At 39.4% G+C, this 111189-nt stretch overlaps 1 protein-coding gene and 1 long non-coding RNA gene across 2 annotated transcripts; one reads left to right on the forward strand and one right to left on the reverse strand.

Annotated features, from left to right (window-relative positions):
* The first annotated feature begins 3108 nt into the window (after positions 1-3108).
* Positions 3109-9398, forward strand: LOC141389877 (uncharacterized). The gene is made up of 5 exons (XR_012409202.1): positions 3109-3500; positions 3657-4188; positions 7661-8105; positions 8166-8739; positions 8805-9398. It is a non-coding gene; the product is annotated as an uncharacterized lncRNA (long non-coding RNA).
* A 20261-nt stretch (positions 9399-29659) lies between these two features.
* LOC141389878 (uncharacterized) lies at positions 29660-102582 on the reverse strand. The gene is made up of 7 exons (XM_073962068.1): positions 102199-102582; positions 63575-63842; positions 41599-42665; positions 36385-36613; positions 36106-36309; positions 34571-36031; positions 29660-31367 (listed from the first exon to the last, which is right to left on the reverse strand). The coding sequence occupies exons 2-7, from the start codon at positions 63669-63671 to the stop codon at positions 29791-29793; spliced, it is 4635 nt and encodes a 1544-aa protein (XP_073818169.1). The 5' UTR covers positions 63672-63842; positions 102199-102582; the 3' UTR covers positions 29660-29790.
* Positions 102583-111189: the final 8607 nt, after the last annotated feature.

Below are 111189 nucleotides of genomic sequence, written 5' to 3' on the forward strand. Positions count from 1 at the left end.
AAAAGGGTATATACACTTTGATACGGCCAAAAAAAAAATATGCATCATCGAAATAACGGTTTTAGACCCCAAGTATGTTTGGACGAAATTAGTTTCAGACAATTTGGAGACGATTTAACCATGTCCGTCCGTCTGGCTGGTGCGCACGAAATTTTGGGTATCATAATCAGGGCAATTATGAATATTTTCCGCACGGAAAATAATTTTAAAAAGTGAAATTCTTTTAAAATCAATATTTTATAACATTGAAAACTACTGAAGTCACTTAATTAGGCAATATTCTTACTGAATCGACAAAAAATATTCTCCTGTTAGACATAAATATGGAAATTAAAATGCTGAAATTGGGGAAAGGGAAAAATTCCTCATGGAATTTTTATTCATGATTGCCCTGAATATTTTGTCCAAACTTAGTTTAAGTTCAAATATGGGCATTATCGGTCCACTCCTTCGGGTACCTCCCCCACAAAAGTTCAAAATTTTTTCTGTTAAGTGGTGTGAACGATAACTCTCGAAGGGAGCAATTGAATTAGTTCAAACTTTGCATATAATATTATTCCTTCCAGATATAGATCGGGATGAAATATGGACTACATGGGTCCACTCCTTCGGGTATCTCCCACACAAAATTCGGATAAAGTGAATTTTATGAGCTCCTCTCGGAGCGTTTTGATTTTTGTTTTAGTAACTTGTATTCACTGCCCTTCAAACGACGCTACAAGTTTTATCAGGGGCAAGTCCATACTTCCTGAGAAAATAGCCTGAAAGTTGCAAAAAAAAAAAACCCTATGACACCGTGTGAGGTGGTTGGAGCGCAAGATAACTCTCGAAAGGATCTGCCGATTCGGTTCAAAATTTGGGATTAGTAATATTTTGTCCAAATATAGTTTATGTTTTAAGATAAGCCATATCGGTCTACTCCTTCAGGTACCTCCCCCACGAAAGTTCAAAAATGTTCGGAAAAATTGTTCGTACGGTAACACTTGAAGGGAGTGGCCGAATTGGTCTATACTTTACACATCCTAATATATCTACCACATATAGATCAGGTTCAAATATGGATTATATTTCTCCACTCCATCCGGTACCTCCCACACAAAATTTCGGATAAGTTCACTTTAAGACCTGATATCGAATCACTTTGATTTTTGTTGAAGCAACTTGCATTCGCTGCCTCAATTACGATGGTAAAAGTTTTTTTTAGGGGCAAGTCCATACTTCTTGAGCAAACAGCCCGAAGAGTGTAAAAACCCGCTATGGCACCATATGTTGTGGCTGTGTTATGACCCCATACGGGTGCTAATTTGGATCTTCCGGTAGCTCCTCGGTAACCTCTCAGGGCGATTCTTAACCCATCCAACTAAAACCCAGGGCCTAACATCATTTTATGATACATTTCAACAAGGACAAACACATAACATAATACACCAAACACTTACGGGGAACACTTTTGGAGAATTGGATCGATTGATGGCTCCGATCCACACTCGACCCACCCATCCGTGGTCCATATAGATTCTGGCCTCACTTTGTTATGGACCCCACATGTTCCCTCTATACAGACACCTCCCTCATGCAGCCCCTTCCCCCCTTAAATAACAATACTATTCCATATTCATTTTCTTTTCAGAATTCAAGAATCAAACATTTTTATTATATAAGTATAAGTCAATAATTAATAGATTATTCTTAATCCTAACAGTCAATAAAACATGATAACGACTTGTCGTGAAACAAAAAAAATTAATATCAAAAATCTTTACTTTCTTTACTCGAAATTTGGAACCTACAATCGTACGGAATTGGGGTGGTTTCGGGAAATTTCCCTAATATTTCTTGTAATCTTACTGTCCCTACCTAATCGAGCTCAATTAAGTGGTGATCGTAATATCTGAGACATTCAAAGTCTCTAAACAATTATAGAAAAACCCCTATCTATTACGCTTGTAACGTCCCTCACAATATTTTCAAGAACCAAAAAAGAAATAGATATAACAAAATTAAATACTAATAAAAAAAAATTAAATTAAATAATTGGTCAAAATTTAAGAGAAACAAATAAACATAAAAATAAACTACATATACTAATAATAATACATATACTTAACTAAAAGATATGAATTTAAAGTTTTCTGGGCGAATTCCGCAAATTTGAGCCTAAAAGTCTGCTTCACATGCAGCGCTCGCACTGATTATATCAGTTTTATTTCTCGTATTCCACTTTGAGTGGCCAACTGACATACGACTATATGATGTGCAGACTATTATTGCAATTACTGCAGTTTTATTCAAACAGCTGATAGCTGGTCAAAACTGGGTTCGGGACACTGCTACAATACTTAAGCAGCTGTCTTTTAGCACTCAGCACGCAGAGATGTATGTAACAGGGTGTTACGTAATTTGTATCGCCCCAGACTGCCAGCGTATGGAGTTGCGGAGCGTAAATTGTCGCATGAAATTTAAATTCTTTGATTTTGCAACTTTTGTTGATAATTTCAGGGGAAACAATACGTTTTCCTACCTTGATGTTAGTAGTATTATAAACGGCAATGCTTGATAAATCACTTGAGATCTGATTATGCGTATGACACAGGCACACACTGTGATTCATGGACTACCTATGAACAAAATAAAATTTCCTTAAGCTTTTTGCTCTTTAATTTGTCTTCTTTTTTAAAAAACATGACACTCACTTTCTTGATTGTAGTCTACGGCATGAATTTTGGTTGTCACAAGTGTTAAACCTTCAAAGTCTTTTTATTATTCACTCAAGTTTTTATTTTCTACCGTTTTATAGCCAACAATAGCACAACATTTACGTCCGCACTCAGAAAATTCCACTTTAAATATGGATGATTACTCTTCATTTTTACCTTTTATAGGTGCATTTTCCCAAACAGACATTCTTCCAATAAATTATCAGTTTCAACCGTTTTTCTCTTTCTTTCAAACGTATGAATTCAAAATCCCCCATTTTCTAAACATACGCCAAACGCCATGACACCAACCGTTTGCATTCAGCGCTGGCAGTTATAATTATTTGGGCTACCCTGTACTGTTTAGTACGGTTGAATTTGACAGCTGGTCTGCAAACTCAAGTTGACAGCTGACATCAAAACATTTGTGCAGCCAACCACCACATACATTTATTGAAATTTTCGTCTCCCTACATAACAAAACAAATTTCGATCAACAAACGGAAAGAAACCCAACTAAAAATTGTCCACATCCTCATCAAACCAACAACTGGAGATTTTCATGGTGTATTAGGCTTTCGTCATAATTCCATCTCTACGTTTTTCAACATTATTTTATCGGTTGGAATATGTGTGTGTGTGTATTTTTGTGCGGCCACCATATTGTCGTCACAAAAATAAACAAACTACAAGAAAATTTTATTTATTTTTTCCCGTACAAACATAAGCTGGAAAAGATGCATTTTTTTATAATTATGCCCATCCCGACATGAGCTGATTGCTGCTAGGCCATCCATCCTTAAGGTTTGTCCCCATTGGTTTTAACCAAGCATTTGTATGTGTGTTTGCATACAACCAGCTTGATCATTCACAATAGTGCTGTTTTTGTGAAGAAAACCAAAACAAACATATTCTGACCAGAATTAATTTAGTTCATCTGTGTTTTTTGGTGGATTTTAGATGCATTGGTCTGTGTTTGTCTTCTGTGCCGCCTTCCTGGACTGATGCAGCGAAGGGTCGCTCCTGAAACACGCTTCCGCCTCAATGCCAAGAAAGCTAATCCATTTCCCACACAGTGTAACCACTTTAGGGTGATGGATTTTTTTAATAATTGAATTGTCTCGGTCTAATACCCGTCCCGCAACAAAACTCCGGCTATTACGAGCCTGCGCAGGAAGAACCGGTGTGCGGAGGGTTTGTTCGTCTCTGATAGGGATTGGTAATCGCCTCAAAAAGGCAGAACTATGAACAAATCGTGATTCTAATTATGCATGCGTCCCAACGTGGGGAACTCCCACACCCTGAGGTCTCATTGGCCGGGCATAAAAACATATTTTAGGGAAGTATAGTGTAATTTTGACAAATTATGTGATCATTTACTTTGGGTATATGTTATTTTCCAGACCCCCTAGTGGATTCAACCTTGTGATTTGACGGCCCGAGTTTTATTGCTTCGACTGCTTTGGGTTCGTATTGTTCCCAGGATCTGCTGGTAAGTTCCTTTGCTTATTTTCTTAGAACTATGACATATAGGACATGCACCAAAAATAATTACTTGTATAATTAAATCAAATAATTAAATAATTACCTATCCTATATTGCACATAGTTACTAATACTAATATCACAGTCGTTTTCGTTTGCCATAAAACAGCCTATCACAGTTGGTTATCACCTCTTGAGGTCCTTGGCATGAGCTATACCTAACGGCCGACCTTGAAGGTCCTCAAGCTCATACATGTTATTGCCAATCGTTTTCGATATTCTACATTTCGTGAATTTTCGCGCAAATTTCGCGTTAATGTTCTTTTGGAAGTCGCTTAATACATAGTTTCGGCGAAAAACTTCTTGCCCAGGCATGAACCTCGTTACCTTGACCCTCTGGTTATACCTTTTCGCACTTGCTTCATATGCATTATGCATATTTTGTTTAATTTTTTCCCGAATTAACTGCAAACGATCGCTTTTATCTATATTAAGGATCTCGTGGTCAGTTAAAGATTTTAATTTCTTGGCCAAATCATAATCAGTTCCTTTCAGGAACATGTGATAGCCGAATAAGGCAAAAAAGGGTGTTACACCGGTGGCCGAATGTACTGCCGTTCGCAGCGCACATTCGATCTCCGTTAAATAGAGATCCCAATCCCTATGATCTTTCTCCATATATGCACGAATCGCCGCCAGAACGGATTGATTAACCCGTTCTGAGGCGTTCGATTGGGGTGAGTATGGGGCCGTTTGTAAATGTTTTATTTGGTATGCCGTTATCAGATCTTTAAATTGTTTGGAGACAAATTGTGCCCCATTATCACTATGGATAGTTTCTGGGACACCGAACTTCCTAAATACCTCTTCCACCAAAAACTTGACTACATTATTTGCAGTCGCTTCTTTCATGGATTTCAAGAACACGAACTTCGAAAAGTGGTCTACTACTATGAAAATATAAGCATTGCCACTCTTCGAACGTGGGTATTTCCCCAAAAAATCAATATAAAGCTTTTGGAAAGGTCGTTCGGTTTTAACTTCGTTTCCGATGGTGGTTTGGGTATTATAGTTTGCGTTTTTAGTCTCTTTGCACGTCGTGCATTTGCCTACATATTGACGCACTTGTGACGTCATATTGGGCCAATAATATTTTTCTCTTAGGCGACCAAGTGTTTTTGCAATACCACAGTGGGCTGAAGTGGGCAAATCATGTGCCTTTTGTATCAGATCGTGAGTTAAAGATTCTGGAACCCACAATCTCCATTCATATTCCCCAAACTCATCTTCATTATTCGGTCTCATTCTCTTGTATACTAGCCCTCCTTGAACCTTAAGATCCGGTAGCCTCTCCTTATTGTCTAGTATTGTTTTCTTCAATTCTTCATAACAGTCTTTTTGAAACTCATTCATGTCAAAGTCGAGGATTTTGTCCATTTCAAGCTCCTCAATCGTTGGAAGCCTCGACAAGGTGTCTGCCACTACATTGTCTTTCCCCTTTCTGTGTTCTATCTCGAAGCGGTAATGCTGTAACTGGAGTGACCAACGGGCGAGACGACCGCTCAAGTCTTTCAAGTTCATTAACCATTGGAGGCTAGCATGGTCTGTTATGACAGTAAAGTCCATTAATTCGACATAAGGTCGGAACTTCTTCACTGCCATAACAGCCGCTAGACACTCCTTTTCGGTTACACTGTAATTTTTTTGACTTGAGTTTAACTTCTGGGAGTAAAAAGCGATCGGGTGCTCGTCTCCGTGGTCACTCAGCTGGAACAGTACGGCCCCGATACCGTATTCCGAGGCATCACACTGAATGTAGAACCTCTTCTTAAAATCTGCATGTCTAAGCACAGGGGCACTTATTAATGCTCTTTTCAAATTGTCAAAGGCTGTAATGGCTTCTTTGCTCATAGTGAATTTTTTGTTCTTCTTTAACATGTCCGTCAGTGGGGCAGAGATGGTCGCAAAATCTCGGATGAACCGACGGTACCATCCTGCCGTTCCCAAGAAACTGCGAACTTCTCTAGGATTTCTGGGTACCGCTATCTTCTTTATGGCTTCCACCTTTTCGGGGTCTGTCTTCAACATTCCTCCCCCTATGATAAAACCTAGGTACTTAAGCTCTTGGAAGCAGAATTGTGACTTTTTAAGTCCAATGGTTAAATTTGCATTTTTGAGGCATTGTGCAACTTCCTTTAAAAGTTCTAAATGCTGCTCAAAGTCGCTTGAAATGACCAAGAGGTCATCGAGATAGACGAAGACGTTTTCCTTCAATCTGCTGGGGACGACCTTGTCCATTAGCCGGCACAATCTTTGCGCAGCATTGCATAAGCCAAAGGGCATTACGCGAAACTGGTACAAAGGTCGTCCCGGTACAGTAAAGGCCGTGTACTTCTTGCTGTCTTCGTCTAACTCGATTTGCCAGAAGGCAAATTTCAAGTCGACACTACTGATAAACACCGTTTCATCAATCCTACTGAGGATTCCGTCGATGTTCTGGAGAGGATAAGCATCCTTCTCCGTCAATCGATTCAACTTCCTAGCATCGAGGCAGAAACGATTCTTCCCGGGCTTCCTCACCACGGTGGTTCGGTTGCTCCAGGGACTCTCACTTTCCTCTATAACCTTAAGTTGGAGCATCTTATCAACCTCTTCGTACGTAATTGCTTGGACAGCAGGTGACATAGGATAATGTCTATCCTTCACCGGCTCTGAACCCTCTATCAACTTAATGGTATGTTTTTCGAGTTTGGTTCTTCCTAGACCTTTCTCTTCAAACGTATCGAATTCCTTTATGACGTCATTAAGTTTTGCTTTTTGGTCTTCTGTGAGGTTATGTGGTTTAAGCCGATGTTCAGTGCTAGAAGTTGTGAATTCTTCAGTCACTTTTTCTATGTCCAATTCGCTAATTTGTAATACCTCTGGGACTAGGTCAAACTCTTGCCAAAAATCTATTCCTAGATACAACATTTGCTCAAGATCTGGACATAAATAGATGGTCATATATCGTCGTTTTTGATTGAATTCTACCTCACATTCTATCTTTCCCAAAACTCTAAAACTACGACCACTTGCTGTCGTCACGTTATGGAAAACAGGTATAATATCCATACCCAAATCGTCTACCAATTCTCGACAATCTTTTCCCAATAAGCTGACCGAAGCCCCACTGTCCAGTAACCCTTTTAAAATTCTTCCATTTATATCGACTTCTACATACATTCTGGGATCATTTTTATTTGACTCAGCTCGAGTAATTGATTCTACCATTAATCGTTTCATCTTCCGTTTTTCCGTAGTCTTGTGTCGAATTTTTAATATTCGTTTCGGGACATGGGGTTCAGTTGACGATTCCCCAAAAATTCTGGCCCTTGTTTCTTCGTAGTTCTTTTGCCGATCTTCTATTGATAAATAATGTCTCTGACCTGGATATGTTGCTGTGTCCTTATTTAATATATCTTTTTCTTTTATTTCTTCCAGGATTTGTCGTGGCTTTATTTTTACTGGGCTCCATTCTCGGGGTCCTCTCTCGGACGTGTCTCCCCCGTCGTCTCCACGCCCCTCTTGGAGTTTCCCGACTGACAATTTGGGCAATGAGGAGTTGTGGTCCTCGGCCTACCGCACCTATAACAAAAAAGTTTCCGTTCTGTGGATGGGCATTCTACAAACATATGTCCTGTCATTCGGCAATTCCAACACACAATTACTCGATTCTGCTGCTGGTTTAGACGCACTGCTGAAACTTTTTCCACACTGTCTCTGGGGAATTTGGCTCTTCGTAGTCATACTCATCAAAAGCTACCTCGTTTACCTGCCTTCCCATGCGTTGCTGAGGCTGAATTGGCCTGGAATCGCGTTTAGGGAAGTTCTTTTCGGCTCCCTTACATTCCTCCCTTAACCTTTCAACAGTGGCTATCTGCATGGGGTAAACAATCATCTTAATATTTTCTTTGACATTAACTTTTATCATATTTACCATATCTAGGTCTGTTATAGGATGAACTAAACGCGATCTTAACTGACCCATGACATGAAAATATGCATCGATGGTTTCGTTTGGCAGCTGTTTGCGCTCTACCAAATCGCGCATAGCTTCGAATGACGATTTGGTATTCCGATATTGGACCAATAATGCGTCTTTTAATTGTATCCACGAAGTGAATGTGCGCATCTTTTGCGTCTGCCAGAACCACTCTAGCACGGGCCCCGATATTAAAATCCGGAAATCCCTCAGAATTTCGTCCCAGGGGATCCCATACTGAGCTTGCAGACTTTCCAACCTAAATATGAATTCTTCAACAGTGAGCTTCTGCGAATTCCCGTCAAAGTTAATGCCAAATTTGTCCACCCTAATCCTGATCATGTCGTTATGGAACAATGGTGGATAGCAATTTCCATTGGAAGAAGATGTTCCCGATGGTGGAACACTAGAATGAGAGGCCCCATTCGACACCTCTGGCAACTGCGGTGGAGGGATGTTTTCATTAGCCCGTGAAGTACTGGGCATGGAAGCTGTTTCCTTATTATTCATACTCATACTTTGAACGGTTTTAACTAAGGTATCTAATGTCCTTTTCATGTCGCTTATCTCATTGCTAATGATCTTTTTCATCTTTGTTTCTAGGTATTTGTCAGTTGGTTGTCGTGATTGGTCTGGAGTTGAGAACCTCTCAGCCCCATTATCCGCTCCCAATATGCGCTTGTGGTGGAGGTTGCGTATTCATATTTTCCTGTCCTGACCGCTGAATAATCGTAGCAGATAAGTCCCTAATTGTTCCATCTAAGTTTGCAGTATTAATTTGGTTTTCGGCCATTTTTTTCTTTTTAGGTGCAAGGTTATGATGTTCGCTATTTGTACCGAAAGCTGGTGGCAAATTTCTTTTGGTGGCCGAACGCGTTAGCATGCCCCTTTTTACCGTCCCAAATTATACTTTCCTAGCAGTTATATAACTATGATTGGAAGAAGGTTCTGTCTGTGAGAATTTATTTTCACTTATAGGCAACTTAAAAAGTGTTTACTGTAAATACTAGTGCTAAAATCGCTATTTTAAAAACTTGATTAAAAACCTTTAAAATTATTATATTCTGTCAATCTTGTGATATAGACTATTTCTGTGAATGTCATGTATATAGACACACTTAAGGTCCTGTTTATAACCGTATTCACTGTTTCCTATTCTTTAGCTATCTAAATATAATATTTTCAAATTTAATGTAACTAATTTTTTCATTTAATAAGGAGGTATAGGCTGCTTTTTTTTCAGAGGGGGTCGTATGTTAGGAGTTATTGATCGTGTTGCAATACCAACAATCATTATTCACTTTACCAAAAATCATCATTAGCTTGTTGTATTAAAACTCACAAACATTTGGCTCTGTGATGAATTTTTGAATTGGCATTTGCAACACCGATTTTTATTGTACACACTTTTTTCAATGAGTGTAAATTATTCTCCAAAAATGCCCTAGTCAACATATACATATACTAAACGAAATACCCCTTTTTACATAGTAATCCCATGGCAATATTTTCCTATACTTAAAAAAAACAAGCTTTCATGAGTTTCTGGTAAATGACACTCTGTCTTACGGTCATAGTGGTTCCCGCAACGGCTATCACTTTTTCCATACAACTATCCTATATCAGGGTACCCTACAAGACAACACAAAATTTACTCTTAACAAAGCACAGGTCGATACAAACATTCTTAGTTACAAAAAAGACAACTAGAGATTGCACATGACCCTTAAAGGAAGTCTATCCTAAAACTAATATACCTATATCTAATATTGCACATTTATACAGAGCCTATATCGATAGACCTGGCTGCAATATAGACTAGACAAGATTAGCTTTGGACTAGATCTTTTGGTCTATTTATTCTATTTTGGGCTATTTCTAAGTGCCTCGCTTTTCTGCACTTACGCTTTCTCTTACTCCTATTACAATCTACTTAGACCTAGGAGGTACGTTTGATTTGGGCGCCATTTCTGTTATGACCCCATACGGGTGCTAATTTGGATCTTCCGGTAGCTCCTCGGTAACCTCTCAGGGCGATTCTTAACCCATCCAACTAAAACCCAGGGCCTAACATCATTTTATGATACATTTCAACAAGGACAAACACATAACATAATACACCAAACACTTACGGGGAACACTTTTGGAGAATTGGATCGATTGATGGCTCCGATCCACACTCGACCCACCCATCCGTGGTCCATATAGATTCTGGCCTCACTTTGTTATGGACCCCACATGTTCCCTCTATACAGACACCTCCCTCATGCAGCCCCTTCCCCCCTTAAATAACAATACTATTCCATATTCATTTTCTTTTCAGAATTCAAGAATCAAACATTTTTATTATATAAGTATAAGTCAATAATTAATAGATTATTCTTAATCCTAACAGTCAATAAAACATGATAACGACTTGTCGTGAAACAAAAAAAATTAATATCAAAAATCTTTACTTTCTTTACTCGAAATTTGGAACCTACAATCGTACGGAATTGGGGTGGTTTCGGGAAATTTCCCTAATATTTCTTGTAATCTTACTGTCCCTACCTAATCGAGCTCAATTAAGTGGTGATCGTAATATCTGAGACATTCAAAGTCTCTAAACAATTATAGAAAAACCCCTATCTATTACGCTTGTAACGTCCCTCACAATATTTTCAAGAACCAAAAAAGAAATAGATATAACAAAATTAAATACTAATAAAAAAAAATTAAATTAAATAATTGGTCAAAATTTAAGAGAAACAAATAAACATAAAAATAAACTACATATACTAATAATAATACATATACTTAACTAAAAGATATGAATTTAAAGTTTTCTGGGCGAATTCCGCAAATTTGAGCCTAAAAGTCTGCTTCACATGCAGCGCTCGCACTGATTATATCAGTTTTATTTCTCGTATTCCACTTTGAGTGGCCAACTGACATACGACTATATGATGTGCAGACTATTATTGCAATTACTGCAGTTTTATTCAAACAGCTGATAGCTGGTCAAAACTGGGTTCGGGACACTGCTACAATACTTAAGCAGCTGTCTTTTAGCACTCAGCACGCAGAGATGTATGTAACAGGGTGTTACGTAATTTGTATCGCCCCAGACTGCCAGCGTATGGAGTTGCGGAGCGTAAATTGTCGCATGAAATTTAAATTCTTTGATTTTGCAACTTTTGTTGATAATTTCAGGGGAAACAATACGTTTTCCTACCTTGATGTTAGTAGTATTATAAACGGCAATGCTTGATAAATCACTTGAGATCTGATTATGCGTATGACACAGGCACACACTGTGATTCATGGACTACCTATGAACAAAATAAAATTTCCTTAAGCTTTTTGCTCTTTAATTTGTCTTCTTTTTTAAAAAACATGACACTCACTTTCTTGATTGTAGTCTACGGCATGAATTTTGGTTGTCACAAGTGTTAAACCTTCAAAGTCTTTTTATTATTCACTCAAGTTTTTATTTTCTACCGTTTTATAGCCAACAATAGCACAACATTTACGTCCGCACTCAGAAAATTCCACTTTAAATATGGATGATTACTCTTCATTTTTACCTTTTATAGGTGCATTTTCCCAAACAGACATTCTTCCAATAAATTATCAGTTTCAACCGTTTTTCTCTTTCTTTCAAACGTATGAATTCAAAATCCCCCATTTTCTAAACATACGCCAAACGCCATGACACCAACCGTTTGCATTCAGCGCTGGCAGTTATAATTATTTGGGCTACCCTGTACTGTTTAGTACGGTTGAATTTGACAGCTGGTCTGCAAACTCAAGTTGACAGCTGACATCAAAACATTTGTGCAGCCAACCACCACATACATTTATTGAAATTTTCGTCTCCCTACATAACAAAACAAATTTCGATCAACAAACGGAAAGAAACCCAACTAAAAATTGTCCACATCCTCATCAAACCAACAACTGGAGATTTTCATGGTGTATTAGGCTTTCGTCATAATTCCATCTCTACGTTTTTCAACATTATTTTATCGGTTGGAATATGTGTGTGTGTGTATTTTTGTGCGGCCACCATATTGTCGTCACAAAAATAAACAAACTACAAGAAAATTTTATTTATTTTTTCCCGTACAAACATAAGCTGGAAAAGATGCATTTTTTTATAATTATGCCCATCCCGACATGAGCTGATTGCTGCTAGGCCATCCATCCTTAAGGTTTGTCCCCATTGGTTTTAACCAAGCATTTGTATGTGTGTTTGCATACAACCAGCTTGATCATTCACAATAGTGCTGTTTTTGTGAAGAAAACCAAAACAAACATATTCTGACCAGAATTAATTTAGTTCATCTGTGTTTTTTGGTGGATTTTAGATGCATTGGTCTGTGTTTGTCTTCTGTGCCGCCTTCCTGGACTGATGCAGCGAAGGGTCGCTCCTGAAACACGCTTCCGCCTCAATGCCAAGAAAGCTAATCCATTTCCCACACAGTGTAACCACTTTAGGGTGATGGATTTTTTTAATAATTGAATTGTCTCGGTCTAATACCCGTCCCGCAACAGCTGGAGATCCACTTCCATAACGGTCAATGTCGATTCATTCCTTTTAGTATCTCCTCCGCAAAACTTTTGATATTTAATCCTAATCAACATTTTTGTCGGTTCAAACGCCCAAAATTTTTAAACCCCCCTAAATACATACGTTTTTTGGGAAAAAAATTGTTTCCATATACACAGGCTGAGGGTATATCTCTGTCGGCAAAGCCGACTGATACTTTTTTACTTGTTTATATCTTATTTTTAACTTTTTAGTAACTACATTTTTTAACACTGAGAACAAAATTATAGTCAATTAGGCCGAAAATTTAGATAAAAACTTTAAATGCCTGAAATCGTGTAGTACCGTTATATAAAGGCTATACCAAAATCTAGACTTATGTCAACAATTTTTGGTGGATAAGTTTCTGTATCATTGGGGACTCCAAATGCCAAGTTGCAGCCAATTCGGCCTAAAAATGAAGATAAAATCCTTAAAACACTTGAAATCGGGCCGAACCACTATATGGGGGCTATACCAAAACCTGGACCTATGTTCACAATTCTTGGTGGGGAAATGTCTGTATCTTTGGAAATGCCAAATGACAGCTAATTCGGGCAAAAATGGAGATAAAATCCTCAAAATACCTGAAATTGGGTGGTTCCGTTATATGGGGGGCTGTAGGAAAAATTGGGCCCATATGCATGTATTGTCATCCAAATCTGAAAAGTGTGCAAAGTTTCAGTTCGATTGGTCAACTGCAACTATGTGGAAAATGAGTTACCAGAGTTGAAATGCAAGTTAAATAAAACACCGTTAAACCACTGTAAAATGGACCAATCTTTGTTTTAATTTCATATTCATGTATTGTCATCTAAATCTGAAAAGTGTGCAAAGTTTCAGTTCGATTGGTCAACCGCAGCTGTGTTAAAAATGAGTTACCAGATTTGAACTAAACGGACCAAAGCAAGTTAAATAAAACACTGTAAAAATGGGTTAGAGAATCGCACTATGGGTCTCTTTTATACATATTTTTAATTCCACAAAATGAAACAAGTTTCCAAACACAAAATATATTTCTCTTTTTGTTTTATAACAATTTAATTAGTATTTTTAATTAAAATATGTACATTTTGCCGCTACCCGCTTGGGCGATGGGCTAGTTCGGCACCGGAAACTCGTCGATTCTCAGCGTTACAGTAACTAGTTCCACTTCTGACCCCTCACAGTTCAATCAACTGTAAACTTTAACATGGGGATGTCATAGGAGGTAACCAATTGACACTCTATGCATTACCTGTAGGTGGTATTGTACTAGTTCCAGGTTTACAGTCATATACCAGTTGATTTATAAAAAAAGTGGTGGGAAATAGTCACAACTGACGCTTCGTCGTTTACTTGGGGATATATAGGTGTCAATTGGTTCCCTTCGCATTACTTATGGGTCAATTGTGAACTAGTACCACTTACCTCTAGTTTAGGATTATTTAAATTGCTACAAGTGGAATTGCTAGCGGGTAGGGAGAAGCAGAGGGCGATTTCCATATTTCCTTCGTATTCCTTTTTTATACCAGAACAATATGAATAATATGTACGAAGATATTCATTCCATCAACACTAGCTTCTGTTATTGGATGCTTCATTTATATTAAAGTTATGAAGAAAATGTAAATGTGAATTATTTATACAACTCGTCGTTTAAGTTAAATTAATTAAGTCGCAACTGACGCCTCCTCGTTTACTTGGGGATAAAAAGGTGGCAATTGGTTCCCTTCGCATTACTTAGGGGCCAATATTTGTACTAGTACTGATTAGAACTAGTTCTGGACTACTTAAATTGCGACAATTGGAATTTTCGTCCCCACAGGGTATCGATCGATCACTTTCTTCTGACTTTTATTTTCATTCTAACAATTACTTTTGCAAGTAAACAATTATTCGGCTACATGCTTATTTGATCATTTATTGTACGGTTACTTATCAATTTATTTAAACTCATGACAATATTATGACAAAGATCGAACCTTTCACGACTTCAATTGCATTAATGAGAATTCAATCAAAAGGATCTTTCACGACTCCAATCGAACTCATGATAATTCGATGAAAAAGGTCGGATTTTTCACGACTCCCTTTGAACTCATGATAATTCGATGTAAAAGATCGGATCTTTCACGACTCCATTCGAACTCATGCACAAGAACCAGTGAAATCATGATTTCACATGGAACCACTCCCATTTAATTTTGCTAGGAACTAACAGAGGAGCATCGACCACGAGTTTGTGGTCGGGACAATAGAATCAAGCTTAAAAGAATGTATTAAAAGAATCAGTAGGAATTACCATTGAATGTATTAAGCTTAAAAACAGAGAAAAAGAGCAAATCGGAAACGCCCTAATGGAATGTGTACCGCCAGGTAGAGTTGGGCAATCTCGTTCAATTGAACGATCCGGCTCACTGTCCTCGTTCAAAGACGAATGAGTAACATCATAAAAACCAACGTGTGAAATTGAGTATACGCAGTTTTGTCAAAGAAATTACCGGTGTCCATTGAACTAGATAGTGATCCGGATCGTTTAATTGAACGAGATTGCCCAACTCTACCGCCAGGGTATCGTGGGAAGAGACATGTGAATTTTAAACATATGAAAAGATAAAGTCTTAACAATCGTAAAACGCTAACTACATGAAGGAACTGGGCCAAATTATAGGTCGAATAACAAATCAAATTAGTAGTAACGGTTCTAACAAATACTGAGGAAGAAACTCGTTGGTGAGATGCATTTACCAAAACGCCGACGACATAGAAGGAAATGCAACTGTGGGTGAAGATGGGATAGTAGACCAGAGAATAACTAAAGAACAAAACTAAAGAGAAATAAAGCTCCAGGAGAATATGGTATGCAACCAGAACTTCTCCAAGCAAACCCATTAATATCAGCCAAGGTAATATACCCGTTCATATATGAAGATTGGTCCAACGAGACAAATGGGACAATAATAAAACAGCACAAGAAAAATTGCCGGGTCGACTACAATAAGCGGAGGCGCATCACTCTCCTAAATGCACAAGCCGGATTTAGTGTACACCATATCTGCTTACACCAAAAAATACCCTTCGCACTATTATAGAGCTATATTTAGTATTTGTGGACGTTTAAAAAGGCCATTGGCTCCTCTGGCCTGGATGACCAAAAAATACCTGGAGAAGAACTGTTTTAAAAGAAGTACAAAATAAAACATTAAACCACTTCATTAGGCATGAGCAGCGTAGGTCTCTTATTGAGCGGTACCAAACCACGTCTGGAGCGGCTGAATACGGAGACGGAAAATTCTAAACGCTTTAGAAGGCAACAAGAAACCATTGAAGTAATAACCCATGAAAATCATACAATGAAAATTTAAATAAAAATTACAACCGGCCCTCAGCCTCCGGCAAAACGAGAGTGCTTAGGATCTCCGAATCTAAAACGAAACTTTACATCGGAACATGGAATGTTCGCACTCTGTATGAGCTTTAAAAACTTTAAAAGACTATTAGTGAAATAAAACGGCCACAAATAGATGTATTGGGTATAAACTCATAGACTTCTCTCATAATACAACCCGGAATTGTTGATGGAATCCACAGGAAGTTTGTCCTAGTTAAAATACATGATATTTCCTAATTTCGGATAGAATCTTGACGAATAAATTATTCACAAAACCGATTAACAAATTTATGCATCAACACGCGATGGCAGCAGTGATGAAATAAAACAATTTTATAATGATGTGGAATTGTTTTCCCGACAAAAATATATCCTCAGCCTGTGACAATCCCAGTATGATTGTTTCTTCAAAACCTTACTGTTATAATGAGTAATGCGAGAACTATCCTAAATAATGTTACAAATTATACGCAAACAGGTCTCAATCTGTTCTTAAGCCTAAATGTTTGAACTTTTGTAGGGGAGGTACCGGAAGGAGTCCGTCTTCTAGTTTGATGTAAGTTTAGAACAACGAGTACAATGTACAATGATTGGACCAAATCAAAGACTGCTTTTAAGAGCCATAGTTAGTGGTCGTAGGGTTTTTACAGCTTCAAAAGTTGGACCAATGTCAATTACTCCTATCGTGCCCATCTGACTAGTTGGTCACAGCGGATTTTTTAGAGCTTTTGGGACATTATGTCAGGAAGGATGAACATGCCCGCGAAAACATTACATTATCTCTGCCGTTTCAACTTAACGGAGAGAGTGAGAAAACTCATGGCGAGTTTTCATTCAGAATAACTATATCGCAGCAAACAAGAAGTACATACTTTCGGTTAAAATTTACAAACGACTCTCGAACAGCCATTAAACTGCACTTAATCAAAAATCTTACATTTTTGTGAGAGAGGTACTTGAAGATGTGTTCCAATATAGACCTTCTTGGAACTTGATGTTTATTGGGAAGACATTTTACAATGTGCGAAGTTTCTGTCAATTCGGATACTCATTTTTTTGAGTTTTTGGGAAATTATCTCAAGAAGTATCGTCGTGAAAGGTGCCGCAAGCACAGCATGTTTCAAAAAATGTCATGCCGATCCGACAAGAGTTCCTAAACTTCACTTGTGCCAATAATTTTAAAAATTTGTGTGGGAGGAACTCCTGTGTGTGGACCAATATAGTCCATATTAAAAATTGATCTATGTATGTCTGGAGGAAATATTATGATGTGGAAAATATTGACCCAATCGGTTCCTCACTTTAAGAGTTATCGTGCGCTCCATTTTAGTGAACAAATTTGAACTTTTGTGTGAGAGGTACTCTAAAGAGTGGCCCGATATGGCCCATCTTAGAATGTAATCTAAATCTGGATAAAATGTTACGAGAACCAAATTTTCGACCGAATCGGTTGATCCTTTCGTGAGTTATCGTGCGCTGCAAACACAATCGGACGAACATCGGTAAATCGACACCAAATTTTCTGAAACAGATTTGATTCAAACAAATTGGGGTCTAAAATAATTATTAATTATATTGATCCAATTATTCAATTGATCTAACCGATTAAACGTCAAACAGAAAAAGATCGTTGAAGATAACAGCGGAAATCTATCGGATAATATAAAAGAATTATAGGAACCACGACGTCTAGTAGAGAGAAATCATGGCTAACAGATGAAGTACAAGAATACAAACCTAAAAAAAACAAGTAAGAACAGACTATAGTCGGACGGGGCCGACCATGTGATACCCTATACCACTATCCCTGTGCACTAGCTTTCCGGGCTAGCTGTTATAAGATGTGCATTAGAAATTTTACCAATTTTCACACAAAAGTTTTGATCAATTTAACCCGCTAAATATTATCCGATCATACCGTTGACTTGCACGCTACTTCTTCATCTCAAACCAAAACTACGTTTAAAATTTCGCGCCGATCGGACTATTATTGCGACCTACAGAGCGGCTACAAAATCGAGCAAAAATTTTGTTTTTGGTCCATTTCATCCCTTTAACATTTCACGATCATCGCCAAAAACTAATCAGTTCTATTCTGGTCCAAACCCGACCTCCATACTAAATTTCGTGACTATCGGTCCATAATTGCGGCCTCTAGCTTGATTACAATTTTTAATGGACGGACAGACGGACGGACGGACGGACACACATCGCTAAATCGCTTTATCTCGTCGAGATATGAAGTTTGGTATACCACATGAGGGGTCTACGACGAATATTTCGCGGCGTTACATGAATTTTTGGGAAAACAAACTTATTATACCCTTTTCCACATTGTGGTATAGGGTATAAATACTGGGAAATTAATCAGAAAATTAACATCGCCAAGCGGGCTCAAATAAATGGTCTGTTCCTTTACTTTTGAAAATTGTAAAACCGGCAAAAGTAGTAAAAGTTGTAAACTGCTCCGATATGAATTGTATGGTCTCAGAAGTAAAGGAACGCTTTTCGAGTAAAAAGTGGTAAATCTTGAAGATTCTTGCACGTAAAGGAACAGAGCTAAATAAACAATGCCAGGAAATTGAAAGATTATAAATTCTCAACGACGAGGAATTATCGTCCATGTGAGTGATTACGACAGGGACTACGTTGCTGCTTGCAGCGTGAATAGGGCCCTCAGTGAGTCACATATGAGACTCCTCCGCAGTCGTTGGAATTCCAATCATTTTAGCAATTTAATTGCAACCCATGGTTTCGACGGCGCAGGAAACCAATCTCAACAATAACTTCAAATATAGAGCATACTGAGGAAGGATCCCACCAGAAGTGGAGGTGGAGGACCAGCTTTGCTATTGCAGCAGTCTGTTTAATACAAACCTATCTCTTGAGCCTGGTTCTAATGACCCGAACATGGAATATATGGGGGTAGCAATCAGTTGTGGAACTGCCGAGGTAGAGTTGCTGAGCGTATACATTCCGCCGATAAATAGCTGTAGGTCCAACTAATTTTCGGTTCTCGGCAATGACCGGAGGGGTATAACGCTGGCTGAGCGGATTTATAGCCCTACGTTTTACATGGGCTTCGTTTCCGTACTTTTTGATAGTAAAACACGTAAAAGAGAGAACTGTAAAAAATTGTTCTCACACAAATGTTTTTTGAAATAGTTCGGGAACGGAAAAATGGAAAATACGTCAAAAAACTGGAACAAATGTCAAAGGCGGCGTACCAGCCAATCAGACGCCGGCAACCACGTTACTATTTTTTACACGCTCATATTTGTCGAGTAAAAAGTTTTTAAAGAGAGCGTAATTCAGCGCCACTTTTGTTTAAAGAGAAGTGAACATTTTACAACTTTTTTGTGTACGGGAACGGGTTTTCGGGTAAAATGTGTAAAAGTCGTAAAAATTGTAAAAACTTTTTACTTCTGGAACAAAGCTATGGTCATATGGACCGGTTCGCCAGATATATGTAATCATCGTGCCATCTAGTATAACAAATGACGTCACCTGGCGACCAGTTGTTTCTTTTGGATCAAACCATCTCCCCATAATTGTCTCCATCAGCAGACCGTCCGATTTCATAACCACTGAACGCCGCACTTTCGTTAATCATGGGAAAGCTAATTGGCCGAGTTTCAGAGAGTTCACTAATCACCGCTTCAGAGATCTGATGTTCGGGTAGCAAATTTCCCAGCAGAGGAACTAGCAAATGAGAGTGATGAGCTACGTCGTGCCAACACCAGTGACCGTAGTGTTAGGGATCAGGCCAGGAAGGTAATAGGTTAGTCGGTGAGCACAAGCGGAATAAGTGGCAAGATCATCCGAAGAGTTGCAACATTAGACAGGGAACAAATTTCCTTTACCGGCAGTTCGATTTTTTTTTTAAATCTTGAGTTTATCTTAATAGGCTGCCTTCGGCCGGGATTTTAAGACTTTCTCCTATGGACAGGTGCAAATCTTGTGTTCCCAAAATTAACAAGGAAATTTTCGGAACTTCAGAGGCCCATATCTCGGGAAGTATACATTTCCCCAGAAAGTGTTATACGTCGTTGGAATCAGGACGAAAAGAACTATCTGTGGTAAATTATTCATAATTTTATGCATACTGTCGGTAAAGGAAAGATATGCTTTAGACAGGACTGTTTGATTTTGGGGCAACGCTTAAGTCACTCTCGAACCCTGGGAATGAGGAATATAGGACCTTAGACAAGTTTGGCACGTTACATTGACTGATCCGAATAGGTGCGCAAGTTGTTATAGAACATTTGTCGAGCATTTGCCCTTCCTGCCGAGGAAGAACTACCAAAATTTAGGAATGCCATTAGGATCAATCATCAAAAACCTTAGGTCTGGATGAGCCGGGGATTGAACATCTCACCAAAAGTCTCAACCTGTCGCTAGCAACCAACATCATTCCCGAAGTCTGAAAAATGGTGAGGGTGGTGCCGCTACTGAACCAGGCAAGGATGAATCGTATAGACCGATTTCGTCTTTATCGCCCGTAGCAAAGACTCTGGAGGTGTTACTCCTCCTCAGCGTCAAAAATAGCTATTCAGTTGCCGATCGTAAGCATGGGCTCCGTAAGCAGCACAGCACGACAATAACGCTGCCCGCCATCTCTTCACATATTAGTCGAGGACTTAACCAGAACAAGCGGCACCCGACTTATCAAAATCCTTTGATACTGTCAACCGCTCATCGCTGTTTGAAGACATGGATCAGACTGATTGAAATGTTGTATAACCAATATGTGTGGACGTCAGTCGTACGTGGAATTCAGAAACAAGAAGTCAAAGCTCCGTATAGTGAAACAGTGAGTTCCCCTAGGTGGGGTGATATCTTCGGAACCGTTGAACCTCTACCTTTCCTGTATTCCACCCCCTCCAGACGTCATTGAGATCGTTACGTTTGCGGATGATTGTATGATATTGGCGTAAGAAAACTTTCCTTAATGCCAATTTTGAAAGGCTGCACTCCTATTTGATCTGGAAAAGAATATGAAAATATCATCCTCTAAGTCTACGGCCGCCAATTGAGCACAGAGTTGAATGTCATGGTCAATGGTAAAATGAAGCCGACCAATTGGACTACGGAGTTGAGCACAGAGTTGAACGTCATTGTCGGTGGTAAAATGAAGCCGACCACTAACTGCCCCAAGATTTTAGGGGTCACATTCGACAGTACGTTTATGTCGTGATTCGATAGAATGTTCAGGTCATATGCCACCAGTTTAGATGTAGGAACAAGGTCCTCAAGTCCCTAGCTGGAAGCATTTGGGGTACAAATAACGCTATAGGTCGGTTGACACAGTATTAAAACCAGTCCGAACGCCAGCTCCGAGAACTGCAACATGGTGCCTCCTCATGTAATCAGTGCAAAATCTTCATGAGGATACAAAGATTCTTCCAGCACAGCAACACAATGTCCTGCTCACGTTTTAGTACTTGCTCGGGTGGACTCCCCCCTCCAGATAGGTCTGGATGGATCTATCGAGAGAGAGAGAGGTCCTACGTTATAAGAGAGAACCTCCACATCAGCAAGTCTATCAAGTAGGTTGCATATCATTAACACAGATGCGGACGCAGATGCCATAAACAACTATCATGTGAATGTGGTCTTTAGAGTTGCCACGACAAACCAAATGGATGGTATAGGCGTCTATCTTTCGAAGGGTGATCTGAAATCAGGAACAGGGTAAATGTTTAATTCACTAACATGGTCTCCGAAAAGCCTGGCTGAATAGTGGGTTTCCATAGGGAGAACTATATTCAGCTTGGCTGAAAAGGGGTTTCCATACGGGTGGCTGACTGTTTCATAACTGTAAACTATAAGAAGTCGCAACATCAAACTCATGCAATTCTTACTACAAAAAAAACTTCATACTACAGCACAGAAAACATTCGTTTTCCTTCCTTTAAACCAAAAAGAAATAGAAACAATATCCATCCATCCACTTTTGGGATTTATTTCGTACAAATTTATTTATTTCAAAAGAAAATATACACAAAAACTTACATATGTAACTAAATACAAATAAAATTAAATAATAAAATTAAAAAATACACAAACATATTACAAAGAGAAGAAGCACAGATGTATTTTTATTGGTCGGTTTGTTTGTTTGTTGGTGAATGATGCAAAAATTTAATGAGCGTGGTCATGAACAGAAAAAAAGCGGAGGCGGAAATGTTTAAACAACAAAAGTGGAAAAACGGGAAAATAATATTAGTTAGTCATTTAGCAGCACATCAAAATGTATATTATCTCTATAGACTAAAACGGAGAACGAGAGATATATAGAAATTTGAAATTTGTTTAGAAATAGAATTTCAGAAACAATACAATTTTAGAAATTTGCAAAAAATTACAAAAAAATACAGTAATGAAAGAAGTAGTATAGTAAATACATACATATGTACATATGGGGTCAAAATAATAAAAATTTTGAAACGATTTCAATACGATAACAAAATAAGTATAAATTCTACCACGAGCACTGCTATTATTTTGACCTCAAGTATACACACAGATGGGTATAGATAACGCCAGTACATGATGATGGAGGCTATAAAGAATCTATTCGTGAAACCAAACTTTTGATTGTTATATCTTAGAATCGATAGTACGTTATAGCCCCCTTCGCATGCAATTACTTACATAACACACACACAAAATATGCTGAATATAATTTAGAAAAACAAAAAATTACACAAAAAGAATAACAAAGATATTAGAAATTTATATATTATACATACAAAAATATATATATAGAAAAGAGAGTATAAAATCTACATACATATTACATATTTAAATAAAATCTTAAAAAAATAATGAAAATAAAAAAATACATAAAAAATATTTTTAAATAATTAACAATTTTTTATTTATTTTATATTTCGTATGGTGAGAATAGTTTTGGATATCACAACGGGAAATTGGAACACAAAAATACCACGAAGACACGCATAATTGAGGACCAAAGAGAGTTGAGTTTTCCTAAAGAAAACTCTATTTAGCCAGGCTGAATAGAAGTTTTCCTAAAGAAAACCCATTTTTCCTATGGAAAACATTATTCAGCCAGGCTGAATAACATTTTTCCTATGGAAAACATTATTTAGCCAGGCTGAATAAAATTTTTTCATAGGAAAATTGGTATTCAGCCTGGCTGAAAAAAGTTTTCATAGGAAAATTGCTATTGGTATTAAGATTTTCCATAGGAAAATTGCTGCTATTCAGCCTGGCTGAATAAGATTTTCCATAGGAAAATTGCAGCTATTCAGCCTGGCTGAATAAGATTTTCCATAGGAAAATTGCTGCTATTCAGCCTGGCTGAATAAGATTTTCCATAGGAAAATTGCTGCTATTCAGCCTGGCTGAATAAGATTTTCCATAGGAAAATTGCTGCTATTCAGCCTGGCTGAATAAGATTTTCCATAGGAAAATTGCTGCTATTCAGCCTGGCTGAATAAGATTTTCCATAGGAAAATTGCTGCTATTCAGCCTGGCTGAATAAGATTTTCCATAGGAAAATTGCTGCTATTCAGCCTGGCTGAATAAGATTTTCCATAGGAAAATTGCTGCTATTCAGCCTGGCTGAATAAGATTTTCCATAGGAAAATTGCTGCTATTCAGCCTGGCTGAATAAGATTTTCCATAGGAAAATTGCTGCTATTCAGCCTGGCTGAATAAGATTTTCCATAGGAAAATTGCTGCTATTCAGCCTGGCTGAATAAGATTTTCCATAGGAAAATTGCTGCTATTCAGCCTGGCTGAATAAAATTTTCCATAGGAAAATTGCTGCTATTCAGCCTGGCTGAATAAGATTTTCCATAGGAATATTGCTGCTATTCAGCCTGGCTGAATAAGATTTTCCATAGGAAAATTGCTGCTATTCAGCCTGGCTGAATAAGATTTTCCATAGGAAAATTGCTGCTATTCAGCCTGGCTGAATAAGATTTTCCATAGGAAAATTGCTGCTATTCAGCCTGGCTGAATAAGATTTTCCATAGGAAAATTGCTGCTATTCAGCCTGGCTGAATAAGATTTTCCATAGGAAAATTGCTGCTATTCAGCCTGGCTGAATAAGATTTTCCATAGGAAAATTGCTGCTATTCAGCCTGGCTGAATAAGATTTTCCATAGGAAAATTGCTGCTATTCAGCCTGGCTGAATAAGATTTTCCATAGGAAAATTGCTGCTATTCAGCCTGGCTGAATAAGATTTTCCATAGGAAAATTGCTGCTATTCAGCCTGGCTGAATAAGATTTTCCATAGGAAAATTGCTGCTATTCAGCCTGGCTGAATAAGATTTTCCATAGGAAAATTGCTGCTATTCAGCCTGGCTGAATAAGATTTTCCATAGGAAAATTGCTGCAATTCAGCCTGGCTGAATAAGATTTTCCATAGGAAAATTGCTGCAATTCAGCCTGGCTGAATAAGATTTTCCATAGGAAAATTGCTGCAATTCAGCCTGGCTGAATAAGATTTTCCATAGGAAAATTGCTGCAATTCAGCCTGGCTGAATAAGATTTTCCATAGGAAAATTGCTGCAATTCAGCCTGGCTGAATAAGATTTTCCATAGGAAAATTGCTGCAATTCAGCCTGGCTGAATAAGATTTTCCATAGGAAAATTGCTGCAATTCAGCCTGGCTGAATAAGATTTTCCATAGGAAAATTGCTGCAATTCAGCCTGGCTGAATAAGATTTTCCATAGGAAAATTGCTGCAATTCAGCCTGGCTGAATAAGATTTTCCATAGGAAAATTGCTGCAATTCAGCCTGGCTGAATAAGATTTTCCATAGGAAAATTGCTGCAATTCAGCCTGGCTGAATAAGATTTTCCATAGGAAAATTGCTGCAATTCAGCCTGGCTGAATAAGATTTTCCATAGGAAAATTGCTGCAATTCAGCCTGGCTGAATAAGATTTTCCATAGGAAAATTGCTGCAATTCAGCCTGGCTGAATAAGATTTTCCATAGGAAAATTGCTGCAATTCAGCCTGGCTGAATAAGATTTTCCATAGGAAAATTGCTGCAATTCAGCCTGGCTGAATAAGATTTTCCATAGGAAAATTGCTGCAATTCAGCCTGGCTGAATAAGATTTTCCATAGGAAAATTGCTGCAATTCAGCCTGGCTGAATAAGATTTTCCATAGGAAAATTGCTGCAATTCAGCCTGGCTGAATAAGATTTTCCATAGGAAAATTGCTGCTATTCAGCCTGGCTGAATAAGATACACATAGGAAAATTACTATTCAGCCTGGCTGAATAAGATTTTCCATAGGAAAATTGCTATTCAGCCTGGCTGAATAACATTTTCCATAGGAAAATTGCTATTCAGCCTGGCTGAATACGATTTTCCATAGGAAAATTACTATTCAGCCTGGCTGAATAAGATTTTCCATAGGAAAATTGCTGCTATTCAGCCTGGCTGAATAAGATACACATAGGAAAATTACTATTCAGCCTGGCTGAATAAGATTTTCCATAGGAAAATTGCTATTCAGCCTGGCTGAATAAGATTTTCCATAGGAAAATTGCTATTCAGCCTGGCTGAATAAGATTTTCCATAGGAAAATTGCTATTCAGCCTGGCTGAATAAGATTTTCCTTTGGAAAATTAGGCGTGGTGAACTTCGTCGTGCTAACCCGATATCACTGGGGTTAGTACGATAAAGTTCAGTCAGGTCAGTCAGGTAGTTGACAATGAAAATGAGCAGTTTGGTCGGTGAATTGGCGGTAACGGTTAAGTCACTATCGCATCTGGGAAGATGATATATGTATAGGACCTCAGTCACATGGGCCGACATTATGCTGACTGAGCCGATGTCGAAAGGAATTAGATCTCTGCAATTAGGAACGCTAAGTCATTCAAACATTGGGCCCTAATCCCGATGGTTCTCAATTTGTCGCCAGTCACCAGGTAAGTCAAGGATGCCAGCAAATATGAATCGTACAGACCGCTTTGGTTTTTGTTGTCGGAAATGGCTATTTTATTTCCGCTGCAGCGCTGCACGCCACCTCCTCATATGTCAGCCGAAGATTCCACCAAAAACAGTCATGTCATAGGACAGTGTTTCTCGATGGAGCTCGATTTGTCAAAAGCCTTTGATACTGTCAAGCACTCCACGCTGTTTGAGGAGATTGAGAAGACTATACATATGTTTGGGCGCCAGTTACACATGGAATTCAGAAACAAGAAGTCGAAGCCTCTCCAGACATTATTGAGATCGTCATGTATGCGAACGATTTTGTAGTCAGGTACCTTCCCTAATGTCATTTATGAAAGGCTGGACTCATATTTGACTGATCTTACCACCTTACCAAATTAGCAATAGGGATTCTATAGAAGGGTAAAGGAAAACTATATTCAGACTGGCTGAAAAGTTGGCCGAATTTTCCATATCTGTAAACATTAAGATATCGCAACAACAAACTCATACAATTCCTACAACAACCAGCTTCGTACTACAGCACAGAAAACATTCGTTCCCTTTAAACCAAAAAGAAATAGAAACAATATCCATCCATCCACTTTTGGGATTTTTTTCGTACAAATTTATTTATTTCAAAAGAAAATATACACAAATACTTACATAACTAAATAAAATAAAATTAAATAAAATAATAAAATTAAAAAATACACAAACATATTACAAAGAGAAGAAGCACAGATGTATTTTTATTGGTCTGTTTGTTTGTTAATCAATGATGAAAAAATTAATGAGCTTGGTGATGAACAGAAAGGAAACTGAGATGGAAACGTTTAAACAAAAAAATGAAAATGGGGAAACAAGATTAGTTAGTCATTTAGCAGCACATACAAATGTATATTATCTCCCTTTATAGAAAAAAAAGAGAGATTGAGAAGTATTAAATTTGTTTAGAAATAGAAATCCAGAAACAATAAAATTTTAAAAATTGCGACAAATTAATTACAACAAATACAGTCATGAATAAAGTAGTATGGTAAATACATACAGACGTAGAGATGTGGTCAAAATAATAACAGTTTTGAAAGAATTTCAAAACTAGTTTATCACAAGCACTGCTATTATTTTGACCACAACTGTTCATACAGACGAGTAGATAATGCAAGTACATGGTGATGGTGGTAGTTGTAATGAATTCATTCCAAACTTTTGATTGTTATATCCTGGAATCGATAGTTCATTATAGCCCTTGCCGTCTGCACATACTTACATAAGACATACACAAAATATGCTGAATATAATTTAGAAGAAGAAAAATACACAACAAGAATGACAAAGATAATAGAAATTTATATATTATCATACATACAAATTTATATAGAAAATAGAGTATAAAATCTACATACGTACATATTACATATTTAAATAAAATCTTAAAAAATAATGAAAAATAAAAAATACATAAAAAATATTTTTAAATAATTAACAATTTTTTTATTTATTTTATATTTCGTAAGTTGAGAATAGTTTTGAATGTCACAACGGGAAAATAGAACACACAAGTACTACGAAGACACTCAGAATTAAGAAACAAAGAGAGGAAAAAACTGAAAAGAAAAATTCTGCCAGGCTGAATTGAAGTTTTCTTAAAGAAAACCCTATTCAGCCAGGCTGAATAGAAGTTTTCCTAAAGAAAACCCTATTCAGCCAGGCTGAATAGAAGTTTTCCTAAAGAAAACCCTATTCAGCCAGGCTGAATAGAAGTTTTCCTAAAGAAAACCCTATTCAGCCAGGCTGAATAGAAGTTTTCCTAAAGAAAACCCTATTCAGCCAGGCTGAATAGAAGTTTTCCTAAAGAAAACCCTATTCAGCCAGGCTGAATAGAAGTTTTCCTAAAGAAAACCCTATTCAGCCAGGCTGAATAGAAGTTTTCCTAAAGAAAACCCTATTCAGCCAGGCTGAATAGAAGTTTTCCTAAAGAAAACCCTATTCAGCCAGGCTGAATAGAAGTTTTCCTAAAGAAAACTCTATTCAGTCAGGCTGAATAGAAGTTTTCCTAAAGAAAACCCTATTCAGCCAGGCTGAATAGAAGTTTTCCTAAAGAAAACCCTATTCAGCCAGGCTGAATAGAAGTTGTCCTAAAGAAACCCCTATTCAGCCAGGCTGAATAGAAGTTTTCCTAAAGAAACCCCTATTCAGCCAGGCTGAATAGAAGTTTTCCTAAAGAAAACCCTATTCAGCCAGGCTGAATAGAAGTTTTCCTAAAGAAAACCCTATTCAGCCAGGCTGAATAGAAGTTTTCCTAAAGAAAACCCTATTCAGCCAGGCTGAATAGAAGTTTTCCTAAAGAAAACCCTATTCAGCCAGGCTGAATAGAAGTTTTCCTAAAGAAAACCCTATTCAGCCAGGCTGAATAGAAGTTTTCCTAAAGAAAACCCTATTCAGCCAGGCTGAATAGAAGTTTTCCTAAAGAAAACCCTATTCAGCCAGGCTGAATAGAAGTTTTCCTAAAGAAAACCCTATTCAGCCAGGCTGAATAGAAGTTTTCCTAAAGAAAACCCTATTCAGCCAGGCTGAATAGAAGTTTTCCTAAAGAAAACCCTATTCAGCCAGGCTGAATAGAAGTTTTCCTAAAGAAAACCCTATTCAGCCAGGCTGAATAGAAGTTTTCCTAAAGAAAACTCTATTCAGTCAGGCTGAATAGAAGTTTTCCTAAAGAAAACCCTATTCAGCCAGGCTGAATAGAAGTTTTCCTAAAGAAAACCCTATTCAGCCAGGCTGAATAGAAGTTGTCCTAAAGAAACCCCTATTCAGCCAGGCTGAATAGAAGTTTTCCTAAAGAAACCCCTATTCAGCCAGGCTGAATAGAAGTTTTCCTAAAGAAAACCCTATTCAGCCAGGCTGAATAGAAGTTTTCCTAAAGAAAACCCTATTCAGCCAGGCTGAATAGAAGTTTTCCTAAAGAAAACCCTATTCAGCCAGGCTGAATAGAAGTTTTCCTAAAGAAAACCCTATTCAGCCAGGCTGAATAGAAGTTTTCCTAAAGAAAACCCTATTCAGCCAGGCTGAATAGAAGTTTTCCTAAAGAAAACCCTATTCAGCCAGGCTGAATAGAAGTTTTCCTAAAGAAAACCCTATTCAGCCAGGCTGAATAGAAGTTTTCCTAAAGAAAACCCTATTCAGCCAGGCTGAATAAAAGTTTTCCTAAAGAAAACCCTATTTAGCCAGGCTGAATAGAAGTTTTCCTAAAGAAAACCCTATTCAGCCAGGCTAAATAGAAGTTTTCCTAAAGAATAGCTGAATAGAAATTTTCCTAAGGAAAATTGCAATTCAGCCTGGCTGAATAGCAATTTTCTTTAGGAAAATCTTATTCAGCCAGGCTGAATAGATGTTTTCTTGTAGGAAACCTTATTTAGCCAGGCTGAATCGAAATTTTCCTATGGAAAAACTTATTTACCAGGTCTGAATTGTATCCGTATTATGGAATCTAGTTCAACCAGGAAAATGAAATAAGTTTTTAGGATATGTCTCTCCTCTGTAGATTCTCTTCGCTTCCACTTTCCCGCCATAATTCAAAACCAATCTCTCATTTTCTCTGTTTTTGTATCTAAAAAATAACTATTTACAATATCGGAATAATAAAAACAATAAACCTGCTGCTCATCACATCTCCGATGATGTGACGCATTCTCTCCACACATTTGGAGAATGGAAGCTTTAATACTTTGCCGGTTTATTCTCCATTGGAGGTCGAATACTTTCCAAATCATGTTCGGGACTTAAAACAAAAATGGGTGAAGCAAAATCCGAATCATTTGTCAGACTCGATTTCCGCGACTGATAGGGTGGTGGCGGAGCAACAACATTTTGGTCATAATAGGCCGACTTCTCCTTGCCTCTCTTGAGCATAAAATAGACCACAAAAGCACATATCAGGAGGGTTGTACAACTGGCTGTGATGAAGAGAACCAATTGAATGGTGCCCTCATGAGATGTTACCACCTTGGCATAGGTTGGTAACTCTTCACGGCGATGAATGAATTGGGTGCGGGTAATGTCAGTGGTGTAGTGGCCAGCTGCCAATTTGAAATCGCCACTTGTTATTGTCGTTTCGATGGCAAAGGCCAAATCAACTTTATCCTCACTGTGCAGTTCGAAGTGTATCGCAGCTGTGCCATCGGAGTACTCTTGGACTCGCAGATTTTCCACGGGACGTCCCAGCAATTGAACTAGTTCGCTGCGTATGATGTCATAGACATTGTGCACCGCAGTTCCGGTGTTGTTTTGCATGTGCATTTCAATGATGACCGCCGAAATGGGTGTGGGCGAGCAATTGTGTTCTCCTTTCTCGAACATGGGTGACGAATCCAGCTGATTGCCGGCGGCATCTACACACCAACAGTATTTCTTGTTACACTGAATGGGACTGAAGGTACCATTCTCATCACATGACACAGGGAAGGGAGCACTTTGGGCCAGAGCCCGACAGCGTGTGGTCTTAACATGCAACGGCTTCACAGAATCCACCACAAGTTGGGAGTCCAGCAAGGAATTGGCCAATTCCAAAACACGTTCTGTCACACTTTGTTGCGTGTTCCCAGCTGAGGTTGTTGGCACTTTGGTGGTTGTAGTGGAACTGCTAGTGGTAATTTCAAAATCTAATGCAATTCCCTCCATCCGGTGCTGCCTACCCTCCATCCCGTCCAAGAACTCATCTTCATCTGTTTCAGATTCCAAAAAGTTATCAAAATCTGTCAAAACTGTCATTTGGCGGATAAGTTCCTCCATGACATTGAGTTCATCGCTTTCCTGAGCTCTGAATTTCCTACCCTGGCGGCTGTTGCATATCGGTTCCACATCTCGTGTCAAAGAACCCTTAAGAGGAGCGCCCTTTTTATCGGCACACCAACAAACACCATATGGAGATGCAGGTTGATCCAGCGGGACACTTAATCCATTTAGATCCGGCTGTTTTCCCAAACATTGCACGGGGCTCCAGTGCCCAGTAATGGGATCACATCTGGGTTTAAACCACACCGAAGAGTGGCCAGTTCTTTGGGCAGCCAAGGTATTTTTCAATTTCAGCCTCTCACATTGGGTTAAGGCGGGGCACACAGAGTTACAGGACAACTCATTGTGGAAGAGATTTTTGGTTTGACAGCTGTTTCCCTGCACATCAATGGTCACGGGTACACAGCGATTTGCCTTGGGATTAAAGCGGTAACGGGTGGCATTTTGCTGGGAATAGTCCTTAGCCAAGCATGATTGGTCCATGGATTCAAAACAGACATCTCCTAAAAAGCAAACAATTCGAAATATTAGAATATAACCGGATTAAAAACAAAAATGTCTTTGAGGAACATATTCAGCCAGGCTGAATAGCAATTTTCCTACAAAAAATCATCTTCAGCCAGGCTGAATAGCAATTTTCCTACAAAAAATCATCTTCAGCCAGGCTGAATAGCAATTTTCCTATAAAAAATCATATTCAGCCAGGCTGAATAGCAATTTTCCTATAGAAAATCATATTCAGCCAGGCTGAATAGCAATTTTCCCATAGAAAATCACATAGGAAATCATATTCAGCCAGGCTGAATAACAATTTTCCTATAGAAAATCATATTCAGCCAGGCTGAATGGCAATTTTCCTATAGAAAATTAAATTCAGCCTGGCTGAATAGGAATTTTCCTATAGAAAATCGTATTTAGCCAGGCTGAATAGCAATTTTTCTACAGAAAATCATATTCAGCCAGGCTGAATACGAATTTTCCTATAGAAAATCGTATTTAGCCAGGCTGAATAGCAATTTTTCTACAGAAAATCATATTCAGCCAGGCTGAATAGCAATTTTCCTATAGAAAATCATATTCAGCCAGGCTGAATAGCAATTTTCCTATAGAAAATTATATTCAGCCAGGCTGAATAGCAATTTTCCTATAGAAAATCATATTCAGCCAGGCTGAATACGAATTTTCCTATAGAAAATCATATTCAGCCAGGCTGAATACGAATTTTCCTATAGAAAATCATATTCAGCCAGGCTGAATACGAATTTTCCTATAGAAAATCATATTCAGCCAGGCTGAATACGAATTTTCCTATAGAAAATCATATTCAGCCAGGTTGAATACGAATTTTCCTATAGAAAATCATATTCAGCCAGGCTGAATACGAATTTTCCTATAGAAAATCATATTCAGCCAGGCTGAATACGAATTTTCCTATAGAAAATCATATTCAGCCAGGCTGAATACGAATTTTCCTATAGAAAATCATATTCAGCCAGGCTGAATACGAATTTTCCTATAGAAAATCATATTCAGCCAGGCTGAATACGAATTTTCCTATAGAAAATCATATTCAGCCAGGCTGAATACGAATTTTCCTATAGAAAATCATATTCAGCCAGGCTGAATACGAATTTTCCTATAGAAAATCATATTCAGCCAGGCTGAATACGAATTTTCCTATAGAAAATCATATTCAGCCAGGCTGAATACGAATTTTCCTATAGAAAATCATATTCAGCCAGGCTGAATACGAATTTTCCTATAGAAAATCATATTCAGCCAGGCTGAATACGAATTTTCCTATAGAAAATCATATTCAGCCAGGCTGAATACGAATTTTCCTATAGAAAATCATATTCAGCCAGGCTGAATACGAATTTTCCTATAGAAAATCATATTCAGCCAGGCTGAATACGAATTTTCCTATAGAAAATCATATTCAGCCAGGCTGAATAGCAATTTTCCTATAGAAAATCATATTCAGCCAGGCTGAATAGCAATTTTCCTATAGAAAATCATATTCAGCCAGGCTGAATAGAAATTTTCCTATAGAAAATCATATTCAGCCAGGCTGAATAGCAATCTTCCTATAGAAAATCATATTCAGCCAGGCTGAATAGGAATTTTCCTATAGAAAATCATATTCAGCCAGGCTGAATAGGAATTTTCCTATAGAAAATCATATTCAGCCAGGCTGAATAGGAATTTTCCTATAGAAAATCATATTCAGCCAGGCTGAATAGGAATTTTCCTATAGAAAATCATATTCAGCCAGGCTGAATAGGAATTTTCCTATAGAAAATCATATTCAGCCAGGCTGAATAGGAATTTTCCTATAGAAAATCATATTCAGCCAGGCTGAATAGGAATTTTCCTATAGAAAATCATATTCAGCCAGGCTGAATAGGAATTTTCCTATAGAAAATCATATTCAGCCAGGCTGAATAGGAATTTTCCTATAGAAAATCATATTCAGCCAGGCTGAATAGGAATTTTCCTATAGAAAATCATATTCAGCCAGGCTGAATAGGAATTTTCCTATAGAAAATCATATTCAGCCAGGCTGAATAGGAATTTTCCTATAGAAAATCATATTCAGCCAGGCTGAATAGGAATTTTCCTATAGAAAATCATATTCAGCCAGGCTGAATAGGAATTTTCCTATAGAAAATCATATTCAGCCAGGCTGAATAGGAATTTTCCTATAGAAAATCATATTCAGCCAGGCTGAATAGGAATTTTCCTATAGAAAATCATATTCAGCCAGGCTGAATAGGAGATTTCCTATAGAAAATCATATTCAGCCAGGCTGAATAGGAGATTTCCTATAGAAAATCATATTCAGCCAGGCTGAATAGGAGATTTCCTATAGAAAATCATATTCAGCCAGGCTGAATAGGAGATTTCCTATAGAAAATCATATTCAGCCAGGCTGAATAGGAGATTTCCTATAGGAAATAATATTCAGCCAGGCTAAATATCAATTTTCCTATGGAAAATCATATTCAGCCGGACTGAATAGCAATTTTCCTATAGAAAATCATATTCAGCCAGGCTGAATAGGAATTTTCCTATAGAAAATCATATTCAGCCAGGCTGAATAGGAATTTTCCTATAGAAAATCATATTCAGCCAGGCTGAATAGGAATTTTCCTATAGAAAATCATATTCAGCCAGGCTGAATAGGAATTTTCCTATAGAAAATCATATTCAGCCAGGCTGAATAGGAATTTTCCTATAGAAAATCATATTCAGCCAGGCTGAATAGGAATTTTCCTATAGAAAATCATATTCAGCCAGGCTGAATAGGAATTTTCCTATAGAAAATCATATTCAGCCAGGCTGAATAGGAATTTTCCTATAGAAAATCATATTCAGCCAGGCTGAATAGGAATTTTCCTATAGAAAATCATATTCAGCCAGGCTGAATAGGAATTTTCCTATAGAAAATCATATTCAGCCAGGCTGAATAGGAATTTTCCTATAGAAAATCATATTCAGCCAGGCTGAATAGGAGATTTCCTATAGAAAATCATATTCAGCCAGGCTGAATAGGAGATTTCCTATAGAAAATCATATTCAGCCAGGCTAAATATCAATTTTCCTATGGAAAATCATATTCAGCCGGACTGAATAGCAATTTTCCTATAGAAAATCATATTCAGCCATGCTGAATATCAATTTACCAGTGGTGGCCTACACTTACTTGTCTTGGTGCAGCACACCCCACGATTGGTCACGGGATTCAATTGACACGTATGAGAACTGGGACAAGATTCATTTTCATTATGGGGACCACAGCTCACTTCCACCGAGCCCTGCTTCAAAGGACTGCCTTCGGGGCAAATGGATTCCCGTCTGGGTACACAAATTGGCATTTTGGGACAAGGAGAGTCAACACATTCCACACTGATTAGCTGACAATCCTCCCCAGCGGCACAATGGATTTCATCACAAAAATCGCGACATTCACATGTCTGGCAACCATTTTTATCCACCTTGTAGCCAGCTTCACACACCACTCCCGCATCACATGACAACTTTTGGCATTGGAAGGCTGAATTCTCTTTGCAAACAGGATTAGGACTTTTGACTCGGGTTCCACTCATCTCCTCACCACGTTCATTGACACACCAACAGTAGCCATCTGGGGAACATTGGACCTGTTTCCATTCTCCCGTCTCGGCATCACACAACGAGATGTTCATTTTCTTGACAGGAATTCCCAGTTCCGAGGATTGATGCATTTGTATGGCCTGTAAATGTTGGCAGGCTGTCTTCATTTGGGGCAGAACACATTGGGTGCCACAACCATTTGAGCAGCAACGTTTGGCTCCTTCACAGTGGGAATCGGTGCGGCATTCATAGGCGCAAGCATTGGTGTCTTGATTGTCAGGACCTGGTGGCACCAGGTAGGGACATTGGCCTGGTTTGCGTGCCAAACAGGCCGGTACAGGTGGACAATATTCCTCATCACAGGATACCTCAACAATGCGGCATTCTTCGTTTTCACCACAAATCACATCCTGACATGGATCTCGGCATTGACAGGCGGGGCAGCGGGTCTCAGGATCCAAAGTAAAGCCATACTCACAGCCCATGCGACAAGTCAAGTCCAGGCAATCGATTTCTTCGCGCATTTTGTTACACGACTCATCGGTGAGATTAAAGCCACGAGACCTGGGAATTTCCGTGCCAAAATTATCCACACACCAACATTCTTCCACATCCAATTCAATGATCTCCTCATCATTGATGGGTCTCTTGGGTGCGGGCACTACCTTCTTGAAATCGGTTTCAAACAGCTGGCCTAGATTTTGTTCTCGAGCCGCGCCCATTTCAATGACTTTGGCATTACGACCCATGACAGGTGCTGCAACTTGAACCTTGAGTAAGCTGTCATCGACTCGGTACAGTTTTAGACGTTCAGTGTTACGTTTGCTCCTCTTTGGAGCTGGACTGCTGGCCAACAGCATACGCATGCGCCTTATGGTATTCTCTTCTAAAATTTTGCGTTGTTCGGCCCGGGTAACCTTGATTTTGCGATACGAACATTGACGACTCTCATAGTTACCTTCGTCGGTGCAACGAGGTGTGGGCAGGGCTAATTTCATGCCTTCTTCGGTACCTTCCATGCGCTGGGAAAAGTCGCGAAGATATTCACACACTACAGGGAAGAGAAAGAGGGGAGAGAAGAGAGCAAATGAGAAGGCCAGTATTATCTAAATATCTGCAACTTACTTGTCTGTTGATGACTTTCTTTGGCAGGACCTTGACCTGTCACCTCACTCATAACGGGACAGCAAACACTTTCAGCTTCGCCGCGCAATTTGGTGCATTTGTAGTCACTGGGGCACATAATCCGATTCGACATAGAACGCGATGACTTGGGTTCTGGCTCCACATCAAAGAATGACTTAATTTCTCGTCCATATTCTTGGCGTTCTGAAATATCAAAAATAAACTCAGGTCAGAAGCAGAATTTACACATTCATCTCATACATTCCTCAAGTTACTTACCCTGGAAGCAATAGAGCAACTCACTGGTGGCATTATCGGTCAATGGTGTTCCCACTTCACAGGGATTGGAGTAGGCCAAGCTTGGTTTACACACTGGCCACGAGGCACAAAGAGAAGATCCCGATTTACACATGGGATCTGTGGCAACTTCACACTGCGAACCAAGGGGACATTGGAAACCATCACATGGTTCCGAACATTCGCAAGTCGGACAATTGTTGTGATCGTTCTAAAAGAAGAAAACAAAAAAATACTCAATGGAAGCCATAATCAGCAAGAATAGATGTTTTTCTATGGAAATCTCTATTCAGCCTATGGAAATCTTTATTCAGCCAGGCTGAATAGAAGTTTTCCTATGGAAATCTTTATTCAGCCAGGCTGAATAGAAGTTTTCCTATGGAAATCTTTATTCAGCCAGGCTGAATAGAAGTTTTCCTATAGAAATCTTTATTCAGCCAGGCTGAATAGAAATTTTCCTATAGAAATTTTTATTCAGCCAGGCTGAATAGAAGTTTTCCTATGGAAATCTTTATTCAGCCAAGCTGAATAGAAGTTTTCCTATGGAAATCTTTATTCAGCCAGGCTGAACAGAAGTTTTCCTATGGAAATCTTTATTCAGCCAGGCTGAATAGAGGTTTTCCTATGGAAATCTTTATTCAGCCAGGCTGAATAGAAGTTTTTCTATGGAAATCTTTATTCAGCCAGGCTGAATAGAAGTTTTCCTACGGAAATCTTTATTCAGCCAGGCTGAACAGAAGTTTTCCTATGGAAACCTTTATTCAGCCAGGCTGAACAGAAGTTTTCCTATGGAAACCTTTATTCAGCCAGGCTGAATAGAAGTTTTCCTATGGAAACCCTTATTCAGCCAGGCTGAATAGAAGTTTTACTATGGAAACCCTTATTCAGCCAGGCTGAATAGAAGTTTTCCTATGGAAACCCTTATTCAGCCAGGCTGAATAGAAGTTTTCCTATGGAAACCCTTATTCAGCCAGGCTGAATAGAAGTTTTCCTATGGAAACCCTTATTCAGCCAGGCTGAAGTTTTCCTATGGAAACCCTTATTCAGCCAGGCTGAAAAGAAGTTTTCCTATGGAAACCCTTATTCAGCCAGGTTGAATAGAAGTTTTCCTATGGAAACCCTTATTCAGCCAGGCTGAATAGAAGTTTTCCTGTGGAAACCCATATTCAGCCAGGCTGAATAGAAGTTTTCCTATGGAAACCCTTATTCAGCCAGGCTGAATAGAAGTTTTCCTATGGAAACCCTTATTCAGCCAGGCTGAATAGAAGTTTTCCTATGGAAACCCTTATTCAGCCAGGCTGAATAGAAGTTTTCCTATGGAAACCCTTATTCAGCCAGGCTGAATAGAAGTTTTCGTATGGAAACCCTTATTCAGCCAGGCTGAATAGAAGTTTTCGTATGGAAACCCTTATTCAGCCAGGCTGAATAGAAGTTTTCGTATGGAAACCCTTATTCAGCCAGGCTGAATAGAAGTTTTCGTATGGAAACCCTTATTCAGCCAGGCTGAATAGAAGTTTTCCTATGAAAACCCTTATTCAGCTAGGCTGAATAGAAGTTTTCCTATGGAAATCTTTATTCAGCCAGGCTGAATAGAAGTTTTCCTATGGAAATCTTTATTCAGCCAGGCTGAATAGAAGTTTTCCTATGGAAATCTTTATTCAGCCAGGCTGAATAGAAGTTTTCCTATGGAAATCTTTATTCAGCCAGGCTGAATAGAAGTTTTCCTATGGAAATCTTTATTCAGCCAGGCTGAATAGAAGTTTTCCTATGGAAATCTTTATTCAACCAGGCTGAATAGAAGTTTTCCTATGGAAATCTTTATTCAGCCAGGCTGAATAGAAGTTTTGCTATGGAAATCTTTATTCAGCCAGGCTGAATAGAAGTTTTCCTATGGAAACCCTTATTCAGCCAGGCTGAATAGAAGTTTTCCTATGGAAACCCTTATTCAGCCAGGCTGAATAGAAGTTTTCCTATGGAAACCCTTATTCAGCCAGGCTGAATAGAAGTTTTCCTATGGAAATCTTTATTCAGCCAGGCTGAATAGAAGTTTTCCTATGGAAATCTTTATTCAGCCAGGCTGAATAGAAGTTTTCCTATGGAAATCTTTATTCAGCCAGGCTGAATAGAAGTTTTCCTATGGAAATCTTTATTCAGCCAGGCTGAATAGAAGTTTTCCTATGGAAATCTTTATTCAGCCAGGCTGAATAGAAGTTTTCCTATGGAAATCTTTATTCAGCCAGGCTGAATAGAAGTTTTCCTATGGAAATCTTTATTCAGCCAGGCTGAATAGAAGTTTTCCTATGGAAATCTTTATTCAGCCAGGCTGAATAGAAGTTTTCCTATGGAAATCTTTATTCAGCCAGGCTGAATAGAAGTTTTCCTATGGAAATCTTTATTCAGCCAGGCTGAATAGAAGTTTTCCTATGGAAATCTTTATTCAGCCAGGCTGAATAGAAGTTTTCCTATGGAAATCTTTATTCAGCCAGGCTGAATAGAAGTTTTCCTATGGAAATCTTTATTCAGCCAGGCTGAATAGAAGTTTTCCTATGGAAATCTTTATTCAGCCAGGCTGAATAGAAGTTTTCCTATGGAAATCTTTATTCAGCCAGGCTGAATAGAAGTTTTCCTATGGAAATCTTTATTCAGCCAGGCTGAATAGAAGTTTTCCTATGGAAATCTTTATTCAGCCAGGCTGAATAGAAGTTTTCCTATGGAAATCTTTATTCAACCAGGCTGAATAGAAGTTTTCCTATGGAAATCTTTATTCAGCCAGGCTGAATAGAAGTTTTGCTATGGAAATCTTTATTCAGCCAGGCTGAATAGAAGTTTTCCTATGGAAACCCTTATTCAGCCAGGCTGAATAGAAGTTTTGCTATGGAAATCTTTATTCAGCCAGGCTGAATAGAAGTTTTCCTATGGAAACCCTTATTCAGCCAGGCTGAATAGAAGTTTTCCTATGGAAACCCTTATTCAGCCAGGCTGAATAGAAGTTTTCCTATGGAAACCCTTATTCAGCCAGGCTGAATAGAAGTTTTCCTATGGAAATCTTTATTCAGCCAGGCTGAATAGAAGTTTTCCTATGGAAATCTTTATTCAGCCAGGCTGAATAGAAGTTTTCCTATGGAAATCTTTATTCAGCCAGGCTGAATAGAAGTTTTCCTATGGAAATCTTTATTCAGCCAGGCTGAATAGAAGTTTTCCTATGGAAATCTTTATTCAGCCAGGCTGAATAGAAGTTTTCCTATGGAAATCTTTATTCAGCCAGGCTGAATAGAAGTTTTCCTATGGAAATCTTTATTCAGCCAGGCTGAATAGAAGTTTTCCTATGGAAATCTTTATTCAGCCAGGCTGAATAGAAGTTTTCCTATGGAAATCTTTATTCAGCCAGGCTGAATAGAAGTTTTCCTATGGAAATCTTTATTCAGCCAGGCTGAATAGAAGTTTTCCTATGGAAATCTTTATTCAGCCAGGCTGAATAGAAGTTTTCCTATGGAAATCTTTATTCAGCCAGGCTGAATAGAAGTTTTCCTATGGAAATCTTTATTCAGCCAGGCTGAATAGAAGTTTTCCTATGGAAATCTTTATTCAGCCAGGCTGAATAGAAGTTTTCCTATGGAAATCTTTATTCAGCCAGGCTGAATAGAAGTTTTCCTATGGAAATCTTTATTCAACCAGGCTGAATAGAAGTTTTCCTATGGAAATCTTTATTCAGCCAGGCTGAATAGAAGTTTTGCTATGGAAATCTTTATTCAGCCAGGCTGAATAGAAGTTTTCCTATGGAAACCCTTATTCAGCCAGGCTGAATAGAAGTTTTGCTATGGAAATCTTTATTCAGCCAGGCTGAATAGAAGTTTTCCTATGGAAACCCTTATTCAGCCAGGCTGAATAGAAGTTTTCCTATGGAAACCCTTATTCAGCCAGGCTGAATAGAAGTTTTCCTATGGAAACCCTTATTCAGCCAGGCTGAATAGAAGTTTTCCTATGGAAACCCTTATTCAGCCAGGCTGAATAGAAGTTTTCCTATGGAAACCCTTATTCAGCCAGGCTGAATAGAAGTTTTCCTATGGAAACCCTTATTCAGCCAGGCTGAATAGAAGTTTTCCTATGGAAACCCTTATTCAGCCAGGCTGAATAGAAGTTTTCCTATGGAAACCCTTATTCAGCCAGGCTGAATAGAAGTTTTCCTATGGAAACCCTTATTCAGCCAGGCTGAATAGAAGTTTTCCTATGGAAACCCTTATTCAGCCTGGCTGAATAGAAGTTTTCCTATGGAAACCCTTATTCAGCCTGGCTGAATAGAAGTTTTCCTATGGAAACCCTTATTGAGGTTTTCCTATAGAAAACCCTATTCAGCCAGGCTGAATTGAGGTTTTCCTATAGAAAACCCTATTCAGCCAGGCTGAATTGAGGTTTTCCTATAGAAAACCCTATTCAGCCAGGCTGAATTGAGGTTTTCCTATAGAAAACCCTATTCAGCCAGGCTGAATTGAGGTTTTCCTATAGAAAACCCTATTCAGCCAGGCTGAATTGAGGTTTTCCTATAGAAAACCCTATTCAGCCAGGCTGAATTGAGGTTTTCCTATAGAAAACCCTATTCAGCCAGGCTGAATTGAGGTTTTCCTATAGAAAACCCTATTCAGCCAGGCTGAATTGAGGTTTTCCTATAGAAAACCCTATTCAGCCAGGCTGAATTGAGGTTTTCCTATAGAAAACCCTATTCAGCCAGGCTGAATTGAGGTTTTCTTATAGAAAACCCTATTCAGCCAGGCTGAATTGAGGTTTTCCTATAGAAAACCCTATTCAGCCAGGCTGAATTGAGATTTTCCTATAGAAAACCCTATTCAGCCAGGCTGAATTGAGATTTTCCTATAGAAACCCCTATTCAGCCAGGCTGAATTGAGATTTTCCTATAGAAACCCCTATTCAGCCTGGCTGAATTGAGGTTTCCTATAGAAACCCCTATTCAGCCTGGCTGAATTGAGGTTTCCTATAGAAACCCCTATTCAGCCTGGCTGAATTGAGGTTTCCTATAGAAAACCCTATTCAGCCAGGCCGAATAAATGGTTTCATAACGAAACCCCATTCAGCCAGGGTGAATAGCGGGTTTCCTATGAAAAACCTTATGAATCTGATTTAGGCGAGCTTAGTAGAAGATTCCCCGTTCCATGGATATCCATGTTCACATTCCGTACTCACCTTAAATCCATATTCGCAAACAGCTGCACAAATATTCGTATCACATTTATTCTCATTAAAGCTGCGTCCCATATCCGAACGGCTAATCATATTCTCCCAACCATCACAGTTGACCATGTTGGCAGCACCCATGGTTCCGCTAATCTTATGTCCAGTGCGGGGATCCACACACCAACATACCAAACCGTTGCGGGAACATTGTCTGGGGGCAAACATACTATTGGGACCAGTACAATCGGGAACATAGCCACGTCCCTCTCGCTCACTAATACTTAGAATTTCGGACAAAGCTTTCACCTGCTGACAATTGGTGACATTGTGAGGCTGTTGACAGTTGTATTGACATCCCGCTGTGAAACAACATTTAGCCATGTGTGGACATTCCAAATCATGCGAACATGGTGTTCCGCACATATGACCCGTTTGGGGTGTATAGTTTTCGGTTTCTGGGGCGGGGCAAATACCTGGCTTGCTAAAGCGGAGAGCACTGGGACAGCAGACACCATAATCGTTGCCATTCTCAACCATACATTGATATAGCGGTGGACACTGTGGCTTGCCCTCTTCCAAGCCACAAAGGAAGGGCCGCATACTGTTGCTACCATCCTCAATTGCTAGGGGTAATCCGGCTGGGCAGAAGTTACTCAGGGAACGGGCTTTTTTACAGGTGGGTATTGGTGGACAGGGTTCGGTTTTACATTTAACCTCTACTAGTTGGCATGCTTGTCCATTGGGACAGTTGAGTTCCTCACACGGATCACGACAACGACATTGTGTACAGCCTGTTTTTGGGTCTCGAGCAAAACCGGCTGGACAAAACATTCTACACGCTGAGGCTGTACAATTGTCAGGTTCTCTACATTGTACATCCTTCTTGCTGGCCTGCCGAGTACCGGGAATTTCGATGCCATACTCATCGACACACCAGCAATCTTCACCACGCTTGGCGTTCACGCATTGAATGGGTTCAAATCGTCCCGATTTATCACATCTGGGAACGCGATTCTTTAAAGATTTTGTACGTCTACCCACCGAACGACGTAGGTGTTGACAAGCTGTCAAGTTGGCTAGAAAGAAAGAGAGAATGGAGAAGAAGAAAATAAGTATTCAGTAGTAAAATGTTTCCTAACAGAAGACTGCAGATTCTTTAAAAGATAATTGATAATATGATAATTAATAATAGGGTCCAGTAGGTATTTCTGCTATAGCTAAAATCTATATGTCCTGTCAAACTGCAAATGAATTTGTCAATAATCTTCGCAAAATAAATATACTGTGATATGAAAAATGAATCTTCTTTAGCTCGAAGAGAATTGATTCAACCTAGACCTAGGTGTACCCTTGTGACGGAGGCCCTAAATATTGGTACATTTCGTGGCCCATATCTCGGGAAGCATTGGACTCCCCTAGTGTTGTGGTCATGATCGCAAAGACTTCATCTCTATTAAAATTTCATCGCGGCCCGAGAAATGACTTTAAACAGGAGGAGATACCTGAAGCAATGGTCGGACATAGTCCATATTGGAACTAAATGCAAGTTTGAAGTTACTCCTTTAATTTTGTGGTGACCACAAGACATTTTAGTTGATCATCGTAAAATTTGTTCGAACTTTCGGGCCATTATGTAAGGATGACAGGACAGACATGCCGTAGAAAAGCATTACGTGCTTGTGAACAGTTCCACAAAGACTACTTTCGGCAAACACAAGGACTACCCTTGAGCAGCCTTTAAACTAAGGGACAATTTATAACTTTTTTTGGGGAATATACTCGAAGAAGTTATCCGATATTGTCAATCTTCGGACACAATTCAAGTTTGAGAGAAATATTAGAGGTCTCGGGCTGTTATGTCTGGAAGCATAGTGTTGCCCACTAACGAAAATGTATCGTAATAAGCAGAACCACAAAGACTGCCTTCTGCGGTAATTTGAAAGCAATCCTCTAACAGACCTTAAGCTTAGTTGACCTGACCGTCTTGAAAGACCTTCTTGGAACTTGGAAGATAGATTACGAATTGTAAATTGTCAGCTCCGCAATTCGTAAGTTATCGTGCTCATCAATTGTTGTTGTTGCAGCAATGCGATTTCCATAGGAAATCTTCTATTCAGCCTGGCTGAATATCGATTTCCATAGAAAATTTTCTATTCAGCCGGGCTGAATAACGATTTCTTTAGGAAATCTTCTATTCAGCCGGGCTGAATAACGATTTCTTTAGGAAATCTTCTATTCAGCCGGGCTGAATAACGATTTCTTTAGGAAATCTTCTATTCAGCCGGGCTGAATAACGATTTCTTTAGGAAATCTTCTATTCAGCCGGGCTGAATAACGATTTCTTTAGGAAATCTTCTATTCAGCCGGGCTGAATAACGATTTCTTTAGGAAATCTTCTATTCAGCCGGGCTGAATAACGATTTCTTTAGGAAATCTTCTATTCAGCCGGGCTGAATAACGATTTCTTTAGGAAATCTTCTATTCAGCCGGGCTGAATAACGATTTCTTTAGGAAATCTTCTATTCAGCCGGGCTGAATAACGATTTCTGTAGGAAATCTTCTATTCAGCCGGGCTGAATAACGATTTCTTTAGGAAATCTTCTATTCAGCACGGCTGGATAACGATTTCTTTAGGAAATCTTCTATTCAGCACGGCTGGATAACGATTTCTTTAGGAAATCTTCTATTCAGCCTACCTGATTAGCGATTTGCTTAGGAAATCTTCTATTCAGCCGGGCTCAATATCGATTTCCATAGAAAATCTTCTATTCAGCCTGGCTGAATAGCGGAAATCTTCTATTTAGAGTGGCTGTATAGCGATTCCCATAGGAAATCTTCTATTTCCACAGGAGATCTTGTATTGAGCGTGACTGAATAGCGATTTCCATTGAAAATCTTCTATTCGGTGTGGCTGAATAGCGATTTCCATTGGAAATCTTCTATTCAGTGTAGCTGAATAGCGATTTCAATAGAAAATCTTCTATTAAGCCAGGCCGAATAGCGATTTCCATAGGAAATCTTCTATTCAGCGTTGCTGAATATTGATTTTCATAGGAAATCTTATATTCAGCATGGCTGAATAGCGATTTTTATAGGAAATCTTCTATTTAGCGTTGCTGAATAGCGATTTCCTTAGGAAAATTTCTATTTCGCCTGGCTGAATAGCGATTGCCACAGGAATAGCGATTGCCACAGGAAATCTTCTATTCACCCTGGCTGAACAGCGATTTCCATTGGAAATCTTTTTTCAGCCTACCTGATTAGCGATTTGCTTAGGAAATCTTATATTCTACCCAGCTGAATAGCGATGTCCATAGGAAATCTTCTAATCAGGCCAGCTTAATAGCAATTTTTATAGGAAATCGCTGGCTGAATGGACTATGAACTATGTGACAGTAGATTTAGCGGTGGATATTTTCATACTTTGGTGCACTATTGCACGGGAGCTAATCAGGTAGGCTGAATAACGATATCTTTAGGAAATCTTCTATTCAGCCTACCTGATTAGCGATTTGCTTAGGAAATCTTCTATTCAGCCGGGCTCAATATCGATTTCCATAGAAAATCTTCTATTCAGCCTGGCTGAATAGCGGAAATCTTCTATTTAGAGTGGCTGTATAGCGATTCCCATAGGAAATCTTCTATTTCCACAGGAGATCTTCTATTGAGCATGACTGAATAGCAATTTCCATTGAAAATCTTCTATTCGGTGTGGCTGAATAGCGATTTCCATTGGAAATCTTCTATTCAGTGTAGCTGAATAGCGATTTCAATAGAAAATCTTCTATTAAGCCAGGCTGAATAGCGATTTCCATAGGAAATCTTCTATTCAGCGTTGCTGAATATTGATTTTCATAGGAAATCTTCTATTCAGCCTGGCTGAATAACGATTTCTGTAGGAAATCTTCTATTCAGCCGGGCTGAATAACGATTTCTTTAGGAAATCTTCTATTCAGCCGGGCTGAATAACGATTTTTATAGGAAATCTTCTATTCAGCCGGGCTGAATAATGATTTTTATAGGAAATCTTCTATTTAGCGTTGCTGAATAGCGATTGCCACAGGAATAGCGATTGCCACAGGAAATCTTCTATTCACCCTGGCTGAAAAAAGATTTCCAATGGAAATCGCTGATTAGCGATTTGCTTAGGAAATCTTATATTCTACCCAGCTGAATAGCGATGTCCATAGAAAATCTTCTATTCAGGCCAGCTTAATAGCAATTTTTATAGGAAATCGCTGGCTGAATGGACTATGAACTATGTGACAGTAGATTTAGCGGTGGATATTTTCATACTTTGGTGCACTATTGCACGGGAGCTAATCAGGTAGGCTGAATAACGATTTCTTTAGGAAATCTTCTATTCAGCCGGGCTGAATAACGATTTCTTTAGGAAATCTTCTATTCAGCCGGGCTGAATAACGATTTCTTTAGGAAATCTTCTATTCAGCCGGGCTGAATAACGATTTCTTTAGGAAATCTTCTATTCAGCCGGGCTGAATAACGATTTCTTTAGGAAATCTTCTATTCAGCCTACCTGATTAGCGATTTGCTTAGGAAATCTTCTATTCAGCCGGGCTCAATATCGATTTCCATAGAAAAATCTTCTATTCAGCCTGGCTGAATAGCGGAAATCTTCTATTTAGAGTGGCTGTATAGCGATTCCCATAGGAAATCTTCTATTTCCACAGGAGATCTTGTATTGAGCGTGACTGAATAGCGATTTCCATTGAAAATCTTCTATTCGGTGTGGCTGAATAGCGATTTCCATTGGAAATCTTCTATTCAGTGTAGCTGAATAGCGATTTCAATAGAAAATCTTCTATTAAGCCAGGCAGAACCACAAAGACTGCCTTCTGCGGTAATTTGAAAGCAATCCTCTAACAGACCTTAAGCTTAGTTGACCTGACCGTCTTGAAAGACCTTCTTGGAACTTGGAAGATAGATTACGAATTGCAAATTGTCAGCTCCGCAATTCGTAAGTTATCGTGCTCATCAATTGTTGTTGTTGCAGCAATGCAAATATGTTCGTTTATTTTTTTCCATAGCAAATCTTCTATAGCGATTTCCTTAGGAAATCTTCTATTCAGCTAGGCTGAATAGCGATTTCCATAGGAAATCTTCTATTCAGACTGGCTGAATAGCGATTTCCATAGGAAATCTTCTATTCAGACTGGCTGATTAGCAATTTCCATAGGAAATCTTCTATTCAGTTAGGCTATAGCGATTTCCATAGGAAATCTTCTATTCAGCTAGGCTGAATAGCGATTTCCATAGGAAATCTTATATTCAGCCTGGCTGAATATCGATTTCCACAGGAAATCTTCTATTCAGCCTGGCTGAATATCGATTTCCACAGGAAATCTTCTATTCAGCCTGGCTGAATAACGATTTCTGTAGGAAATCTTCTATTCAGCCGGGCTGAATAACGATTTCTTTAGGAAATCTTCTATTCAGCCGGGCTGAATAACGATTTTTATAGGAAATCTTCTATTTAGCGTTGCTGAATAGCGATTGCCACAGGAATAGCGATTGCCACAGGAAATCTTCTATTCACCCTGGCTGAATAGCGATTTCCATTGGAAATCTTTTTTCAGCCTACCTGATTAGCGATTTGCTTAGGAAATCTTATATTCTACCCAGCTGAATAGCGATGTCCATAGGAAATCTTCTATTCAGGCCAGCTTAATAGCAATTTTTATAGGAAATCGCTGGCTGAATGGACTATGAACTATGTGACAGTAGATTTAGCGGTGGATATTTTCATACTTTGGTGCACTATTGCACGGGAGCTAATCAGGTAGGCTGAATAACGATTTCTTTAGGAAATCTTCTATTCAGCCGGGCTGAATAACGATTTCTTTAGGAAATCTTCTATTCAGCCTACCTGATTAGCGATTTGCTTAGGAAATCTTCTATTCAGCCGGGCTCAATATCGATTTCCATAGAAAATCTTCTATTCAGCCTGGCTGAATAGCGGAAATCTTCTATTTAGAGTGGCTGTATAGCGATTCCCATAGGAAATCTTCTATTTCCACAGGAGATCTTCTATTGAGCGTGACTGAATAGCGATTTCCATTGAAAATCTTCTATTCGGTGTGGCTGAATAGCGATTTCCATTGGAAATCTTCTATTCAGTGTAGCTGAATAGCGATTTCAATAGAAAATCTTCTATTAAGCCAGGCTGAATAGCGATTTCCATAGGAAATCTTCTATTCAGCGTTGCTGAATATTGATTTTCATAGGAAATCTTATATTCAGCATGGCTGAATAGCGATTTTTATAGGAAATCTTCTATTTAGCGTTGCTGAATAGCGATTTCCTTAGGAAAATTTCTATTTCGCCTGGCTGAATAGCGATTGCCACAGGAAATCTTCTATTCACCCTGGCTGAATAGCGATTTCCATTGGAAATCTTTTTTCAGCCTACCTGATTAGCGATTTGCTTAGGAAATCTTATATTCTACCCAGCAGAATAGCGATGTCCATAGGAAATCTTCTATTCAGGCCAGCTTAATAGCAACTTTTATAGGAAATCGCTGGCTGAATGGACTATGAACTATGTGACAGTAGATTTAGCGGTGGGTATTTTCATACTTTGGTGCACTATTGCACGTGAGCGGCGATATCATGCTTAGGGTTTACGTCCCTTTGGGTTTACGTAGAGAGCTCCTAGAGAGTGGGTGCCTTCCACAGAGCTTACAGCTCTATCTTGGAGGCAACAATTTAAAGGTCAATCTTTCACCGAAAAATAAGTTTCCGTTCAGACTTCGTAGTTGGCACTACTATCAGCTTTAATTTCATTCAAGTGCCACATTCCAGGTTTATATGACAGGCGCCAATTTGAAGATACACTATATGGATTTCACTTCCCTCTTGGTAGGGGGATGATGTCTATCTGTCACCAGAAAAAGTCTCAGATCTTTTGTAGAATATCCCTCCGGAAAATAAAATTTTTACTATGCGAGCATTTGCGAAAGTAGACGGGACGTGTGGTCAAGAAGTTTTACATGTTTCTCGCCTTGACGGCCCAATTCATGGCGTACCTATGTACGGGAACTGCAATGTCATGTGTCGGCCTGCACCCCTTTAGGTATACCTAGAGTGTGGTTGCCCTCCATAGAGCTTCCAGGTCTCGCTGTCACCAATTTGAAGATTCACTGTATGGGTTTCACCAGAAAAGTCGCGGGTCAGACATCGTAGTTGACACTACTACCAGTTTTAATTCCATACAAATCGGTTGCCCAGTGCATGATATATTAGACACGATCAGTGACTAGGGAGAATGTAGCACAAGTGTTACAGTGACGGATCAGTCTAATCAGCTAAACCCCTGTTAGACTAGGGTCAGCTGGGTCTCAAAATGTGTCTTCTATACGTTCAATTGTTCCATTTTAATCGTGATTTCTTTATTCCTTTAATTTCGATTGGTGATGAAGTAGTGTCCAAAAGTATATAATTCATATAATTATGCTGAAAACTTCATTGAGTATTTTTATTATAACTGATTCTTATCACTACGTAAATAAAGTTTCTTCCATCCATACTGGTCTGAATATTGGCTACAAAAGTTTGCTGAATGTCTCTGGATAACATTTAAGTCGTTCTGTAGGGATATATCGGAACTGTTTCCACATTATATTGTTCCATTTTATGCGTGATTTGTTCATTCCTTTAATTTTCAATTTGTGCTGAAGTACTTTCCTGACCTTTGGTCATTAGCTAATTATTTTGAAAACTTGCTTCGTATCGTCGGTGTTTGCATCCAATTGAGCTGTACTGCTCATTTTGTTTAAATAATTCAGCTTATCTTGCTTCAAAATCAATAAAAATTGGATATAAAGAAGTATTAAATTCCGTGATTCTTCAATGACAATTCTTTCGGAGTTGAGAACCTGTTGCATGTCTAGATGATCGGTTATTCTGCTGAGAATTACCATCACTTTGCATTTGGCTTTTTGTTATACCCCTTACATTAACTAGTCACCTTTCTTCGATGTTCATCTATTCATTTTTAGGTTTTATCTTATAATTTAAAATATGAATAAAAGTAATGACAAAATTTATCGCTGCACCCATACCTTTAACAAATTTACATACGCAATAATTTACCGGTCAATTAATAAAGTTGTTTGTTTACATTTATTTTTGGTTTCGTTCCAAGAAAAAAAACATCCTAATTATAAATGCAAATGTCTCCCCTCTCCATATATAACAGAAATATGAGAAGTCAAATGAAAGCGAAAGTGAGAGTTTGTTACTAATTCACACACACTATTCAATCCAAAGATGGTGTAATAAGAAATTCCAATAAAACAAATCATGGCTGACGGTAGTAGTCGCTGTGCATTGCGGCGGCCTTTGGTTTTCAGTTTCTTTTGTTTGTAAATCTCAAATATAGCCGATGGACTGTCTGTCTCGCTGCCTAACTGTTTGCGTTGAAATCAAAATCCAGTTCTAGTCTGAACAACCATCACAACAACAGATTAAACTTGAAAATTATGATGTAATACTCGGCAGAGAATAAGAGCCGCCAGACAAATAACCGTTATTTTATGTAAGTCACAAGAGTAATTCTAGTTGAGCGTCTAAAAAGCTGTGACCTAAATGGATCGATGGCAGAATGAATGTATTGATGTGCTAACAAACAGATGCGTCAAGAATTGCAATCATTTATGGAAAGTTGTAGAGTTGCTTTAAAGCATCATCGGGATTGTGCAATTTTACGAGGCTAAAATGTTCGGTAAGTGAAACATAAAAAAATTTACATACTTTTGGATTAGATTTAGACACTGAAAAAAAGGAACAATTCCAAATTTTTTTTTTTAATTACAGTTCGATTCAATCGTGACCTCCCGCAATCAATGGTCTGCGTAAATGCAATAACATAACAGGGTCGCAGTGGTGGATGGATTGGAATACCGTCGTGAAATAAAATTGAGTCCGAAGTGGTATCCACCAATAATGGACAAACGCGGTACTGTGATGCTAGAACTGGAAAGACTGATGGCTCTCAAATTGTTTTTAACCGAATCGATCCGAATGAAATCGAATACTTGAGTGCCACCACTGAAATCCTGACTGGGTGTGAAAAAAGCACAAAACTTGGAAGCAATATAAAAGCAGCAAGAGGTCGCCCTTCACAAAGTCTTCGAAACAGCTGTCCTTAGTCGATATTTACATTAGGCAATTTTCCTTGCGGCAATTGTCAGTTTGTCGGTGAGAGAGGGTGTTGAGGGGCAAAGGGTTACTATATGCCTCACCCCTCTCTCCATCAAACTAACAATTGCCGCAATGAAAATTGCCTAATTGAAAATATGAACTTACTTCCAATTGTTCTCAACCGAGAACCGGCAAGTCAAAGCAAAATGGGAGGAGCATTAATTGACTACTTTGTGCAAACACCAGGAATTGTTCTTGATAACCTACGATTGTTAGAATGATATGGATATGAACATAGAAGAATTGAGATGTGTCTGCTTCCGATGGCTATATCCTCGTACTTCGAATTGTTCCAGTTGAGGACCGACAAGTCAAAGCATAATGGGAGGAGCATTTATTGACTACATCATGAGAACATCAGGAATTCTCCTTGACAACCTAGAATTTTTAGAATCTTATGAATGTGACCATCGAACAGTGGAGATGTGTTTGCATACGAGGAGATAGCTGCTCATATTTCGAATGGTTTTTAGACGATGACATGCAAGTCAAACCATAATGGGAGTATCATTCATTGACTACTTCATGTGAACACCAGGAATTGTTCTTGAAAACTTAGGATTCTTAGAATCTTATAAATACGATCATCAAACAGTTAAAATGTGTCTCCATCCGATGGCTATCTCCTCTCCTTTCTTAGAATTTTACTTAACCGAGGACCTGCAAGTCAAAGCATAATGGAAGAATTCTTCGTTGACTGCTTCATGCGAACACCAGGAATTGTTCTTGACAACCTAGGATTGTTAGAAACTTCTGAATACGACCATCGAATAATTGAGATGTATTTGCATCAGATTTCCATTTGTTCGATAGCTGTTCTTACTTCGAATTTTTTTCAACCGACAAGTCAAAGCGTAATGAAAGGATCATTCATTGACTACTTTATGCGAACACCAGGAGTTGTTTTTGACAACCTAGTGTCTAGCCTGTGTCGCCATTGCAATCACCGAACTTCTTCCGAATGGGGAATCTAGACTTCCCATATTTTCGACTGGTAGACCCGAGCATCTTCCCATTGGGGTTTCTTCAACTCCTATATTTGTTCTCTTGTTTTCTTCATTCATTTTTAGGTTTCGTAGCCCCGCAAAATGTGCAGTCATGTTAAGATCCCATGGGTCCCTATTTCTAGGTCCATGCGAGGGTTGACGGGAGACCCTTATGAGATCTCCCGTTCAGAGCCAGATCTGTGGTAATGGGGATTGTGCATCCCAACCTACACTGCCAACTTAATGGGATAAGTAATGAACGTGCTATGAGACTTGCCAGGTTTTAAAGGGCGGAGGCAGATGTGGCATTAGTGTGAAAGCCATTTCTGTAAGGTTCCACCCAGACATACTCAGCTTCCAGAATACCACAGCCGTCAGCCTAGTGTTCATCAATTTAAAATCGTAGTCCAGTAATGCCATCGCTTTTATTGCATATATGAGCGAAAAGTGTGTATTGCTGTCGCCCCTACTGGAGTCAGACGTAGACCATCAAGCCGCCCACTATTGGTCAGACGCGGCTGGATTTATTTTTAGAATAGCCTTCCGAAACGAAGATTTTTACTATGGCATGGGTATTTGCTAATGAAGACGGGACGTGTCGTCAAGAAGTTTACATGTTTTTTGCCCTAACGGCTCAAAACATGCTGCGATATTATGCGTCGGCGAGCGCCCCTTTGGGATTACCTAGTGAGCTCTTAGGCACCAATTTGAAGATAAACTGTATCATGCGTCGTATAGCGTCCTTTCGGGATTACCTAGAGAGAGGTCACCCTCCAAAGTGCTTCCAGGTCTATATCGCAGGCACCAATTTAAAGATCCATTGTATGGGTTTCACTTCTCACTTGGTAGGGGGATGAGGTCTATCTTTCACCGGTCAGACTTCGTAGTTGACACTACTTCCAGTTTTAATTCAATACAACTGGGGCTCAATTCTGTTTCTATGAAAATGTGAAATGAAAACTTTTATAAAGGAAAAAACTGTCAAATGAAAAGAATTATAAAGGAAATATTTTTCATTTCATATTTTCATAGAACAAGAATCCAGTCCCTGGTCGCCCAGTATGTGATAAGTTAGGCACGATCAGTGAAAAAGAAGAATGTGACACAAGTGTTACAATGATGGATCAGTCTAATCACTACAATTACATGATAGTAGCTTTCTCACTGCAGGGAGCGAGGACTCGTCCGCTCTGGATCTGACGAACGGCAATCTATTTTGTATGAATGTGTGTTAAAGATCTGGAACTCTGGATGGATCTCGTTACCTAGTTACTTCCAGTTTCTGTCCCATGTGACCGAGGAGCTGGTAACCCCCTGTAAGTCTGGGGTTCTCGGGGTCTTTAAGCCCGTTATTCGCTTTCAGAGAATACCTATTATGTTACGTGATATCCTTTTGGCACTAGGACGAGCTCTTCGGCTGCTTGGGATCTCTCAGAATGAGTCCCAACCTGCTGCATACTAGTTAGGGATAGGTAAGTCGACTTTCGATTAATCGACTTTTTGCAGTCAAAAGACTAAAAATCGTAGTCGACTTTTCTCTGGAGGGAAAATCGCATAATCGATTATCTTGTGATCGATTTTCGAGTTTGCCCATATATTGTTGACTTGGCAGTTTTACAGTTTTGTTGGTTTTACAGTTTCAAAGGAAAACTCGAAAATCGAGGAATAATCGATTTTCTGCGGTTATGAAAAAGTCGAAATTCGAGTGTTATGACATATGAAATAATCGCCAAACCGAAAAATCGAATTTTTATTTTTAGATCAAAATCGAAAAACCGATTATTGCTTTCCATTGCCTATCCATAATACCAGTCCAGATGCCTTTAATATGTAAGAAAAGCAACTTTGTAGGGTACACTATCTACTGATCATCGACTTCAAGAAAGCCTTCGACACCATCAGACGAACTGCCATATGGAAGGCATTGAACAAAAAGGGAGTTTCCCAGAAAATAATACGAATAAAAAGAGCAATGTACAAGGATGTAGAACTCTCAGTTTTTAGAACAGAAACATAAGCCAACCGTTTCTCACAAACGCGGGAGTAAAACAAGGATGGCCTCTGTCATCTCCACTATTCACAATTATTCTGGAAGAAATAATGAATGATGTCTGCTCTCAGGGAAGAGGCAGACAACTCGAAGACTTGATTATGCGGTTTGTTTTTTGATTGTCATCTCTCATGGTAGAACAAATACAAGGTAAAGTTAATACTACAACAAATACAACTCGAACAACAACCACAAAGGAATTTGTTTTTGTTTGTAACGTTACTGCCAGTTGTATTTGTAAACAAAACAAGGAAATGTCTATAAATTATTGGAATTTAAAAAACTAATAATTTTTCACATTTGGTTGAATATTTTGGAAAACATGAATGAAAATTCGTTACATTTTCAATTTTTATGGTTCCACATCATTCCACTAAATGCATAAATTCTCGTAGAAAGTAGAATTCTTGCAGAAAAGTTTGGGGTCGCTGGAAATTCATAGAAAAAGGAGAAGCTGTTTCAATGTTTTGTTTTAGAAATCAAAGAAGCACATGTTTATTGGGGCTTTATTTTTTTAAATTTTAACAAAATACCTCAGATTTTAACAAACGTTGTATCGCCTCTACAAGCGGTGATTTACTGCGCGGCTTATCGTTCGAACTTGGAGGAGGTTACATACCTATCATTAGGTGTGTACGATAACTTTCCCAGCAAAAATTACTCAGTCAATTCCAGCAACCTCTCTCTCAAGCAAGAAAAATTACAGAAAGTTATCGAACAACAATTTGTAAAAACTTGCAAGGAATCAACTGTTTTGAAAAAGAAGAAGAAAAGTTTTTGCATCAATTTGATGTTCTTGTTTTCCATGATTTTTTATATTTTTTAGCTTTTGATGTATAATTTTTTGATATTTCAATGTTTATTTTTGTTTTCGCCAAACAAGAATAAAAAATAAAACAAAACAAATGTTTTCAAATCAGCTGATCAGACTTGCAAATTTTTGCGGGACAAATTTTCCCAGCAAAAATTTGCAAGTTCTCAGTCACAAAACTCTCCAAAAATCTCTCCAAACTCGCTCTCTTTTGCTGGATAATTTTGTTATCGAACAGCATTCAGAAATAATTTGTACAAATTATTGGGTTATCGTACACACCTATTGATATGAAGAAGTCTTTCTGGGAAATGGTTTTTTCCGAATGATATATTTTTTTTCTCGAAAAATATATGTCCCTAATGTACATCGAAATAGAAATGAATGTATAAAATGTCATATGAAATTTGACACTAACACTACAACCCAGTTCAGTCAGCTGGGTATTGCTGCTACCTTTTCTTGTTCTACCATGGTCATCTCTCTTACAATATATTCAACATGCACTCAAAATTAAATATTGCTACTAAGGTATTTAAAGCTATTGACGTCACCATTTGCAGCCCCATTTAGGACTATTTCTCTGCGACCATTTTCATACAACCTGTCCAGTTTACGTGTAGGCCTTAGACCGAGTGTGACATTAAGCAGATGTCGCCTGCATTAAACTCGTCAAGTCTTTGGTTCCTAGTTTCTTTTAGGACTCCATCCAATACGATTAAAAAAGACGGGTGATGGGGTGCATCCCTGTCGGACGCCGGTGTTTATAGTGAATGGTTTGTCCTCTTGTCATTTGAAGCGGACCTGGCATGATGTACCACGATAAGGCTGTACCGGTTTCCTAAAGGTGTTTATGTGGTCAATATATGAACGTTTGGGTCCGAAGTTACTTTGTTCGTTGCGGAGAGATTCGAGACTCGATGGCTTGGCATATTCTGTCATTTTGTAACTTTGGCATAGCATGTTTTATTTCAGGGAGTGTAGGTGGTGATTTTCTTATTTCTCGCTCGAGGTTTCTTCTGATTGAAACCGGAAGCGGTGTATAACTCCGGCAGATATCGAGAAAGTCTCGAAGAACTCTTTCCATCTTTCCCGTTGTGCGTATATATTTATTATCAAATTACCATTGCTTTTTTTAATGTTTGGTTTAATTGTTAGCTTAGTACCATTCCGTTTTTTGATCACTACATATGTCTCACGTGTTTTGCCGGGAGCTGCTGAGTTCTCAGCCTGTTACGCGATGTCTTGTAGGTACACTCGCCGGTCAGAGCGAACCATTTATAATCTGTGTTTCGATATTGTTGTAGTTAATTTTTATTTCTCTGATTTCCTCGACATGCAAGAAGAAGATCTGGGGCTGGATTTTTGTTCTATGAAAATTTGAAATGAAAAATATTTCCTTTATAATTTTTTTTATTTGACAGTTTTCTCCTTTATAAAGGTTCTCATTTCACATTTTCATAGAAACAAAACTGAGCCCCTGCGTTGGATTTTTTCCGTTCATCGATTTTTAACCAAGTGCGGTCTCTGATTCGAGGTGATGTATAGCGTTTATTAACACCTTATGTCTCATGCGCCACTTTGATACATGCGTCTGTATTATTTCTCCAATGAAGTAATCTGCTTGATTCAGTTTTCAACGCCGCACTTAGTTCATTTGCAATTGTAGGATGGTATAGGCTATGTACATTGAACCGTTTCCTCGCACTAGATTGCTTATAATTCGCCATGGGACGAAACTATATGATAGCTTATTTATGAATACATCATTTTTTGTTTGTTTTTGAACGACCCTCCTTTAAATAATGAATGAATCAATTCCCCTCTGCCTAGACATCTCAATTAAAGTTGTTCTACAACATGTTTTGTTTTTCATTCTGAAACCCACCAGTTTGTTGTTATTGGCCGCTCCAATGGTAATTTCATCTTATCAATGAAAATGAAATTTTTCTCACAGACTGAGTCACATGAATCCAACAAAGCACACACACAACCTTTGTGTTATATGATCGCTCTCCCTGCAAGACTAGTTGGCTGGCGGCTAGATACAAAGCGCAAAAAAAACTAATTCTACTGACACACTTTTACTTCAGACCAACAGACATGTTCGAAGCGAGCATAACAAAGCTTCAAATGTAAGCAAACATGTGTGTCGCCTAAAAGATTTGTGATTTGTTTTTGCGATAGGTGAGGTGACTGGTTGGCAGCGTAATGTAAACATTTATGGCTTTGTTTGTATTTTTAACCCATGTCCATGAGCTATCGACCAGATTTGGAGACTTGGGGGCCTTCTTGTGTGTGAGTGGAAATTTCAAAATACCAAGGTATCTCCATAAGACCACATACCGACATGTTATGACAGTCTGCCGCCAAAGAGAGGGATAGACGTGCAAGGTAAGAAGGCTCCAAACTTTACAATTTTCAGGTAAGTTATGCTTTTGTGTATCTCCGTTGTTGTTTTACAATAACCACATATTGTTGTTTTACAATAACCACATAACCATGGTCTTCTTCTTTTTCACCGAAAAATTGCCCCAAATAATGCCAAAGAAAACAATAAAGAAAAAAAAAGATCGTTAGGTCGCTTAACCGTAGTCGCAGGTCTACCAACCATAGCTTATGGAAACAAAATTACAAAAATAACTTTATTTACGTAGCGAATCATTAACTTATTTGTTGTTTAGTTTGAGTAAACATAAATGGTTTTGTTTTTGGTGCTGTTGAACTGAAGTTTGTGTGTATCCGCATAGCGGTGGGGCTGACCACTTATTCAGTGGTCCACTCAACCACACTTAAATATACAAAATAAGAAGAGCAAAATACCGATTAAAGTTGTTTTGGCGAAATCGAAACGAAAATTTGCTTCACAATATATTCACACATACAAAAATAGGTACATATATATGAAGGCGTATTGTATGTGCAACACTGCACATTATTAAAAGTCATTGACATCTTATGTTGCAGCAGTTGTTATTGGCAGTTAGAGATGCCAATTTGGAAATAATTTGGTATTTCTGTAGAATAAATAATTGTCTTTCCGTAGATGGCCTTTTCCATATAACACCAGAAGGCCTTTATCCATAGAAGACAAAACCACAGCACAAACAAAATCCATGGCAACTTAAAAGCCAAACGGAAATGTAAAGACAACAGTATGCGATCTGGCAGCATGAATGTTTACGTAGTAACAGGGGTATTTTATAATAAAGATAATTAATGTCTTGGTGAGAATTGCGTGTGTAGATAAAAGAGTTAATTTAGTTAAACAGGGATATATATTTTTTTAAATACAGTCCACTTGAAAAATAGAAACATGTGGTACTCAGACCATCTTATCGTAGGAGGTCGTTAGAATGATATAAGATTAGTATTTCCATTGTCACATGTGGTATATCTGAGTTAGACTGCTGAATGTAATCTATGCTGCAGACTGATAACCATGTGTAGCGTGTTTGCTTGCCACATGTGAGATAACGAAGTATATGTAAATCTCTCTCCATAAGATTATTTGGCTGATGCGTTCGTACACATTTTGCTCACTCTCTCTCTCTCTTACGCACTAGTTTAAGTTAGGTTAAGTCAGATTGTAATATTTAGTTCTTAAGATTATTTTTTACTTTAATAAAACAGTGCACTACCAGTATTCAGCAAGGAAAGACGTGGGTTCTTTTCTAAACTAGATCCCGGTTTATCATTGGTCCTTCGAGCCGGATCAGTGGCCGAAACCAAAAAGCTGGAAGTTGACAATTTGCCTCAAAGTGAGGAAAATGGTTCAGCCAAATAAGAGTGGTGTAGTCTTAATATCCAAGTGTGGATATTGTCCTGAAGGGACATTCACCATGCTGCGTCAAATGGAGACGGCGGCAAAAGATGAAGTGGACAGACCTCTTTGTCTCATCAACTGGGCTATTGAAGAGGTTATTGAAACCCAGACTGAGGAGTACAATGATGCCATTTATATGTACGTGGATATGCAGCATCAAAACTGGCAGCAAAAAATGCAACGGTAAATGATAAAATGCTCCAATTGTTTATCAAGAAAGAGGAAGTGGCACCAGCAATACAAATGATTATGGACAAATGTATTATGCCCCAGTCATGGGAGAAAAAAAGAAATAGAACACCTGCGCGTGGATTGCCAAATATCGGAGGGCATAATGGCGAAATTGAGAGTCAGGAACAATATTCTTGAACATGACTTGAACAAAGCTGAAGAGACTAAGCAAGCCTTATGAGGTGATAAGGGACCTACACATTAGATATGAAGATGCCAAACGAATTCGACACCTGCAGAAAGAATTAGACACTGAACAAATGAAACGCCGCGCCGCGGTGGCGTCTATGAAGATTATGAGAGGGGGGATCTTGGCAATGGAAGTTGCTAAGACCTCATGCCAAACTGAGACGGATGATAAAGTCAAGTTTGCCAATACTTTACAGGAGCAAGTCAAGAATGCTCTGCGTGTGTCTAAGGAAATTACGGTAGCCAAGGAAGAATCCAGTGTTAAGAATAATTCAACCGAAGAGCCAGAGATTCAATACGTTTTTTCGGTGGAAGGAGAAGATGCGCAAGTCCATTGTGGTCAGAACATAAGAAAAAGGGACCGATATTTCGGTCAGCATCACAAGTAAGTGACTGAGCTGTCGTCCGTCTGAACATCATAAGAAGGTAATCGACATTCCGTTCATGACCCGTCGTTGGCCTAAACATCGCAAGTAAGTAGCGAATATTCCTTTCAAGAGCCGCCGTTTGTCAAGACATAAGAAAACTGCAACTGGTATATCGTTTAAGAGTTGTCGTTCACATAAACATTATAATAAATTGACCTATATTCCGTTCAAGAGCCGTGGTGGGCTTGAACATCATCAGAAGGTGGCAGATACTCCGTCAAGAGCTGTCGTGAGCCTGAACATTATAAGAAAGTCACTGATATTCCTTTTAAGAGCCGTTAAAGGTTGGAACATAATGAAATAGTGGCCGCTATTCCGTTCAAGAGCCGTTGAGGGCTAGAAACAAGTAGCCGATATTCCGTTCAAGAGTTGTCGTGGGCCTGATCATGATCGGAAAGTGACAAATTATCCATTCAAGAGCCGTCGTGAGCCTGAACATTATAAAAAAGTCACCCATATTCCTTGTAAGAGCCGTTAAACGTTAGAACGTAATACAAGAGAGGCCGGTATTCCGTTCAAGAGCCTATGATGGTTAGAATGTAAGAAACGAGCGAACGGCATTCCGTTCAAGAGCTGTCGTCTGCCTGAAAATTGTATGAAAGTGACTGATATCTCGTTGAACAGGCGTGGTAAGCCTGAGCGTGATCAGAAGTGTCAGATATTCTATTAAAGAGCCGTCGTGGGTCAGAATATAGGAAGAAAGATACAGATATTCCGCTTAAGATCCATTATGGACCAGAACATAAGAAGAAATTGATAGATATTTCGTTTAAAAGCCGTTGTGAGTCGATACATAAGAAAAAAGTGACTCATATTCTATTCAAGAACAGACAAAAAATGACTGATATTTGGTTCAAGAGACGTCGGGGGCCAGAACATAAGAAGATCGTTACCGACATTTAGTTCAAAAGTTGGTATTCCTTTCAAGAGCCGTGGTGGGCCTGAATATCATTGAAGATATTTCGTTTAAAAGTCGTTGTGGGCCAGAACATCATAAGAATATGACCGACAATCCACTTAAAAGCCGTTAGGGGCCATAACATCGTAAGAAAATGATTTGTATTCCGTAAAACATCCATCCAAGAAAGTGACCGATACTTCGTCCAAGATTCGTCATGGTCAGAACATAAGAAAAAGGTAACCGATATTTCATTCCGTTCAAGAACTGTGGTGGACCTGAGCATCATCAGAAAGTGACCGATTTTCCGTTCAAGAGCTGTCGCCTGCCTGAACATCATATGAACGTGACCGATATTTCATTCAAGAGCCGCCATGGGCCCGATATTTCCTTCATTTGCTGTCGTCCACCTGCACATTATAAGGAAGTTACCGAAGATGTTAAGGAAGTCAAGAGCCGTTTTTGACCAGAACATAATAAAAAGTGAGTGATACTCCGTTCAGAACATGTGAAGGAATTGACTGAACCGTCGTGGACTAGACTGTGAGAAACGAGGGACCGTTATTCCCTTGAGAAGTTGTTGTGGGCCAGAACATCATCAGAAAATAACTGATATTCTGTTCAAGGAGCGTCACCAGCTAGTGCCGAAGAAGCTAGCCAGCTAGTAAAGAAGAACCGTGACCGATATTCAGTTTAAGAGATGTCGTGGGCCAGATCATAAGAAAGCGACCTGTTCACGTAGCGTAGGTAGGTAGATTTTATAATAAAGATAATGAATGTCTTGTTGAGGGTTGCGTGTGTAGAGAAGAGATATATTTTAGGTAAGCAGGGATCTATTTTTACCACCTTCTCGTAGGAGGTCGATAGAATAAAATGAGATTAGAATTTCCATTGTCACATGTGTTATGTCGGAGATAGATTGCTTGATGTAATCTATGCTGCAGACTGGTAACCATGTGTAGCGTGTTTGCTTGACACATGTGAGATAACGAAGTGTGCTTATGACCTCTCCACAAGATTGTATGGCAGATGCGTTCGTACACATGTGTGCACTCTCCTTCTCTCTTTTACACACTAGTCTAAGTTAGCTTAAGACATATTTTATTTAAGATTTTAAGATTATTTAAGAATATGTTCCTTCAAATAAAACAGTGCATATCGCCACCAGAAATGCCCAAAGACGTAACCCTTAAAGGGTTACGTTGACGGTTACGTCTTTGGGCATTTCAGGTGACGATACAAAGCATTCGAACAAGAGAGACGTTGTTTCTCTAAGAAATACGGATAAACTTATTTCCTTCAGGAGCCGTATATGTCATCATAAAGTTGTGCGATAATGACATACTTCGGAAAACAGTCACAATCTGCACAACTACAACATCGAAGCAGCTGCCAAACAAGCCCAACGATGACAACACTTTAGCAACTCATGCGTTGATATGACGATGATCGGAGAGATCTAGTCTAGTCAGTAGATCAGGGAGGGGACAGCGGTATCCATTCTCGATTTAGTGAAGGATAGTCTGACTGAGAAAAGCATGCAATTGCTAGCTCTTCTGGAGTAAACATTGGCCACGAGTCTCAATTAATATATTGGCTTCGTTGAGATCGTGAACAATTTATCCGAGGTGGAATTGATACCACAATCTTCCCAGCGCCGTTAGTATTCGATAAACTGACCTCAGCCCTAGTAGATAACGTTAGTCCTATGAAGCAAGGAGGGTTGTGAATCCCAGAAGGATAATCCATGGTCGAAGTCGTTATTATTAGATTCTCGAGATAGGAGACAATTAGAAAAGGAGTCTAGACAAACAATTGACCGAGACTGTTCCCACCGCCTGAACTAGTGTCGTAAATAGGTTGGCCAAAGAAAAGAGGTCGAAAAAAATACAATCATTTGACAATCAATAGTTTTACAAATTGGATGTGTTCCAGATACGAAGAAGTCAAAGACTGTAGTTGGAAACTATTAACTATAGTTATGATTCTATTAGGGGACTTCAATAAAAGAGGTGAAAGAAAACTTGCGGATTGTGAATATGGCCAGGAAGAGTTAATTATATCCAGACCCCCTTTCGTGTGTCTGCATATGACAAATAAACAACCGCCGCATATGACAAATAAAGAGGATCCATATGACGGGACGCCGCACAGTGTTGCCTCAGTGGACAAAATCGAAATATGTGTTCTTGACTTTTTTATAATTTTATGGTTTTATTTTATTGAGAACACTTCAAATAGGACAAACCTCAAAGATGTTGTCGATATTTGGTGTTACTATAAAGTTATAGCTCGTTAAACATAGAACATTTTTCGTATGTGACATTTACTAAAATGTATTTAAAAAAGAAACCCATGTTCATGGAAATTTTTTAAAGAAGTTATTGACATATTCCAAAACTTTTGAATAGGGAATTAAAGAGGGGTCGATAGTCTTGCAATTTATGAAAAAAAAGTTTACATATAATGTATATACATAAAGTACCGTTATGTTGATTGAAACAGTAAATGTGTTATACAAAACTCACGAATTTCGCTTCTTTCATGGAGTGTATCTAAAAATTGCAGCAAATTGCAGTTTCGACCATTTGGTACATGAAACAGACATCCCTTTCGAATTAAAAAATGCAAAGTTTACATCCTATAAAATCCGATTCTCGGAGCCACAACCATATCATCATAAACAATTTGAACGGAAGGAGCAAGAATCCTTGTTTTGCTTCAGTGGATAAATTCACTTTATTTGACTGCTTCGTTTTATATATCCAAATATGAACCGATTTTTAACAAAATCGGTAAAACTGATCAGAGGCCCAAGCAAATATAGCATATTAAATTTGAAGGCGCTTCAATTAAAATTGGCTGAGTTATAGCAAAATCGGGGAAATATATATATGTGGGGGCTATATCGAAATCTGATCCGATTTTTAACAAAATCGGTAAAACTGATCAGAGGCCCAAGCAAATATCGCATATTAAATTTGAAGGCGGTTCAATTAAAATTGGCTGAGTTATAGCAAAATCGGAGAAATATATATATGGGGGATATATCCAAATCTGAACCGATATGGACCAAAATGGGAATTTTTCATTCCTATGCCCGCATAAGTACTTGTATAAAAATTCATCGACCTAGGTCAACTCCTTCTATTTTTGTCCACGTTTACAAGGAAGCGGCAACACTGTGCGCCGGCGGCATAAAATAGAAGCGACCTCTACTTGATGGCTTGAAATTCGTAGAAATAAAATATTGATTTGGCATCCCTACTTCTCAAAAATATGCATTCCAAACTTACACATTAAGATCATGTATCAATAAAAACAAAACAGTTGTTTCAAACTTACCTCTTGAGCGTCCTGCTTCACATACAGCTGCCAAAGATGCCAATACCAATGCGCCAACAATAAAAAGCCTTAGCCATCGTTGATCATGCCCCGCCATATCTTTCCGGTTGTGATTTAAAGACAAACAGCATCAAAATTTCCAAATGAGAGGAGTATTTTGTTTTGCCGGTTTTGTTGCAACAACAGCTGCCGGTTGGTTGATTGGTGAGATGTGTGTTGCACTTCTGCAAGTTGGGTTTAAGCTTTCAGTTTTTCGAAAAATGTATAACTACCGTTCAACAGGAAATGAAAGAAAAGAGAAAACAGTTTAAATTAGTAAGATAACAGAAGAAAAGGTGAGGCATTAAAAATGTCAAAAACTTATGACTAACTAAATGGAATTATAATAATATATGTGCACAAAGGAGATATGGTTCCAGATTATATGGTCTACCAAAAACCCATAAAAAGAATTATCAGCTGAGACCGAATATAAAAAATGATTAATTCATAATATGTAATGTAGCAGACTCAGTGCAATTTAGAGATTGGATCCCAAACTTGACAGTTAAAGAAATCGAGAGGACTGTATTATTTGATGTCATTTCCCCATGGTGCACATTGGAATATCAATCATAGGAGAAAAGTAGGATTATATGCAAGAATATATTAACGCGACAAAGAACATATTTTTAATATTCTAACATTTTGTATAAAATACATTCGATATTTCCAATATGAAGACCAAATATATAAGCAGCGAACAGGACTACCAATGAGTCAATCCCACGGGTTTGTTCATTCGTACATTATTGACCCGAAACCGGCCAGCGGCTGCCAACCCAGCACGGCATCTATGCAACGCATTAGCAAAGCCCATACAAAACTAGGACCGAAGAGATCCAGTGTATGGTTGACGAGGTAGTGGATCTGTTGGAATTGGACTTGGGTTACCCAATCTCGGTTTAGTGAAGGATAGTCTGGCTGAGCAGAGCAGGCAGTTGATATCCCACCTGGACAAACGGTGGCCTTGAATCTCACTCAGATGAGATGAATCAGCCCCAAAGGTATATCAAGGATGCAGAGGCATGGAAAAACTGACTCAGCATCAGCCTCAACACCTGAGAGTGTAGTTTTATCCAAAACCAACCCTTCTCCACCAAAGAAGAAGGCCAAGAGAGTTAGGTCAACGGAAAAACCACACCCGAAGACCAAAAGAGCCAACCCAAGTCAGGACTCCAAACCCTCTACCTCCTATGCTTGCTATCAAAAGAGTGAGAGCCGGAAAAATACCACTGCCAAGCTCACAAACTAAGCGACCTTTGAAAAAGGTTTATGTCTGACAAAACCTTAATGAGCAAGCTGTGCTAGCTCACATAATCATCCAAAAGTTCTAAACAATCCTACGGTGGCCAAGTAAAATGGATGGTTGTCACGATAACTATCGAAAAGAATAACTCTCAAAGTTAGATACAGTTCCAAGTTAGGGAGCTGACACTGGAAGTTAATAGGTTGGTCGGTGAGCACATGCGGAACATGTGGCTAGATCTGAAGAGTTGCAACATTGGAGACGAAGTTAGATAATTGAGGGTAACGGAGGAATTCCTCATGTTTTGCCGGATGTGACAGCGCGGATAGAAGAGTGTAGAAGAGTAGAACTGGCAAACTATCGATAGTTGGGCTATCGTTTTGATCACTGTAGTAAAGCTTTGCTTATATCCGATTCAGAAGCAATTATGTTTAAATAATTCGGGACAGATAACCCAAACAAATTTTTTTTGGGGGCCGGCTAAACTTTTGTTTTGTAAAAGCAATCAAAACGATAGTTGGACTATCGATAGTTTTGCAGCTCTAATACTACGGAGCATCTCTCCTTTCCTGCCGATAAGGAACTACCACAATTTTCAATGAATGATGTTGCAAATGTCATATGGAAGGGCAAATCATCCAAAGCCTTTACCTCCGACAGAATCTCGATGACAACGCTAAAACTGCTGGATGAGCCGGAAGTTGCGTATCTCCCTAAAGTTCTTAATCCTGTTGCTAACCACCCACATCGTTCATGAAGTCTGCACAAGCTGGTCCTGCTACTGCAGCCAGGCAAGAATTCCAGCAAATGTGAATCGCACAGACCGATTTCGCTTTTGTCACCCGTTACAAAGGCTTTAATCCTCAACAGCGCCGGAAAGAACTATCCACTTGTCGACCATCAGCACGGGTTCCCATAGCACCACAGGACAACAAAAGCGCTGCAGGCCATTTCCACATATATTAGTCGAGGACTCAACCAGAGTAAGCTGTGCGATTGGACATTGTTGATGACGTTCAACTTATAAAACGCCCTATTTGACTGATCTTACTACCTTTTACAACGTGAGGAATATGCAAATATCCGCCACTAAATCTACGGCCACTCTGTTCATCACATGGACGGCAAAGGTAAGAACAGAGTTGATTGTCATGGTCGATGATAGCAGAATTCCGACCACAAACTATCCCTAGCCGGCAGGACTTGGGGTGCACACACAAAAACCTTGTTGACTACGTATAACGCAATATGTCGGTCTGTGGTAAGCTATGGGTGCCACCTCATGTCTTCCGTGGATAAAAATCGCGGATAACCAGGTGAGTCAGAGTGGTGATATTCAATTTATTGTCCAGATTCCTTGATGTGTTCGTAATGCTTGGAACTCCTTCGCGTACTCTTGCCCAGATTTCTTGAAGTGTTCGTAACTCTTGGAACTCCTTCGCGTACTCATGCCCAGATTCCTTGAAGTGTTCGTAACTCTTGGAACTCCTTCACGTACTCTTGCCCAAATTCCTTGAAGTGTTCGCAACTCTTGGAAGTCCCACGCGTACTCTTGCCCAGATTCCTTGAAGTGTTCGCAACTCTTGGAACTCCTTCGCGTACTCTTGCCCAGATTCCTTGAAGTGTTCGTAACTCTTGGAAGTCCCTCGCGTACTCTTGCCCAGATTCCTTGAAGTGTTCGTAACTCTTGGGAGTCCTTCGCGTACTCTTGCCAGATTCCTTGAAGTGTTCGCAACTCTTGGAACTTCGGGTACTCTTGCCCAGATTAATTGAAGTGTTCGCAACTCTTGGAACTCCTTCGCGTACTCTTGCCCAGATTTCTTGAAGTGTTCGCAACTCTTGGAACTTCGCGTACTCTTGCCCAGATTCCTTGAAGTGTTCGCAACTCTTGGAACTCCTTCGCGTATTCTTGCCATATTCCTTGAAGTGTTCGCAACTCTTGGAACTTCGCGTACTCTTGCCCAGATTCCTTGAAGTGTTCGCAACTCTTGGAACTTCGCGTACTCTTGCCCAGATTCCTTGAAGTGTCCGTAACTCTTGGAACACCCCTTCGCGTATCATTGTCCGAATTCCTTGGGGTATCTGCAATTCCTGAGTCCTCTCTCCCACGTACACTCGTCCAGTTAGGAAAACGTATCCAAATGTCTCGCGACGCCTACGGAAACCTGGTTCAGGTCTACCATTTAGCCGACCTTTTCAAGGTAACTTATCTGGAGGAGAACCCGGACGGAGGACGAACTTATCCAGGTCACCCAACAGGCCGGTATAGACGGAGAACTTATCCAGGTCTTCCACACAGTCCATATCCAGAATCTACTCTGGTCTTCCGTCGACGACGAACGGAGAGGTGAACTTATCCAGGTCACCCCGAACAATACTTTATACTTGTGTACTCCTTAAAAGAAAAACGAAATAATAAAACAGTGTTGATTAAAAACCAACAAGAAATCTGTGTTATCACTCTCTCGGTCTTTCCTCTTAGAAATTTCTGTGGCAGACTCTGGACCCCCGCGAGCTATCCCAGCAACCGGAGGGAACTTGTCGTTACAGTATAAACAAGTCTATCAAGCTGGTTTAAATAGCATTCAGACGTATGCATTCACTGATGCCTGAGAACATCCCAAATCTATCGCAGCTGAGGAGCGCGTCAGCAGCCACGACAAAGCAGAGTAGTTTTTTTTGGGTCAACTACGCTCGAGATGTTGCAGCCGTCTGAATTCCTATAGGCCAAGAATCGATGACACTCTGCAAAAGATCTGCCCAACATGCGGCACAGGCCCGCACGGCACACTGCACCTGTTCAACTAGCCCTGGCCGACCTACTCTACTCAGCCACATTCCTAGAACTGGAGATAGACCCAGAGTCAGATTAAGCAGAAAATGAATGCACAAGCATAAAATAAAAACGCTGTTACAACAACAACAAAACTTCTTTTGTCAAAACATTTTCATTGAGAGTATTTAGCTGTCCCCGAGTTCCTTAACAACTTTTTACTGCAAAAAATCTCAAAGAAGTGCCGATTTTCTTTTTGAATATTCTCTGATTTCTTTTTCTTAATTCACTTAATTTTTCTACTGAATTCAAATTGTTTAAACATTTCTTCTGTGAAATTGCACAGAATAAACAAACAATTTACGTAAACATTCTGGAAGAAATCAAAAGTGAAAAGTCTGACTGAGTGATTATGCATTGCGGTTGTTTATCAATACATTTGGATTTGAGGTAGGTAAGCAACACCCGTCACCCGTCTTGGCCAGTTGCCATAGTCACCATAACTATGGACATTTGTACGTCGTACATACACCCTATTATATGTACATATATATGGTGACCAATAAATAAACAAACATGCAGACTCACATACTTATACCACCATCGCGGGTAAGTACTACGTAAATATCCATAGCTCTGGCGGCGGTGGCGAATGCGCCGCACATACACCGAGAGTTTAAGGAAAAACTTTCACTATTATTTGAATTGTTTTTGTTTTATATCAAAACAAAAAGCCCCAACATCATGATGGCCAGCAAAAATGGTAGGAGATAGTATGCGATTAGTGATTAAAGCCGCAAACATACATACGTACACTCATTGAAGCAAAGTTTTCTACATAGTCAGTCTGCCGTACACCCCAAAAGAAATCTATGGCCATCACATATTCGTCGGCAACAGAAAAAAAACACTTAACACATTCTTAACAATTAGTGAATGACGATTCTTTATGATCGTGTGAAAAGTGCTATTAAGCGTTTTTGACCATACATAAATGTACTTTCATACATACACACCAACGTAGGCGAATTAACTTTTCACCATGTATGGTGCATTAAACAAACAAAAACAAAAAGAGAAAATTAAGAAAAAATATCACGATGGCTCATCATCACGTGTTTACTCATAACTGTTGTTACAAATTGCAAATAAAAATTTTCTAAACTTAAGTGATGCACAGTGGGTAGTGTGTACCGCTCCTGTTTGGGAGCAGATTAGCTGATAAGATAATGTGTTTAGATGATCTGAAAAGATACGTCTTTATTGAGTATTCTTAAAAAAGATTTTATAGGCGATGCTAAGGAAGTCTTTATAGACGAACTGATTTGGATTTTTATGACAGATAAAGATATATTCTTTATAGAATCTGTATATGTATCAAAATTAACGCAGTGGAGACAAGGAAACTAAAAAGATTGAAAAACAAATAAAGATAAACAAATAAATAGTACGTTAGGACAAGCATTAAAGAACATACGTGGGTATAATCTTTGATCTAAATAAATTAGCATAGATGAAGATATGGAAAATATATAGATTTCTGGTAAAGATAATTTTTATGTGGGCAATGATTTTATAAAAAATCAATGGACCACATAAACAAGAATGAATGTTAAATAAAATTTCACATATAATAGAAAAATTCTTGGAATTAAAGTCTCTTCTCCTGAAATTAAAATTAGAATCTAAGAACAAGTTGTGGAGCAATGATTCTTCTGCCCTGGTTCATCAAAAGCATGGACGAGTTCTCAAGGGAATTCTTGGAATAAACATAGCTAAGCTTAGCTATGCATGTTATGACATCAGCCTGGGGCTGATCCCAGCTCTGGAAATACCAATAAGATCTCGTGCCACAGTGTTGTTGACCAGGATAGACTGCGACGGCCACAAGCTCATGTTGTTGTTCTTGTAACAGTATTAATACCCTCAGCCTTTATGCTAGAAAGGATATATACACTTTGATACGACCAAAAATGTGACTCGGTGTAACGGTTTTAGACCCCAAGTATGTTTGGACGAAATGCGTTTCAGACAATTTGGAGTCGATTTAGCCATGTCCGTCCGTCTGTTTGGCTGGTTGGTGCGCACGATAACCGCAAGATAATTCTCGCAGGGAGTTTCTGATTGGTGGAGACTTTGCACATCGTATTATTTCATCCAGTCATGTATCAGGTTAGAATGTGGACTATATCGATCCACTCCTTCGGGTACCTCCCACACAAAATGAGGATAAAGTGAATTTTAAAAGCTCCTGTCTAATCGTGTTGACTCTTTTTTCAGTAGGTTATTCTAGCGGCTTTATTTACAACGGTACTTTTTTTCGGCAGTAAGTCTATACTTCCTGAGGTAATGGCCCAAAAGCTCCAAAACCCTGCAGGCAAATACTAACATGGCTATTGTGCATGATAACTCTACAACTTTTCAAAAATGAATAAAGATTTTAAAGCTAACTTTATTCAAAAAGGTCTATAGATAAAAGATCCTTCAAAGAGGTATTATGTGGATAGAAGCCCCTTTAAATAGACAGAAGCTCTCACAAAGAATCCCCCATAAATGGATCTTCCATAGATAGAAGCTCCCTCAAAAGGGTATTCAGTAGATAGAAGCCCCTTTAAATGGGTCCTCGATAGAAGGAGTTGTTTTTTTTTTTTTTTTTTGTCAATGGCTGAGGGTATATCTCCGTCAGCATAGCTGATTCTTACTTGTTTTATTTAATGTTCTGTTTCTCGGAATGTGACCACAGATCTACTGGAGTTAGTTGAGTAGGTTTGGCAGAGCAGTTATAAAGATGCAATGTGCCGTACTGGCCTGTGCGCATGCTGGGCAGATGTTTTGCACTTTGTCATCGATCCTTGCCATATAGAAATTTAGACGGTTGTCGTGGTAGCTGACGCTGGATGTTCTCCGAGAAACGCATTCACACGATAATTGTTTATGGCATCGGCGACTACATCCGTATGATGCGTTCAACCTATCTTTCTATATTATGAAGATCCCTCCTGACATGACTAGGTGGGTTAGGGATATGGGATTAGGATATCACGGTAACTCCCGAGTAAGTACTGTACAGTACTGAACAGGTTTGAATATTTTTCCATCGCTTTGCATATATATTCGGAGACCATACTGGCGCCGCATAACTTTCCACAGACCGACCTATCGCCTTGTATATGATAAACAAGATTTCATTATCTGCACCCCAAGTACTGCTGGTAAGAGACTTTAGAACCTTGTTTCTATATATCAGTGTGTCGCAGATAGCTGTGGCATGAACATGCTGTCGAATTTGATCCCTAGAATTTTGGGGTAGTTTTGTGGTCGGAATTCGACTACCATCGACCATGACATTCAACTCTCTTCTCACCTCTGTGGCGGATATTTACATATTCCTCGCGTGGAAAAGATGGTGAGATCAGTCAAATATGAGTTCAGCCTTTCACAAATGACATCAGGGAGATATCACACCACCTTGGGGAACTCACTGTTCCACTGCACGGAACTTGAACTTCTTGTTCCTGAATTTCAAATACGACTGGCGTCCACACATATAATTGATTATCCAACGTTTCAAACTTGGTCAGAGGGTTGCCTGTTGAATGCCCTCAAACAGCGTGGAGTGCTTGACAGTATCAAAGGTTTTTGATTAGTCAAGCGCCACCGTCACTGTTTTGTTACACGGCTTGCTCTGGTTTGGTCCTCGACTAATATGTGTAGAGATGGCGTGCAGCGCTGTTGTCATGCTTTGCTTACGGAACCCATGCTGATGATCGGCAACTGGATAGCTATTTCTAACGCTGGGGAGAACTAAAGCTTCAATGGTCTTGTAGTGATAGATATTATTAAACGATATATGCTTCAATGTGAACTACCATTATACCGATCACCTGTAGTATTTTAAGTAGATCAGCTGATTAACAGCTGTAGTTTTAAGGATTGTTTTTGTTATGATTAAGGATAAATTAAGTAAACAAAATCTAGGATTAAGTACCGTTATGTTTAGAATATAAGGACGATGATTTTGAAAATAAAGTCAGAATTTTTACAGAGCCTAAACCGGCTTTAACACTTCTAGTAAAAAGTAAAATTAGCTCTTTCTATTGAGCTTAAAGGAAATTGCACTGGCAACTAGTTGTGCCTGCAGAACAACAAAAATCTTAGTGCCAAGTGGCGTTTGTAAGCGCCGGCAACCCACATAGGCAGGTCTTTTAAATATTGCACACCAGCATTTGCATGCCTCCCCAACAACTACACAACAGGTTGCTGGTCAACCCTACAGTCTTTAAAGCCTCATGAGTCTAGTTCTCTCGATAATAGAGGCTGTCGTTGAGGCACTGGAATTATTGGCAAACAAGTTGTTCTTTGGTATAAGGGAGTTAAAATCCTATCCCACATGACCTGAATGGAGAAGACGACGTAGATGGAGTCGACCATACCAAAAATCTGCTGTACAATATGCAGCTAGAGCGATCACCCTCATCATAGCCCCACAAAAATTATGCTTAAGGTCGTTCAGATCAATCTGAAGTACTCTAGAGTCACATAAGGTAGTTTGCGTACCTTCTGGTTGATGAGGATGGTTTAGGAATACGAAGTAAAGACCTAGGTACATATGCTGCCTCGTCTGCTTGCCTTGCTTCTTTTTGGTAAAAGAATAAAAAAGAAAAGGGCAACGCTGTTCGAAATTTGCTCGACCTTCTTTATTCTTTTATTTTTATTATGTCAGAAATGAAGCAGGAAAGCAAGGTAAGCACGCGAGGCTGCTTATGTAGCCAGACTTTAAATGTTTTGGATTATACCTTGTTAAAAATACCACAAACGTTTACTTATGTCCCCAGTTTATCACAGCGGATTTCACCGTGGCAAGAGTGACCTCTATGACCGGTCAAAACGTAGGATCATCCACCGTACAGCCTTGACTTGGCCCCCAATGACTTCTTTTTATTCACGCACATGAAAACAAAAAGCATGGTCAACGATTTTAGTCATACTACTCTGCTCTAAACCAGGGAAATCACTTGTAATATGACCTGATTTGATGTGGTGTGGTATGATCACCTGGCTCTGGAAACTTTCGAGTTTTCCACGGACAACAAACTGAGTATTGGGGTGTTCCCCTAAAATAAAAAACAACAATGGAAGAAGGTAAAAATTAAGAAAAAGTTACGCTCCGTGATCTGTCTGCGAGTCGCGCCTAGTCGTTATCAAGGGATCGCGAGCAAAAATCTCCAAAAGATGTGGATGTCTTGGCATCTCTGGTCGAAGGTAATGCTACGCACATAATCGTAAGGATAAATAAGGGAGAATATGGGAGGCTTAGGGAGAGCTTAACTTGGACTCTGACCGAACCTGACAGCAAAACGAAACAAACACAACCGTTGTGGAATTCTCAACCACGGAAGTTTAAGAAGGACCCGATGCGCGCTTAAATAAAAACACAGATGGATGCACTCCCTCCACTTCGACGTTATCGGCGAATAAGAAAAACAACTTACCATTTTCAAATGTATTAAGTAAACCACGCCAAAACCCACGCGAAAGTGTATGCCCCGAGTATCATTTGGCAGAGGTGATAAAGTGAGCTCGGACATGAAGAGGGTGGGCCCGACCACTGAATCTTCTGAAAAGTCTGGGGACTCCCCGAAGAAATGTATAACTTTGACCCACACTTGAACTCTACCGCCTGATGTTTTTAAAGAAGGAGGAAATCATTCACCTGACCAAAGCGACGGACCGCATAATCGAAGTCTTTAGCAAACAGAACGAAACTTTAGAAGTGAAGAGATGGAAAGCCACAAAGCGGGGAAGGAGGTTGGAACATGCCTTGTGTTGGGAATTGGCGATCTCTCACTGATCACTCTGGCAAAGGCAAAGGACATGGCGTACTACATATCAAATGTAATCAACTTCAAGATTGGAAAATAAAGAATCGGTGAGGAGGATGATGCCAAACAGAAGAGTCAGGAGGCTTAACTCCGAGCAACACACAAGAGGGTGCCGAAACCATTCGAGACTCCCAGAAGCCTGTTTTTGGAGGACCTATGGTTGAGATCATAAAAAGCCTCCATCGGATTGAAACGGCAACTGTATTCCTGATGGAGGAAATCAATAAAAGTAATCCAGGAACATGGTCTCTGGACTAAGAACATGGACATATACATAGATTATCAACGTTTTTACGCTAAAACGGAGACTCGGCCTAAAATCTGTATTATATGTCATCAAAATGTTTGCTTTCTATTCTCTTCTGAGTTGTCAACGTAGACATATCTGCCATTCGATTCGCACATTATCACCTTGGTCTGAACTGCAGCAGTTGGTGAGAAGGTTAAAGCAAACAGGTACGAAGTACTGTTAGGTACTCGCGGGGATGTAGTCAGAAATTCATCTCGACAACAAATTGAGGGGAGGGGGCAATGGACAAAATGTGATGGGGGCGGCCCCCACCCGTGCCTCCCCCTGGCAACGTCGATGGACCCTAGGAGCGATGTTAAATTACACCACATTTCGGGGATTAGGCCCACGACCTGATAACATTTTAACATAGAAAATACGCCAATCTTCGTTAACAGGTTTAAGGAAGAAGTATTAGGTACAACAAACAAACAAAAATCTATTAAATGAGGTGCTTGAGTGGAGGGTCTCAGAGAAACACTTCTTCCCTGTATATTAGGATTCAAATATCGAGGCGATTATACAGATTCTAAGATAACGACGGGACTGGGCCTTTATATTGGAAACCCGGAAACAACAATTACTCCCCCCTCCCCACACTTCTCGGATCAAAACAAAGATTCTTCAGCCGAAAGTCCGAACGACCGCATAGCTTACCACTAATATCCTACGACGGCTGTGTTCGTATATATGTTCACTCATGGGAGCGGAATTATAACCCAGAATGACTGCTACGAGCTCCAACTTCGTTTGGACTGCGGGCTGTAGTCTCCCCAACAACAACAACAAACACTGCACTTAACCATCCTGCATTTCAATTGCAACGATCTACGCAACGAAGTCAGCGAAATCGTAAACTTTATGATTCTAATCATGATGTTCTTCGCAGCGATCCAGGAAACAATGCTCACTGTCACCAGTAGCTTACAACGTTGCGATGAATACAACGTTTTGGATCATACATGAGGCGGAGGACTTCTCTTCCCTGCCTTCCAGTCTGTCCAGTACAGACCTATCTCGCTTGCGTTTGACTCTGGTGGCTCTAATGTACATGTCGCCGATGAATGGCTGTGCCTTGCTTGTTATGGCCGACTTTATTTCGCTTTTGGAAGACCCGTATGGCGCTAGGGGACTTTAGTGCCCACCATCAGCTTTGTCAGTCGGTCCAAGGCAATGAGTAGAGGGAGGGAGTTATGTCCGCAAACCAAGGAGGACATAACTCCCAGAATCGTTTTGGGGGTTATGTCCGTTGGCAGTTCGGCACCGGATAATCAACAATATGTGTGAATGCCAGTCGTGTGAATCATGAAGTTTTTCAAGGTGTGGTGATATCTCCGGAACTGTTTAACCTCTACCTCTACTGTTCACCAAAAGGACGTCAGAAATGAGGCTTGCCCTGAACCTTTTGGTTGATAATGTCCAGATTTCGACCACGAACTACCCCAAGGATGTAATGTTTAATTTAAACGCATGATTAAGTCGTCCGCGCAAGACACAGTTATTTGAAACAAGGTCAGAAGTAGGAAAATGTCCTGAAGCCGCTGTCTGGCAGCACTTGGGTTGTTGACAAAGAAACCTTGGAAACAAAGCAAAAGGCCGATCTGTTGTAAGCTATGCGGAGTCAGCGTGATATGCAAGTGTTCGCACTATGTAGTGGAAGAATATTCAAAACTGTCAGAGTGCCAGCTCGAGGACTGCCACAGGGCGCCTCCTCAAGCTTGGGTGTTACCGTCGTGAGGATCCCAACCACGATCCTGTTGGCAGGCAGCAAAAGCAAACAACACTGGCTTTAACATGAAAGGGCTCAGGCAGTTCTTTGGCTTTTAATATAAAACGTAGAGCTATCAATACGCTTTATCTTATAATATATCCCAAAAAAAGCAATGCATATTACGTTTTGGGCGTGACTATTGTGGGGTTAGCAATTCCTAAGATTTTTGAGGATGTCGTTCTTTTAATTCTTGACATGCACTAACAGATTAAAAAAAAAAAAACAGTAAAAAATTATTATGTGGCTTTTCCAATGGAGATGTAGCCTCAGTCTGTTACATACAGAAAATAAGGAAACTATTGACTGTTTTTCTCAATACAAGTTTCGAACTCCTGACGTTTATAAAATATATTGATTTCAATCAAATTTTCAATATATTCCCCTCGGATTTTTTTTTAATTCCCCATAAACTTTTCATTCTTTATTGTAGACATCATCGTATGATGGATACTTTCATTTGTAGATAGATCGAATACCGGCTAAACAACCGAAAACTTTCCTAAACATTATTTAGGGGCTTTCAGAATTTTGAGGCCTTTTTCGAAAAAAAAAACAAGTAAAAAAGGATCAGTCGGCTTTGCCGACAGAGATATACCCTCAGCCTGTGTGAATTGAAACTCTTTTTTTCCGTATATATTTAAGAGGTTTTGAAAATTTTGAGCCTATGAACCGACAAAAATATGGATTTGGATAGATAAACTTAGTTTAGACAAAATATTATGAAAGCAAAATTTTGGATCGAATCGGTAGATCCGTTCGAGAGTTATTTTGAGCTCCAAACACTACACACGGTGTCATAGGGTGTTTTTGAAACTTTCAGGCTACTTTCTCAGGAAGTAGGTTTTTGCCCCTGATGAAACTTGTACCGTCATATGGGGCCGTGAATACAAGATGTTACAACAAAAATCAAAACGATTCGAGAGCAGGTTCTAAACTGAACTTTTCCGAAATTTTGTGTGGGAGGTACCCGAAGGCGTGGACCGATTAAGTCCATATTCCAATATGGACTCAATCGGTCCACGCCTCATCTAATTTTGGTAGAAATTTCACGATGTGCAAACCTTGGACCAAATCGGTTACTCCCTTCAAGAGTTATTGTACGCTCAAATTTTTCCGAACACTTTCGAACTTTTGTGGGGGAGGTACCGGAAGGAGTGGACCGATATAACCCATCTTCGAACATAAACTAAGTTTGGACAAAATATTGCGAAAGCCAAATTTTGGACCAAATCGGTCCAAATCGTCAAAATACCAAAAATCGGGAGGTACCGTTATATGAGGGCTATACCAAAACATGGACGTATATTGACAGTTTTAGGTGGAGATGTTTTGTATTACTAGGAACCTCAACTGTCAAATTACAGGTAGTTCCGTCAAAAATTGTAACTAAAACCAAAAAATATAAAATCGGCAGGTGCCGCTATATGGGGGCTATACCAAAACATGAACCTATGTTGACAGTTTTTAGTGGATCAACTGTCAAATTAGTTCGGTCGAAAATTGTAGCTAACTAAGTTTGGACAAAATATTACGATACGCAAAATTTGGTTCGAATCGGTTGATCCGTACGAGAGTTATCATGCGCACCAGCCAGACAGACGGAAATGGCTAAATCGACTCCAATTTTTCTGAAACGAATTTTCTCCAAACATACTCGGGGTCTAAAACCGCTATTTCGATTAGACACATTTTTTGGCTGAGGGTATAATTATAGCGTAGCTTTGTCGACAGTGATGTAGCCTCAGCCTGTTACAGAACAAGTAAAAAAGTATCAGTCGGCTTGCCGACAGAGATATACCCTCAGCCTGTGTATATTGACATTTTTTTCCAAAAACGTATGTTTTTAGAGGGTTTTAAAATTTTTGGGCGTATGAACCGACAAAAATGTTGATTAGGATTAAAGATCAAAAGTTTTGCGGAGGAGATACTAAAAAGAATGGTGCCATAGGGGGTTCTTACATCCTTCGGGCTGTTTGCTCAAGAAGTATGGACTTACCCCTGAAAAACGTTTACCATCGTAAATGAGGCAGCGAATGCCAGTTGCTTCAACAAAAATCAAAGTGATCCGAGAGCAGGTCTTAAAGTGAACTTAGTCGAAATTTTGTGTGGGAGTTACCAGAAGGAGTGCACAAATATAGTCCATATTCGAACTTGATCTATATCTGGTAGAAATATTAGGATGTGTAAAGTGTGGATCAAATCCGTCACTCACTTCAAGAGTTATCGTGCACCCAGTTTTTCCAAACATTTTTGAATTTTTGGGGGGAGGTAACTGAAGGAGTAGACCGATATGGCTTATCTTTGAACTTAAACTAAGTTTGGACAAAATAATACGTAAGCCAAAATTTGGACAGAATCGGCAGACAGTGTCACAGGGTTTTTGTGCACCTTTCAGGTTATTTTCTCAGGAAGTATGGACTTACCCTTGATGAAACTTGAGCCGTCGTATAGGGGGCAGCAAGTACAAGTTGTTACAAGAAAAACCAAAGCGATTCGAGAGCTGCTCCTAAACTGAAACCTAAACTTTTCCGAAATTTTGTGTGGGAGGTACCCGAAGGAGTGGAGCGATTGAGTCCATATTGGAACCTCATCTAAATCTGGTAGAAATTTCACGATGTGCAAAGTATGGACCAAATCGGTTACTCCCTTCATGAGTTATCGTGCGCACAAATTTTCCGAACATTTTCGAACTTTTGTGGGGGAGGTACCGGAAGGAGTGGGCCGATATAACCCATCTTCTAACTTATACTAAGTTTGGACAAAATATTACGAAACCCGATTTTGGACCGAATTGGTTGATCCGTTCGAGAGTTATCGTGTGCTCTAGACAGACGGACGGACATGACTAAATCAACTCCAAATTGTCTGAAACGGATTTCGTCCATACATACTTGGGGTCTAGCACCATTATTTCGATGAGGCACATTTTGCTCGTATAAAAGTGTATATACCCTCGTTAGCATAAATGCTGAGGGTATAACAAGGAGAAAGTATCAGTCAGTTGTGTGGGAGGTCACCGAAGAAGTGGAACGATATAGTCCATATTCTAACCTGATACATGACTGGATGAAATAATATGATTTGCAAAGTCTGCACCAAAAGGAGTGGACCGATATGGCCCATCTTTGAACTTAAACTAAGTTTGGACAAAATATTACGATACCCAAATTCGAATCGGTTGATCCGTTCGGCAGACAGACGGACATGGCTAAATCGACTCCAATTTGTCTGACACGAATTTCCACCAAACATACTTGAGGTCTAAAACCGTTATTTCGATGAGGCACATTTTTGGTCGTATCAAAGTGTATATACCCTATCTAGCCTAAAGGCTGAATTATTACGACACGCATACTTTAGATAAAATCGGGTGAAATGCCATCTTGGAATTATGCCGATTGTGGTAACAAATAACTTCGCAAAGACCACTGTAGAATCACCTATGCAACATTTAGATGGCTGGCTAATTGTTGGATGACTAATAAAACTTCTGCGAAGCGTTTATATAACCAAAACTAAGAGACCTGATTAAATGTTAAGTTGCAGACTATGGTGCCGCATACAAGCTACCCACAACAAATATGTACATATGTACATGTATGTGTTTAAAGATGCGAGCGTGTAACATTTGTGCATTTTTATTGTTTTTTTATTTCAATAACTTTGTGTGTAAATATGGGAGTGATGTGCTAATGTTTACTCTCCTCATGTGCAACTTACATACATACATACACACACATAAAAGTCAACATAGCTTGCCAATAAAAATTGACCATTTTTAGCTTAAAACACCGCACTATTCAACATCATCTTAACTGGCTAAAGTTTTGGAGAAAAAGTGGATTTTTTCCTTTGAATCGAAAAAAACGACAGAAAATCGACCAAAGCATTTAGTAATGACAGTGACGTTACCAGCTGTGGCTACAGCTGCTGCAGCGGCATTTGGTGGTTAGGATGTTATTGCCTGTCCGTGGTGCTATGCGGTGCTGTGACTGCTGCTGCTTACAATGATGACGATAATCGTGATCATGATGTCGCTTTCACTTTAGCAAAGAGTCTGTTGGCAATGAATGGCAAGCCTTAAGCTGAAGTAACTGAAAATTGTTTTTTTATTTTTATTTTCTAAGCCAGACAGATGTTGTAAATTAATTTTTTTTGTTGGGGAACTCTCTCATTGTCTCTCTATATTTATGTAAATGGGTGTGTTGGTGTGAATTTTTCTTGTGGGTTTGGCTTGAAGATCGAAGATTAATTTTGTAGACCCATATCTCGGAAAGTAGTGACCGTCGCAACAACATACATACAGTGAATCACAGAATGTTTAAATAATACATTTAATCCTTAATTCAATTGTGTGTTTGGGGTCCAAGGCGGTATTTTCCCTATGACATACCTTAATTGGTCCATATGACCAAAACAGGCTGCCAATGAAAGCAATGAAGACAACTTTATGGACCAATTAAGGTATGTCATAGGGCAAATACCGCCTTGGACCCCAAACACACAATTTTAAAAGTAAAGCACAGAGGAGACTCTGTTGTGGTATGGCGTTGTATGAGTGCTTCCGGTGTAGGAAATCGTGTCTTTATCGAAGGAATTAAGGATAAGATGTATTATTTAAACATTCTGAAAGGATAATTTGAAATTTAGGCGCTGAAAAAATGGGATTTGGGACAACATTTCAATTTTATCAATATATGAGCCCGAGCACAAATCCCATATTTTTCCAAAATGGATGCTATGTATGTAACTGTCCAAAAGTGATTCCCCGATCCCCGGATTTGAATCCTATAGATAATTTATGGAGTATTTTGGAGACAAATATAAAAAATCGTAACATCTAAAGTATAGGAACCCTGATATATGCCTTGCAAGAAGAATGAGGAAAAATTCCGATATTAACCAATTCTTACCAATCGCAGTTTTAATGAAAGAAACTGAAGTGGATACTTTTGACTGTAATTCACTGTATTTAGTTGTGGGCCACAAGGGCTATCCACAGTGGACATATGAAAGAAATTCCCAAGGTGTAGGGCCTTAAACTGTACTTAAGCTAGGTGCTCGCACCTAAAACGTATCCGACAAATTTTCTCGTTTTGTTTTTTTTTTTTTTCATGAAAATTGTGTAAACCACGATTTTCTGAATTTCACTCAAGTGGTGATTAAACCCCAAACCAACAACAAAAAACACTTTGTAATAAAATAACGCTAAAAAACGTTAGTCATGTTAATTTGTTTATTATTTTACAAAACAATAAAACAAATGTTGCCAATTTATGTATGTACATATGTATGTACATAGTTAACTATATTTGTATGTGTGTTAACATTTTCAAAGAAGTCTAACTATTGAGAAAAAAAAGAGTGAATGTACCACAAAAGCACAGCACACCGCAACACCACCACCATAATTGTGGTGCAATGTGTGAAAATGGGCGTATGTGTTTGTGTCTGTCCGTCCATATGTCTATTACCGTTTGGCTATGTGAAATGCATGGCTTGAATCCAAAAAAAATCGTTGCCAAAATGAAATTGGCCAAACTGTAAAACGCAAATAAAAAACACAAATCAAAATAAAATCGACCTAAAAAAATTAAACAAAACCAAACATAAAATCACACTAAAACGAGGCTCAAGTCGCTTTTTGGTTATACCATTACGAAGCATACATCCATGCTTAACACATTCGGGTTTTCCATTGTTAAGTCTATACATAAAAACGCAAAAAAAAAAAACAAAAACCTAAAAAATTAAAATATAATATAAACAAAAGAAATGCTATTTCGTAAATCGTTGTGTTTTACATAAAACGGAAATTGTAAGTCTAACCACACACAACGTTTTAATGTTTCCAGGTTTTATTTTTTTTGTTTTGTTTTTCTTTCATTTCTTTTGATGCTCCTCTAATGGTAATATCTGGCTAAGTGTGGCTACTTCTTTTTTTTGTGGTGGATTACAGTTGTAATCATTTCACAAATGCTCTTCTGAAATGAAATGCCTCAAATCGGGTGAAGTTTCAATCATTATAATTATTATCATTTTCATAATTATAGCATTTTTGGAAGTTGTGTCTATATCTATTTTTCTTCGAATACTGACTTCCGTTTGTATCTGCCAGCATCTCGCTGTCATTTCTTGTTATCATTTCGATTGCACTTTCACTTCACATCTTATCAAAAAATAGAAAAAGTTTTTCTTAGGAAAAATAATGGACACACAATTGAGGGTGAGATGAAAGCTTCTTATCACGTTTTTGTCTTAAGTCTTTTGTTTGACGATGACTGATGAGGTCAGCTAAACTCTTTGCAAACAAAAGTCTAAAGGCATATTCAGTAGCATTGACGGCAAAGTCCAGACCAATGGACTGTGGCACTATCCACTACTTCTGGTTGGGGGACTCTCATCCGTCGTGAAAAATGTAGAGTAATGTATCAAACTGGCAGCGCTATAAACCACTGTTCATTAGCTCGGACCGAATGGCACAACACCAATTCGTGACATCTGTTTCACAATTTTAGTGTTCCTCGGGAAAGGGTCAATAGAAGCACCCTTTCCTTTGCAATAGAAGCACCCTTTCCTTTAGAAAGGGTCAATAGAAGCACCCTATCCTTTAGAAAGGGTCAAAAGAAGCACTCTCTCCTTTGGAAAGGGTCAAAAGAAGCACTCTCTCCTTTGGAAAGGGTTAATAGAAGCACTCTCTCCTTTGGAAAGGGTCAATAGAAGCACTCTCTCCTGTGGAAAGGGTCAATAGAAGCACTCTCTCCTGTGGAAGGGGTCAATAGAAGCACCCTTTCATTTGGAAAGGGTTAATAGAAGCACCCTTTAATTTGGAAAGAGTCAATAGAAGCACCCTTTCATTTGGAAAAGGTCAATAGAAGCACCCTTTCATTTGGAAAGGGTCAAAAGAAGCACCGTTTCATTTGGAAAGGGTCAATAGAAGCACCCTTTCCTTTGGGAAGGTTGAACAGAAGCACCCTTTCCTTTGGGAAGGTTGAACAGAAGCACCCTTTCCTTTGGAAAGGTTGAACAGAAGCACCCTTTCCTTTGGAAAGGTTGAACAGAAGCACCCTTTCCTTTGGAAAGGCTGAACAGAAGCACCCTTTCATTGGAAAGGGTCAATAGAAGCACCCTTTCCTTTGGAAAGGTTGAACAGAAGCACCCTTTCATTGGAAAGGGTCAATAGAAGCACCCTTTCATTTGGAAAGGGTCAATTGAAGTACACTTTCATTTGGAAAGGGTCAATAGATGAACCCTTTCCTTTGAAAAGGGTCAATAGATGAACCCTTTCCTTTGAAAAGGGTCAATAGATGAACCCTTTCCTTTGAAAAGGGTCAATAGATGAACCCTTTCCTTTGAAAAGGGTCAATAGAAGCACCCTTTTCTTTAAAAGAGTCAATAGAAGAACCCTTTCAATTGGAAAGAGTCAATAGAAGCACCCTTTTCTTTGGAAAGGGCCAATAGAAGCACCCTTTCCTTTGGAAAGAGTCAATAGAAGCACCCTTTCCTTTGGAAAGGGTCAATAGAAGCAAACTTTCCATTAGAAGGAGTCAATAGAAGCACCCTTTCATTTGGAAAGGGTTAATAGAAGCACCCTTAAATTTGGAAAGAGTCAATAGAAGCACCCTTTCATTTGGAAAAGATCAATAGAAGCACCCTTTCATTTGGAAAGGTTCAGTAGAAGCACCCTTTCCTTTGGAAAGGTTGAACAGAAGCACCCTTTCCTTTGGAAAGGTTGAACAGAAGCACCCTTTCCTTTGGAAAGGTTGAACAGAAGCACCCTTTCCTTTGGAAAGGTTGAACAGAAGCACCCTTTCCTTTGGAAAGGTTGAACAGAAGCACCCTTTCCTTTGGAAAGGTTGAACAGAAGCACCCTTTCATTGGAAAGGGTCAATAGAAGCACCCTTTCCTTTGGAAAGGGTCAATAGAAGCACCCTTTCCTTTGGAAAGGTTGAACAGAAGCACCCTTTCATTGGAAAGGGTCAATAGAAGCACCCTTTCATTTGGAAAGGGTCAATAGAAGCACCCTTTCATTTGGAAAGGGTCAATTGAAGTACACTTTCATTTGGAAAGGGTCAATAGATGAACCCTTTCCTTTGGAAAGGGTCAATAGAAGCACCCTTTTCTTTAAAAGAGTCAATAAAAGAACCGTTTCATTTGGAAAGAGTCAATAGAAGCACCCTTTCATTTGGAAAGGGTCAATTGAAGTACACTTTCATTTGGAAAGGGTCAATAGATGAACCCTTTCCTTTGGAAAGGGTCAATAGAAGCACCCTTTTCTTTAAAAGAGTCAATAGATGAACCCCTTCCTTTGAAAAGGGTCAATAGAAGCACCCTTTCCTTTGGAAAGGGTCAATAGAAGCACCCTTTTCTTTAAAAGAGTCAATAGATGAACCCTTTCCTTTGAAAAGGGTCAATAGAAGCACCCTTTTCTTTAAAAGAGTCAATAGATGAACCCTTTCCTTTGAAAAGGGTCAATAGAAGCACCCTTTTCTTTAAAAGAGTAAATAGAAGCAGCCTTTCATTTGGAAAGGTTCAGTAGAAGCACCCTTTCCTTTGGAAAGGTTGAACAGAAGCACCCTTTCCTTTGGAAAGGTTGAACAGAAGCACCCTTTCCTTTGGAAAGGTTGAACAGAAGCACCCTTTCCTTTGGAAAGGTTGAACAGAAGCACCCTTTTCTTTGGAAAGGTTGAACAGAAACACCCTTTCCTTTGGAAAGGTTGAACAGAAGCACCCTTTCATTGGAAAGGGTCAATAGAAGCACCCTTTCATTTGGAAAGGGTCAATTGAAGTACACTTTCATTTGGAAAGGGTCAATAGATGAACCCTTTCCTTTGAAAAGGGTCAATAGATGAACCCTTTCCTTTGAAAAGGGGCAATAGAAGCACCCTTTTCTTTAAAAGAGTCAATAGAAGAACCCTTTCATTTGGAAAGAGTCAATAGAAGCACCCTTTCATTTGGAAAGGGTCAATTGAAGTACACTTTCTTTCCTTTGGAAAGGTTGAACAGAAGCACCCTTTCCTTTGGAAAGGTTGAACAGAAGCATCCTTTCATTGGAAAGGGTCAATAGAAGCACCCTTTTCTTGGAAAGGTTCAATAGAAGCACCCTTTCCTTTGGAAAGGTTGAACAGAAGCACCCTTTCATTGGAAAGGGTCAATAGATGCACCCTTTCATTTGGAAAGGGTCAATTGAAGTACACTTTCATTTGGAAAGGGTCAATAGATGAACCCTTTCCTTTGAAAAGGGTCAATAGATCAACCCTTTCCTTTGAAAAGGGTCAATAGAAGCACCCTTTTCTTTAAAAGAGTCAATAGAAGAACCCTTTCATTTGGAAAGAGTCAATAGAAGCACCCTTTCATTTGGAAAGGGTCAATTGAAGTACACTTTCATTTGGAAAGGGTCAATTGAAGTACACTTTCATTTGGAAAGGGTCAATACATGAACCCTTTCCTTTGAAAAGGGTCAATAGATGAACCCTTTCCTTTGGAAAGGGTCAATAGAAGCACCCTTTTCTTTGAAAGAGTCAATAGAAGCACCCTTTCATTTGGAAAGGTTCAGTAGAAGCACCCTTTCCTTTGGAAAGGTTGAACAGAAGCACCCTTTCCTTTGGAAAGGTTGAACAGAAGCACCCTTTCCTTTGGAAAGGTTGAACAGAAGCACCCTTTCCTTTGGAAAGGTTGAACAGAAGCACCCTTTCCTTTGGAAAGGTTGAACAGAAGCACCCTTTCCTTTGGAAAGGTTGAACAGAAGCACCCTTTCCTTTGGAAAGGTTGAACAGAAGCACCCTTTCCTTTGAAAAGGTTGAACAGAAGCACCCGTTCATTGGAAAGGGTCAATAGAAGCACCCTTTCCTTTGGAAAGGGTCAATAGAAGCACCCTTTCCTTTGGAAAGGTTGAACAGAAGCACCCTTTCATTGGAAAGGGTCAATAGAAGCACCCTTTCATTTGGAATTTCATTTCAATAGATGAACCCTTTCCTTTGAAAAGGGTCAATAGAAACACCCTTTTCTTTAAAAGAGTCAATAGAAGAACCCTTTCATTTGGAAAGAGTCAATAGAAGCACCCTTTCATTTGGAAAGGGTCAATTGAAGTACACTTTCATTTGGAAAGGGTCAATAGAAGCACCCTTTCCTTTGAAAAGGGTCAATAGAAGCACCCTTTCCTTTGAAAAAGTCAATAGAAGCACCCTTTTCTTTAAAAGAGTCAATAGAAGAACCCTTTCATTTGGAAAGAGTCAATAGAAGCACCCTTTTCTTTGGAAAGGGCCAATAGAAGCACCCTTTCCTTTGGGAAGGTTGAACAGAAGCACCCTTTCCTTTGGAAAGGTTGAACAGAAGCACCCTTTCCTTTGGAAAGGTTGAACAGAAGCACCCTTTCCTTTGGAAAGGTTGAACAGAAGCACCCTTTCCTTTGGAAAGGTTGAACAGAAGCACCCTTTCCTTTGGAAAGGTTGAACAGAAGCACCCTTTCCTTTGGAAAGGTTGAACAGAAGCACCCGTTCATTGGAAAGGGTCAATAGAAGCACCCTTTTCTTTAAAAGAGTCAATAGAAGAACCCTTTCATTTGGAAAGAGTCAATAGAAGCACCCTTTCATTTGGAAAAGGTCAATAGAAGCACCCTTTCCTTTGAAAAGGGTCAATAGAAGCACCCTTTCCTTTGAAAAAGTCAATAGAAGCACCCTTTTCTTTAAAAGAGTCAATAGAAGAACCCTTTCATTTGGAAAGAGTCAATAGAAGCACCCTTTTCTTTGGAAAGGGCCAATAGAAGCACCCTTTCCTTTGGAAAGGTTGAACAGAAGCACCCTTTTCTTTGGAAAGGTTGAACAGAAGCACCCTTTTCTTTGGAAAGGTTGAACAGAAGCACCCTTTCCTTTGGAAAGGTTGAACAGAAGCACCCTTTCATTGGAAAGGGTCAATAGAAGCACCCTTTCCTTTGGAAAGGTTGAACAGAAGCACCCTTTCATTGGAAAGGGTCAATAGAAGCACCCTTTCATTTGGAAAGGGTCAATTGAAGTACACTTTCATTTGGAAAGGGTCAATAGATGAACCCTTTCCTTTGAAAAGGGTCAATAGATGAACCCTTTCCTTTGAAAAGGGGCAATAGAAGCACCCTTTTCTTTAAAAGAGTCAATAGAAGAACCCTTTCATTTGGAAAGAGTCAATAGAAGCACCCTTTCATTTGGAAAGGGTCAATTGAAGTACACTTTCATTTGGAAAGGGTCAATTGAAGTACACTTTCATTTGGAAAGGGTCAATAGAAGCACTCTTTCATTTGGAAAGGGTCAAAAGAAGCACCCTATCCTTTAGAAAGGGTCAAAAGAAGCACTCTCTCCTTTGGAAAGGGTCAAAAGAAGCACTCTCTCCTTTGGAAAGGGTTAATAGAAGCACTCTCTCCTTTGGAAAGGGTCAATAGAAGCACTCTCTCCTGTGGAAAGGGTCAATAGAAGCACTCTCTCCTGTGGAAGGGGTCAATAGAAGCACCCTTTCATTTGGAAAGGGTTAATAGAAGCACCCTTTAATTTGGAAAGAGTCAATAGAAGCACCCTTTCATTTGGAAAAGGTCAATAGAAGCACCCTTTCATTTGGAAAGGGTCAAAAGAAGCACCGTTTCATTTGGAAAGGGTCAATAGAAGCACCCTTTCCTTTGGGAAGGTTGAACAGAAGCACCCTTTCCTTTGGGAAGGTTGAACAGAAGCACCCTTTCCTTTGGAAAGGTTGAACAGAAGCACCCTTTCCTTTGGAAAGGTTGAACAGAAGCACCCTTTCCTTTGGAAAGGCTGAACAGAAGCACCCTTTCATTGGAAAGGGTCAATAGAAGCACCCTTTCCTTTGGAAAGGTTGAACAGAAGCACCCTTTCATTGGAAAGGGTCAATAGAAGCACCCTTTCATTTGGAAAGGGTCAATTGAAGTACACTTTCATTTGGAAAGGGTCAATAGATGAACCCTTTCCTTTGAAAAGGGTCAATAGATGAACCCTTTCCTTTGAAAAGGGTCAATAGATGAACCCTTTCCTTTGAAAAGGGTCAATAGAAGCACCCTTTTCTTTAAAAGAGTCAATAGAAGAACCCTTTCAATTGGAAAGAGTCAATAGAAGCACCCTTTTCTTTGGAAAGGGCCAATAGAAGCACCCTTTCCTTTGGAAAGAGTCAATAGAAGCACCCTTTCCTTTGGAAAGGGTCAATAGAAGCAAACTTTCCATTAGAAGGGGTCAATAGAAGCACCCTTTCATTTGGAAAGGGTTAATAGAAGCACCCTTTCATTTGGAAAGGGTTAATAGAAGCACCCTTAAATTTGGAAAGAGTCAATAGAAGCACCCTTTCATTTGGAAAAGATCAATAGAAGCACCCTTTCATTTGGAAAGGTTCAGTAGAAGCACCCTTTCCTTTGGAAAGGTTGAACAGAAGCACCCTTTCCTTTGGAAAGGTTGAACAGAAGCACCCTTTCCTTTGGAAAGGTTGAACAGAAGCACCCTTTCCTTTGGAAAGGTTGAACAGAAGCACCCTTTCCTTTGGAAAGGTTGAACAGAAGCACCCTTTCCTTTGGAAAGGTTGAACAGAAGCACCCTTTCCTTTGGAAAGGTTGAACAGAAGCACCCTTTCCTTTGGAAAGGTTGAACAGAAGCACCCTTTCATTGGAAAGGGTCAATAGAAGCACCCTTTCCTTTGGAAAGGGTCAATAGAAGCACCCTTTCCTTTGGAAAGGTTGAACAGAAGCACCCTTTCATTGGAAAGGGTCAATAGAAGCACCCTTTCATTTGGAAAGGGTCAATTGAAGTACACTTTCATTTGGAAAGGGTCAATAGATGAACCCTTTCCTTTGGAAAGGGTCAATAGAAGCACCCTTTTCTTTAAAAGAGTCAATAGAAGAACCGTTTCATTTGGAAAGAGTCAATAGAAGCACCCTTTCATTTGGAAAGGGTCAATTGAAGTACACTTTCATTTGGAAAGGGTCAATAGATGAACCCTTTCCTTTGGAAAGGGTCAATAGAAGCACCCTTTTCTTTAAAAGAGTCAATAGATGAACCCCTTCCTTTGAAAAGGGTCAATAGAAGCACCCTTTCCTTTGGAAAGGGTCAATAGAAGCACCCTTTTCTTTAAAAGAGTCAATAGATGAACCCTTTCCTTTGAAAAGGGTCAATAGAAGCACCCTTTTCTTTAAAAGAGTAAATAGAAGCAGCCTTTCATTTGGAAAGGTTCAGTAGAAGCACCCTTTCCTTTGGAAAGGTTGAACAGAAGCACCCTTTCCTTTGGAAAGGTTGAACAGAAGCACCCTTTCCTTTGGAAAGGTTGAACAGAAGCACCCTTTCCTTTGGAAAGGTTGAACAGAAGCACCCTTTCCTTGGAAAGGTTCAATAGAAGCACCCTTTCCTTGGAAAGGTTCAATAGAAGCACCCTTTCCTTTGGAAAGGTTGAACAGAAGCACCCTTTCATTGGAAAGGGTCAATAGAAGCACCCTTTCATTTGGAAAGGGTCAATTGAAGTACACTTTCATTTGGAAAGGGTCAATAGATGAACCCTTTCCTTTGAAAAGGGTCAATAGATCAACCCTTTCCTTTGAAAAGGGTCAATAGAAGCACCCTTTTCTTTAAAAGAGTCAATAGAAGAACCCTTTCATTTGGAAAGAGTCAATAGAAGCACCCTTTCATTTGGAAAGGGTCAATTGAAGTACACTTTCATTTGGAAAGGGTCAATACATGAACCCTTTCCTTTGAAAAGGGTCAATAGATGAACCCTTTCCTTTGGAAAGGGTCAATAGAAGCACCCTTTTCTTTGAAAGAGTCAATAGAAGCACCCTTTCATTTGGAAAGGTTGAACAGAAGCACCCTTTCCTTTGGAAAGGTTGAACAGAAGCACCCTTTCCTTTGGAAAGGTTGAACAGAAGCACCCTTTCCTTTGGAAAGGTTGAACAGAAGCACCCTTTCCTTTGGAAAGGTTGAACAGAAGCACCCTTTCCTTTGGAAAGGTTGAACAGAAGCACCCTTTCCTTTGAAAAGGTTGAACAGAAGCACCCGTTCATTGGAAAGGGTCAATAGAAGCACCCTTTCCTTTGGAAAGGGTCAATAGAAGCACCCTTTCCTTTGGAAAGGTTGAACAGAAGCACCCTTTCATTGGAAAGGGTCAATAGAAGCACCCTTTCATTTGGAATTTCATTTCAATAGATGAACCCTTTCCTTTGAAAAGGGTCAATAGAAGCACCCTTTTCTTTAAAAGAGTCAATAGAAGAACCCTTTCATTTGGAAAGAGTCAATAGAAGCACCCTTTCATTTGGAAAGGGTCAATTGAAGTACACTTTCATTTGGAAAGGGTCAATAGAAGCACCCTTTCCTTTGAAAAGGGTCAATAGAAGCACCCTTTCCTTTGAAAAAGTCAATAGAAGCACCCTCTTCTTTAAAAGAGTCAATAGAAGAACCCTTTCATTTGGAAAGAGTCAATAGAAGCACCCTTTTCTTTGGAAAGGGCCAATAGAAGCACCCTTTCCTTTGGGAAGGTTGAACAGAAGCACCCTTTCCTTTGGAAAGGTTGAACAGAAGCACCCTTTCCTTTGGAAAGGTTGAACAGAAGCACCCTTTCCTTTGGAAAGGTTGAACAGAAGCACCCGTTCATTGGAAAGGGTCAATAGAAGCACCCTTTCCTTTGGAAAGGTTGAACAGAAGCACCCTTTCATTGGAAAGGGTCAATAGAAGCACCCTTTCATTTGGAATTTCATTTCAATAGATGAACCCTTTCCTTTGAAAAGGGTCAATAGAAGCACCCTTTTCTTTAAAAGAGTCAATAGAAGAACCCTTTCATTTGGAAAGAGTCAATAGAAGCACCCTTTCATTTGGAAAGGGTCAATTGAAGTACACTTTCATTTGGAAAGGGTCAATAGAAGCACCCTTTCCTTTGAAAAGGGTCAATAGAAGCACCCTTTCCTTTGAAAAGGGTCAATAGAAGCACCCTTTTCTTTAAAAGAGTCAATAGAAGAACCCTTTCATTTGGAAAGAGTCAATAGAAGCACCCTTTCCTTTGAAAAGGGTCAATAGAAGCACCCTTTTCTTTAAAAGAGTCAATAGAAGAACCCTTTCATTTGGAAAGAGTCAATAGAAGCACCATTTTCTTTGGAAAGGGCCAATAGAAGCACCCTTTCCTTTGGGAAGGTTGAACAGAAGCACCCTTTCCTTTGGAAAGGTTGAACAGAAGCACCCTTTCCTTTGGAAAGGTTGAACAGAAGCACCCTTTCCTTTGGAAAGGTTGAACAGAAGCACCCGTTCATTGGAAAGGGTCAATAGAAGCACCCTTTCCTTTGGAAAGGGTCAATAGAAGCACCCTTTCCTTTGGAAAGGTTGAACAGAAGCACCCTTTCATTGGAAAGGGTCAATAGAAGCACCCTTTCATTTGGAATTTCATTTCAATAGATGAACCCTTTCATTTGAAAAGGGTCAATAGAAGCACCCTTTTCTTTAAAAGAGTCAATAGAAGAACCCTTTCATTTGGAAAGAGTCAATAGAAGCACCCTTTCATTTGGAAAGGGTCAATTGAAGTACACTTTCATTTGGAAAGGGTCAATAGAAGCACCCTTTCCTTTGAAAAGGGTCAATAGAAGCACCCTTTCCTTTGAAAAGGGTCAATAGAAGCACCCTTTTCTTTAAAAGAGTCAATAGAAGAACCCTTTCATTTGGAAAGAGTCAATAGAAGCACCCTTTTCTTTGGAAAGGGCCAATAGAAGCACCCTTTCCTTTGGGAAGGTTGAACAGAAGCACCCTTTCCTTTGGAAAGGTTGAACAGAAGCACCCTTTCCTTTGGAAAGGTTGAACAGAAGCACCCTTTCCTTTGGAAAGGTTGAACAGAAGCACCCTTTCCTTTGGAAAGGTTGAACAGAAGCACCCTTTCCTTTGGAAAGGTTGAACAGAAGCACCCTTTCCTTTGGAAAGGTTGAACAGAAGCACCCTTTCCTTTGGAAAGGTTGAACAGAAGCACCCTTTCCTTTGGAAAGGTTGAACAGAAGCACCCTTTCCTTTGGAAAGGTTGAACAGAAGCACCCTTTCCTTTGGAAAGGTTGAACAGAAGCACCCTTTCCTTTGGAAAGGTTGAACAGAAGCACCCTTTCCTTTGGAAAGGTTGAACAGAAGCACCCTTTCCTTTGGAAAGGTTGAACAGAAGCACCCTTTCCTTTGGAAAGGTTGAACAGAAGCACCCTTTCCTTTGGAAAGGTTGAACAGAAGCACCCTTTCATTGGAAAGGGTCAATAGAAGCACCCTTTTCTTTAAAAGAGTCAATAGAAGAACCCTTTCATTTGGAAAGAGTCAATAGAAGCACCCTTTTCTTTGGAAAGGGCCAATAGAAGCACCCTTTCCTTTGGAAAGAGTCAATAGAAGCACCCTTTCCTTTGGAAAGAGTCAATAGAAGCACCCTTTCCTTTGGAAAGAGTCAATAGAACCACCCTTTCCTTTGGAAAGAGTCAATAGAAGCACCCTTTGAAGCACACTTTCCTTTTGAAAGGGTAAATAGAGTCACACTTTCCTTTGAAAAGGGTCAATAGAAGCACACTTTTCTTTGGAAAGGGTCAGTAGAAGCAAACTTTCCATTAGAAGGAGTCAATAGAAGCCCCTTTTCCTTTGGAATAGAAGCACCCTTTCCTTTGGAACGGGTCAATAGAAGCCCCCTTTCCTTTGGAATAGAAGCACCCTTTCCTTTGGAAAGGGTCAATAGAAGCACCATTTGAAATATACTTTTCTTTGGAAAGGGTCAATAGAAGCACCATTTGAAATATACTTTTCTTTGGAAATGGTCAATCGAAGCAAACTTTTCATTAGAAGGAGTCAATAGAAGCACCCTTTCCTTTGGGAAGAGTCAATAGAAGCACCCTTTTTTTGGAAAGGGTCTATAGAAGTACGGTGGTCCTTCTACAGAATTCGGGCAAGATTCCCTGGTTGCTGATTTCGCTTTTGTTTCCCGTAGCATAGACTTTTGAGGCTTTACTCCTCCCCAACATTAAAAAAAGCTATACCCATTTGTATCAATATGAGTTCCGGAAGCAGCACTACACTACAACAGAGCTCATCAGAACAAGCCGTGCAATAGGACAGTGTTTGTGGCTCGACTTATAACAAGTTTTTGATACTGGCAAGTCCTCCATTTTGTTTGAGGACATCGAGCAGATTATCCTCCACTCAGGAATAAAACGTTAGATAACACTGTGACACAAAATGGAACTCAAAGTCTGGGGGGTGTAAAATTTCTTTTGGAGATGAAAGCCATTGATGAGTATACTAAGAACCCAAAAGGAAATTTTCGCCATACGTCAAGTTTCTGAGATATCGCGCGATGAAGTTTTTGATTTTTCCCTATAATACTTGGGAAAATAACTCCATATCTCTGTTTGGCGTTGTTGTAGCATCGTTTTGAGGTGACATGTCTTCAGTCAAATCGATTGGCAAATCTTTTTGTAGAACATTTTATTCTTCTAACTCGACGCCTTTTATGTCCTTTTCGTCCTTTATTTCTTGAACCGTAGTGAAAGTACCACAAGATGAGATTTTTCAGCATCCAAATATTCTACAAAAATGTTGCACAGAAGATTTTAGGTACGGTTCTCTTTGACAACTAATCGATTTTGTCCCGTTTTCATTGTCATTTTTGACATTTATTCGGACTTGGTTCAGAATTAAACTATTCGTTATTGTTTATGCATAGGTATGTAGACATTACCAATGGGTATTGCTTATGTAGACATCTGGGGTGCTTCTGAAATATTTACCACAAATAGCTCTTGTATTGATGAACATGATAATAACAAATTTTCTTGGGGGATAGATCCGGTTATCTCAGTTTTTGAACCGGATATGCCGACATTAAAACCGATTTTTGAACCGGTTTTAAGTAACCGATTAAAATTATATGTATACCATTAAAAAGCTTATAGAGTTGTCAATCAAATTAAATTAATTCGCTTATGAAAGCTTTGCTAGTTGCAGTTCTAGAACAAAAAAAACCGTTTTCTTAAACTGTTTTTTAAGAAAAATATTAGTACGCGCAAATATTTAAATCAAAGGCTGGGGGGTAAAAAATTCTTTTTGGAGATGAATGTCGATGACGATAATGTGATGAACCCGGAAGGACAGTTCCGCCGTAGGTCAAACTTCTGAGTTATGGCGTGATAAAATTTCGCTATGTTTTTTTTCATATAGGTGTGTATAGTCTGTCAAGAAAGAATTCATGTCGCTATAACTCAGAAGTTTGACCTACGGCGGAACTGTCCTTCCGGGTTCATCACATTATCGTCATCGACATTCATCTCCAAAAAGAATTTCCAGCCTTTGATTTAAATATTTGCGCGTACTAATCTTTTTCTTAAAAAACAGTTTAAGAAAACGGTTTTTTTTGTTCTAGAACTGCAACTAGCAAAGCTTTCATAAGCGAATTAATTTAATTTGATTGACAACTCTATAAACTTTTTAATGGTATACATATAATTTTAATCGGTTACTTACAACCGGTTCAAAAATCGGTTTTAATGTCGGCATATCCGGTTCAAAAACTGAGATAACCGGATCTATCCCCCAAGAAAATTTGTTATTATCATGTTCATCAATACAAGAGCTATTTGTGGTAAATATTTCAGAAGCACCCCAGATGTCTACATAAGCAATACCCATTGGTAATGTCTACATACCTATGCATAAACAATAACGAATAGTTTAATTCTGAACCAAGTCCGAATAAATGTCAAAAATGACAATGAAAACGGGACAAAATCGATTAGTTGTCAAAGAGAACCGTACCTAAAATCTTCTGTGCAACATTTTTGTAGAATATTTGGATGCTGAAAAATCTCATCTTGTGGTACTTTCACTACGGTTCAAGAAATAAAGGACGAAAAGGACATAAAAGGCGTCGAGTTAGAAGAATAAAATGTTCTACAAAAAGATTTGCCAATCGATTTGACTGAAGACATGTCACCTCAAAACGATGCTACAACAACGCCAAACAGAGATATGGAGTTATTTTCCCAAGTATTATAGGGAAAAATCAAAAACTTCATCGCGCGATATCTCAGAAACTTGACCTATGGCGAAAATTTCCTTTTGGGTTCTTAGTATACTCATCAATGGCTTTCATCTCCAAATGAAATTTTCCACCCCCCAAAAATGCTGCTGCACAGTGTAATCAATTATATTTGTAGGCGTTAGTCGTTCCACAGGTTAGGTTAATATATCCGGAACTGTTTAACCTCTACCTTTCGTGCATCGCACACCTCCAGACGATATTGAGATCGTAACGTAAGTTATTTTCCCTAATTTCATTTGTAAAAGGCTGAACTCGTATTTTATTGACCTTACAACATTTTTCCGAGCGATAAATATGTTAATATCCGCCATTAAATCTATGGACACTCTGTTCACCACATGGCCTGCGGAGATGAGCACAGCGTCGAATCTTCTGGTCGATGGTAACAGCATTCTGACTACCAACTACTCCAAGATTCTAGTGCTCACATTCGACAATATGTAAACATTGTCCGCCAATGCTACAGCTATCTGCGACAAGCTGAGATGCAGGAACATAGGCTGATAAGTCTATCCACAGCACCAGAGGTGCTGATAAGGTATCGTGCTGAAGAGAGAAGTCAAACGTTACAAGGCATGATGTAATAGTATTCACACAGTTGCAGTCACCGACAACAACTATCGTGTGCATGAAATCACAGTACCAAAGATTTGCCCAGCATGCGTTACAGGCCCACACTACAGACTGCATCTTTCAACTGTATCTTCTCACCAAGAATCATATAAGGACTACCCTCAATAACAATTTCTAAACAACCCTCAAACAGCCGTTACACTCCACTTAAGCAAGAATGTTGACCTTTTTTTGGGGTAAGGTTACTAGATGGTGCTTTCCGATATAAACCTTATAGGAACTTGATATATGTATGTTTGGAAGCTATTTTACTATGTACAAAGTTTCGGCCACATCGGATACTCAATTCAGTTATTGTTGTTGTAATAGCTACAACAAGTGTACTTGTTCTAATTTTTATCGATTTCAACTTCAAGCTTAGAAATGACGCCACCTGAATTGGATTAGTCCGAGGAGGGTAGGAGGAGTGTAGGTACGATAGGCTCTTGAGGCCTGGTTACATAAGCTGCTTCGCCTGCTTTCCTGCTTCATTTCTGGCATAACAAAAATAAAAGAATAAAGAAAGCCGAGCCAATTTCGAACTAGGTTGCCCTTTTCTTTTTTATTATCTTATCAGAGGCAAACAAGGGGGAGAAGGGAGACTTCTCTCATATCAATGAGTGCACGCCGATTCATATTGGTTCAATGATATGGGACCAACTTTATATTGCCGAGTCCGAACGGCGTGTCTTACGACACCACTTGTAGAGAAGTTTTTCATGGCTTAAATACTCATGAAATGTCGCCAGCATTACTGAGGGGGAATTTTGCCACCGTTGAAAATTTGATGTTGCTTGGCCTGGGATTCGAACCGCAGACTTTTTGAGTGCTAGGCGGACGTGCTAACCATTGCACCACGGTGGCCCCATCTGGGATGTTTGTGGAACAATTAAAAATCAGAAGCAAACAAGGCAAGCGCGCGAGGCAGCTTATGTACCTAGGCCTTTATAGCCTTCGGACTGCATTATAACGAATACCACTTAAATCTGCCTGAAGTGACTGTTGATTTAGAGGTTATCATTTGATCATGCCATGTTTTGGCGGAGGTACTTATCTACTGGATTGTGATTTGGTGCCTATAGCACCGAAGCAGAACTACATCGACAACATCCTGTTGTGCTGATGAACCGGCAAGATCTTTGTAAGTGGCCAACTAAATATATGATACAGTTCTAAGGGCTGCATTCCAGAAAGTTTTCCCATTGTGTATCATTTACATATGGAGATGAATCACACCGACATATTACTTTGAATGTTGTAACCGATCCCCAAGTACTGCCGGCTAGGGACTTGAGTACCATGTTCCTAATATTTATGTTATCACAGACAGTTGTGCCATGCGCGGGCGACTTTTATAAGTTTTGGACTTTGGAGTAATAAGTGGTCGGAATTATCGACCCATCGACCTCAACATTCAGTGGGAGTTTCATATTCGCAGTCCATGCCTCATATTCCTCAAGTGAAAGAAAAAATGTTATCAGCGATGAGACCTGCCGCCAAGAGCGTAAGATCAATCGCGAAGTAATTATATTAATGCCGTAGGGAAGGCGTGGAATTAATTGCAAAAAGGTAAAGCTTAAACAAGCTACAGGTTTGAATTTCTTGTTTCTGAATTCCACGTATAACTTGCGACCAACCATATTGTTCGTGACCCATCGTTCCAAAAAAGATGGAAAGGTAGTACTCTCGACATCCTCGAACAGCTTTGCATGACTGACTGTATCAAATGTTTTGGCCAGGAAAAATGCTACCATCACTCTGCTGTAGCACGGCCTGTTCTGTTTGAGACTTTTGATAATATGCGGATTTATTCGGCTTCTGGATAGCACGCTGTGATGCTGTTGGTGACAAAAGTGGGATCGGCCTACATGATTCACATTTGCTAGCATTCTTCCCAGGCTTGAGGAACGGGGGAAATGGTCATCGGTCATTTTTGTTGTTACCGACAGGGTTTATTTAGAACAAGTGGACCATTATCTCAGGAAAAAATGAATTTGTCCCCGAAACAAGTAAGGAAGTATCAGTCGGCTTTGCTGTCATACATATACCCTCAGTCTGTGTGAATTTAGACACATATGGGCACATCGAATACCGGCAACACAATCGGTATCCTTCACCTCAAATGTTTGGCCTTCTTTGGACTTATGAGATTGCCGACAAATTATCGACAGTTTTTGAGTAATTGTTTTAACGATTTTAGACGTTCCGTATAAGTTGGCCACTATTAGGTCTGTCTGGTTACCCTAAAATTGGTAACAATTTGTACCAATTGTTGCTGGAAGTGTTAGCACAAAAGTTTAGCAAAAGAGAGCGATTCGAGAGAGACATTGTGATAGTTCTGTTACTGAGAGTTTGCAAATTCTTGCTGGACAAATTCCTTCTAGCAAGCACTTGCAACTCTTCTTCTTCCTGAAAACAATCAATCATCCGTGTTCATTTATTCGGTGATTCATGTTTGTGAAAATTAAGAACAATTTTATTGTCGAAATAGCAAACCTAATTGTATAGTTTTTTTGGAGATCAAAGTTGCAAAGAGAAAAAATTCCTTTTTTGGGTCATTTTCTTTTTATTTTTAAAAAAACAAAATTTTTGCTTGTTTTGGTTCCTTTAATGGCGGACAAATTGGAAAGTCAGCTGATTGCTTGCTGGTTTTTGTTGGGAAAGTGTCTGTTTACGTTTTACAATTTTCTTGCAAAAGAGAATAAAAACCCTTTACTCTCTGAGAAAGTTCTTGCTGGGAAAGTAACCAGACAGACCTATTGCCAGCAAGTCAAAGAAAACATAATATCACTGAGAACAGAATCACCCTGAATACCTACGGAAAAATTTAGACAGCTCCTAAACTACATTTAACCGATATGATGAACTTTTTGAGGGAGGTATCCGAGGTGCGATATAGACCCTCTGGCATGTTGACGTACATTTGGAATAAATTTTACGAAACTTGCCGGTCAAATTGAATTATCAATTCGTTAGTTATGCTCAACAGTCATTATAATATCTTCTGAACGGTTTTTACTGCTTCTGGTCTGTTACCTCAGGAAATATGGATTTTTCAACGAAAAACCCTGAAGTAGCAGTAGTAGTGGACCGATAAAGTCCATATTCCATCCTGATATATTTTTTATGGAATAATGCGATGTGCAAAACGGGTTCTTTCTTTTGCGGATGATATCGCAAAACATGGCAACCAAAAATTGGAGAAGTAAAGTTTAGAAATGTATTCTTAGTTCTGCTTATGGAACTTTCAGTTTCGAATATAAGTCTTACACTTACATATTTAGGTAAGTGTAAGAAGATGTTTAAGATAGTTTTGATTTTTTTATGATGGTAATTTTTTCGGGAGGAAATTCACACTACCAGAGGTAATGGCCCAAAGCTGTAAAACCCCTGTTGGGAGCAACATGAAATTATTAGAAGGTCTATATCGGGAAACATCTTCGAATAAGACCCTTACAAAAGTTCAAGAAAGTTCAGCTATGTACATGTTTTTCGCGGATAGCTTCAATGTTGAAAGGGTTGTTGGAGGATTGTTTTTCACCGAATATATATTTTTTGTGGACATAATGACTAGACAGCGGAATCCTATGCAAATGCATATATGGTTAGGATGGTCGTAGAGAAAATCGGATTAGACAGAAACTCGTTTTATCACAAAATAAAACGAATTAGGCCCAGAAATGTTTGCATATTTTGACATAGCCTTAATAGCCCATCGAAATGACTGAAATTTGGTATTTGGTCTTCTCTTAGCAAAGGTCTACGTCTTCATATAGCCCCCATAGAGCGGTACCTCCCGATTTTCGGTATTTTAAAGGTTGTGGCCTCAATATCTCACCGATATGACTGAAATTCGGTCTTCGTTGTGGGTATAAAACTTTCCACCTGAAATTTGTTGGCAAAGGTCCACGTCTTTATATAGCCCCCCGGTACCTCCCGATTTTCGGTATTTTAAAGTTTGTGGCCTTAATATCCCATCGAAATGACTCAAATTTGGTATTAGGTCTTCGTTGAGGGTCTAAAACTGTTGACCTGAAATTTGTCAGTATAGGTACATAACCCCCATAGAAAAGTACTTCCCGATTTCCGGTATTTGGAAGGTTGTGGATGTGGTTATACATTTCTTTATTTTATTGACTTGTCTGAAGTGAATTTTAAACAGAACAAGTAAAAAAGTGTCAGTCGGCTTTGCCGACAGAGATGTACCCTCAGCCTATGTGGGTTGAAACTTTTATCTACGGACAGATCAAATGTATTTAGTGAATTTTGTGGCCCTTTTTGGACCTTTGAACGTGCCGACAAAAATGTGGATTAGGAATAGAGTTCAAAAGTGTTGCGGAATAGGTACTTAAAGGAATGGACCGATATAGTTCATAATGGACGTGGATCTTATTTTGGGAGTCATATCTTTCCGATAGATATCGCGCCCACTAGTTTGGACAAAATATGACGAACGCCAAATTTTGGACCAAGTGATTTTACACCTTTTGGGTTGTTTTCTTAAGAAGTATGGACTTACGCCTGAAAAAAACTTTTACCGTCGTAATTGAGGCAGCGAATGCAAGTTGCTTCAACAAAAATCAAAGTGATTCGAGAGCAGGTCTTAAAGTGAATTTATCCGAAATTTTATGTGGGAGGTACCCGAAGGAGTGCATAAATATGGTCCATATTCGAACCCGATCTATACCTGGTAGATATATTAGGATGTGTAAAGTATGGACCAAATCGGTCACTCCCATCAAGAGTTATCGTGGGCACAATTTATCCCAACATTTTTCAACTTTTGTGGGGGAGGTATCTGAAGGAGTGGACCGATATGGCTTATCTTCGAACTTAAACTAAGTTTGGACAAAATATTACGAAGGAAACATTTTGAACCGAATCGGCAGATCCGTTCGAGAGTTATCTAGCGCTCCAACCACAACACACGGTGTCATAGGAGTTTTTGCAACTTCCAGGCTATTTCGTCAGGAAGTTTGGGCTAGCCCCTGATGAAACTTGTACCGTCGTATGGGAGGCAATGCTTTCAAGTTGTTACAACAAAAATCAAAGTGATTCAAGAGCTGGTCGTAAACTGAACATTTCCGAAATTTTGGACAGAAGGAGTGGACCGATTGAGTCCATATTGGAACCTCATCTAAGTCTGGTTTAAATTTCAGGATGTGCAAAGCATGGACTAAATCGGTTACTCCCTTCAAGAGTTATCGTGCGCACAAATTTTCCGAACATTTCCGAACTTTTGTGGGGGAGGTACGGGAAGAAGTGGCCCGATATAACCCATCTTCAAACTTAAACTAAGTTTGGGCAAAATATTACGAAAGTAAAATTTTTGACCGAATCGGCTGATCCGTTCGAGAGTTATCCTGCGCACCAGCCAGTCAGACAGACGTACAGACATGGCTTATTCAACTTCAAATTGTCTAAAACGGATTTCGTCCAAACATACTTGCGGTCTAAAACCATTATTTCGATGAGGCACATTTTGCCCGTATGAAAGTGTATATACCCTCGTTAGCATAAATGCTGAGGGTATAAAGAGTACACATAAATATTTTTGAAGATATTTTTAAATATTTGTTGCATACGAAAATATGTAAAATGCATAAAATTTGCATATGCAAAATTTATGCATTTTGAATATGTTTGCATATGTGATATGTTTTGATTGCAATTTAATCAGAAGCCAAAAATATGCCTAGTCCTAAAATTTGACCATAATCGGATCAAAAATAGGTGTTGCATAAAATTCCGCTGTCTACTCATAATCAATCACCCTTCTTTGACGAAGAAAATATTGTCATATCTCTGTAACCACTGGGCCACAAATTATTTGCCTAGTTCCCTTCGGGCTTTCATGTAAACCCGTTTCATATTTCACATTGTGAAATTATTATTATTTTTTTTAATATCAAGTCCCAAAAAAAACCTCTGAAGAAAATAAAAAAGATGGTATGATGCCCTTTGGTGTCAAAATACCGCATGTGAAAATTCAGTTATGCAGGCAGGCAGGCAGCTTTCGCTGGCAAAACCAGTTGCACCGGATTCGAAGAGTGTGTGAGAAATGACAACAAACACACACAGCTACTCATGTGAAATTAAAAGTTTGCAGTTATAAAAAAACGGACGAGAAAATTAATTCAAATTAAAACTGTTTTTAATAATTTTTTTATTTCTGTTTTTTATTTTGAGTTTTTTGGTATTTCGCCTATTTTTGAAGTTTTGGCAAACATTTACATTGTTAATGTTTCTTGTTGTTTATTTCGTGCTAAATGTTTTCGCTAAACCACAATGAAATTTTCACGGAAACAAAAAAGCAAAACAGCAGACTGTGGCGGAATTGCTGTTTCTTTTTGTTGTTGTTGTTTAGAAAACACTTTTTTTTGTTTGTAAAACACTCTTTTCATTTCACGCTTTAAGGTTTAACGATTCTTTTTTAGTGATGAGTTCCGTTTTTTTTGTACATTTTCAGTTCATTTGTTGTTGTTGGTTTTGGCATTGATGTTGCCTTTTTTAGTTTTTTTTTGTAAGTTTGTAAGTCCGTGTATGTAGGTGATGAGCAACATTCACACACATACACTGGCGGCTGGTGTTGCGTAGTGAAAACTGCCAGTAATGACAAATGACCTCGTTTCTATAGTTTTTTTTTTGTTAAGTTTCTGTTTGTTTTTTTGTTAGTTCACTTTTGTTGTTTTTTTTTTCAAGAGCCAGAGAAAGAGAGGGTGGGTGGTTGTACCCCACACACCATAATTGAATGACAAAAACAATTGCTGTTGAGAGGGTGAATATTTTTTTGTTAAATCCAATTTTAGTTTTTATTTGAACTAAAAACACATTTAAATACCTCTCTCAAAATGTAATCCAAAAAAAATTCCATTCAGTTTAAACTTAAAATAAATTACATAATCTCCAAAAAGCTATTTATGCATTCATTGATTAATCACTTCAAAAAAATAAAACACACTCACTTTTATTTCAAGGGAAGTTTAGGGGAATTTATCAGGTAAAGTAAGACAATTGTGTGTGTGGTTTTTAATTTCCGTTAAATTTTCTTTACAAATTTCACTACACAAAAAAGCAAAAATTTTTTGTAATGTCGTTATTTGGGATTTTTTTACAAAAGACTTAAGACACAAGCACTCCAATAATCTCTTTGCCGAAAAATCGAAAGACTTAAGACGGAAACGTTAACTTTATTCACGCACCAAACAGCTCTTTGCTCTGTCACGACAATCGAACGATCGATCGGTAGTTGTTTACGCGACAACGTACTTTTCGCTATTAAACAAAAGTTCACTTTGTTGTTCGCTATGGAGCTCCAGCTCCTCCACATACAAGGTAACCAACCGTGTAACTAACAACAACAACAGCGACAACATCAAAGACAAAAAATCACCACAATTTTTGTTGGCTTGCAGTTTGTTTCGAACATGTTGAAGTCGCAATGCGGTAACAAGTGTTTGGTTTTTCAGCTTACAAAGTTTTGTGCAGAAATAAATAACAACAACAAAAACAACACAATAAATATTTCACATACTCACAAATAGACAAATTTAACCCGCTTCAATCCACTTCCCGCCCTTACTCACATCGTTATTCATTCAACTATTATTCATCAACTGACATTTCCAGTCAAGTTATTTTGCTAAAAAACAAATTGGTAACACAATGCTGCAGAATTATGGCCAATTTATGAATCTGTCCACCAGTGTGCTACTACATCGGTAAACTTGGCTTGTTACGCCTAATTTCAGGACATCCAAAGCTATCTGGCCTCATTGTTAAACGATTTTCCTTCTCTCACTAGATAAGTTAGGTATGAAAATCACCGTGGAACTTTTTACGAGTCACTATAAGGTTAGATCTCTAAAATCTCTAAAATAACAGTGGCATTGATTACCGTAGGTTATAAAGTCCACTATTTCATCGATCTTACCTCGGAGCCCATTGCAATTAAATTGCAAAACGGATGCATTTTCTGGGATTGGAACAACAACGGCTGGTGTTAAATGCTGCGCGTGCGGCTGATCTTGGGGGGACTGCGGGGGAGTTTCGTAATCCGACAATGAAGGAGTTCGCGCAGCATGCAGCAACATAGTCCCTATCGTAGTCCCTTGCGTGGGCAAGTCCAGAGCAACCCCTTAAAGTAACCCCACTCCTGACATCTATTGCATCTCACCGAAGATTGTATATGGGTGAAGATACGGATGAGACAAACCGAGCACAAATATATTGGTCCTGGGTTTTCCTCCGTCCCGGCACGGACCAAAAGAATCCGGAGCAGACATTCCGGGAGCGGCATCCCAGCACAGAAAAACGAAACAAATACAAACACATGTACACTGAGGTGGCAGCCGCTGGCTGGAACGCTGATGTTGTGCGGTCCCGGGTCAATCCGGTACAGAGAACCCGCTGCCGTGAGATTGAGGAAACCATGCTGAACGACCACAGCTCAGAACGTTGTGATGGTTACAACGTAATAAGGAAGGATCGCACCAGATGTGGATGTGGGGGATTAGCTTTCCTTTTGCACCAGTCTGTTCAATACAGACCTATCTCGCTTGAGCCTGCCTCTAATGACCCGTACATGGAATGTATGGGGGTAGCAGTCAGGTGTGGAACTGCCGAGATAGAGTTGCTGAACGTATAGATCTCGCCGAGAAATAGCTGTATCTCAGATTACGTGCCTAACATTAGCCCGCTTTTGGAAGGTCATAATCGTATGGTCCTGAGCAGATTGATAGCTCTACGATTTGCTCGGTCAATGAGGACGCCCCTACCGGAATTAGAGGAGCGTGTCACAGTTCGCCAGACATAACCATCGTGTCACCTGGTCTGACAAATGACGTCACCTGGCAACGTGGCACATTAGTCAATCATAGGAGTTTCAGAGAATTGCCCAATCCTTCTGATGTTCGGGTAGCGGAAAGGACGTTCCGAGACATCATCAATGCTGCAGCCGCTTGCCATATACCTGCTGGTCGAATTCCCGAAGTAAGACCAAATTACCCAGCAGAGGCGACGGAGCCGGTATAAGCTAATTGTGGACAACGGTTAGGTCACTCTCGAACCCCGGAAGGAGGGATGACAGGACCTCAGTCACGTTCGGTGACGTTACGTTGACTGACCCGAAGAGGTGTGCAAGTTACTTCAATCGACTGTTTGTCGAGCACCTCGAGAGTGACAGGGCGAAGAGAAGAGTGTTACGTCGCATTAGATCTCTTCCTGCCGAGGATGAACCACCACAGTTAACAATGGATGATGTTGCGAATGCCATCACGAACGCTAAATCATTGACGGAATTTCCATGGTAATGTTGAAACAGCTGGCTGAGCCGGGAGTGGAGTATCTCACTAAAGTTCTCAACCTGTCGCTAGCCACCCTTATTGTTCCCGAAATCTGGAAAATGGGCAGGGTGGTCCCGCTACTGAAGCCAGGCAAAGATGCCAGCAAAGGTGAATCGTACAGGCCGATTTCGCTTCTGTCACCTGGAGCGAAGATCCTTTAGGCCTTAGTCCTTCCCAGCATTAGAAATAGGTATAAAGTTGCCGTTCATCAGCATGGATTCCCTAAGCAGCACAGCACGACAACAGCGCTGCACGCCATCTCCACATACATATATTTGTCGAGGACTCAACTAGGAGCGGCTGTGTGATAGAACAGTGATGGTGGCGCTTGACTTATCAAAAGCCTTTGTCAAGCAACATCGAGCAGACAACCCTCCGGCCAAGTCTGAAACGTTGGATGATCTACTATATGTGTGGTCGCCAGTCGTATGTGGAATTCAGGAACAAGAAATCCAAGCCCCGTGGAGTGAAACAGGGAGTTCCCCAAGGAGGGGTGATATCTCCGGATCTGTTTAACCTCTACCTCTTCTGTATTCCGCCCCCTCCAAACGGCATCGAGATCTTAACGTATGTGGATGATTGTACGATCCTTGCGTCAGTACCTACCCTGATGACATCTGTGAGAAACTGAATTCCTATTTAACCGATCTTACCACCTTTTTCCACTCGAGAAATATGCAGATATCCGCTACTAAATCTACGGCCATTTTGTTCACCACATTGGACGGCACAATGTAGAGGAGAGTTGAATGTCGTGGATGATGGTACCAGAATTCAGACCACAAACTGCCCCAAAATTCTAGGGATCACATTCGGCACAACGTTCACGTCGTCCGCGCACGCCGCAGCTATCTGCGACACACTGAAAAGTAGGAACAAGGAACTCAAGTCCCTTGTCGGCAGCACTTGGGGTGCAGATAAGGAAACCTTTTGACTACATATAACGCGATAGGTCGGTCTGTGGTAAACAGTTTGGCTCCAGTTTGATTCCCGGGATTATGTGATACGCAATGGGGAAAGATTCAAACTTGTCAGAATGTCGCCCTGAGAACAGCACAGGGTGCCTCCTCATGTCTTGAGTGGACCACATATATAAGGAGGCAAAGATTCATCCAGTACAGCAACACAATGCTTTCGTTGCAGTATTTGCTCCGGTGTTGCCGTGAAAGCCACCCCAATCAACATCTGGTGGGTAGGCCCGACACACCCAGACACATCAAGAAGGATACTCACGCTCTAGTGGAAGAGGTCCAACGATTTAGGAGAGGATCCCTAGATCAACAGACATATCAACCAGATTTGAATAGCAATCACAGGGACGCAGTTGCTAAGGCCATAAGGAAATATACGGCTATGTTCTGAGACACACTTCACCTCTCACTTCACGCCTCAAGCATTTTGTTCACCCCATCTACTCAAATTTTTTGAGAATTTCTTGGGGCTAAGATTCATTAGCATATTTAACAAGTAAAAAAGTATCAGTCGGCTTCGCCGACAGAGGTATACCCTCAGCATGTGTATATTGAAACAATTTTTTCCCAAAATACGTATGTATTTAGGGGGTTTTAAAAAATTTGGGCGTTTGAACCGACAAAAATGTTGATTAGGATTAAAGATCAAAAATTTTGCGGAGGAGATACTAAAAGGAATGGATCGACATTGACCGTTATGGAAGTGGATCTTCAGCCACAACATATGGTGTCATAGGGGGTTTTTACACTCTTCGGGCTGTTTGCTCAAGAAGTATGGACTTGCCCCTAAAAAAACTTTTAATATCGTAATTGAGGCAGCCAATGCATGTTGCTTCAACAAAAGTCAAAATAATTCGATATCAGGTCTTAAAGTAAACTTATCCGAAAATTTTGTGTGGGAGGTACCGGATGGAGTGGACAAATATAGTCCATATTTGAACCTGATCTATATCTGGTAGATATATTAGGATGTGTAAAGTATAGACCAATTTGGCCACTCCCTTCAAGAGTTACCGTACGAACAATTTTTCCGAACATTTTTGAACCTTTGTGGGGGAGGTACCTGAAGGAGTGGACCGATATGGCTTATCTTCGAACTTAAACTATGTTTGGGCAAAATATTACTAAGGCCAAACTTTGGACCGAATCGGCAGACCTGTTCGAGAGTTATTTTGCCCTCCATCCTCCTCACACGGTGTCATTGGGGTTTTTTTGCAACTTTCAGGCTATTTTCTCAGGAAGTATGGACTTGCCCCTGATGAAACTTATACCGTCGTATGGAGGGCAGTGAATACAAGTTGCTAAAGCAAAAATCAAAGTGATTCGAGAGATGTTCCTAAACTGAACTTTTCCAAAATTTTGTGTGGGAGGTACCCGACGGAGTGGACCGATTGAGTCCATATTAAAACCTGATCTAAGTCTGGTACACGCTCCACGATGGGCAAAGTATGGACCAAATCGGTTACTCCCTTCAAGAGTTATCGTGCGTACAAATTTTCCGAACATTTTCGAACTTTTGTGGGGGAGGTAACGGAAGGAGTGGACCGATATAGCTCATCTTCGAACTTAAACTAAGTTTGGGCAAAATATTACGAAAACCAAAATTTGAACCGAATCGGTTCATCCGTTCGAGAGTTATCGTGCGCTCCAGCCAGCCAGACAGACAGACGGACGGACATTGCTCAATCGACTCCAAATTGTCTGAAACACATTTCGTCCAAACAAACTTGGGGTCTAAAACCATTATTTCGATGAGGCACATTTTTCCCGTATGAAAGTGTATATACCCTCGTTAGCATAAATGCTGAGGGTATAAAAATGAGTTAGAGAATCGCACTACTGATATGGTTGACAGATGTGTTCACATATTTTTTTCGAATGAAATCGAGAAAGACCATATACCGTGATAATAAATGACAGTGTAAACCAAGGCGAATTTAAGAAGGTGATCCAAGAGGCGAATTCCGGCCGTAGTGCGTGAAATATCCACAAAATGTAGAAGAAAACGGTAAAATATTCTTCGCGAAGCTTAGATAAAGATGTTGCACACAGATATTCTTTACAGAAGAGGAATATTTGTTATTTATTTTTGGATAAAAATATGTTTTGACAGCAAATGAAGACATAAGTTGGTATTATTGTATCACCTTCTTTCCATGGCGTAAACTAACTCTTGACAGCAACCCATATACATTCAATTTAACACGTTACCAATCCTACTTAAGTTTACTGTAGCTCTGTGTAGCTCTTCGAGTTTATTAATATTTTTGCTATTTTTGTTTTGGTTATTCATGGGTTTTGCTTTATGACCTTCTGCATGTCACAAAAGCCTCCAAAATAAAAGTACCAGTTATCAAGTTGTTATACCCTATTACCGCTACCCTGCATGCCATGCCATGACTGATAGGTAATTCCGTGTGTATGTTGGGATTCCGAGATTCCAATGAAAATAAGAAAAATTCAAAAAAAAAACACGCCGCTAAAGGTTGTGATTTTGAGATTCTTAAAAAATAAACATAAAGCGGCTGCACTCAAATAATAATAAAAAACCTCTCGCTAATGATTTCGATTGCGAAATCAATTAAATGTCACACCTTCGTTTATGTTTGTGTATGTATGTGCGCACTTATGTATGTCTGTAGGTATTGATGTATTTTAACCATCCATTCATCCAATCACTGAAGCAAACATGCGCTTATTGCCTATGGCCCACAGTCATCATCATCGTCTGTGGTAATTATTACCTTTATTGCTTGTAATCTTCTGTGCGTTTTTCATTGTCTTGCTGTTGTTGTTGTTGTTACTCTTACATAGCAGTTAGCAATGGCCGGCCCCATATTTATCAAACTACTGGTGATCAATAATGGTTCATTTCACAAATAAATGCGGAACTTGTCAATTACAAATCGGTATTTCGAAAAAAAATAAGCAACAACAAAAAACAGTCTACCAATCCTAATAGATTTTGGCCATAGTAAAACATGTTATTCCCTTAAAGCCACAACTGATGATTTACTTTTCGTATTATCCCTCCAAAAGCATACTTCGAACCTTTAAAAACAAAACAAACGCTACGAATTTGGGAATATTAACATGTAAAACAGAATCCATAGGCTTTGGCCACAGCCAATACCCTCAGCCTTCAAATAAAAAATAGGAGCAATAGTATTTTAAGAACAAAATAGGGTATTTAAAAAATCTGAAAATTTTACTTCAACCACACACCTATTTTGTGCCAAGCACCATGGTTTCTAGGGATAGTACTTCAGTGGTTTCCCATTGTCTTCTGAATTCTACATTCAGCCGCTCCTCCTGGTGTTCAGACGCTGTTTGTTGCCGCTCAAAATGAGACAGATGCCGTATTGATGTGATCAGTCCATTCGCCGCAGTTGCAGATAACTCGCACCGTTGACTTCCCACGTTGTGGTTTGTTTTTAGCTTCAGCGTTCACCATCAAACTCGCTCTTAGGATCTTCACGCTTACTAGACCTCGCCATCGCGCTTGAGATGACAATCCATCGAGGAGGGCATTCACACTATAGTTGCTTATGGTATCTACAACTGCATCTGTATGAGTGATATTTAGGTTAGGTTATAGGATGCGCAGCTGCTGCATTGGCAGCCACTCCACTCGGAGACCTTGAGGTCCATTGTGTTCATCCTGGATATTGAAACTGGTTGAAGATGTGATGGTATGATGGAGATGCAGATGTGTGACGATAGTTATGTATAGATGAAGATTGTAGGTGATGTGGTTGTGAATGTAGATTCTGGAGGTTCTGGGCTGGTGTTTGTGCGACTGTTCGGCATCTTAGTTAGTGGTGATGATTATTGATGGACTGATGGTTATGGATGCGATTTAGATATGTATATAGATGACCGTTCCAGGTTAGAGACTAAGTTGAAGATGTAGACTATGGGTGTGGTAGATGAGACCATAGGTGTAGTGATGTGGTGTGAAGGTGATTCCTGCGGATGAGAAGCAAGTAGCGGTTCGTCTGTAAAGGTAATAAGAGGTTGTTGAGACTATAGTTGTATTGATGATGTTGGTTAGATATAGATATGTGTAGTGAAGATTGTTAGGATTGAGGTGATGAAATTGGGTGAGATGTAGCTGGTATGCGATTGACGATGCTACTGTGTAGAGGTGGTGCTTGTCGTATTCCCAGTATGTTGGAGCCATTTCAGGCCTTTAGCCAGGTGAAGTAGATCCGACGGCTCTAAATGCTGTTAATGATTGTGATGAGACCGACTCCTAATCTCATCACTAAATTTAACCTAAGGAAACCGAAGAAAGGAAAACGCGCGCGAGCGATGTCGTTCGCTTCGTTGCTTTAGAGAGACTCTTCTTTATTTACATTCTACCTTAAAACTAAATCTTATAATCTAACAATAACACACATACACATACATTCCGTTTGGACGCACATTAGAAATGCACGCTGCATCTATAAATACATTATGACGCCGTGCACACACACGTTGCGCCGATAATGGAAAATACATATTTTATTATCGACCCTTCGCTATCTTTACTATTTTGGGTACGACATTTGTTCCATTATTTATGGCCGACAGTTGATTATTTTTAGACATAGATTCTTAGACGACACGCTTACAAAGAAATCTACCTGACTCTAGTTACACAGAAAAGAGTCTTCTACAAAATTCACCAGATTGGATGGTATGTACCCCATGGTACACAGTCTTCTGGAAATGAGCATAGGACAGCGGCATAATTGGTGCTCAATCGTCTCTATTTCTTCCTCATCCTCGCAAAGCCTACAGTAGTCGGGCGAGTCTTCTTCCCATTTGCTCATCATGGATCTTATTCTGCAGTGACCCGTGATGATCCCCACTGCTAGTTTCAGGTCTGATTTCCTCACTGAGAGCAGTGAGGCAATTCTTGTCTTCGACGGGATTGGCCAGATTGCCCTTTGATGTGCTGCAACTAGGCAAGTTTTGCCAGTGTTGGCAGAATTTTTCTCGACATTTTTGTCTCTCCTGAAGTGGCACAATGGTGGCTTGATGGAGTTGTCGATTTCAATATTTTGTGACTCCGATCCGCAGCGTGCCAGTTCATCGGCTGCCTCGCTTCCCTCGATGTTGCAATGCCCTGGGACCCAACACAAGGTGACGATTGATTTTAGTGGCTCCAAAGCGTGTTTGCAATCCAGAACTGCCGCGGACTTGATGTAAAGGGACCTGAGATATTTTAGGGCCGCTTGACTATCAACATAAATAGTCACCGGTCCAACTATGTCCCCTCTCATATTGTTAATCAGTTCAGCTTGGAAGACACTACAAAATTCGTTCAACTTGTATAAAATACGTAGATCCAGGGAATTGCTGTAGACACCTGCTCCTGTACCTGTTACCATCTTAGAGCAGTCGGTATAAATCTCTATACCGTCTAGAGGTGGACAGCTAAGTGTCCAATCATCCCTATGGGGTATATGCACCTTCGTTGCCTCGAACGACATTTGATTGATCTAATGGTTCTCTCCTGAAACGTTGAATGTATCTACGGTGATTAGGATTGCTCTCACGGTAACACAGTAACATCTGAGCAAGTTCTGTAACGAAAGCATGCCATATTGTTGCTGCACTGGAAGAATCTTTGTCTTCTCATGTATATCGT

This window comes from Musca autumnalis, unplaced genomic scaffold (assembly GCF_047663935.1).
Source record: "Musca autumnalis isolate F117 unplaced genomic scaffold, ASM4766393v1 scaffold_1, whole genome shotgun sequence".
NCBI classification, from domain to species: domain Eukaryota; kingdom Metazoa; phylum Arthropoda; class Insecta; order Diptera; family Muscidae; genus Musca; species Musca autumnalis.

Excerpts from the sequence above, each read along its gene's own strand:
- LOC141389878 (XM_073962068.1), bottom strand. The coding sequence starts at position 63,671 with ATGGCGGGGCATGATCAACGATGGCTAAGGCTTTTTATTGTTGGCGCA. Across the intron at positions 42,666-63,574 it reads TGAAGCAGGACGCTCAAGAG|CCAACTTGACAGCTTGTCAA; the intron begins GTAAGTTTGAAA and ends CTTTCTTTCTAG. Across the intron at positions 31,368-34,570 it reads GGTGTGCTGCACCAAGACAA|GAGATGTCTGTTTTGAATCC; the intron begins GTAAGTGTAGGC and ends TTTGCTTTTTAG.